The 144,179-nt window shown below is 39.7% G+C and overlaps 1 protein-coding gene across 1 annotated transcript; it reads right to left on the bottom strand.

The window, feature by feature from the left end:
• Positions 1-22,745: 22,745 nt before the first annotated feature.
• On the bottom strand, positions 22,746-89,178 carry LIMCH1 (LIM and calponin homology domains 1). The gene is given in 31 exon segments (XM_062493635.1): positions 22,746-22,771; positions 25,298-25,400; positions 26,281-26,389; positions 30,367-30,453; positions 31,671-31,794; positions 33,597-33,727; positions 34,210-34,212; positions 35,008-35,144; positions 36,492-36,596; positions 37,535-37,627; positions 39,178-39,261; positions 40,267-40,295; positions 41,026-41,100; positions 42,640-42,745; positions 43,419-43,597; positions 45,950-46,043; positions 55,359-55,580; positions 58,852-59,251; positions 59,441-59,595; positions 62,356-62,482; positions 67,101-67,136; positions 68,285-68,518; positions 69,429-69,659; positions 70,200-70,526; positions 71,208-71,555; positions 72,864-73,118; positions 74,406-74,696; positions 79,091-79,363; positions 80,026-80,275; positions 84,459-84,654; positions 89,155-89,178. Coding segments are annotated over 31 exon segments (4,839 nt in total). The 5' UTR covers positions 89,164-89,178.
• Positions 89,179-144,179: the final 55,001 nt, after the last annotated feature.

Below are 144,179 nucleotides of genomic sequence, written 5' to 3'. Positions count from 1 at the left end.
TGGGTCTTGGGTCTCTCCGTTGCCGCCGCCGCCGGCGCCCCGCCGGGTTCAGTTCTGAGCCGGCGGCCGCCTCCGCTTCCTGTACCGCGGATCCGGCCCCTGCAGGGCCCGCGCTCCTCACGGCGGGCGGCCTGTATTTATTATTAATTAATTATTAATTAATTATTATTATTACACGGTCTACGCAGTTTTTAGGCTTCTCCGTTAGGGTTTTCTAATTTTATTTCAAAAGGCACAAACTATAGCTCTTAGTTGAATGTCGCCAGGTATGCTTTCTCTTTTTCCGTGTCTTTCTACAACTGTGTTCTGTGACTCAACTGTATAGTGTTAATATCAGTACAGACTTGTCTAGTTGACCGTATAAATAATGTTTTCCCTTCTCGTAGTCTCTATGGCGTGTCTTTATGGAGAAATAAGGTTCTCACGGGTTCGGTTCCCTTTGCGTTTAGAGAGACCAGGTCCAGGCAATTATATATATTTTTATTATTGGTTGCATGTCGTCTCATTTTTTTTCCTTTTCCCTACCTGTTGGAATATGTTTGTGAACATAATGATCATAAATTATGTTCAGGGTTTCCAGATTTATTTATATGTGGTTAAAATGAATGCTTCTATTTAAAAGGGGAAATATTTCTACATGTGCATATAGTTTTCCAAGAGTGTACCATTAATTGATTGTTGATAATAAAAGCAAAAATCAAACTTAGTTATGGTGCTCTTCTGAGTTCTTGTTAGGGCTTTATTTGGTGGGAGGTTTCGGGGTTATTTCTGATTAGAGATCCAAGGCCCATGTCGCCTAACCTGAACTGTTGTCATGCAAAGATTTGCTCAGTAGCATCAATCTCTGTTACCATCAGGAAGACCATAACTGCCCGTCCCATCATTACTGCCTAATTGTACCCTAATTAATTATTTGCAATCAGGCTGATTGGGAGGGGAGGAAGATGTGTCAGATTTGACCTTTTGTCACTACCTCGGAAGCTGGAGATGGACATTATGAAGCGATATCCGTTAAAAGGAAAACAAAAAAAGGCAAAAACCACAGGCCCGGTTTGTCGGCGGGCGCAGCATCCCGCTGCCGGCGGAGAGCCTTCGCCTGCCCTTACAGCAGCACTTCTGCTGAATCCCTCTGCCGACAGCGAGGGCAGAGAGCGGGGCCGCCCGCAGGGACTGCGCTGCAGCGGGCTCGGCTCCCACCCGGGCCAGGAGTCACCCGGCGGCCTCACACGCCGGGACGGGGCTGCGTTCAGCGGGAGGCAGCGGGACGGGGCAGCGCCCGACCGGGCCCGGCTGCGGTCCTTGTCCTGGCCGCGGTCCTTGTCCCGGCTGAGGTCCTTGTCCCGGCTGCGGTCCTTGTCCCGGCTGAGGTCTTTGTCCCGGCTGCGGTCCTTGTCCTGGCCGCGGTCCTTGTCCCGGCTGAGGTCCTTGTCCCGGCTGCGGTCCTTGTCCCGGCTGAGGTCTTTGTCCCGGCTGAGGTCCTTGTCCTGGCCGCGGTCCTTGTCCCCGCAGTTCCCCCGCACCCCGGCCGGCCCTGCCCTGCCCCGGGGCTGAAGACACCCGGCTTCGTCCAGTCAAGCAGGCAACTCGTTGCGTCGAAAACCCTCAGGAAAGACAGGTTCCCTCCTCTAGAAGAGCCGGGGTCGCCGCTCAACCCGGTGCTCCCTGCCAGGGCAGCTCCTGCAGCCGGGCACTCTGAAAGGGTTCGCTGAAAGGACGTCGGGACGATGAACTCTGTCTGACTCTAGCACAGTCCATGGAAAAAGAAAAAGAAAAAAAAAAAAGAAAAGGAATAAAAAGTCTGTTAGCCGGTTTGGCAGAGAAGGAAACTTTGCAAGGGCCTTGTCATCTGCAGCGTGCAACATCTGCATGGCTGGGGGGCTGGGGAGAGCACGATTAAAAATATGGCAAATGGAGCAAGTGCTGTTTCACTAGTAAAGTACTTGAATCATCAGGTTTAAAATGTTACAATAAAGTATGCAGTGGATTTTTTGGAGGGATACAACTTGAACGCATTTCTTTGAATATGTGTTTTGTTTTAACGTGGGCAGATTCTGCCATTTTACTTTGTCTTCTAAAAGTGATTCCATGATCTAAGAATATCTTTGTTAAAAAGTAAATGGACTGCCTCTAGGAATTACCCAGTCGTGGACTGCAGAGCAGTTCTGCTAATAGTGATCTACATGTAAAGGTTTTCCTGCTGGAGAGCTGAGGTGCTCAATCTGCTTTACCATGGCTGAATTGACCCCTGAGCTTGTACAGAAGGTGAGACCTGTATTTCGAGTAAAGCAACCAAACAGCCAAGGAAGGGTGATTTCAACATGTCTCTCCTGGTCAGGCCTTGCTGTGTGAAGATGGTGAGGTTAGATTGTGTGGCATGCAGTTGTGATTTGGAAACATCAAGGGATGATGGCACACTACTGTTTTTTGGCCAAGGTCAGTATTTTTGCTGCTAAAACTTGGGCTTTATTTCTAATACAAAGGCTTCAGCTTCCTACAGTGGATCCAGCTGCCTATCTGCCAGACCTCTCTTTTCTCACACTGTAAACTGGTTTGCATTTTGATTTATCTTCTTCCTGGTAAGTCAAATAGGCTGTGTTCTTTATGTTTCCCACAATCCCTAAGGCTCAAACTTCTACAGATTTTTCAGATGTGGAACCACTCTCCTGTTTCTGAAGATGCCTTGCAGAAGGGATACTAGGATAGTGCCAAACAGTGCAGTGTTTCTCTCAATATTGGTTCATATAGAACAAAGATCTCCTCTGTATTTCTGATCACAATTTTCCATTTAGGTATCTAAACTTACCATTAGTCCTTTTTGGAGACTTCTGTTCTGACACTGACCCATAAATCCTTTCCCAAGCCACTGCTTTCTATATTCTGGTCACCCCCACAGCAAGGGGAGGCTTGGGAGACCTGAGGCATATGACACTCCTCATTTGTAGGGACCAGTGGGCCTGTGGCAGACCAGTTGGAATGGTCAATTCATCAACCTTCACTATTGCTCACTCAGGTCGAAATGGATGGATTGAAAATATACAAAGGTTACTTCTCCTGCCTGTCTGAGAAGGCAGGAGTTTGAAAAGGAGTATCAGTTATATAAATAACCTAAGGATTGCTGCTGGAGGAAGACCATGGGGCATGGAGCAGGAGCCCAGGCAGGAAGAGGATGCCAAAAGAATGCTAACAAGTGGTACCAGTGAGAGCTGAACAGCCAAGATGATCCTTAACAATAAGAGGTGCTTTGGGGCTCACAAGGCAAGGAAGTCTGGAAAAAAGGACCTGAGAAACCAAACGATGTTCCAGTAAAGAAATGGGTGTAGGGGTTTTTGTTTCTTGGGCTTACTGCCCCATTGTTCAAATAAAGGATAATTCATTATACAATCCAACTCAAATTCAATATGAACATACTGCATTTTGAAGAGTTCAGAGGTAAATTCACATTGTGTGCTTGGAACAATTTGAGTGTTTCATTGTTTGCTCTTCTAATTACCAAGAGTTAGAATTCAAGTCTAATGTTGAATTTGACTCTTGCACACACTCTCACTTCCTTCTCTCCAATACTTGAACAGAAAAATTAATTCCTGATTGCAGTATGAATCTCTCTGATGGATGCACAACAATGCAAATGTTAATTTTGCTACTAAGGAATACGAGGCCAGCATACAAGAAAACTGCAATTAGTAAAAACAATCCCTTTCAATTGTAAGTAAGTGTGTCAAAATTGTTTAATCTTTATATACTTGCACTTATTTAATAGAATTATCAAAAAATTACCATCCAATAGGAAAAGAAGATGTCATGAAAAGCGCCTGTGGTCCATCAGAATATATTTTTAAATACTCTTTTCCTCCCACCTTTTTTTGACACTGTTGAAGTGTACCTGGCAGGAATCCCCTGAATGAGCCTGACTCCAATCAAGGCTGTCAGCTCACTGCTGTGGTCTGAAACATGAGCTCTTTCTGAAGTCAAAATCTGGGATTTCTTTGCATGGAAAGTATCTCCACTGTACAAAGGGATGGGACACAAAACTCACTGTTAATTCCTTGACACCTATGAAACTATTACCTGTGAGTAGCTCTAGATGCACATTTAGCATGGATCATTAAGAGTCAAAAACCATTAATGGTTAGTTACATTACTCTCATCATCTGCAAAGCAGATCAGCACTATGAAGGTTGTATATTAATGGGAGATTAAGCTTTTTATTTCTGCCGCCATTTTTTTTTTACAAGCTATCACCCAACATCTGCTATGAAATAAATTGATGGCTTCATCCCAGGTGCTACTAAAATCTGGTTTCATCTTAGAAAACATCTTTGCTTCTTGTGCTTCACACAAGAACTCATCACGTAGGCCAAGGAATGATTTGAGAGGAAGAACATTTTCTTGATTTGTGGGAAATTAATCTAGAAACAGCTAAAAAAAATTAGCCATGAAAATAAAGCTCATGCTTTCATATCTTAGGATGAAAATTTCCTTTGGAGAGAGGAAATACTCTTTTGGGCTGATCCTATGACTATCATATCAACAGGAAATAAAAGTATTTGCACTTAAAAAGAAGTATTATTTCATATTAGTATGATAAGACAAAGCCTACTTATTCCCATTTCTTTCTGAAAGAGAGGCAGTAAGGGAATGCCAGTGACATCTCTTGCTGCTTCAGAGTGTTTAAATTACATTTGAAACCCATCAACCGTGTTAGATAAAAGTTCAAGCTGTCTTGGGAAGTAAAAGTGAGCAAAAACTCTGCCTTTCCAGCACTCTGAAATCTAATGTTAGTACTGAAGCCTCTATCATCAGGCTTAACACATTCATGGGGCCTACAGAAGTATTCACTTTCATATTGTTTCACAGAAAGATGTTAAAGAAATAAAATCAATATATTAATTTCCCCTAAGAGGAAAGCCTATCCGGGGGAAAAAGCACACATTTTATGATTTTCTGTGGTTATTCATTACAGAAAAGAAGTGGAGATTGTGAAACCTGTGGCTAAGAGACCTGGTCATCTAGCATGGACATGATATTTGGGAAAGCTTGGCTTGTTCCTTTCAGAGGCATGCATTGCCCAGAGCACCCAGATGGAACTTGGACACTCAATGCCTTTGGAAGTTAATTCACTTCTTGCAACCTCCTGAGAGAGTGCCTGCAGCATAGCCACAAACACCTGTGCTTTCGGGGCTGCTAAAAACCCACCTATGGTTTGAAGAGCAAAGGGTGGGGTTTATTCCCCTTGAGCTGTGCCAGGGAGCAGGAGGTTCATGCAGCAGCCCCCCTTTCCCCCCTCCCCAGCTGTCTACACTTTCCCAGCTCTCTGCCTTTTTTCCTGAGGATAAGGGAGTTGAGCTACCTGCAGCTACCTATGGCACACAGCACTTATATTCTGGGGCTTATTTCCAAGAGGAGATGGGAATAATTTCTTCTCTCCCCTTGCTTCTTTGTGAGTAACCATGAACAGGATGGATTGGGCTCACTTTTGCCCTGCTTTCCTTCTGTGGTGCTCTGTGCAGCTTTCCACCACTGTGGCTTCCTGGGGCTTGTAGGACTCTCTTCCAGAGAACCAAGAATAAAATTCAGCTTTGGTGAGTCCTTGTGTGCTTGCCTCAGCTTTGCAGATGGGGAGCACAGCAGAGTTGCTACAAGGTAGAAATTTTCATTTTCATTGAGATTTATCAGAACAATGTTAATGGAGTTCAATGCAATGCACAGTTACACAGATACACTCCACAGGCTGTCACAAGCTTCAGGTTATTCCTACTTTTTTTTCAACTTAGAGTCTTACATTACAGTTTGAAATAATCTCAAATCAGTGTTGTCAGGATAATTCAGAAGCTCTTGGCCCTGTATTTCTTTCACAATATCAAACTGTTTCTAGAAAGAGCTACTAAAATATTTGTGCTGTATTACCTTTAAAGAGGTTACCAAAACGGGTGAACTCTGAAAATAAGCAGTTCAGGGATCTCTACAAATAATATTGCAAACAAAATGTTGCCAAAACTAGCATGCAAATATCTGAGGAACTCACTTTAATGACAAAGTAATACACTTTACTTAAAAACTGTGTGTCTCTTCATTTTTCATAACAAAATCTCCTTACATCTGGAAGAAGAGGTTGTTAAAACTCTATCTGATGCTACTGCATGCACTTGTAATACATTATGTGACAGCCTGTCTTAGAACAGTGATGCCTTAAACATCCCAATCTAATTATCACTAAGACTATCTCTATGGAGACAAAAAGTTAGATAAACATGGTGTGGGTGGTTTTGTCCTGCTGCAGGAAAAGAGGATGCTCTAGATGGATGTCTATGCCCTTCACTCCTGTCATGATCAATTCCCACTGGGAATGTAGCACTCCTAAAGTATTTCTGTCCTGATTCACTGACTATCAAACCTGGTGCCATTCACTGAAAAGTAGCAAGAAGGATGAAGGGCACATATAATTCAAGAGGAGTGGAGAAGTTATTTGTATTAATAATTTGTATTATTCAGTGCTGTACTGTATAATACTAAGCATGAATACTGAAACACTGTAAAGACTGGAGAAATTAGACCAGGCCTTTCAGGTGTTTATTGATTTAATCTCACCTTTCAGTGACTGCATCACTTGGCTTCCTTCCTAAGATGGTTAGGAGAAAAAAAAGTAGGGTAACACATAGCAGTGTGTTTGTTTGATTCCTTATTTAGCTTAGAACCAGAAAAAGGGGTTACTCCCAGTCACTAGATAGCCAAACTGAGACTCATTGCCACAAGACTGGGTTGATGTGAAGACTTTAACTCAATTCTGGAAAAGCCTGAGCTCTTAAGTAAGAATATCTGGGTGGTACAGCTTCAGTTAATAAAATATTCCAAAACATTTCTGACATAAACCCACCCGTTTCAGGGTGGAAGCTAATCTCTGCTCCCTGAAGGTGAGACCTTTAATGAAATTTTTTCACCAACAAATTTCTTGTGTGCTCTTCTAAATCAACTGTTGCTGTTCGAATCTAGAAATGGATTTAGGTACAGCAGATCACAAGCCTTAGGCTGTATGCCACTCTTTATTTCAATATTCAAATAGCAAGTTAAAGCATGCCCTCCCATTTTCCCCTCATTTACATGTCTTTGTCCTTTTCTTTGGTAATAGTCCTTGTTATATTCACAGGGTCAACTTCTGTGCTGGCCACAGTACATTCCACAGTTGAAGTCAAATAAATTTTTGAAAGTGATTAATTTTTTCTATTATTGCTGATTACTTTCATTGATCAATACTTTCACTGGTGTATACCGCTAATATATTTAAATGTCAGTGTAGGAATCAATTAACCTCAATTATTTCATTTCAAAGATCATGACATTTTGTTGTTGAAATTTTAGGATATATACACACACAAACTTAGGGCTACATTTCCCTTTAAAATAACACAGAATGATGTACAAAACCTCATAAATGTAAAATGCTTTTAAAGAATTCTTACAAAATATTTAAAAGGAATAAAACTGAAAATATCTGAACAAATAAAAATAGGCATATTAAAGCCCTTGTAAATTTAAAACCCAATCATATGTGAATTCTGAACAAAAAGAGGTTTCTCTAACCAATGAAAAATATTAATGATACACAAGAAGATTAAATTATATTACCGTGTCTTGTGATTCTCTGTGATTTATAAAAGGCAAAATTCAGATATGTTATACAATAAATTATCATTATGGTGCAACTACAGTTTGGTCTAATAGAATCCCATTATTTAGAAATGGAAAAAGAAACCCCATCAGATTATAGGTTTAATTCCCTGCCAGTGCTGAGGTCACTGCTCTTTCAGGTTTGTCTATGTGAAAACTGATGGTACAGTTCAAGAATCTTCTTGAGCAGGCAGGTGCACAGAAAGGCAAGAAGAGTTCTGTGTTGATATTAGCACCCCCATGAAGGAATAAAAATAGCTCTAGTGTGTAAATCATCTTAATAATTTTAAAGAAGAAAAATCTGTTAAGATCTGGGGGACAGATTTCCCCAAAATGGCAGTACACACCAGTATTACCAGATTATGAGGATTAAGGGTCAGCAGAACCAAAGCCACAATAGTGCTCTGAAATGAAAGTAGTGCTTCTTCAAGCACAACATGAAGAATCTTGTAACACACCTGAATGCATGAGATTTTTCTTGACTTACAGCTGTTGTGAAGTTTCAGCCAATACTGGTTTCAAGTATTTATGGGATCTACTCAGCAGAATTTTAAAGAATAAAACTACACATTGGGGATCACTTAGTTTTATCTCAAAGCTGAAATGAAGTAGGAGAAGAAAAGCTCTCTACTGGCATTTAATTGGAGTAGCAGGGAAGAGAGATAGATACAACAGATTAATTCCCCAAAAGTCCCCAGCAAAATTATACCTGTTGTGAGTAGAACAGATGAGAGACCTTTAAAGACTCTTCTTTCTGAGTCTTCAGGCAGAGGAGAGGTAAGGAGGAGATGTACTGCTATGTGTGTCTAGAAGACTGTGATCCAACTGAAATTCAGGTGTGCCAAAACCTCTCCATAGCCTGCTCTCCATAGCCTGCAAGTGCAGGCTCAGAAACTCCTCCTTGTGTCTCTTTTGCATTTCCCAGATCAGCTCAGATTCTGTGATCTCCTTTTCCTCACAGTGATAAATTAGCCACAAGGGATGTGTTTTCTGAAAAGGCTCCTTCGGCATGGCAGTTTGAGGCAGAGGAGAACTCAGATTTCAGCTGGGTGTCATGCTATCCAAGGGGGAGTTGTGTCTCCCAGATTTTTCTGCACAGAGTAAAACCTGAGACATGTGTCTTTAGAAGTGTGTTGTTTTTTTTCTTACACAGGGGACAGGTGCACTAGAAATGCAATTTATTCTTCTTCATAATAACTATTTCTTCTGTCACAGCAATCGCAGTCTCCACCCAACCACAAATGGCAGCAGGGCTTCAGGGGATTGCTCAGCAGTGCATCAAACCTGTTTTCCCTTGTCATTTTTTGCTTGTTGAGGTTATGAATCATCCCCAAACAGTTTTTCTTCATGAAAGCCATTCAGTTTTCTTTTCCATGAGCACCTGGGCCCTCCCTTTCCCCCAGGAACCAAACTGTCACACAGTTTAGGGAGTTGCAATGACAGGTGTCCAAATGCCCAGGGGCTGCCATCACTGCCAAGAAGCCCCTGCTTCTGACAAAACCACCACCCCGTGCTTCAAGGAGCTGTGAAAGAAAACTTTACTTTTAGCAGGACTTCTATTTATGCATCATTAAAGGGGATTTGTGGGTTTAACAAACTGGGTATTAACTGTGCTGCTGGCTCTTGAACAAAGATATTAAAATTATTGCTTACTACCAGGGGCAAAGCTGTTGAGAATTAAGTTCACTTGTGCCATTGAGTGAGACTAACATTAGTTATAAAAACCTATCAGATACAGCTAATCAGTGCAGCTCCATGAGGATACAGTGTTTCAAAACTCACATCAATTTCATGCTCTAAGAAAATAACTTCAAAATGTTTTTTTTTTTTTTTTATTTATTTAGTTGCCAGTGTGTATTTTTTAATTTCTAACTTCCTGGGCTAAGTAGTTGACTCACTAGCACACAAAACAAATGAGATATCACTGATGGAAAACTGATGGAAAAGAAGATTTGAACGAATTTTCAGAACAGATAACCCATTAGCTTCTCCCAGGACCTAATGATGAGCTCTGCAGGGTCATTCGGGCTACAGCCATAATTAAAACTTGTTCTAAGTCATTCTGTTGCAGCAGAAAACATTAACAAAAAGGGAGTCTTTGGCAACCTCCATGCAAGGGAGGACTAGGATGAGACTGGTGTCTGACACAAGTAGGACTGAAATATTTTTGAAATACAAAGCTGTAAGAAAGAGTTGGCATTTTATTACTATTTTATTTAACAAGCTACTGTTTGGAAGCATAATCACAGCTGAATAAAGACTTGACAATGGTTTTCCACCTTGTGTCACCTGTGGGAAGGCCATTATTCAATTCTGCTAAATGTGTTATATTACTCTATTTATTCCTTGCTTAAATTACTCAGCTGTTTCAACCACACTCTTTCATCCTGTTGCTTTAATGACTTGATATATGCTATCTCTGTACTTGACCTCCTCTCAAGGAAGACACTGACAGCTGCATTTTTGCACTGATTTCTTTTTCTCAGTTGAGAAACACGATTTTGGGATACAGGAAGTATGAACCCTGTTCCACTTTGCCAGTTTGTTCAATCCGTCTCAAAATCTCCTTGTGAAACAAGAAGACCTGCTAGGTCTGTGCTGCCAAAAGGAAACCATTAAGATTGTTTATTATTGTCCTGGGCCACTTTACATTTGCAAACACAATTGCTTTTAAACATTCCAATTTAGAAAGAATAGGCACACATACAAAGGTGTTCCTAGCTCTAGGCTCATTGGTATTTAAGCAATCCCAACCACAATCCTCAAAACAGGTGGCCTCCTTTTTGGCCACTCCAGTATTTTCAGGAAACATCTCAGCTTCTACTGGTAGAACACTACACATAGACTTAATTGAGCTGGTTCCTTGTTTTGCCCAGTTGGTCAGAGTTTTGCCTTCAAATTTTCTGTGTTCTGTTCAAAATTTCATTCAAAATTGCCTTCTGAACGGTTTACCTTTGTGAAACATCTTCTCTATGTACAGTATTATGTAAATTATACTGCAGTGGCTAGAGTTAAGAAAAACATTCACTTTTATGCTATTTTTCTGTGTTTTGCCAAATCAAATATTTAACTAATCAACAACATTTGTTAACATGCTGATAACTGGATAAATAACCTAATGCTAAACATATTCTGTAATCCAGAGTACTCCTGAGGGGCTTTCTGTTACCTTTAAATGTGACCAGGGGGAGCATGAGGAAAAAAACAAACATGAAATGGGGCCACCTAATGGAATGATGCCTGGTCTAAGACATACTATTAAAAGTTAATTAATATTTTTAAAATACTTTGATGAAAATATATGTTTAGTTTCATTCTACTTGAAATAATTCAGTTGGTAATCCTTTTCCAGAAAGCAAATTATTGTTGCTGCCTCACAGCTCAAATTATGACCCAAAGTAATAAGCTTGGCAAAAAAGCCTATTATTTCAATTCTTGAATAAGGACTCCGTTCACATGTCTAATGCCCTGTGTAAGAGAATTAGCAGAAACTCATCTCAATGTGGTCTCAAAAGAGGAAACTAAGCAGACAGCCTTGTTAATTTAGCATATAGACTTGGAATAAAGTACAACATCCATCATCTCTTGAAATTCAATTAAAAATTGGTCTTGTGTCCAAGGAGAAGGAGCCAATTTTCTGCTGGAAGCACAGTCTTGGAAGATCACTAAAACCCTTAATGGTTCTTTCATTGTGGGAGCCAATATGAAAGAAAAACCAGTTGGGGAGTTCAAATTACCCCTCACATTAAATGCTACAACATGCAATCTTCAGTTTGGGCCTGTTGCTGTTGATGCAATGCTTTCTGTCACCCTGGACACACAGGGAATTCCATCTATGTGTCTCTCCTGGTCCTTGAAACCTTCCCATGTGCTATTGGATGCTGCAGCAATGCTGAAGAAGCTTTTGCATGCAGGGTGAAGCTCCCATCCTTACCATATGTCGTGTATAGTTCTTGTTCTCTCACAGTAGGTTTCTATGTGTGATAAAAAGATGCTTGCAAACACACTGAGATTTAATATCTGGGGAAAGGGAAGCCTGAAAATATGTTAACAAGATTTTCAGCATTAAATACAATTTTGTTTCAGATTTCAGCTGTTAAACATCTTAATTTGTTTTGCTTTTTACTCCAGCAACATAATGCTAATACACTCTGACAGCTTGTGACTCCACTCCGAGGAGGTTTCGCAAACCAATCTCTTTACTTGAAATTTGATTTACAAAGTGCCTTAGTCCTTTAGCTGTGTGACAGCAGTCACCCTCACAACACTTGTCATGACTTAAAGTAGGAGCATGTTCTGGGCAGCTTTTCATTGTTTGTTTATTTTGTCCTAGTGAAGGATTCACCGAGATGAAAGAATCCTTTTAACTATTTAATGTTCTCATCCATCAACAAACTCAGTCCAGAAAATACTGCCATGCAATATCTGGCTAAGTCCAAAGGAAAGGGTGGATTTTTTGTTTTTGTTTTGTTTTGTTTTGTTTTGTTTTTTGTTTTGAAAGATATATTAAACAACTTGTGCAGGTAGCATCTATGCAGTTTATTTTTACAATATTTGTTTTGGATGAGTTGATCTAACAGTTAAATGCACAAAGGTTTTGGATTCCATGTTCTCCTTCCAGCCCAACCTAGCTTTGGCTACTACTCTCCAGCAGCAAGCTCAGGTTACTTTTTGGGTGCTTATCCTACGTACAGCTGCAGGTCACTGCTGAGCCAACAGGACTACTTGTTCAGCTACTGGCCAGCCCCAGCCTTGTGTGGGCCATAATATTCCTGGGAAATCAGGTTTTTGACATCAGAGGAGTACATGAATTGGCACATCATATCATAAATCCCTGCAGAAGGGGCAACAAAAATAATAGATGGCCACAAACACCTGCTCTCAGAGGCAGCTCCCCAGGCTGCTGCCTGCCCTTGGCAGGGGTAGTCTGCCACATGCATGTGACCTGTATGGAGCATGTCCTCTCACATCCCAGAATCGTGGCAGGTATGTTACATAGCAACCACCTCCAGAGGATAAACACCATGGGGACTATTCCTTTAAGTAATTTTATAATTAGCTGGAGAAGCTGATTTGGCATCAAAACTTAGGGAAAAACCTTTTCTTCATCATTCTCCAGCAAATAAATTTTTAGATTTTTTTATAATTGTTCCACTAAGATAAAATATCTGTTATTCTCCAGGCAAGAGGTTGTAGGAACAGCAGTGTGGATGTTTCCATTTCTCCTTCTTCATAGATGAGACATATGAAGCCGAGGTAATATCATCCAGCTGAGAAGTCATTCCTGTAAAGAAGACCAGAAAATAAACCACAGTTCCTGCCCCACGGTTGCAGGCATCACTTATGAACACAACATACTTACAGCTTTAAAATCTCCTTTCTTCCAGAAAAGGAACACCTTTTGCCACCTTTTCTCTCAAAAGGTCGTTTCTCCACAAGGGTCCAGCTTGTCTCACTGAGCTCTGAGCACAGGGAATGATTTCCCAACGCCGCCAGGTCTGTGCTCCCAACAGCAGCAATGCTGGCTCCAGCCCAGCCAGCTGCTCCCGGGGCTCTGGCGTGGGCAGGGCAATCTCTGCTGCTGCTGCTGCTTCGTGTGCTGTTTCTAGACAGACTGTCTCCACATTGATCGCTTCCTTGCTCTGGTGTTTTTTGCTGCACTACTCAGCCTGGTCCTTCTGAACCCCGCAGTCACTGTGCCATAGTCACAGTAGCTGGTAAATGCATGCAAAATGGTTTTTTACTTTGAGTTTCAAGCACATTTATTGTCAGGTTGTAGGCTAAATCAAATTCACCAGTGAAGACATTCGTTTGTAAAAACAGGTAAATAGTATTTTTCTGTCTCACAGTGGTGTTTTTGAATCTGATTCAACTAACAATTGAAAAAGGCTTCACTGTTTTCTGGTGATGATGAACTCTAAAAACATGAAAAACCAAGGTTAGACACCTATGCTTTCACATAAGACCAGTTGCTCTGTACCCAATTTGGAGCCTGTTAATTATGTCTGCATATTTGGGAGTGTGCATCAGATATCCTTGACAATCCAGTTGTTTCCAACTCTCTTACATTCTGTTCTCATGCATTGTGACATTCAAAATTGTTCAAAATCTAGTCCAAGTTATTTTATATTACTGCAATAATAAAGAAGTAATTGATATTTGTATTTAAGCTGCAGCTCAGTCAAAAGAGACGCATATTGTCTTAAAACTGTAAATAAATAAAATTATATTTATTCCTTGAAGAAAAATACTGTGGTAGCCTGTAGAGAGGCATGTGTTCTTACATTTGCCTCGCTAGCCACAAGGTTTTCATAAAGAGTCTCAGTGCAGCATGCACACATCTTTGCCACACTTGGGCTGCCCCAACCATCTTCTTATGCACCCATTTCTGCTAGAGCCCTCACCCAGCAGGCAGTGCTGCCCTGTTTGCAGGAGTCTTTCCAAAGCCCACCAAGCAGCAATGTTGGTTATTTTATAGCCCTTTGTGCTGACTGCACATGCACAGGAAGCAGCTGGGAAACGCTGTATTGATCAACTGAGAGGAATTTCTTGGCTAAAATAATCGAAATCCCCAGCATCTGATGGAAGAAACTGAAACTGTCTGTGGTAGATGCACTACAAAGGCTCAGAGAGAGCAGAGGGGCCCTGAGCCCAGTGGGGCTATGCTGAGTGGGCAGCTGTGCAGAGCTGGCTACAGCCAAACCTACCTTCTGGCAAGCTGGGATGTGCCATGGGGATACAGCTGGATTTAATTGGTGTGTAGAATAAGGCTGGGAGACTGGTTATGTCCTAGGCTGAGAACAAGAGGGGAGAAGTGCTACAACTCCACCATTTACCTTTCGAGAGCTTGATCCTCGTTGAAGTAGTTTTCCCAAGATAGATACAGAGTTCCTGGAAGTTAGGATGCATGCCTCCTCTGCATCCAATGATTTATTTGTCTTTTCATCTTATCTTGCCTGTATCTGGTAGGAATTAAAATTGATCACTTTTTGCATCAAAGTTTACCAAGCACAATGTAAGTCTTCAGCTTCTGGGGTAACAACACATGAGCATTATAGTCAGCTGGAAGTGTGTGAAAACAGCCACATGCTTGAAGACCCTTGATGCAGTAAAGAGAAACATATCTACATGTTTAATTGTATTTGTGCTGCAAGCAGATTTTAAGCATATGAGATAGAGATGTTCAGAAAACCAAGTATCAAGTGATTATACTGCATCATAAACTTTTTATCTGAACCTACACCTTGTTCAGTTATTTAACTATTAACACACAGCCCCATGTGAAAATAAATACAGCTTTGAAGTTATTGTACCATCTACATCAATTTGAGGAAATGCAGTGGCTGTGAATGTCACTGTACACAATCATGCAGGCTTCTTTCCCAGATATAAACCCAACTGCATGGATGACTTGCAGCTTGTGCAAGTGAAAAGCTTTCTCCTTCCCCTTCATCTGTGACAATGAAAAGAATCACTGCAAAGACACTGCCACCACCTGAGCTCGCTGGAGCCTGTTTTTTCCAAAGGTTTCTCAGAAGTCCATTGTCTGAAAAGATGATTTAATGAGGCAAGCCTTGCAATGAACTACAAGCACCATCCTTTTCTGTATAAAATGGAGTGCAGTGAGGGCATCAGTTGTCTGTGATGATTTTGATTCACCACTGTGCACTGCCACCAGGTGGGATGGTGCAACACTGGCCCCGTGTTGCAGAAGACTGTGGTAGATGGGCTGCCACCACAGGCAGAAAAGTCAGCTGTCATGATTTTTTTTAAAGGTGCTTTTAAGTTTTGATTATCAAATCACATGTAATTACACTGGACAGTATCATCCAATGAAGGGAAATGTTGTTTTGCTCAGAGAAAAAAAAACCTTAAAATTGCCTGTTTGCTAATGACAGAAGGATATAAAAGTATCAATCAACAGTTCCAGGAGAAATATAAGAAAGCTACCAGAAAAGATTTGCAATAAATAAAGACCTCTATTTCTCTAAAAACATATTAGGAAAATGCAGTTGTTTTTCCACAAGGTAAACACAGCTGATTTTACAGCAAAATTTTCCTATAACTTTCCACATTGCTGTGGGCAAAAGCACATTAGTCACTGCTTTTGAAAGAGATAATGGCTTTTCAACTGCTGTGTATCCCCGTGTATCTGTGATATGCTCTGAGAGATAACAGCTTTGGCAGAAGCAAAGTGGAGGGGATGAGAGTTCAGGATGGTTGGTTGGCCTCTGCCACTACTTCCCAGCACTGTCATCGTCATGCAGATGCACGCTGGCCATGCAGGTGGCATTCCAACAGAAATGGTTGAAAGTGGGTTTGTGAGGCTGCAAATTAATTCTAAAATTCAGCTTTAGTCCACTGGAACAGATTAGTAGTTATATCAGTTAGTGGCATAGATCCCCTCTTAATGTCATCCTACCTGTTTCAAAGTAATAACAAGATGAAAATGCATTTAGGAGTATGGGTAAGATATGTGTTAACTGGCTTCTTTTGTACATGGAGTGTCATTTTATCCATTCATTTTAAACTGAAGATCTGTGAATACTCAGAACAAGAAGACAGAATGAATTTCATAAGTCTACCTAACACTGCTGTTTTCACATTTAACCTATCTAAAGCCTAACTGGGACAGGGCTGGGCACAGAGGGTTTGCAGGAGTCATGCCTGGCTTCAGTGCAAGGCTTTCCCCCTCCAGACTCTGTAAGCAGTGTCTTTCACTCCCCAGAGGCCATGACAAACTATGACCACTTCCTCCTGCCCAAGAATGGTTCCAGTATAAACCCATGGAATCAGGAAGGGCACCAAAAAGCATCAAATATGAGCCAAGACAAATGTTTTCTAGAAAGCCTCCAGAACATCAGTTCATGCATGAAATAGTTCAGAGAGTGTCACCCTCAGGCTGGAAATGATCTGAGTGTTATCACTGTCTATCAGTCAGGAAAAACGTTAGGACCTGCATAATTGCACAAAGTCCAACACAGAAAGCCCATGCTGCAATTGAATCTACTTCAATACATTAGTATTAACTAATACACCACACAGATGCCAAATCACTCACTGGAATTCATTTTTCCTACAAAAAGTTTGTAAATACATTTGAACAACCCCCCTCCCCCCCACATTTAACATCCTTTGGAAAAACTGCCACTTTGTTCCCACTAGGCAAGGTTTAGATGTGGTCCCAGGCAAGTGCATCTGGAGGTGACATCTTCAATTTGAATGATAGGGACATGTTGCTATATTGAGGATTACTATAACATCTCCTTTGACTTGTGCACACTGACAAAGTTTTATGAACCACCCCAAAGACAACCAAACAGCACTTAGCCACTGAAAAAAGGAGACAGCCATTGCAAACCCCCAGGTCCAGGTCCCTGGAACAGCAGTTCCAGCATTACTACATGTAGTTTCCAGAGATGTGGATAGCATGTCTCTGTTTCAGTGCTTGTAATTGGAATGGTTTTATCTATAATCAGATGTAAAAAGACTTTTTGGGAATCTTGCTTTCTTTTCCTATTTGATAAAAGTTAGTTTTGATTTAGTTTCTAGACTGATGACTGGCTTCTGCAGGTTGTAACCAGGTCATCTGCTTAGGAAAAAATATATCTGTGAACTATGGATGTGGCATTAGCTAAGAGAATTTACAGTGCATAACGTGCAGTGAAGCAGATGGACTCTATGGATGAGTTAACAGTGGCTTGTAAGAGTATCTTAAGTAATGGAGGGGTTTTTTTTCCTAAATGACTTAAAACCCCATATGCTTTGGGGTTTACCTAGCTTCACTAGTTACTCTTGCAGAGCATGGGGCAGGCATTTCATAAGATCTACAGAGCAGCAGCTCCTTCTTGCATGTTTAACTCATGCTACATTTTATAAAAAACATGATCTAGAAAATCGAGACCTCCCCACCCCCAACCCCTCAAATAACAACCCCACCCCATACCGTGAAAGAGTCACATCCTGTCCTGTACCTTCTATCTCTTTTTTTTGGCCTCTTATTACTTGAAAAACTTGAGCAGCTTCCAGTTTAGTCATTTCCCCTTATCAGGAAATTCAGATGAAATTACATTCCTACCGGAGGCTTTTAAAACTATATAGGAGACCTGTTTGCCTTTACAGGGGATATGTTTCACTGACATTTTTGTTTTTCCATCCACGTTGTGGTCATCTGTTCATTCTGAGCATTCACAGCCTCTTCTGATTTTCACTGCAGACATGTCTCTGTCATTTTGTCATCTTGTCCCCCAGCTACCCACCCTAGTAAAGGGGAGAAAAGGACAGGTTTCCACTTTGTAAATTTATTGAGTAACTATTGGACCAGCCTCTCATTACCAGGAAGGGGACCCATCAAGAACTGTAGCTAAAGCTAATTTTCTAAACAAAGTGGTAGCTGCTTGCTTTTAACTGTGCTCCAGAAGAGTTTTCTGGATCAGGATCAATACTCATAAGGTAAGCAAGCTACTGATGTTCATCACCTGTGCCTAGAACCTCCTGCAGCTACCAGCACCTGTCTGTGCTCACTGATGACCTCTGCACAAAAACATCTGCAAAGAAGAGAAAAAAAATGAGCGAAACAAAGCGGGTTGGATGGAGGAAATCAAGCACTTGTCTCAACAGGCTGCGATGATGAAAAGGAGAGGGACAGAGGCATCACAGCTGGACAGGATGCAGAGGAGGCACAGAGCTCTCCTGGGGGACCATGCACACATAACTCTTTGCATGGGGTGTTCTCTGCTCCAGTGTTTGAATCTCAGCTGTAACAGCCCACCCCTCACTCCCATCACTTCCTATTTCTCCTATATGCCCTCAGCTTCATCCCACTGCTAGAGAAGCAAGTGTCTTCTCCTGAGACATGCTAAGGCCCTGTTAGCACCATGGTTTCTCTAGGGGGCCCTCCAGGCGACCTTTGCTACCTGCAGGTGAAGGTCCTGAGGAGTGACCAGGTGACAAAACTTCCCATTTATAAGGCATTCAAAATTATTTTGCCCAGTGAACACACTCCCAATAGTTCCCTTTTTAGGATCATAAATGACTGTGCAGGTCTCATTCACTAGAAAATAGTAGTAAAAATAATATTACAAAAAATCATACCAGGATTTCCACCATTTTCCCTGGCTCATAAGGGTCACAAACAGTGTTTCGTCTGTGTGCCAAGCAGCCTTGGTGCAGAGTTGCCGGAGCAGAAATAGCTGTCTGACTGCCTCCAAATCCAGCCTCAGAGCAACCTCCAGTGGCAGCGAGCTGTTCCCGCAGACAGGGCACCGATCAGGGCACTGCAGGGAATTCCAGCATATGTCTGCCAGCAGAGAGAATACTGGCCCTCATGGACACACAGGAATAATATATGACCACCACCACTGCCATCAGGGCACCAGGAGGAAAACGAATGAATAAATGAATTAATTAAACACAATTAAATTGTTTGTATGCCCCCATGACTCATCTAACAGCTGAGATGCTCTACTGGCACAAACTCCAACTTATCATCCACTTAAGACCCAATTAAAAAGTAGAAAAAGGGGCAGTTATTAGTTTAAAATTTTGTGTGAACTTTCTGCTGGTGACCGGACAAGTCATACACTTGCTGCAATTCAAGAATTAGTGAGATACCTCAGCAGAAGCAAAACTAAGCATAGACTCCAGGATCTTTGCTACATGGAAGTAGAATCAACCAAGCACATATTTGCATTGTTATATATAAAGTGCTTTGTTGAGTGAAGGTCTGAAGCACAGCCCACCAACAATGATGAAGGATCTGGGGACTTTGGGTTTGCCTCTATACAGAAAGCCTTTTTGTTCATCTTTTACCACAACAAGCACACATGTTCTTGTGAGTAGAGGGCTACAGCTTACAGTGGAAATCCACAGTGTATTTTGTCATCTCAGCTATGTCTTTTTTATTGTCTCATCTCATATACTGAATCCTGGGGAACATAGCTTGGCTCAGCCAAACTCAACCAAGCAGAAGCTTCTACTCTGCAATCCAGGTTCATGCAACAGAAATTAGTTAGAAGAAGTAAAATCAACACCACCAAAGATAATCAACATTTTATTTATAAACATACATTTACTATAAAAGCTGTTGAGTTTTAGACAGGTTTTACTGTTTTCCTAATTTCCAGAGGCATTTTAGAATAAATAAAATAAAGGGAAGATTAGCATAATTGGTATTCAACATTAGCCCCAGCCTGGAGAGCAATCCTTGTCCCTGAATGGACATGCAGATAAGGATAGTCCCCTTCTGGTTCACCAACCTTCACAACATTCACTGAAAACTACAGATGTACTGCATCAATAACACTACATAGCAAGAGTAAGAAAAAAATACACCATGAAAATGGGATTGTAAAATACAGATGGGTTATGACACCTGTTCAGGTTCTCGGAAGTAGTAAGAGGCTAAATAAATTCCAAAACATCTGAAACCCATGACATATATTGTACTTGCTCAGTAATAATAAATCATTTTTTGCAACAAATACATTTACATTGCAGTTCAAATGTAGGAAAGCAGTATTTTTTTTTCTGTGTTCAAAGTTCCCGATTAGAAATGTATCATCTTAATGTGTTTAAACCAGAAGAAAAAAAAAAATCTTAGCCTGAATGAATTTGCACGTAAGATTCCAGGGGGAAGATAAAATCAAACATAAGAAGTTGGCAAGTACAATTTAGAAAACTGTTGAAAATTATTTTGTGCTGGTGAATAGATGTTCATTAGGGGAAAAAATCATCATCATCGAGCGCTGCCTCATTTCACTTTACGTACAATCAACTTTGCCTAAAACATGCATATACAAAACTGATGGACACTGGGATCAATTTCTAAGCAGCTCCAGAGACCCAGTGTTGTGTCTGCAGTGTGGTGCAATATCCCTCCCCCCTTGTTCATGCACTTTATCCCAGCCATGCTCCTAAGCCCTTTGGGCACTAACCCCTACATGAATGAGAAGTGGATCTGACCTCTGACTCAACCAACCTTTAGATACACTTGGGGACTGATTTGCACATCTAACTCTATCACGTGGGTGAAGCAGTGCTAGAGACTCATATCGAATAGATGCACAAGCATGCACAGTCTCAATTTAAAAATTAGGTTCAGACATTATATATTTACATATCCTTAATGCAGTGCACGGAGTTATACAGATGTACCACGTCAGTTACAAAATCTGCTTCTTGAATTTCCATGTTGCACATTCTTTGTGGGAAAATGTTACAACAACCACAAGCAAAGAGTAAGCATCCTGGTTATCAAAACCCCTTAACAGTAAATCATGCAGGTGGTTGATTAAAATATAGGACATCACTTTTAGTTCCAAAACATTTGTCTGATTTATTTTATTTTTACTTAAAAATATTCCCCAGGTGAAGCCCATGAAGGACTTCAGCTTTTTGGATTTATTGCATCCATAAGTCATTGCTGACTGTGTGCAACAGCTTTGCATTTTCTAAGGCACAATATTTAAGAAGTAACATGTAACTTTCCAGCAGATAGTCACAATGTCCTCCAGTGACATCACATGTGTGCGTTTGATGACGCGCAGTTTTGCATGGTTGTGCAACTCAGATGCAAGCAACTCTCTAGCATTTCAATAAATAATTGCTACCTAGAGAACAACTCAGAATTATTGCTTCCCTAATAACCACTTCATTTCTATTTACTAACACATCAAAAGATGACAGATACACACATAGATAAAAGAAATCTCTATACATTTAGTTTTATAGTGGTTTTAAGGCAGAAAAATATTTCCCCCCTTCATCTGAAGATATTTCCAGTAACTGTTTACCAAAAAGTGCTAGGATATTTTACAGTGGCAACACATTCCCTAACTTTGTCTGTGTATTGCAGATACCTGCTGAACCTCTGTTTCAATGAGCTACTGGATCACTTTAATAAGGAGCACATGCTTAATCAAAGAGCACAAAGCAAAACTGTCCCAAACACAGGCAAGGTGGTTTTTCAGCCTGTGGCTCTAGCCTCCTCCCCAGCCATCCTCCACACTTTTGGGTTTTGCTGACTTTTTTTGGGTAGTGGATGGAGGAGCATAGGCTCAAGGCTGTCTAATTCTCCACCCTGGGGGGTACCAAACCACACGTGTTTCTCTGCATGAGATTTCAACCAAGTGTAATATTTGCAAGTGAACGAGCAGATGTCCAACCCACTCAAATTCATTGGCAAGTTACATGCCGAAGAGAAAAGCTTCACTACAAGCATCAAACTGCAGCTCAGAGACTCACAACTCCACTGGGTCTGCCTGCTCAGCTGCCTCTCCCCTACATCACCTTTCATTGAGTTTAATAACAATACAGGCTGCTGAAATTACTAAGAAGGATTACTCCTGATGGGAATTTTTCCATTGTTAATGGTATGCAGTCTTTAGGTTTAATGAAGAAATCTTTATTTCAGAGAATATTAAGCTATAGACATAAACATTACTTGAGGTACACAAACAAACAATCCTATGACTAAAGGTGCAATAATTTATTTGTTTAACTTCTACCCTCCATTGAAGGTAATATAAACACAAAATGCTTCAGAATTACAGGATGTATTATCAAACTACTCTCTGTATAAAAAAAGTTATAGCTTCAGTTATAACAGAGAAGTCGTGCTGTGATTTAGTTTTTCAAATGCACTGATTAGATACTATCTCAAAATTACTTCTCAGCTCAAGTTGGCATATTCTATAAAGGTTCTGTAAACTTAAACTTTTTAATTGCTAGAAATATTAAAACAAAACAGCTTTATTGCATGTTTATTCTCTTATTACTTTCAAAAGAACAAGGTAACAGACTGGGTATCATAAGCATACCTGAAAGTGGTTTTGTTTTTATTTATACTACTTAGGCTTTGCCTTCCCAAACATGGTCATACATATTTTGCAAATTTCTTAAGGAAGCAAAAACCAACATATTGCATTTCAAAGGAGCAGGTGCAGCTTTTTTGTGAGTTTTTAAAAACAAGATGAGAGCCATCATGTCCATGGATTCAAGCTTTTACAAGTGATTGTCTGGAGGCAGCCGATACATATGAGAAGAGAGTTCCTTCTTGAAAGTTATTAGGACTGAAAGTCATGTCACAATGTAGTTGGCTGTCCAGCAGCTATGTAAAACAAGACCAAAACAAGTAATTGGTTACAAATTTTAACAAATATACACTCTTCTTTACATGATCTCAACAATTTAAAAAAAAAAAAAAGCATTGGGAGCTACATATATTTGTGCCCTGTTCTTTCTTTCTATTGCAAAGCTGGGTCAGTAACTACTACAAAGCGGATTCAGCATAATTCCCATGGAAATACATTTTCCTTGCCACATGTTGAATGCATTCTGCATGAAATTTTGTCTTATTTTACAGCCAAAGTACTTGTGTGTATATTTATTTCAGGTTCTGCAGCAGCAAAACAGTAAAGCAAAGAAAGGACTGCTGAATCATCTTCAGCTGTGCCTAGTTTGTGCTACCTGGTTCTACATACTCCTTGTGTTATTTGGCTGTGTAGGGAATCACATGACTTTGCTTCTCACCTTTGGCTCTGACAGTCATCAATCTGTGACCATTCCCTGTGTTTGACTTTGAATAGAGAATTTCCTTCCTTGTGAGGTTTCATTGTACAGAAACAACCTACTGATATAAACCCCATCCACTTTTATCTGAAAACCAGACATATTTTTGGACCCTGGACCACTACATAATCCTTAATGCTAGTCATCTTTTTCAGTGAGTTACTCTGAAACAGAATCATCCATTTTTTCACATAAGCTTCTGGGAGCCAAAATATTTAATCGAGATGTTCATACATGTCTCCAAACTATACTGACTCATCCTAGGTTAGTTGGAGACTGTCACTTCTGCCCACTGCTGAACAGGTTTCAGATGCAGCCACGGGGGCAGGAAGGCACAAGCCATGCAATTAAACAATTGATTTGACATTTTGCACCATTATTTCCAGAACCGAAAGGCAAATCACTAACATTGAACCAGTTTATTCTTAATTTCAGGTGTGCAGTGCATCAAATTTTAGTTAAAAATTAGCAACTAGCAGTATTTGCAGTTCTATCAAAACCAGTCCCTTTGAATTGTCAGTTGCAGTTACTGTAGCTTAAATTCAGCTAACTGGATTTCAAGATTTTGCATGACCAGTAAACACAGCAGGAAGAGGCAATTTGTAGTAAAAATTAAAACCCCGTTGCCATTATTATTCTTCAGGAGCCATACATTTTCTCAAAACCTATCTCCTCTGTCATGGACTTGGTTACCATTCTACTCGGTATGAACAAATGCAAAACATTATTACATGAAACACTGCACACAGCTCTGTAATGTATTTTTTAATAACACTGCTGTAGAAATGATAAGGAAAAGAGTGATTTCTACAGCATATAAACTGAAAATTTATTTGAGTCTTTATCTATCCTCAAGGGACATCAATTTTTATATAAGCAAAAAGGACTAAGAAGAAAAAGGAAATTATCACTTTTATACCTTCCTCTCTTTTATGTAAAGATGGATGTGCAAATCTGTATTTAAGGGTCAGGACCCTCATCCTCATGAGGAAGGTTAATAGTATCAAGCACGAAGGGAAAAAGATATTTCTAAATATTTCAGGTTAAATAAATAATAAAAAGCTGATAACATTTCTTAGCAGAATTTAAGAAAAAAAAATCGCCAAAAAAAACAGTTATGCAATAGCACCCTCTAGCTCTGCTGATGGAGAAGTACCTCCTTCCTGAAGCACCAGAGCAAAAGCACCCAATTTTCTTTTGGCAAAGGTAGGGAGGTTCCTTTCCTACTTCTCGGTTTTTACAGCCAGTGCTTTTGAGAGAGGACAAGGGAAATAGCAAGCTAAAAGAGCTCTAGATTTCCACTTATCAGTTGGAACCGTAGGCAGTGAATATACCAAATAATATCTAAACAGGAAGACAACAATTACTCCTACTGTTTTGCATCTTACTGTTTTCCACAAGGTGGACACCAGCATGAGCCCTGACCATCACTGGTGACATTGGGGTGAAGCTAAAATGTTCTAGTAATTTGGTATCAGTCACATAAATCCAGGACTTGGAAAGACATTTAGGTGACCTGCTCAAAGGCAGCAAAATTACAAAGTTTTCTTTCTGACATGCAATTGTCTGGCTCATTCTTCAAAATTTTTGGCAATCAAAACCATTTAGCACCTATCTGGGGATACCACCACAAGGATTCACTATGAGTTACAGAATGTTCTTAGTATTTTACATGACCATTTTGTCCATAAAACAGAGGCCTAGAGATTTAAAATTTGGGAACTTCTCCAAACATGGCCCAGGGTCCTAGATTGGGTAGAATTATCTACATTGTCTCATGTGATGTGAGAGATCCAAGCCTCCAGGTCATGCAATATATGTGCATAGTATAGAGTTTATGTTTATCCACAGAAACAGCCTTTAAGTCTGATAGTGCTGAGCAGAGATCCTCTGGGCAAAATTTAATGGGCTTGGAAATCTTTTCTGATAGGAGAAAATAATTAAAATTACATGGGAAGATTCCTCTTCCCATGGTGAAGCTATGCTTGAGTGTCAGAGCCAGACAAACCTGCCAGCTAAAGTCATGGCCTCAGGATTGTTAGAGTTCCTAGTCTTTGGTACTTACTTCTGGATCGGATATAACAATCGTTGCAGTTAAGGAGACCATTTCTAATCCTGACATCTGTGCCGCTGGCTGCATCTCCCAGCTGTCCCTTGCAAACACCACACTGCCAGTTGAAGAACAGAGAAAGTAAGAGAGACCATATCTGTCACAACTCTTCAGCAAAATTTTTACTTTTGTTTAAGTAGTTCCTGGAACAGTGAGAAAAATTGCTCCCTAGAACTCAGCCCATACTCCTGGGGAATACTGCAAATCAGTAACAGGGTTTTAATAGAGCCAAAAGTGTTTAGGACTAGATTTCAGCAGCCTCCACTAGACAGAAGTGAAGTCTAATAATTGTATGGGACATCTGACTTTGAGGCTGCATTCTGAGGCAGGTCAGTTGTCATGGATAACGCTTAAATAGGCCAGAGATTTAGTCTGGATAAATGTTTAAATTCAAAAAAGTCTTCACAAATGTATAATATCAATTGAGCCAGAAAGAATGGAAACAAATACTTTCTGAGTTCTCTAGAAAACACTTCAGGTTATTTCCAAACTGGAACACTCAAGAACAGTCAGGAAATAGTTCTGGTAAAAGCCAGAATACACCACTAATTCCATAGTCAAATCTTTCCAACCATGGGGAAGATCAAAGATGGCTCTGGGACTGATTATGCTTTTGGAAGGAAAGAAAAAAAACACCTAAAAATCGCAAGGTGAATAACATTGTATTTAAAAAACAATGAGCACAACAGAGAAATTATATGATGCTATATGATGCTTTCCCTCACCCCTGTAAGTACAGAAGCTAAGTTTGCTTGCTTGATCACAGGTTTTAGTCCAATTAATGAGTTTGACTGAAAAATAACACATTAACTTTAGAAACATACTTAAACAGACATAATCATGTAAATCCCCTGGACCTCTCATTTTCAGTTTCACATCTACTCTATACTTGCACTGTGCATGACTTGAGATTTTTCTTAATAAAGCAAGAACCATACCCTGAAGCACTGAATATGGAAATAAAGACCGAGTGTTTCAATAATCATGGCAGCTCCTTTTCCAAGAGGGAGACCACAGGTAGAACAAAGCTTCTTCCCGCTGACAGATCTAGGAGACAAACATGGCTATAAGAACACAGGAACTGATGCTAAAATGAAGCCAAATATTTAGATAGGTTTATCAAGAGGCTCAGAAGGAGTGGAAGGAGCACTGGCGGAGTTTACATAAATACACATTGACCCTTCAGCCATGGTACTGAATCAACCTGCATGTCTGCCTTCCAGATAAGCAATCAAAGGGCTTAAAATGCTTTAATACACAGCAACTCAGACACATTTCCCTGCTAGTCTGCTGTGCTAGATCAAGGGAGATGCAAGCCTCTAAACAGAGGCCTGGATGACAGACAGCCATGCCTGTGGATTCACAGAATCACAGAATGGTTACGGTTGGAAGAGACCTTAAAGATTATGTAGCTCCATACATAGCTCCTCCATAGGCAGGGAACCTTCCACTAGACCAGGTTATTCAGAGCCCCATCCAACCCAGCCTTTAATACCTTTAGGGATGGGGAGTCCACAGTCTCTCTGGGCAATCTGCTCCAGCGCCTCACAACTCTTATCATAAAGGTTACTTAGACTCAGTCAATGCCACAGCAATTCACACATATTACCTGAATCAGACTCTCAGCCTGGAAATTTTTCAATTTGTTTACAAATGGACTTGCTCACTGCAAGTCAGAAAACAGGGATGCTGTTCTTGCACCCAATCAAGCTGGCGAAGTCAATAGTGACAGCATAACTACAGTAGCACAGACCAGGCACTGGCTAACTCATTTCAGTCTGCGCTACTGCAGCCACTTAATACTAAAACTAGTCAGAGAAAACCTGAAATCGGACCTCCATCTGCAAAGCAGAAAATATTTAAATTTTCTCCTTCAGCAGTCCTGAAGGACTGCCTAGACCATTCTCATAAATCTGTTGTGGGATGACAGGTGGGTGAAAGCTCAGAGCCCCAGGAATAACTGGTGCCCTCTTTCATAATGGTTTTAATAGCAGTGCAGCGCCCACTTCCACGGGTTTCATGCTCTTCACTTCTCTCCTGCCTGTCAGCCTGCCAGAACTGATGCTTGGCCTAGTGAGATGAACCTCAGACCAAAAGGGATCCCCTGTTGTTCTGTGTCATCCATGCTTTTTTCAGCCGGGGCTGAAAGCAGGAGAGAAACATTGTGATACTTCACAAGTCTTGAAAAGACAATTTGATGAAATACTACTCAGATAAGCAAGTTTACAATCTCTTGCTTTAAGGTTTTGATACAACAATATAATAAGCCACCAACAGAGACAGAGCTGCACTGAACCATGACAAAAAGCCATTTCAGAAAAAAAAAAGAAAAAAAAGAGAGAGACAGAGAAAGACAGACAGAAGCAGCAGAAAAACTCATCATTATTAGAAAATTGTCCTTGCTTCCAGCTCTTGAGCCCACCATGTATACAGGCAGCATAGACACATGACTGTCTTGTTGCTTCATTATCATTATTCCTTTTAGAATAATTTTGCGTTTTTTTCCCCCTCCTATAGCCTTAACCCTTCTGCTTCTATGTTATTCCTGAGTTCACCTGTGTTTTTTACTTCTCCACTATCAGAGTTACTACAAGAGCAATTAAAATCTCAGATCTCAGGAAATTTTTATGAGTTTTCTAAAGTTTTAGTGGAAAAATTAATTACATCCCATCCATTGTTTACAAAACTAAGATTTATTTCAGAAAAAGGTCATGCAAAGGATCCTCAGATCAGAATATAGCTGCTTAATAATATAAAGTAGCTATCACAACTAGTGACCTGTAGCAATGACATGATCTGCAATCCCACCAAAACTGCAGCTATGGTTAGAAAAACATAATAAACTGTTCACATGAAAAATTCCCAATAGTTTCATGTCAATGCAAATGACATCAGAAGGAGGGCTTTGCCCTGAAAAGTGAAGAACAATGCAATTTAAAGAGAAAGAAACTTGCTGTTATCTGTGTTGTATTAATTTACCCTATTGAATAAGCAAATTGATTTTAATATGCCCCAAATTATCAGTGATTTAATCAGGCTACAGTCAACATTTATTTAGAGTTGGTACACATAACTCACTGAAAGATGTACAGATTGCTCGAGAGAATCAAATGTCCAGGAGATTAGCATGATTGTGGGCAAATTAAAAATCATCAAAAAAGCAAAATGCATTTCTAGTTTGGAAATGAAAGGCAAAAATTCTTTTAAAATCTGCAAGTGCCAAGGTCTAGAAAAGATCTTACTCCTGAGCATATGACTATTCACAATGAAGACATCCTCTGGCTTAAGTGCTCTGAGCTCACATTTTGACTGAGGTTTATATTGGCCCATTTCAATTTTATTGAAACTTCAATGATCAAGCAGTGCTCTAGAGCTTCTTTCTGAACTGTGTTGCTTGAAAACATAACACTGAAGCAGGCAAGAAATATGGGAGAAGGAGCTACATGTTTATCCCATGGACAGCTATGAATTGCAGCATTTAGCAGACTTAACAGTGCATCCACATAATACGAATGTGATTTTCACTCTGGCAGTTCACCAGCAACTACAAGATGTGTTTGGCCTGCAAAATTCCTGTACTGGTTTTACTTTGCGGGGAGGGCACACTAGGAAGTTTTTTCTCTATGAGAACTTTCTTTGTGGATTGATGGGACCAATTGGAGGCTGGTTTAGTTGTTGACAGTCTGAGAAACCAATTGGAAAAGTCGGTTCGCTCCGTGAATCACATTTGAAGCAAGTAAACCTTAGGAAAGCTCTCTTTCATTTCCGACCTTTCACAAGGTAACACCGACCTGGCCCGGGCCCGCTTCCAATGCGGCCCAGGCCAGGCAGGAGCGGGCTCCAGAGGCTGCTGGGCCCCGTCTTTAACCAGGGGCCCTAGTAGCTAAGAAGAGAGGCCCATTGCTGGGATTCTCGCCTTTTCCCGGTGTGTCCATGTCTCGGGGGGCCCTGCCCTGCCCCGGCTCGGAGCAGCCCTGGGGTGGCCGAGCCCGCCCGGCCGCCCTCACGGGCTGGGGGGAGGCAGCCGGGCCCGGTTCGGGAGAGCCCCCAGGGCTTTGTGTGCTGGGCAGGGCAGAGGGAGAACCCCGGGCTGCGGCTGGAACTAAATGTAGTTAGCACCAGAAGAAAGTCATAAAGCCAAAGGCTTGTTACCAATATCTTCTTTAAATGGGCTTTGCGGTTTTTGTCCTGCCCCTCCAGCGTGGCCTGGGCACCCTGAGATCCTGACACAGCTCCAGCATGGCCTGGCACAGCCCCTGCAACTTCTGGGAGAGATTTTAATTTTTTTTTCCCAATGCTCAGATAAGACTTACAGACTTTCATCTTTTTTGGGTGAGAGGGAGAAGAACAGAAAGGATATACTCAAGTCAATGAAGTAAAAGCTAAGTTTCTAAATGGAAGGAAAATGAGGAGATGCCATGAAGGTTGGCTGAAATATCTTTTTGTAAGTTATAGGGGTGGACTGTACTTCACGAAAAAATTCCTTTAAACCATAAAAAAAGAGAAAGACACGGGGGGGGGGGGTGGAGCAAGGTGTAAAGTGTTTGAAGAATCCTTTGCCCTGAGGAAAAGAAGGGGATCTCTGTTCCTAGAAATGAAATATGAACAGAGAGAAGTAAGCTGAAGAGAACTTCTGCCTTTGCGTAGCTCATCCTTAAAAGTAAGAAGAAACTCCTCTCCCTAAAGTGAACTGAAAAAGATTATTTAAGTAAGGAATTGCCTGAAGTGTCCCTGTATGTTGTTAAACTGCAACAAAGGGGGAAAGAGGAACTGGTCTGAAAATCTATTCTGAATTTATTATTATTATTATTATTATTATTATTATTATTATTATTATTTGTGTTGTTAATAAAGTTTTTTTTTCTTTATTTCCTTTTTAAGTTTTAGGCCTGCTTTACTTTTACTCTTAATCCTATTTCACAACAAAAAAGAAATATATTACAATTGGCAAACCTTAAACCATTACATTTTTAGTGCATTAGCCAGAAAACAAACAAACGAAACCATTACAATTCCTTATTGACCTTTAGTACCTGTTGGGTGACTGACTTAGAGCAGCAGGAGAACAGGGAGATGATGGCCCAGATCGGAAGGTCTCATGATAGCCAACCCTAAAATACAGCAGAGAATATGGATTACTACAGCAGAACAACAAATAAAAATAGGTTTTGTATGGAGAAATTCCAGTTAGTGAATTTCTGGATTTTTGGTTCTTAGTCTGCTCACTGCTCAGTCAGTTATCTCACAAGGAAATCAGCCATGTGCAGACTCCTGCCCACCCCACCAATCCATCATAGCTCCCACCATGACGAAGGAGGGTTAAGCCAAGTCACACCACACCACATCACACCACACCATACCCTCTGTTCGCCCTTTACTGAGTAAAAAGGAAGCTACCAATACCAAAAGTTGGTTTATTTGGGTAATGGTTAATTTGTATCCATGCTACTCTGAAAGAGTTTGGTGAGCAAACCCAGGTTTTTTGTTATCAGAAATCACAGGACTGATCCAAACTAACTGCTTAAAACAGTTTACAGATTAAATAACAATTTTCTCAAACACACACACAAGCAAATAATGAGAAATAGGTAATCAAGCCTCAATCTACATCAGCTTTGACTGGATACAACCTTAATAGAGGTAACAGGTTCTGCAGAAGACTGTGTTCATATGTATGCTAATGAAAACAGATGTTCCTTTCTTGCCACATAGCTTCTTTTTGTAAATACAAGGCAAACAGATCCCTTATTTACCAAAAGAGCTGGTGTTAAGGTCCAGTAAGGCTTACTCAAAAGCACAGGCAGCAAAGAAAAAAGACCTCACCAAAATTTACAGCAGAAAGAAAATACTACTCTATAAGTATCTTCTTTTAAAAGTAATAATCTTTAAAGGACTAGAAAGTAGCAATCGATATGTGTTTGGAAGATGGGCAATGAAGCTCCTGCATATCAGCTTCAAAGAGGCAGATATAACTTGACATTCTCACCCTCATATTTAGCTACTTAGTAGCTAAAAATGTTTGTCTCAGGCATTTCAAACAAATTAAGCACGTGAAAAGTTATGCAGATTTGTGCTAGAAGGGCTATGGATAAAGGAGAGGGAGGAATGCAGGGGGCATGCTCCCTCCTGAAAGTAGTAACCCTGCTGCCTGTAATGAGAAGTGAAGTAGATAAATGGTTGCAGCCTCGGTGGGAAAGCCAGACACAAAGGGTGTCTTGACACTGCAGGACTAATCAAACCCAAGCAGTAAGGGATGCTGAGCAGGAATATAAGGGAGAGCAGAGCAAGTAGGACTTCTCAATCTCTTCAATAACCTATATGTTCTCACCTCCTTGATTCCCCTGTGGAGCTTGGTTGCTGTCCCACAGTCTGGCCTGGGAATGGTTTCTGCAGAAAGTCCTCCATGCACTGTGGAGATCGCTTTGTCAGCAGCTGCTGGCTCCAGGAGACATCTACAGTAAGAGGTGGGAGAAACTCAGTATTTGAGGCAAAATGCTTTTGCCAGTATTTATAGACCATCATAGATTGTGGGCACACCACAAAGGAGAGAGGTGTACTGTTCCTTAAAATAAACTTCTCAGAAACCCCCCCAAAGTCAGAGACAGGCTTTGCTACATCAGAAGACCTCTGTGGAACATCCTTTTGCACACATACATATGATCTAGCCTGCTGCTGAATGTATTTCTGAAGGGCGAAAGGGCAAGGTCGAACAGCCATCCACAAACAACACTTGGGAAAATAATGTATTGACATAATGAAGGAAGCACCAGAGAGACTGAAACTTCTGTCATGCTGGAGGATCCAAACTTCTCCACAGCAAGAGTTAAGGGGATGGTGGTATAGTCACTGCTCGCCATAAACCCACTGATGAACAGTAATTTGTAATTTTCTTCTGTGCTTCAGATGTCTCAGTGACAATAACAGCCTCACAGCAAAAAAGTAGTGATCTGTGAAATACCCAGGCAGCCAACTATCCCATCTTTGAGAAACAGCACATTACCTGGACCCTGCAAGATGAATTTTGTGGCTCACAGGCTGGGAAGAAGCTCACACCCTGCTATGTGCCAACCACCTGGTTTAGAGAATGAAAACTTTGCTGAGGCCTATGAAAGGCCTGTTATCTATTTTGATACCAAGACAATAAACTCACACACCTAATTATTTAAGGGCTTAAGGAGGGAGCAAGGATGGGATGCTTTAAGAGGCAAGAAAGGAGCTCTCAGAATACTTGCAGAGGACCAAAATGTTGAAAAGAACCTAAGAAAACCCTGAAACAGGGTTATTAGCAGACATAGTTTAAAACTGTCAGACCTGTTAAGTTTGCTTAATCACTACTACAAATCCCCAAGGCTGTATTGCTGGATAATACATATTCTGCTTTCTTTTTCTTCTTTGTGCAATTTTTATCAAAGAACTACGAGTACAATAAAACTGAGACAAGGAAAGCAAAGCTACTAAGTTGAATAGATCAAATTTGCATTTGGAGCAAGAAAAAATACTAAAAACTTTTCCATCCACAGACACTTCATTTTTTTAGAATACTGAATTTTTAGGCTGAACTGAAAACAAAAATCTAAAACTTTACTTCAAAACTTGCATTCATTTTCTGTCTTTAGTCCTACTTATTTACTTTCCACACTTTGCTTGTATTAGATAGATAATGATACTAAATTCATGTATTTGCCTTTTTTTAGGGTGACCTCCTGACAGCAATGTTTTGGGGAAATTCCTTTCTTCAAAAACATCAATACTTATGGGAGCTAAAAAAATAAATTCACTTTAAATGTCATTAGACATTACTAATGACAAAATTGAGGCAGGTGTCACTTTAGGCTTGGCTTGAAAAGGTTACATATCACATGTAGTGGTTTTTACTGGCTTGAAATGGACATGAAGAATCTAATTAGCTACAAAAACACAAAGTAAGTGTTGGAAATATGCTCTCTGTATCAAGATAAATCTTATATGTATGTAAGATTATGTAAAAGATTTGAAGATAACCATTTTAACTGCCACTGTGAACATGCAGGCCTATAAATGAGATACCTGCTGCAGAAACTCTCCTCTCTGATGGAAACAAGAGAAGCTTAAATTTCACCTTAACATACTTACCTTTGCTAACGTAAAATAAATTTTTAGTCTGAGACATTCCAGTTTAGAAGATATATGTGTACTGTCAATTTCCAAAACCCTTTGAGTTAGATTTCTGCCTGATTCTATCTGGACAAGAACACATGCATAGGAAGAGTCTTACTCTCATCCTGAGTCAGCGGCAGATTCAGTCTGGCAGGTGAGCTGAGCTCCGTCGCTGGCATGTGGTGCTCCTGTTCACTTCCTCCTTTCAAGATACCAGTCTCTGGGTATCCTGAGAACATTTTATTTCCACTGCCAATAAAACAAAAGTTGCATTGTATAAATAAAGCCAGGAAAAATGTCATCTAGAATATAATGGCAAAAATCAGACTTTTGAATATCAGTCTATTTTTTACAAAAAAGATTTTTGTTATTGTGTCAACTCTGAAATGACAAAGCAATGAGAAAATGTCAATGAATGAACAAGTTTGTCTCCAAATAGTCTGTGTCTTCCTGATTACCTCAAACTGCCACTTAGATGTGCTGAAGATCATTTTTGATTTGTGGAAAAGGGCTTCTTTGACAGAAAAAAAGCTTTTATCCATATTTTCTGTACACTGCTTAGCATCATCAGATGCCTCTTCTCTTTTGTGAAACCTGTTAATTAGCAGTTGAGCAAAGTCCAGGACTTTAAGCACCACCTGGCAAGATTGGTTATGGCATTTCTGAGATAGCCAGGCAATCTTGTAGAGGAGATGAATCTCTGCAAACAGCCCTGCACAGTCCCCTGGAACCTGCTTTGAGATAAGAAAAACTACTTGCTTAGAATGACTCATGTTAGAAAAATGTCAGCTCTTCTTATATTTTTAGAATATTATTGGTTAGGTTTGGTTCTTTATAATTGGTTGTCCCAAACAAAGAAAGATAATGTAGTTGGCCAAAATGTATTAACCCTGTTTTCCATTGGTTTACTTGTGATCCCCCCAAACCCTACAAAGGTGCATGTGTGATCCCCCATCTTTGGATCTGTAGCCTGACCCCTTCAGGGACGATAATAAAGCCTGTGGAAAAAGTCTGAGCTGCTCTCCAGGTCTTTTTATGCCGGCTGGAAACTACAGGTTTCTGTGAGAAACCATGAAGCCAAGTGCCTGAAAGGCCAGCACTCACAAACCTTGGAACTTTCCCCCGCCCAACAACAACAGGGCAGGGGACACAACAAAAAGTTAGACAATCTCACACAGGTTCTGAGTGAAAACAGCTACTGCTCCTTTAGTCCTTCAGATGGCTTGTGAAATGTACACAAGACACAGTGCAGTGATGTACACAGATGTCTGAGCTGTCTAAGGTGTACTGTGACAGCCTCTTGGCCAAGCCATACAAGGAAAAGCCAAGCCTTCTGATACGCACAACTAGAACTGTGCACTGCCACATGTTCATGGGTCTGCAGGGCCAGTCAATAATGCTCAGGAGACATTGTACCAAGGCCATCAAGTGCTGATGTTCAGCAACAATTGTGGGCACATGTGATAGCCCAGAAGCCAACAGAACATAAAGCTGCACAGGGTAATGAAGTGCTTAGGGGTAATACATACCTCCTCTTTTCTTGCCAGAGTTCACTTTCCTTGCTTTTCAGAGATGACATACTGTCCTGCTCCCAGAGCAGCATTTTCTGCTTTGCAACTTCTTTTTGTTTGCCTTCCCCTGGACAGCTGTTTGAATCAGTTGAGTTCTAGAAGACAGAAGACAAGGTAAGGAGCTCCCTTTGAATCTGGCATTGGCACGCACACACATGGGAAAAGCACAGGCTACCCCTAGATATATTGTGTTGACATACCTTCTTATCAAAAAGAGCATCTCACATTTATATAATAGAACCATTTGACCCTGGTAGGGCTAACTTTAGATTTAATTAAGATTTCAGCTGAAACAACAACTAGTTAGAATAAGCTGAGCATGAAGTAAGTTAGGTACCAATTATGGTGCGAAGGACAGCAAATTAAAACTTTCCATTACATACTCTTTGGCAGAAATCCTTTAATTACTTTGAGAGTCTAGACAGTCTCCCCATGGACTTGTGAGGACTTCATGAGTGACCTCAGCTTGTTGTCACTGCCTTGGAGCAAAGCATTATTCACATGCCCTCGGCATCCTCAAAGGGCAACATCCGTCCTACTTCCAAAGTGGGACAGGAGTGGTTCATTCCTGACTTGTAGAGCTTGAGGAAGCAATGCATGAGATCCCTCACTTCTGGGTGCAGGCAGTGTCCTGACTGGCATAAGCAGCTCTACCAAGGAAGTTCCTGCTACACAGCCACGTGGAAAATAGGCCATGGCTGATGCCTTTGCACAGGGATGAGTGAGAACAGAGGGGCAGGAAGAGTGAGAGGAGAACCAAATGATACAGTACTCCTAATCCTGAAGTGGAATGGAAAATGGCAAGTGACTGGGTGCAGGTGCCTTAGGCAAGAGAAAAATATGTCAGTGAATCACACTTTTACTCAACTGTGGTCTCACCTGGGGTGTCATTCCCTGATCTCTGCAAGCACTAATTTAACCAGATGCTAGATGCATTGAATTAAACATTCTGTGCTGTATGAGTCAAAAAAAAAAAAAACAAATGTAGAGAGTAAACATTCCTCTGTTTGGTTTGCTGCTTTCTAGGAGGGATGATGGGAGAGAAGAAAAGAACTGGGGAGGTAGGATTCAGTCTCACCTGAGATATATATGAAGTACTATTTTACACTCAAGATTTTGGATTCAGGGAAACCACTTAAGATTTTGGTGGCTTTGGAAGATAAAGCTTCCCAGCACTGGTTAAAGAACAGAGGCAGCTGCAGAAAGAATCATTCTCTCCTCTAGTTGAAAACGGGATGGCGGAAGTTTGCTTGGAAATGCAGCTATTCAGTTGTGAAAATCTGTACCTTCTAGCACTCTGAGGTATCACCACTTAGAAAAGGGACCCAGGGAATACCCTTACTCTTACTTCTCCCAGACTTTGACAGCTTTTAGCAAAGGACTAAACTTTGCACTAAAGATGTCTCACTCTTCAGTGCTTTACTACTCCATGAGAAACTCACCACTATCTTGTTTCCTTCAGTGGTAGAGGAAGAAGAGGAGAGGAGCTCAGCAGAGTTTGAAGAAACAATGAACGGAACTACAGTATCCTCAATTATCTTGCGTTCCTAAAGAAAGAGAATCAGGAGAGAGTGGGGGTTAAAAATACAGAATGTAACCTGTGAGTTTATGAAACACGTAAGAAAAACAAGATTTGGCTGTGTGTCATATTTAGATGGATAGATAAGAACTTGTGGTACCAAGAATAGTGGTAACACCTCAATTTTTAATTTGCTTCAATGTTTTGCATTTCCATTTCTTTTACCGCTGAGATGGAATTTCCAAAACAAGAAAGAATATTTCACTTGCCTGGAACCACTGTTTCACAGAGCGCCAGTGTATTAAGTTTAATATAAAAGTATGAAATTGCCCTTGGTACATGAGAAACTTATTCTGAAAGTTAAAAAAATTTTCTTGTTTAGACCAGAAGTATGTCCCTCAAGCACAGATGAGAAACCATCCAATTACATTTATAAATATTTTCCAGTTTCCTGCAATAATAACCCACATACAACAGAAGAAAACCACTATCTAATAGACTGTTAATATTCCACAACTGCAAGCTTTGAACATCTGTGGATTTCTTTTTAAACGCCAGTTACGAAATACAAAATCCGCGATCAAACCCAAGGCAGACAACAATTTCATCTGGAGTTCTACCAAGTCTAGGCACCAAGTATATGCCAAAATACAGAGGGCTCTGCCCCCATAGGGAAGTCAGAGCATGCCCAGACACAGCTCTACTGACTCACCCAGATTTGCACAGCAATTAGACACCCCCACCTATGCAGAGGTGCTGACGATACCTGTCCAAATATTTAAATATTTCTCCTCAGCATCTATGGCACTGTTTAAGAGAAACAATACTCCTCAGAATTCAGCCTTGAAGAGGATTTTCATTAATTAATCTGGGTATGTAACAAAAAAAAAAAATCTTCCCATAAGTGGGTGTACTTAAATATTAAAAAAACCCTCAAAAAACAACCTCCTCCTTTGAGCCTTATACCTCCTCATAGTATCTACGCTCCTCCTCTTCAACTTCTCTCTGGGCCTTTTCCCATTCCTCTTTCAGCTTGCACTGCTCCTTCTGATACTTCTCCTGTATATGGATACAAATGCAGGTAAATTCAGAGCATTCAGTATTAAGAGTAAATTCTTTAGTATCTCCACAGCAAGAATGAATTTGCTAAGAGTGGTGTAATCAGAAATTGGATGAAATAAAAGGATAAAAACTGGAAACATATATGGGTGTCAAAAAAACACTTTGCCCATTTTTGTTCTATGACTTACATTTAACACCTTCAAACTTCAAGGAATTTTTGATACATTTGAAGAAGTTTAATTTCTTTGTTTATCTTACAGTATTAAGCTTCAAAAATATTTCACAAACCCCAAAACACTGAGACAATGGTTGTACACTAAAAACTTCAGCAAAGCAGCATATAAATAAGCAGGTTTTGCAGATACTGGTACTAATTTATGAGATATGCCAATACAATTTAATGAATGATGAATAACTATGCAAGTTCAAAAGAGAAGTGAAGAATGTGTAGAGGTTTGAAAGAGTTAAGATTACAATTAGCTAAATAGCTTATTTTCTTCCTTGAAGGGGTGATTTCTTAAGAATTGTTTTCACCGAGTTTTGCACAAAAAATATCTCAAAGAGGTGTTTAAAATGGTTTGCCAGAACTGGTTTGAATATGAAGAGGAATGGTGACTTCCACTGCCCTCTTACACTGGTTCCAACATCTGTTCAGATTGGTAACCACATCTGTCTACTCCAGAAGAGAAGCATTTACTACTGAAAGAGCATCCACATGTGCCAGAAAAATTATTATGAGAATTTTACACCATTTTAAGAGGCACAAAATTACACGATCACAAGAAAGCATAGAGATACACAAGCCCTTCTTAAAGGATTAAAAGATCACATTTTATTATTCTCCATCCTTTGACAGTTGCTTGCTCTTCTGTTATGTGGAACAAAGATATGATTACTTTGAGATCAAAGCTAGTTACAGTTTCAAAAGATACTCTTGACTGACTGGGAAATTCAGGTTCTCATGTCCACTGCATTTCTTCCAACTAGGACACAAACATAAAACTTTTAAAGTTTACTCTACCACTAAGCAAAACTAATGGTTGTCTTGAAGATACTTCCCTCTCTCACAAAACCCTCTCAAACCCAAGTCCTTTCATATCCAAATTTAGCTTGATATTTTCCAAGAAGAACCTGTGAACAAAGCAGAGTTCTACAGAAAACTATTAAGACCATAATTTTAAAGAAGAGTTGCATAGGCATCAGGGTTAGCAAACTGTCAGTCTTGACAAAAAGGCTCCAAGTAATTAAGTGTTTTGCAGTCTACGCTCAGCATAATATAACTGAGGACCTACACATTTGGTTTAACTCTGCACTGGATTGCAAGACCAAGTTCTTTTGGTCTTTCCATGGAGTGGGGAAGGGAGACATAAGAGTGCCTAAATCACAGAGAACATGCATGTGTGCTCATTTATCACTCCACTGCCACAGAATTTGCTTAAGCATCCAAAGAGGATGTGGAAAACGTGACACAAAATTCCCAACTTTTGTCCAAAGGGACAATTCAACAGCTGAACCACACAGTGGAAGACATACAGTTTCTTCCCTACCTGAAGCAAGCGTTCTTGCTCATGCTGCCACCTTTCCTGGCGCTTTCGTTCTTCTTCTGGATCCCAGGCCCAAAAATTGAAACGCTTACATGAAGGAAAACCAAGCTATTAGACTGTGACACTACACTTCACACAGCTACCAGAAAAAACAAACTGCACTGTGCCTGATTAAGCCCTGCTGATGGTGTTACAATGGGAAATTGAGTACTAGATAAGGGTTCTCTCAGTTAGCAGACAATATTCTTAGCTTCACTGACATTTGGGATTGCCCATCCGTAGCCACATAATAAAAGAATCATTTGGTTTGCAAAGAAAGTCTTGGGAAACTTCAACTGAAGTGGGGGAAAAGGTCTTAAAGAAAGCTCTAAGCATCACTGAACAGAGCCACCTCCAGGGACTCAAGTTTAAAGAACATACATATTTTGCTTCTCTAATCTTTCTTACAACATGAAAATCAATTTTAGGCTGTGAAAAATATTCTCTCCTTTTATGTCTGCTAGCGCAACAGCCTATAGCCTTACTTTGAATTTTTATCCATAATTAAATAAATCCTCAGGCTTCACTAAGGATGCTATTCCATGATAAGTTTAAAATCCTTATAATCAAGGGCAAGTTTAAATAGTTGCTGTCATATCCCTTTCCACTATAAGTAGTATTTGAATCTCACGGGAAGAGAGTATGTCTATTTCTATATGACAAACAGAATGTGAAATAATGTGTACTTCAGAGTAGCACTGTGGTATGTTGGTTTTTTTTGTTTCATTGAGGAAACAGTAGAATTGTGAAGTCCTTCAATTTCTATGCATTTAAAATACAATGGATAATTTAGAACTACATATTATTTAGAGATTGTGAAGCTTTAGTGGCTCCAGCAACGGAATACAGTACAGCTAGCTCCAGATAAGAGGAGAATGCATGAATTCCAGATTCAGACAATGCCTTGATTTGGGTTGGACTTTTCCTCTCACATGTCCATGAGAAAAAATTCTCATACTGATTTAGGGATGTTATAAGACAGTTTGCATAAAAAATTAATTTCTGCTAAACACAAATTGCTGAACCAAACAATAGTATAAAAAAGGTACTCACATTTGATTTATCACCAGTATCAGAATCAGCTATTTAAAAAAAAACCAGAACAATGAAAGATTAAACTTAACACAGCAAAATTTCCTTAGCCCTCGTTTCCTGAGTAAACAAATCTACATTGTATCTCTATAAGAGCTTCATGTTAGTTTCCTATTTACTCCCACAACCAAATGCAAGGACTAATTGCAAGCAAATAAATCAGAAAACCAGATTATACCCATCACCAACAAAACTACTTTTTTTTCTGGGTATGGAGGAACACAATACTAACTAATATCAGGTTCTACTCTACCACTAGCTAATGCCAATCTACTTTTGGCCACAGATGTTAGCAGTGTTCAGACACTGGGTCTTACCTACCTTGATCTACTTTTCCCTTCATGATTCAGTGCAAGGAAGGAAAAAGTACAGTGATGCTAAAAGGATGGGACTACACTATTCAAGAGCCACAGTTACGAAGAGAACCATTGCCATTTGCTATCCAAATGTCTTTGAAAATGAGACTGATTTGAAGAAATTAATACAAAGGTATTTATTTATAGGCAAGGAATTTCTTTTGGGTGCCTGAAACCAGAGCATCAAAACAATGTGCAACCCAACAGCTCTTTGTCAACTGTGCAGCAGGAATAGATGTTTTCTACGAAAGCGAGAGGTAGAACAAGTCCCCGTGATCATCAGCTTTCACCCCAGCCCCGTGTCCAAAGATGCCTCTGGCTGGAGCAGCACAAGGGCTGGAGCTGTTCTCAGCGCCGCATTTACCTGACTGGGAGAAAAACTGTGAGCGCCGCCAGTTGTTGCGGACCCTAAGCGGAACCATGGCCCCGCGGGGCGGCTCTGCAGGCAACGGCACAGAGACAAAACAAGAAACAGTGTGGTGAAAAGGTGATGACAGACTCTCAGACCTGAGCCACCTTGGCCACAAGAGGGATTTGTCTACAGTTGCTTTGGTCCACGACAGCCAATTGATAATGGAGATCACATGGACTGTCTGTATTTAAATGCTGCTTTTGCAACATGGCACCTGAACTTACATGAGAGCTCTAGCACATGATGCAAGGGCAGCCACTCTTTCGAGTCTTTGCAAGGTGCTTGCATTCATTCCTATTGCAGATACAGGTTTTAACAGATCTTGTGAGCCTTTCAGTGCTCTATATGCTGTGAACACTAGAGTGCAGCCAAGTGTTTCAGCACCAGTCAGAAAACTGACAGGACAAGAGACCTACAACCTGTTACTTGATATTTGGTTTGATTTGCTTAACATAAAATGATACTGTCCACAAAATCTGCTTGGGTAGCGCATACCCACTAAAAAAAAAGGTGAGAATTCCATTCCTTTTTCAACAATCATAAAGTGGTTTGGGTTGCAATGAACCTTAAAGATCATCTAGTTTCGATTCCCCCTGCCATGGACTGGGACAGTTTCCACTGGATCAGATTGCTCAAAGTTCCATCCACACCAGTTTTGAATGCTTCCAGGGATGGGGCAACCACAACTTCTCTGTGCAACTCGTTCCAGTGCCTCACCACATACATTGTAAAGAACTTATTCCTAATATCTAATCTAAATCTACTCTCTTTCAGGTTAAAGTTTTTATTCCTTGTCCCATCACTACAGGGCTTTTTAAAAAGTCCCTCTTCAGTTTTTTCAAGTGGATCACCTTCAGTAGTTTTAACCTTGAAAGCATTTACCATATTTATCATAACATAATTACCATATTACCTACAGATTAACAACCTAGGAAGTCCTTATGGAGAAAAAAACCTCAGTTGATTTTTTTTTCCCTTCCACAATACCTACATATATTCATATTTAAAATAAATATAAAATCAAACTACTAAACATTATCAGTCTCAAACAAAACTTTGTCATGAAGGCAAGGGAATAAAAAAGGCTTTGCACTGCAAGAGCTTGTGTAGGGCAGTGGTCAAATTCAAGGATGTGGCCAGATATTTGTATTGTTCTTCTACAGAAAGGAGCTCCACAAGAGCAGCTGAGCTTATCTCCAGGTAAGAGCAGAATTTATCTCCAGAAAATTTTATTGTGAGATAACGCCAATTGCTAAGTCATTTTCATCTGTGAGCAGCAGTATGAAACACTCGTTGACATAATACAGCCTTTACTGCTAGGCCAGGTAAATGCAAGATAAGGCTCTCACTCTGCTGTGTCAAATTTCTGCTGTTGTGTTTAAGAGGACTAGCCAGAAGAGTAATTTTCATCACAGAAGCCACACTACCAATATCAGTCAATGAAACTAGAAAATAACTGTTCTAACTCCAAAACTGTCCAAGTCATGGATTAGGCACATCTCCCCGAACACCACATGTCCATATTCAACTACTGTCTGCTGAGTTTTCCAAATGCTTTTTTCTCACCTTGTAGACCAGAGTTATGCAGAGTAACTTGGCTGGTTTCAGGTAGTTTCTTTAAAAATGGCAGCACTACACTCCCCTTTTCTTCCAGATATTTTGTTTTAATCACCTGTTCAGACATTTGGGAGCAGAAAACAGCATTAAAAAAGCAACAGGTTCAATCAAGGTTAGCTGAAACCCTTTCTACTTATTTTCTGAAACACCTTATCAAAGATGAAGCCTCTCTCTCCAGAATGACAACAGGGAATTGCAGTAATGAAGTCCTATAAATGGTTTCCCGTTGACATTTACACTGCCCAGCACACCAAAGTCAATCCTCTAACAATATCTAACTAACCAACATCTAACTTACCCAAAAGAGCAGTACAGTCCCAGCCATTTGTTACCTCTGCCACCATCAGCACTTGTTCAGCACTTCAGGAGGACTGAAAAGATAAGCTCCACTGTCTACATCTTCTGGATACTCTCCCCTCCCAACAGGTGGTGGGACTGGGGTTTGTAGGTTAAGTTCTCATTTCTAGTCTCATCAGTTTACAGATTCAAACGCTACAAGCAGACTCTGTGGAATTCTTTTTGAGGGGGAACTCTCTGATGACCACAGGATTTGGCAGTTGAAATTGTCCTTCAGGGTCATGTTTTGAATGAACTCCTGAAGGGACATTTTATGGAGAAAAATACCAATTTGCACAATAAACATTTCTCTGTAAGATCTTCTTCTTCTTTTTTTTTTTTGTGTTTGTTTTGTTTTGTTAGTTTTCCCGCTTTTTCTTGCCTGTACATACCTCCTGTGTAGGAGGGAGTGCTGTGTCCTTCTGTTGCTCTGCTTCAGCTTTCTTCACATCTTTCTTGCTTGAAGTAGTTTCCTCTGAAGGGACAGGACTGGGAAGAAATTCTAATCTCTTCACAACAGGGCTGGCACAAGCTGCAGTTGACTTGAATTGCTTTTGATCTAAACCAAATTCACACATATAAGAGATAATGTTGCAAGGTTAAGGTGCTTTTTCAAATAAAAACACACCTAATTCTTACAGTCCAATTTCTTACTGGATATATTGGATGTTTTGAAAAAATAAATTTTTTTCTTCAACACAGGAAAAATTAATCTCTCAGAGAAGACAAGACTCAAATAATGAAATTCACCTACCAAAATATATGCACTTACACCTGACTTGGGCATCATGAGGCATCCTTCATGGTCAACAAAAACAGAGAAGTCCTTGGGAAAGAGTCACAAAAACTTCTATTTCAGGCACTCCTCTGGCTGAGATGTGCTGTAACCTACAATGGGCCTACTGAGCTAAGATCTCTTTACTGAAGTCATGTGATGAATCCTACCCTAAGGTATTACAAAGATAAGTAGCTATATGACATGGTCTCACAGTCAGCACTGGAGTATATTTGCCTGTTTTCACTAAACCTACCACTTCCACTGACAATCACTTAAGCATCAGATAAACAAACTGCTAACAGGCTGCCTTGGACTGGAATTAACCTAGTTGTCATCTGATTCTTAAAGCAACCCAACAAATTGATACTGGTTTCTGGGAGAAGAGACTAGAAGCACACAGGTCTACAGCTGACTGTGACAGCTGGACTGCTGATAGCTGATACCATCCACTGAAGCAGAGCAGTCGCCAGCACCCCAGGCACTCAATAAGCACCCAGACATCTGTCCAGCCTCCTAAAGCAGAAACTTCAAATCCTGTCCTCTTTCCAACCACAGCAGCACTGGCAGCTTCTGAATATACCTCTTTGACAGGATGGGAGTGTAAGCTAAGAAAGAGATGCAGCCTACAACTCCACTAAGAATGTGGACATAAGCAGAGACTGGAGCCACTGCTGCCAAGGCAGATGCACCCTCCTCTGGAGCTGTTTCCCCATCATTAGAGGCATAGGGGCCACAGCATGGAAGTGTTTGGCTTGTACTGAACAGCAGAGGAGGTTGTTTACAGGAAGTTCACAGAGTTTGAACCCCATCTATCCCTCCAAAGCAGACATAATGAAAACTCCATGTTACTTTATAATTTTGATTTTTGCAGTGCTGCCTCAGTTTTCCTTGCCAGATGATATTAAAATTTGCTGTCAATACTTAAGGTTTAGCATTTCTGACAGCTGGGGAGCTGAAGCCAAGACAGCTTTGTGATTTGTAGACAGCACCAGCTCATCACTGTTGACTCCTGAGAGGAGAATTTGGTCATTTCATTACAAGATTGCACCTTCTACATTACCTGCCAGACGCAATTCAAAATTGTTAAACTATGTACTTTGTCATCTAGAAGCCAAAGTAATTAAAGCAGCTAATGAGCTCTTGCTAACATCTCATGTGCTTTTAATCTTTGGGGAATGGTACCTCATTGATGTTTGAGGGCAAAGCTCAATTGTTTAAGTCATATTTATCCCCAACAAATAGGAGCATTATGCTTACATACCAACTACAGCCAGAGATCTCATTTATACACCTACTTGACATAGTACTTTTTACTTACCCATACCAAGTAGAACTCTGATAGACCCATTTAAAAAAATGAACAACAAAAAAATACCACAAACTTAGTATAACAGCACACAGAAAATAAAGTGCCTACTCAAAGACAATGTTTCAGAAGCACACTTTTGAGGAAAACAGCTTAAAATTCTAGCAGCAAATTCCTTTCCTCAGATTAGGAATCATGCATAAAGGCTTTAAGGCAGAAAATTAGGAGTCTGCACAATACTGTCCATTTAAAGCCCCCATATGGGGACTGAAATGCCCCTTCTTGCTCTTTCTTCCCATTCCTTAATGTCTTGGGGGAAAAAATGTGTCAAACAGAAACTATTACTGACTGGTAGCTTCTGCCCTTGTTGCTTTCTGGTTACAGCATGCTGCGGCACTGGCTTTTCACTTGCACAAATGGCCAAGTGGACAACTCAGGCACATAATTTCAACCACAGAATGACAGAACAGCCCAGGCTGGAAGGAACCTCAGCAGACCATCTAGTCCTACCTTTTGTGGGAAAGGGAGCCTAGAGGAGATTCTCCAGCACTCTATCCAGACACATCTGAAAAACTTCCTGCCACAGGGACTCTTGGGAGGCTGCTACAGTGAATGACTGTTCTGACAGCATGCAATTTCATTTTGTGTCAAGATAACTGACATTTGGAGCATTTTCTAATGAGCCTTGATGGTGCTGCTGGTGATGCTCCTAGAGGATTCCTGCCACAAGGTGTGCCAACCCAGGCCCATAAGTGAGGAAGGGCAAGGGCAGGGGCGAGGGCAGCAGCACATCCAGCCGGGGACAGGCAGGGGCAGGGTGAGGGCAGCAGCAAACCCACCTGGGGATGGGCACTCCAAGGGGGCAGGTGCCTCACTGCCGGGGCTGCGCTTGGCTTGCAGGCTGTCAGCTCCATCCAGTTCCACCGGGGAGGCCTGGAGAGAGGAACACAGCGTGGAGTGAGTACTGTGGAAATAAAAGTATGTGCTAGTTCCTCAAGGCAATGCTTGCTGCTTCTTTGTAGTGTGTTTGAACCACATCAGTGTGGAGCTCAGCAGGGCATTGGAGAGAATGTTTCAGAGCAAGCAATATGTGCCCGTTTGAGAATTGAATGGCTGTGCTTTAATCTCCTTTTCAAATCGCTCATCATCAGGCATTAATGCAGTTGGTTTGGAATAGCTCCTACAAGCTTTTAAAACTGTAGGATATCTTGGATTGTGTTAGCTGGAGATAAGCATACATTTCACCCCTAGCTTCCCCTTCCAGAATAACACAAAAACATATGCATTAGTGAACAGATAGCACATACTAGGGTTTGGAAAGTGGCAAAGTAATTAAATACTTCCTTTATTTCACGGTTGTCTAAACAATCTGTTATCTGAAGGGAAAAGCCAGAGTCGGTATTAGAAGTAATGAAATACTTGAAATGCTATTAAGAGAGGACTGAAAAAATATGGTGAGACTGTATCAAGCCAATAATGCCTTTGAAAAGCAAGCTTCCTGACCTGGGCAGGGCTTTTGCAGAGTTAAAACCACACTGGCAAAACAAGGGTAACACTTCAGCTGATCTATTCAGCAACTTCCACCACACACCTGCTTTTCCAGAAGGTAAATCAAGAAAAATCTGTGGCAAAGCTATTGGCCATTGCTGATAGCTAGTGCTTCTAATGCATCCAAGATCTAGAAATTGCCACATTCAATGGAGGAAAATAAAAAATACAGACTACTTCTAGAAATAAAAAGTAACATATTTCAGAAATAGCCTATTGTAGACTCTCTTTCCTGTCCTCCTCCCACTCCTCCATCTTCTTAACAGCTGCAAAGGAGGAAATCTGATGAAATTTCCTCTTTTCTGCAGGCAGGAATCAGACCTCCACCTTCTGTATGGATCCTGTTTCCTATCCCTGCAGGCCCACATGAGCCTATGGCCTCTTATCTGAATGTGCCCCGTGAAAAACAGACCTGGGCTCTCACAGCTCTATAATTGAAGATGTCTGCTAACAATGACAACAGGATGTCAACACCTGTGGACACACCACAAAGCTCCAGGGAGCTTTACTTCTGGCAAAGCTTTTGAATCCCTGCCTCATCTCCTCTCTGGAGGGAGACATGCTCTCAAGAGGGACAGGAACATGTCTAGGAAGATGCCCTGCAAGGAAATGGTGCAGACTGGTGTGAGGCTATGGCTAGGGCCAGTGACCCAGGCAAGCCCAGCAGGCAGCCAGCAGTGCCAGGAACAGGAGAAGGAGCCTGCAGCTGCCAGGGGCTGTGCTGTCCCCTCTCAGCAGGACAGGCGCCAGATCACAGCCACAAGTCTCTAGAAGTGGCAGCACTTGCTGGGGCTGGCTGCCTGCCATTCTCGCCACTGCTGCCACTTTCCAGGGCACCCTCACCTCTGCCACCCTTAGCCTCTGTCCCAGGCAAGACATGGAGATACACGTCCCACTTGCCTAAAAGCAGTTCTTGAACTGGATGAGGCAGAAAGTGAAATAGAATCTCTACAAAGGTAACATGGAAAGTTTCAGGACTTCCTCTCTACCATGTCCACCCATGAATGCCTCTATACCAAGAGTGAAGAAAGTACAGATCTCTCCCTATGTGTCTCACACACTCCCAGGAGGGATGGTCACTGGAGATGAGGCACAGGCTAAAACACAGCCCCAGAGAAATGCTCCGAAGACTGCAAGTCCCGTGCCCCAGAAGTTTACCTCTTGCCACTTAGTTGTTCTTTTCTTCATATAACCCACCTCTCTCTCCCCCAGTTCATCTGGACACCAGCCTGGTGTGTCACCAAGAGTTTTCATTGCAAAAGCCCCAGCAGAATTCTACTGCAACTAAAGAAAATTTCCCCTTCAGCCTCAGTTCTGGCTCCTGATACAACAGCAGCGAGGGGAGAAGCTACAGGAAATCCTTCCCAACCTTGCTTAAAACATAAATAAGCACTTATTTTCTTCATGAGGACAGGCAGGTCAGTGCAACAGGCTATCCAGATAGGTCATACCATATCTGTCCTCAGAGGTTTTCAAGATTTGAATGATCAAGCCCTTAGTGACCTGTTCTGATCTCAAGTCTGATCCTGTTTTAAGCAGCAGACTCAGCTGGAGACCTACAACCTGAATTATTCTATGTCATTCTACAACCTAAAAAACTCTGTTAAACCTAAACAAATGGCTATTATTGAGAGCTCAGGATTTGCCCTAAACAAGGTAGTTTTCACATGGAAAAACAGGAGACTCCACACCCACTGGTCCAAACCACAAGCCTCCCGAAGAAAATGTTGTAGATCCAATTATTAATATTTAGATTGATATTATTTTTGGTAAAATAACGGAATTCACCCTTCACTCTCAAAAAAGAAACTGTACAAATTGAAAAACTGAAATAAATAAATACATTCAACCTTAATTTCTACCTCAGGGGCTTTAAAGCTATAAACTGCTATATTCCCAAGGCCAATAGAGGAAGTGTTAAGCTGTTATACCCACGAAAGTCAATTGCTGATGTCAGCTGCTGCTGGAGAAAGAGCACAGCCACAATGGCCTCTCAAAGGGGATAAAATTCACTGCTGCTCAGTGAATGCTGCAGTGATGCATGATGCACAGATACAATGCACTTGTATCACCTATAGGTCTAGAGTTGCCTCAGGAACCTAAACACAGTGCTGTCATGGAGCTGTCCTGCACAAGTACAGTAACTAAACCTACCCATAACCTATATCCAGGAGACTGAACCAGGTATAGACATAAATGTTATTTATAGAGAAAAAGAGCTACTACTTGCTGCAGGAAAATTGACTTTCCAATGGCATGCTGCAGAAGTTCTGTTCCTGCTCACGAGACTTGACTCTTTCTCCTCCCTCTCCTGAGCAATTAAATGCTAGTGACATACAGCTAAAAATATAAAACTGTTTAATAACTAATTTATAAAAAAAATTAAGTCAACTTCACTGGGGAACTCTCTTATTTCCACTAAATTCAATTCTATTTATAACACCAAGTTATTGTAGTATCATCTAATATTTTATCCACAGGTATATGATACACTTAAGAAAATTCTTGTGCTGATACTATTGATAAAATATCTTTTCTACCACAACTACCATACTTCACATTTCATAAATATTTGTAATCAAAGGATTATGTTATCACTGAACATAAAAAATACTACACCTAAGAGGATTGTATTTTGACTGAAAGACTCAGTAACCTAGCAAGTGACATTTCTGAGGTGCTTCAGTTCTGTGAGGAGATCTCATGCCTGGCGATGAAGGACTGATGTAGCCTCTCTGCACCCTTCTGTCATAGGTGTTTGTTTGGGCAGAGGTCTCTTTCTGCAGGGCACAGAGCCACTCCAAACAAAGGCTCTGCTGCAGATTCCTGTGAGGGAAGGTCACACAACACCACAGACAATGAAGCCTTCAAGAGGAGTATGAAAAACTCCAGTGCATGGGGGGCTGTGATTACCTCTGCCCACGTATCAGGCAGGTGTTGAGACTGTCCTGCTAAAACTTCTAAAAACTGAAGAATGCTGTCCACTTGGATGGATGCTTTTATTATCCCATGCATCTGGATGCCCAGGAGTTGAGACAAGCTTCCCCATTTATGATTTAGCCTTAATTCATGATGGAAAGTTAAGTATTGTGATGGCAGTTGTGGTTATGAGCACATCAGTAGAGAGGACAAAGCAACATCGGTGTTCTGCTAAACAAAGTATCCTTTTAACAAAGACACAAGCACAAGCATATAGTGTTCCCAAACACCTATTAGGCATGAAAATGAATTAGTTCTGTTTTTACAGACAGGATTTTTACCATATAAAGTAGGCTATCAGTCCAAGTATTTAAGATCATACAAGCCAGAAATGGTCATATAGGCTACAGCTGTGGCAGAGCTTTACATATTTAAGAAAACCCTAAAAATACAATAACAAGAAGTATCTAGCACACAGAGTATCACAACTTCTGCAAGAATACAAACTCCAAAGGAAGTTACAGCAGAACTTTATTAATCCTTCTTGTAAATTAAATCGAAACATAGCTCAGTTAACACTGCTTGCACACAGAATCATGTGAAATATTGTTATTGTACTTTCTATGAAAACAGGAAAAACATGCTGTCTAGAACCAGTGAGAATGCAGAGATATCAGAAAGAATCAGATTAAAACTACAATTTAAATTCTGTAAAACCATTCAGGAATGAAACTGGTTGCAATATCAATAGCCACGTGTAGAAATTGTCTGACAAATCACAAAATTCTGTGATTCAAATTCCACACAAATCATTGACTTCAAAATTTTTGTACAAAGATTTCCTCATCAAAATTAATGCTGGCAACTGATATGAATGGTAATGATTGCATAACTTTGGGCTGCCACAGCTTAGTTTCTTGCATGCTATGCCAGATATAGTATTAAAGCCAGAACACTGCTTCAAGAGGTTAAATCATCTGCCAGCTACATAATGCTACACCCAGGCCAGCTATTTACAACAAAAGATCAGGGTAATCAGTAACTGACAGAGAAGTCTTGAAAATGTTGCAAGTGTGAAGTATTCCTGGTAGTCATTGGAGTTATTACTGCTCAACTGAGGTGTAAAATTAGCTTCTTTCACTGACAGACACTGAAACGTACATGGCCATCTGAAGGACAGCAGTCAGGCATGTTATGTTCATAACCAAATGCTGAGCAGAGTTCCCTTCTAGCTTCTTTGAAGCTTTGCTGCTCGCACTTCTCATCCTACACCTTTTTCCCTTCAGGTAGTCCAGCCCTATGTGCATCTTTTCATGTGTGGTTCAAGGCAAAGCTGTCAATCTGGAACAGACAGACTTACTCTACGAGTGTTTCTTGTAATGAATCAAAGAACAAAGACTTGCCTTACCAGATATGTACAAACCAGGATTTCAGCCCTGCTCTCCTGTAGCTTGGCCAACAATCCTCAACCCCAAGAAAGCTTATACTTTAATCTCAGTTCAATCAGTGAATTTTTCAACATGAAGTAGAGCGTTACTTGGATATAGCAAACAAGTGTATTTTGTGCCAAGCATGCAATGAGTAGCAATGGACAAGTTTAACCTAGCTAGAGAAAAATTAAAAGAAAGCTGTCTCTCCCCACCACCACCACCTCACCCTGATCTTTTTTTAGGTTGCTGCCTGTATTTATTTTATTTGGTTGATCAGAGGAAAGTTGTAATTAGAGCTACAAGAAGCCAATAATTTCTAAGTGCTCACATAAAGATTGGTTAAAATAATGTGATGTTACTTACTTACTTACAATTAATTCCCCTACACTAAAATCTGTCCAAACACTGCTCTAAAACAAAACATTTACTTTGCCAACTTCTGATTCAAAGAGCTAGTGGATACAACTTCTCAACATCTGCAGTGTCTTAACATTTGTACTGTTCTGTAATGGAAAGAAAACACAGTCTAAATGGCTGACAGGTAGGACCAAGATGAGGAGATGATTTTCACATTATTGCTGGTATTGCCACTGGTTGATCAGTCTCCAGACTTGTGCCCCGGTTTGTCCAACTGCACTGAGAGGTATAGGTATGCTTTACCTACCACTCCATCAGCATCACATTGCACCACAAACACCAGTGGGATGTTTTCCTCCTCTTTGTAGGCCAAGTTTATCCTTTTTAGCCTTTAATTATAGGCAACATTTCATAACCTACTTTCAGCTGAGTCTCTTGTAAAATCACGTATGCACTACCTATACTCTACCTAATACTTTAACTATTCACTCTAGAGATGCAAGTACATTTTTTGGTAATATTTACCTTTACTGTCCTGCCTACCTGCTGCAGTTTTTTGCATCTCATTTCATAGTAGATTTAGGCAGGTTGTACATATGTTTCCCAGCCCTTCTCTGATGCTGAATATTATTTGATTCTCATATAAATGGGGTCCTTCTCTTGTCAGAAAGACAACTGACACTGAGGTCTCACCCACAGGAAATGATCTCTGCACTTCCCTAGCTGCTAAAAGCCTCAATAGTGTTAGTGTTTTAAGTGGTGCAACTTAAATACTTCAGGCCAAAAGCACTGTTGGAGTACAGTTGCACAGCATCTTCCCCTGTTGCAGACAATGCCTGGACAGACAGGGCAGCAAGACAGATTCAAACTAGGACTACAGAAGGGATTTCAAAGGGAAGCCAGCCAGGCTGAGAGAAGACAGAACTGGTCCATTTGACAGATGAACTGAAACAGCAGAGGAGCAGCCCTGTGAGGGATGGAGGAGGAGGAGGAAGGGGCATGTAAAGAACAGCAAGATAATCAGAAAGGAAGGACAAAAGTGCCAGGTACATATGAAAAGAATGATGTATTTCACAAAAGACACCTGGAGAAGAAAGTGAATGAATAAGACACAAAACCAAAGCCTGTGAATCTTAATTCAAAGCCTGGGAAGGACACAGCTAACAAGAACTGAATCAATAAAATATACAAATAAACACAATGAAAGCAAGTCTAGAAATGGCTTTGAAAATATGCTTAATTTGTGGAAGTTTTTTTAAGGCAAAAGAGATTTAGTAATTTCTTCCACTCTAGACATCTTTTCTTCATCTCAGCTGCTCTTCTATGCTTGTTTCCATCATTTTCTCCTCCTCTTCTAGAGTGTTAGAAGGGTTAAGCATCAGAGAAAACCTACAGCCCTGTTTTCTCACTGTGGGATGTGATACTGAAGACTTTCAGAAGGCTTCCTTACTTCTAAGAATGTGTACATTGGAAGTTCCATCCTTGGACCAAACATCAAACCTCTTTTTCCCTTCTGGAATTCTGACAGTGACTGCTAGATGCAGTATCCTACTGAGAAAGAGGTCTCATTTTATGGGGAGTGGGACATGCCCAGCACAATCCTATCTTCCCTAACCTGGAATCCCAACCCTCTTAGGAGGGGTTATATCCTTCAGAGAGCAGTTTAGCCTTTCAGGGTCAGCAGATGAGGCTGACGTTGTTAGCTGTACAAAGTCCGAAGTAAAATAAGTACAGGGAGAAGGCTGAGTGAAGTGAGTCCAATGTAGCTGCCCAGCTCTCGCAGATAAGGCTCCAGAACAATTATATCCGTATCAAGCTGTCTATAGCAGTGCTTGTCTGTGTCCCTTAGTGAAGAAACCAAGCAGCAGTACCGTGCCCCATTTCTGTAACCTGGCATCTAAGCCCTTTCCGTCAACAATCCAAGGCTCTCCTGTATGCACAACAGCTAAGTTACTGCCCATGCCTTTGTATGAGGCATGGAGACCTGGAAAATTACAAAGAAGCATCTGGGTAAAGAGAATAAACATCCAGAAGAAACAGAATATGAAGTCCTATTTTAGGCTGCCAAATTCCCTTCCAGCCACAGGCAGATCTCCTCTTCTCTCTCATCACCTTCAGTGCATTCCACCTGTTTTTCCATGGCAGATCCCCTTCAAAGCAGTCTGCTCTCCTTGCTCTGCCCTTGACATGCTTAATACACACACCTTTGCTTGAAGCTGAAGTGCCAGGAGTAATTATGATGATTTGCACTACCAAGTCACATTGTTGATGGAATTGTGAGGCTAGTGATATAAAAGTTGTATTTAGAGCATAGACACTTTGTCACTAGCACCATTTTGGTACACATTCATCCTCTCCTGTAGGCTTCATCATTAAGTGCATTCAAACTTACAAACCAGGAGCTATTCTGTAAATGTTGAGTCACAAAGAATTGAGGATTCAAACTCTTCTGCCTCCTTTGCAGTATCACCACAAGAGCTAAGAATCAGGAGAAACCAGACACACAGAAAAATTTGCATTCAGCTGGCCGTATCATCCTCAAAGCTGAAAGGGGAGGATGAGAGGACATCAGACAGATACAAGCACACTCAAGAACTGACAATGACTTCTGCTGCTGAGTTTCTTCATAACTCTAACTAGGCCTGAAAATCCTAAAAAAGGAGACACTAACACTTTCACTTGGCTACTTTTCTGATTGTCATTGAGCTTCTAATCTCCAGCAAGCTGAAGTTTTTCTCTATTCTCCAAACACTCCCATTACCTGCTCTTCTGCAACAGATGCAATGCTTACCTGGCTTTTCCCTCACAGCCAAATCATTGTGACAGGAGCAGTCTCACCTCTGCCTTCCCTGCAAATCATTCACTTTTAACTCAATGCTGGATCCCTCTGACAGGATCAAGTCTGTGCTCATGGCATACCCCAGTTCCCATGATTGCTGCAGGCTCCATGGTTTGGTTCTCCATAGCTAGAGACTGGCATTAAGCAGGGGAGCGAAAAACACAAACCCTTTCTCATGAATGAGCCATCATGCCTCAGGAGAGATCTTTGCCTGCTCCCTTTTATCCATCTGGCCAATGCCTGGATGAAATCTGAGATGAAAGAAAAAATTATCATACTCCAACTCTCACCACATCTCCAATTCTCTTTGTTGTTACACAGAAAAAAATGGTGAGAATTCCCTCTCCTGTCACTTGCTTGCAGCCCTTTTACATGTTGTCTTTTCAATCTTCTCCTTATTTCTTGTTTTGTTTTTACTATCTAGTTTTATTACAGTTTTGTAGCATCTAGATGCCTGCTGTGATGTGCTCTAATTTTACTCCTGCCTTTTTCTCTGGGGAAGAGGGGGAAAGAAAGATGAAAAGGTAAAATTAATTTGTTTCTCTGATAAGGCAGTTAAGAAGCATGTTGGCCCCTCTGAGCATTCCAATAGCTTATCCCCTTTTCTAATGTTTCTGAGAGGGGAATGAAAACCAAATGTTCAAAACTGCCAGCACATCCACATCCTCTTTTGAAAACAGAAAACTGAGACTAATTATAATGGCTCACACAGTCCAATTATGTTGCTGATCTAATCAGCTTACATTAGGAGAAGTGCTGAATAAACCTGCACAATGGCTGGGACCCTGAATCAATTTCTCCCTGGCCCAGCACATTTAGAGCATGCTTATCAGCTACATGACATCTGGGAAAAAAAACCAAAACAACAACAAAAAAGAAAAAAAAAAAAAAAAAAGAAATTGCCCCAAAATCCCCAGTGGCTGCAAAAAGGTTTTTTAATCTTACCCTCCTGTTTCTCTACCCACATACAAAAGGAAGAAGCTTTTAATTTACAAAGGATTTGGGGTTTTGTTTATAGTTTTTTCCAGGTCTGGGCACACCCTTTTGAAATAAGGCAAACACAGGCACTTGGGTATCATTAGTTAGTGATTAAACACATCATGAGACAGAAAACTGGCAAAGAAAGTAAGGCTGTTTTGTTCGTGTTGGTCTTACTGTTGGCTCTTTGTGCACACTCTGAGTGGCAGGCCTCTGTAAACTGAGCTCAACACTTGGGGGGTCCTTCTTCAGCTCTACCAGGGGCTTGTCCCCTCTGGCTACTCCATCAGATTTCAGAGATCTGGTTGGTGAAGGAGTAAATATTACTGTTGTACATTCTTTATCCTTTTCTTCCATGCCGTTGACATTTTCTCCATTCATGCTGACTTTTCCATCTACCTGCAGAATACAGTTAAATAAATATGCTGAGACAAGTAGCATTCACAGGAATGTAGGAAATGAGGAGTTCAACGTGATACTACAATCATTAACACAGTCTGTGTTATCAGTGCAGGATGAAGCCAAGCACATATTTCATTCAACAGGCCAAAACAGAAGAAGAACCTATGACCCTAGAGGGCTCATAAACAAAACACAGACACAAGGAAGTAATTTTTCTGGATTTCCTGGTGTCCTACATTCCCACATTCTCCCAGTAACATACAGACACCCTTTGTGTGCATCACAGATCAAAGGATGATTTAAAAAGATCAATTTTTATGTTAAATTTAGACCAAAACTGCTGAGTTTTGCATTGCCTTATGGGAGAAGAAGCAGGTTCTCCAGGACTAATTATGCTGATGAACTGCTTATGTACCTCAATGACCTCACCATAGTATTAGCAGTCTGTGGTTTTTTGAAGCATGTCATGCGAACTTTGAAGGGACAGGAGCAGCAGAGTTCATCTACTTGTTTCTTTATTGCTCATAATAGGGAATCAAGGCACCAGCAAATAAAACTGGCCTTTCCACTCTCTCTGTAAGGCAATCAAATAGATTAGGTGTTTTCCAAAAAAATTGCTTTAGGCAATCTCCTTGAAAAGGAGAGTGTGAAAACAGTTTAACTACATTTTTTTTCTCAGGGTCAAGCTGGCTTCTTCCTCCGCACTGATACAACTTCTTGGCACTTTTATACTGGAATTTCAGAATGGAGGTGGCATGTAAAGACTCCCTTCAATCTGAAGGGCTCCTTGTAGAAGCATACAGGAGAAGTCTTGCTACAGAGAACTCACTAGCCATTCACTTTAAGAAGGCCCAGGTGGAGAGAGACCAGAAGAGGACCAGGTCTCAGTACCACCACATTGTTCCTGCCTGGCCACAGCACAGATGTTTGTTTACAGGCTTGTCAGCAGGTGTGAGGAGTAAGGAGGGCTTTGCTACTCTGTGCACAGAGTCCCCTCCTTACTTACTGAGTGAACAGCTTGGATACCTCAAGGCTGGCATATATATATATATATATATATATATATATATATCTCATCAGCACCAAGCTGAGGGCAAACTCCTTCCATTGACTCCTTGTACACATGCATCCAGAGGCTTATTATTTATGAGGATGATTAACTAAGAGGCCATCTCTGAGGTGCTGGGCATCCTTAGCTCTTCCAGATGTGCAGGAAGGTGGAGGCAGTTAGCCCTTGCACAATCAGCTCCACCACCTGTTTCACCCCTTTTAAGTGTTGTTCAGATGGGTGTTTTCTTCTCTTTCTATACTGACATCATCCACTTAACACAGTACATCTCTTAGGGTTCATTTCCAAACACAAGTGTGAGCAGGAACTGAAGCCCCAAGTCTTCTGGGACTGTGTGCTGGATTATCTACTAGAGAGGCAGGTTATGAAATAAAAAAAATAAAAAGGCCAGGAAAAATCTGGCAGGCCACACCATCCATTTTAGTGTTTCTGTTTAGATTAAGACATTTTTCTATTTATATTAAGGAGGAAAACCAAATTTTTGAATGAGCAGGACAGATGCCCTGACTGCAAAGTTAAACAAACATACTCCATTCCTTATGATCTGGAGGAAGTCAACACATTGTCACCAGAGCCAAGAATCATTGACAGACTGGTGTTTCAAGGGGAAATAATGCTACAGCTACATGTGCTAGGGAATAATTCCTACTGAGACACATCACATTTTTTCATATCATGTGAACAAGATTCAGACAGATTTTTTTCTGGTGGCTCGTAGCACGCAGGAGCCTTCATGGGTTAGTTTCTTACCACATGTGGGAATTAGTCATGCAGTAACATTATGGTGAAACACACACGTATCTTGGTCCTCTGATGAAAAAAATGTCAAGGATTGGAAAAAACCCAAAGATCCACAACTCACTGATATCTAAAAAGTAAACTTGGGGGCATACTAACTGAGGCAGAGAGAAAAAGGAATTATCAGTTTCATATTTCAACTAGGAAACATGGTGGGGTGTGGTTTCCACAAGAGCTGGGACAGACTTCAATAAATTATACATCACAGCATACTTTTTTCAATAGCTATAAAAAGCCGACTTATTTTTTAGAACATAAACAACCTGAATATACATGGTAGCAGTGATACTGGGTTATCAGCAGGACTTCAGGGCCCTGCAAGTGAATGCCACTTGAAAAGTATGAGCAATGGCAGACAGAAGGGAACCCAAACTGTATAGGCTGGGGGCACCCATGCCATTAGGCTTCACATTGCTCACAACATGACTACTATGAGACTTGGGTAAGCTCCAGTTTTGGTACAGGCACTGTGAACACCAGGTGTTTTTGAACTTGACTTATTCCGGTCTTTTTAATACATCCCAGTTCTTTGCTTTTTCTATCACTGGTTCAGTATCTTAATCCCATTCTCCATAACCATGCAGTCAAAAGATACAATCCTCAGATTTCATATTCTGGTTTCAGAATATTGTTTCCTATTCTTCTCCTATCCTCTTCTCCCACAAATCTCATAAACTAACTTATTCCCAGCAGCCTTGCTTTCATCCAAGTTCTCATTTTTCTTTTACTCTCATGATCTTTGCACAGTTCTTGTGATCCAATGGAGCCTCTCTTCCTCTCTCACCATCAATCTCCAGTTACTCTGCTACCCCAGTACCAACCTGTTTCACTGAACTTCCATGTACAACCTAAATCCTCTCTTTATGCCTATGAAGCAGCTCTCCCCATTCATCCTTGTTGAGAAGCATGTTTAAGACAGAACATATCTTTGGGAAAACTGGGTCTTGGCTCTGAAGGATTAGGAAGACATTTGTTTGGGTACGGCAAAGAGCAGACCCCTGACACAAAAGTCAGTTCAGGTCTTGCTTCAAAAACCAGGGCCTCCACACTCCCTGCATCTTCCATTTTGTTCAAAAACAATAAACATGACCATATACTCTTTTCTAAAAACTTTCTGAGGAAAAGCCTTTCTTTTTTCTTAAATTCCCCCTTTCCCCAAACAAATCTAGCCTGAGGAAAAATGACGTGTGCAAATATTTCAGTCAGAAGACGTCAAGATTTTAGGAAGACTGGTAAACATGAAGTAGCCACTAAACCAGGCAGCAGAGCATGAAGCTGAATTTTATATCAGAATGCTGCCACCATTTTCTACATAACTGAATTAAACATTTATATGTTCAGATGACTTAATCAAGATTTTTCTGCCTCCTGGTTGCCTTTGGGGCATGTGACGTATCCTACCTTAAAGTTCTTTAAAACTTCCTGTGTATTTTTGGGTTGTGAGTAAGGCTTGGGTGTCAGCATAGGTACAGCCTTGGAGACACTTTTGCTGGGAGATGTGCGTCCTGTTGAACTGCTGGGCTCTAGTTCAGTGGTGGGAACAATGGTTGCTTCAATTGTGGCAGTGAATTTTGGAGCAGGAAGTGACTGTTGCCTTAAATATCTCAGAGGATTTGGGTCTTTCAGTGGGGAATTTGGTTCCACTGAATGGCTTCTTTCCAGAATTTTTGGCATCTGCAGACGCTCAAGGACAGCTTCACTGATAGTGAATCTTTCAGTGTACTGCTGGAGGATGCTCTCAGCCTCCTCCTGTGTCTTTGCATTCTTGTATGCCTCATGAAGCTCCCGCTCCCTTCTCTCTCTGTAAGGAAGACAACACGAGAGAAACCATTGCATTAACACTGGAAATCACCCCCAATTCATCTGCTCCATCAAAATCCTCCCCTCTCCCTCACTCAGGCTTGCAGGCATGGCCGCTCACAGTTACCTATCCTCTATGGAGCACACATAACTTTCAGACATGCCACTACACTGCAGGAAAACAACATACTTCTCCTCCACAATTTCTCGGTAGGTTTTGATGCTCTTTCTGCGCTCACTCATTCCATCTCCAGCCAATAACCTCTCCATTTTCTTTCTCTCAGCCTCCTTTTTAATCAAATCCTGTGAAGCACTCCTTCGACGACTCTTCCACCGAGCCAGGTCCTGTGAGAGAAGGAAGGCACCTGAATGCAGAGTTGCAAATAACTAAAAAGTGGCCCCAGGTAACAACAAACCCAATCAGCCAGCTGCAATACTTGTTCTTGCCTGTGAACCAGGCTGTGAATCACGTGCAGGAAGCATTGTTTATTTCAATGACAAAAGGAGATCATGCCATAAATTAAGAAGTTGCCTGAATTTTCTGGTAACAGCAGGATACAGAAAGGATTTCATAGCTTCACTGCTTACTTTGCTTTTGGCAGGACATTTGGCCTAAAAGGACCAGCCAGGACACTCGTTTTCACTTGGGCCAACACTAGGAACAGACTCTAATGCCCCAGAAAAATTAAGTTAAAAAATGATGACTGGTGAAATATTTTAATAATCATATATATGGGAAGCAGGGGCTCATTGGAAGAATGGATGCTGTTTCAGCATGAGCTACAGCTGAACTAGTAGTCTGCCTTGGAAAGCCAATAGTTCCATACTTTGTCCATGCTATCAGTCAGCTGTATGCTATATACCCCATGATATTGGGGTTTTTTGATAGAAAAATCCACTACAGCATTCGAATTTAAATTCTTCGTCATGGCCACCCTACAGTATTTTGGATCCAGATGTGATCAAGAGAGGTTAGGGAGTGATGTGGCTCATACCTGACTGGTTTGAGAGATGACAGAGTAAAAAGCCTATGGTTTGTATCCAGCTATATAGAGATGGTCTTGTTGAAGTAATAATCTCAGTCTTCTTGGAAACTGCCTGCCAGAAATTGTGTAGAATATTGACTCAATCTGGTTCTCTGACTTTTCTGAAAAACTAGCCTGACACTAAACCAGAGAGTCACAGGAAGAACCTGTTATGGGCCCCTATGATTTCTTGCATTCTTTATGAATTCAGAAATCCTGGAGGATACAGAAGCAAAATCTTTTTTACAGTATAAGTATTACAGTAAAGAAGTTTTCTAAACTGTAAAATTTCTTTGCAAGCAACTAGCAAAGGAACAAAGTTTTACATGTAAAAATTAATCACTGCAGAATTTCTGCAAATAAAAATAACTTCCTAGGAAACTGGAAGGGAGCATTTGTCATTAACTTTTCAACATCAGGAGTTGAGTATACAGATTATATTTCCTGCTCTCTAACAAATTTTGGTCTTAATATAACCCAGATATTCATAACACATACTCAATTCAATGGTTATTTCATTAATTACACAATTTCCCAAATATTTTAATTGCATTTTTATTGGTGAACAGCAGAAGGTTCTGTAAGCATAACTTATTTTATTAAAATCAGGAAAAAATATCATTACATTTAAGTTTAGCTTAAAACCACAAATTATTGATGTCACACTTAAGGGAATATTCATTAAAGTGCTTCTTCACATGACCTACATATATCAGTCTATAATCCCTCTTCATGAAACATCGGCCTAATAATTTTCCTCAGTTACTAATTATTCTCATTGAAGTACCAAAGCATTTCTTTATTCAGCTACTTCTTCTATTAGCCTACTGTTTAGAATTAGTTTTTCATTAGCAAATTTTCTAACATAAGCCCTTCTTCTGTTTTTGTAATTAAAATCCAGACATAATTATCTTTTCCAGTTCTGATCCCTTAGAATAACAATAATTTTAAAAAGCCATGAAACTGTTAATTGATGGCAAATTCATAGCATGGGCATCGAAAATATCAGACCATTATACATGTCCCCATAAAGCCCCAGAATGCCAAGGACATTGTAATAAAGATATATTCAGAACTTTTAGTTCATGGTAGAAGGCGCTGAGGGCCTAGAAAATGCAGAAACTTTAGCTCAAAGGATTTTCAATTCAACAGCAGAGTCTTCAAACTTCTTGAATGATTTTGTTCTTATCTCTGCTGGGAAATTATGACTTCCCACACATAAAGACCTTTCAGCTGAAGTCCTTCGTCGTTCTACTATAAAAAGACACTTCTTAGCTTAGTACATACAATTTGTTTTTAACTTTTCTTTAAATTTTCTACCAAAATCCTGTCTGAGGTGTTTCACAGAAGCTTTCCTTGTAATGAGAAACTACCATACCTGAATAGATGTGTTTTATGGTGTTTTGTTTTTTTAATTAAAAAAATATCCCAAATTCCTCAGTTAAAACCAGTATTTAGGAATGAAAAGAATTGAAACTAAAGCTCCTTATACTAACTTACCTGCAGATCATGTTTTCCTGTCCTTGCTAATCTGCTGCAGACAATGCCAAACATCTGGACAGCTTAACAAAACACATCAAGGGAAGAGGGTTTGGAAAGGCCTTGTAAACCAAGCAGGGTATAGCTAACATGAAGTGCCATTTGTTTGCTTGGACAAGATAGAAAACATCACCATTTTCTGTTTCTATGAAAATTTATTAAAGGAAAGACCGACCTATTTATTCTCTGTCCTACTTAGTCTTGTATTTTGTCACTTTGGACATTGACTAATTAGAAAAGTTAGAGAAGTCAGCAGTTAGAAGTTGTTCTTCCATTTTTAACCTAATCACAGTTTCTTTACATTTTTTGAAAAAGCAAAATACCTGGTGAACAGGCAGATGGACTGGAAGATCTTGTATTCTTTGATTTAAATCAAATTACAAAATTCTATGCTTTTAGCAACAACCTACTGAGGAAGGAAAAGCTCTCCTGATTATTTTAAGCACTTGACAGCAAGTGCAGATCTAGCAGGTTGTCCTGTTTTTGCCTAGCTGGCTGGTCTCAGTGCCTGCCAGCATTGCAGATGATGTTGTATACTCACATCTTGCCATCTGGTCTCATCCTCTTTCAGCTGGTTGTGTATATTCTGCAGCTTCTCATGGCGAGCTTTGCTATGAGGCTGAGCCACAGCTTCTTCTTCACATCTCATGTCAAACATACTCATACTCCTAAACAAGGGGAAAATAACAACAGGCCCAGTCTTATTTAGAGGCTTATATTCCATCAGCTCGTAAGAGCTGAAGCCATATGAGGGTGCTGTAGCAGAATCAGACACCTGCTCTGTTACAAAGCTCCCAAAAGCAGCAGTCCCCAAGATGGGCTTGTTAGCATCCCTATGGCTCCCACACAGTACTTCGGCATTACACTCCTCAACTTCCCATTTTGTTAATCGACCTCAGCTTTGTCTCTCACTAAGAAGCACTACTAACTTTACACTTCCATCAATAGCTCTTATCAAAATCATTCTATCATTCAGAACATTTTACTTTCTAAAGATTTGTGCCCAACGGGTTTTCACCATCACTTCGATTAACACCACAGATGGAAGTTCCCATTTCAGGGTAAAATAAGGCTTGAGAAGTACATCGGGGGCAGCATAGCCAGCTAAATGCTATTGCTACAAACCCAGAGTAGTACAATCAGTTCAAACTGCATGGTACTTTCTCCCCTCCCCTTTCCTCCTCTCCCTGCCTTGAAGAAATCCAATACTACCAGCACTGATTTATTAATACAGCTAACCTAACAAGGAAAAGATGACATCCAGGACAAAAAAAAAAAAAAAAAAAAAAAAAGAAAGGGTTTTTTCCTCTATGTCTCTGACCTTTGGAGAGTTAAAGGGAAAAAAAAAAGGCTATGGTTTGATGTTATACATCTCCTTCTATTATATAAAGATCTTCACACAAAGATAACATGCTTACTACTCCACCCGTACCACCTATCATGAGTAAAACATTACCTCAGTTGTGCCATTCAAAGCAAAAGAAAAACCAAAAAACCAAAAAGTTAAAAGAAAGCCATGCAGTTCCACATGAAGTGATTTCACAGCAGTCCTTAAACGATCACCTGCAGCTTTATGTGAGCCAATGAGCCAACTATCAAGAGAAGCACCCAATGAAGATTGAACTGTGGGCAACTGTGTCCACAGTAATCAAAGTGAATAGTCACATTAAGTTGTGCATGTATTTATGAGCCATCATTTGTATTCAGGCAAGCAAAGACAGGAATGCCACTCTCAAGGAATAACTTGAAGGGTCTGGACAGTGTATGGAACAGGACATGCACAAATTCCGTCCTGCTAAGTAAGTATTTACTTAGAACTGAAGGACAGAATAAACATCCTATTGCCTTTAAGCACAAACATTGTAGTTAACATATTACTGTGCTTCACCCCTTAAACAGAGTGCTGAGGGTTACACTAATTTGGGTTTTTCTGTGGATAGTTTAACAGTTGTATTGTTCAGGATTGGATTGGTACACTCCTAAATAACAGAACCTAAAAAGATGGCAAATGTTGTTTTTCTGTAAAACTTAAATATCAGTCATATTTGGCAGACTGGTGAGGTAAGTTGGGAGATTTATGACTTGCAATAAAGTCACTCTTACAGGGATTATTCCAGTTTAGAGCTTTTGAAACCCACACTATGAAAGCCTTCAGTGATCAATATTTGATACTTTGTGCCTACTGGGTCAAACTGATTGTGTATCTCCTCTCTTGTACTCTTTCCTCATGTCAGTGAAATTTTCATTCACATGCAGTAGGAGAAAAGGTCCTCTTACAAGTAAGAAATGGTCTTACTGGTTCTACTAGAGTGCATGGGTACACACTCTCTGCCATTTGGGATGGAAGAATCTAGCCTTTCTAGCAGGAGTACTTGGATTTCCTAAGTAAGTCTAATGTATGTTCCCTGAATTCATGCAGGTCTCACAGGGTGCACAAGGACAGCAACAGGTTTTATAACTATTAACAGTGCAGTTAAAAAGGTTCTCTGGAAAAGGCTTTAGCCTTGGCTAGGAGTAGAACAATACACTGCAACCCCAGATGCACCTCCTACTCCTGCTGCTGGGCCTTCATGGTCATGGATAACCAACTGGATAGGTTCAAACTTCAACTCTGCAGCAACGTTATGCCACATCAGTATCTTCCCAAGACAGCAATCTGAAGGAGTCCCATCTCAAAACACTGTGCTCCACTCGGACCAAGATGTAGTAATCATTAAGGAGAAAAATCTCCTTTCCTGAGTACATGGACAAGGCCAACTGGAAGGTCTACATCAACTTCTCTGTCTGACAAGTTCATCCTTAGAAAATAATCAGAGAGGCCAAAACTCTGAGCTTCTATCAAAAGACACTTTTCATTATGTGTCTCACATAATTTCCTCCTATTTCTGTCTTGTATAATCTACAAAGGGCTCCAGACAATCACTAACACCTCCAAGAACAGAATTACATTTACTCCCTCCTTCAACCACATGCTGGGCCGGCAGCCATGTAGCACACAAGTAGACAGGGAATATGTAACTGCACCAACTGCACTTGAACAGTTTTCAAGTTCATCAACTTTCTGCCATTATCACAGCTCTAGAGATTGCATACAAACTCTGCCCTGGAGCAAGAGGCCTTTCTGCTGACCAGTGTACCAGACCTGCTGCTCTAGCAATGATCTGGGAAAAAGCACTGGGCAGACAACAGTGTATTTGGGATGTCAGGATTTTCAAGCTACACTGCTTTATTATCACAAATTACAGTTGTTCTTGTCAATGATATCATGCAGCAATTTTTTTTTACAGGTCTAAAAAAATTCTGGTTTAAAATAATCTGAAGGACTTCAGTGTTTAGATTAATTAATTTAAAAGTGAGACAAAAGGTAAAAATCTTTTTATGAGAACATGTTAACAATCCTTATGTAAGGCATTTACCATGTTGCTGCATTACCATTTTACAGTCATATTAAGACTTAAGAAACTCCAACAAAGCATAAAAGGGGACAAACTGGCTCAAAATCAGACTATAGGGAATAAATACTCAAAAATCTCAGCTCACTATGAGCCTAAACTCACATTGGATTGTCATGATACCACCAGAATTCTTTCTCTTCTGGAGATGGGAATGGGCCTGATCAGCAGCAACACACTAAGTATTGCCTTTTCTGGACCCTGAGACAGACCAGGGCTGATGACAATATCTAGTTTTCCTCTAACTAGCAAAGAGAACTTTGACAGTCTAATAAAAGAGTCCTTAGTTTTGCTGCTGGAACAAAGAACATCTAGTCTAAGACTGAATTCAAGTTACACTTTTCAATGGGGACTTGACAAACATTTTAAAAGTATTTTAAATGTCAGTTCAATTTATTTTTCCTACTTGAGAGCCAGGTTTTACTGGAGTCTTCATAAATACTTTGTCTTCAGAAGGGAAAATACGGTCTTACTTTAATAAGAACTTAAAAGACGGTAGAGGAAAATAGTTGCTCTGTAAACTGCTGCATATCTGGAAAGGATGCAATGAAGTTTGAACATTAATTGTTTTGCCTTTTAAAACAACATCAGAATCAGTATGGAATAAGCAATATGATTTGTTGATTGTTGCTACTCTCACATTATACCAGCGAGCCCATTGCAACACCTCTTTGAAGGCATCTCCGTGCACCTTCTCTCATGGGTGCATTTAATACAAGATGAAAAATTCAATTATATAAGCAGGCTTTCCAAAATAGCTGGAACATCCCCATTGTTAAGTATAGCACTTCTGTGTTATATTGCTCTTTTTATCTCATCCCTTCCTTTGACTGGACAGATTCCTGCTGCTTGAAAATGATGTTTACTCTGTAGTCAGAAAACAGAGACTTTTCTCAGCATAAAGGTATTATGGAACTTGTAGAGAACACTCTGTTATTATTCTAAGCTTTATCATTAGAAGGAAGGGTGAAAAATTGCATGTGAGTTTCTGTGTATATTCATTATAAAACCCCCACAACTCTCCATACTATTTCTATTCTGGGATTTAATCTGGGAGACAGAGAAGGTCGTGCATGTCCGTGAACAGAATGACATTAAGAATATTATTATGTGGGTAGTTCCCAACTATTTATCTTCTAAATAGCTAATACTTCCAAAGAGCTTTTCAAATGACATTGCATACTATTCTGTACTAAAGTCTGTATGCATACATGAACAATTAAAATTTTTGAGTGTAATAAATGTCAGTTCTGCTTCTTCTATGAAAAGTGATGCATCAAAGTGAAGAGCTTAAAAATTGAAATGTAGTACATTATTAAATTAAACCTAACCTGGAAGGGATTGAATATAAAGTTTTTAAAAGAGAATAAAGGCCCAGCTAAAGATGTATCTTCTTGGTAATTATTCTGAAAATCACAATATTATTATTTTGCTTTGGGATTTCTTTATTTCTTCCTGTTCCTCCTCATACTTCATTTTTTCTTCAACACCCAGATTCAACCCAACTCTCTTTATCTGTAGCTGATTAGAGGCAATGGAAATTCAGAAGAAAACCAAGACAAAATAAAAGAAAAAAAAGAGGAAACAATACTTTAAGCAGCAGCTGGACATTAGTAGGAAACTTAGTTTTTATGGGCTTTTATATAGAAATCATTTTTAACTGCAATGTAAGCCATATTGCATTCCATTTTTCAGTGATGTCTGAAAAAACTGTTTGCCAAAGCACTGCAAAATAACAATGATAGATCAACTGCATTTTAAATTAGTAGAAAGATGTGAAAGCATGCAGTGTAAGTTGTTGAAAACAGAATCTTGTTAACACAAGACAACTTACTCTGCGTCATCAGACACAGCAGTTCTGGGGCCGAATCTACAAGACCAAATATAAAATTAGATTGTGGATAAATACATTAAGTAGTAATTGCAATTGGACCCATTTAATTTGCACAACTGTCACTTCTACTAGTGAAGCTGACCAAAATAGAACCATACTGTTCAGGGATTATGTATTCATCAAACAAGACTTACCTGGATCATCCTAAGGTCAAACTACATGAGAACACCACCCATCCCCCCTTAAACACATATTTATACCCCACATACAAAAATCTGCTGAAGTATACCTAAAATGTGTGTAGAAAATAGTTATTGAAAATAGACACTGTCTTAGCATTTACATTGTGCCATACATGCAATGAATGAAAACGGTTACATTCCACAGCAGTGTTTAGTGCCACTATTACTGAAGCATGAAAGAGACAAATATTATAGTGAGAAAGTGACTCACAGGATTCCCTTTTTCTTTATGCAGGTCTTGTTTTTGTGTTTGGGGATTTCTTTTTTTTTTGTTGTTTTTTAAAGATTTTGTTTTGTTTTTCTTTGTTCATTTGTTTTGTTGTTGCTGTTTTGGTTTGGGCAGGGGTTTTTCGAGTTATTTTGGTTGGTTGGTTGGTTGGTTTAAAGTTTTTTATTGCTTTTTGTTTGTTTGTTTGTTTGTTTTTTCTTTGTGGTTGTTTTTTTGTTAGTTGGCTTTGGTTTTCTGTCCTCAAGGCAGGAGAGTATAGCTGAAAAAAGTTACCAGTAATACAAAAACCAGAGGCATTCACTAGAATTATGGTCTTGTTTAGAGCTATGCGAACCACATATTTATATCTGGGATTTATGATAACAGAGCATAAAGTGCACAAGTCAATAATATCACATTTCTAATCATGAGAGAAATAGAATAAACATCTCTCAATAAGCAGAGTCCATTTTAATCTCCTCTTCATAAACTTTTCTTGCAATTCAACATACATACTGTAATCAAACATTCCTTTATCTCAGCTTTCAATTAAATATTTTTAAAAAATCAAAATCAAATGTATTACACAGCTATGCTTTTAGTTTCTAAAATGTGTATTACTGACATACAATGTTTTAGTCTGGACTGAAAACACACCAGGCAATGCACGATCTGAACTCTGAAGTGTGCACACAGAGGTGTACAAGCTGCATGATTCACACCAGAAAGCTCACGTTTGCAGATGCTCATCCTTGGATGAAAGTGTTTCCATTTTGTTTTCCTCAGGAACCTCCTGAAGCTTAGATGTTTGACTAAGGTGGACTTCACTGTGGTCACCTTCAGCCACTTGGGCACCTCTAATAATCTCATCTTGTCCTGTACGTGGGAGACTGTCCTCCTGCCCTTGCGGTGATTCTACTGCAGGTTTTCCATAGCTATTACTGTAGACTTGTGGACATTTTTCAGGCCTGAGTGAGCCAAAGGCAGTAGTGCAAAGGGATGCATTAAGCAACATTTTAAAAAACACACATACATAATGAAAAGCATAACTGTAAGTTAACAAAAAATAGCTAACACAAGTGAGCCAGGAACAAAAATCATCATTTTAAGAGTCAAATGCTTGTACAATTTTTTAAAGTCAGAAAATAAGCTGTCCAGAACACCACTGAAAATTAAAATAACAAGTCTTCTCAACACCAAGCCACTGTTGAATTCTATGGCAGACGACAGGTTTGTTTTCTCCTGGAGAAGGTGTAAGCTAGTTTTTCATCCATGTCTGTACAGGTGCATGCATATCCTCTTCCTCAAGTACTCTGAAGAGACTGATGAGTGAGAACCTTTACACTCTTGCCTGCATGTAGCTCAACCACCAAATGATAACTCTGTTCAAAGGCTTCAACTCTCATACAGCCTCAGACATCTGAACAAAGATGCTCAGAAAGACGTTGAGCATTATCAGGAAGAAATTCGGGATCTCTAGATTTTCTGTTAGGAAGTCACTGGCACTAGTTAAGCCACAGACAATCATCTAACCTACCACATCCAGCATCTCCATTTCTAGCTGGAAACATTTGTAATGATTACCTCATATTTAACTAGAAATCTCTGCAAATGTAATGCAAATGGAATTGTTATGTAGATCTGTTTCCATATGTTGTTAGAATTTTGCGTCTAGTAGACCTCTGGACTAAGTCACCACACGGCTCTTCAAAAAGGGCCTGAAACCTTCTATTGCCTTCTACTGAGCACAAATAATTAGCAGAGAACTGAGGACAAGCATGAAAATAATGGGCCACCAGCAAATCTTCCTGATAAAGAGATCTTGACAAACAGTCCACATGGCTAGCTAAAAGGGACAGAGAAAAAAAACTTTCTTACCTCGTGGTTTTCTTCTCAAGTTCTGTAGCTGTGCCCTGCTTATTCTGCTGCTTTGAAAATGGCATGGGAAGGAACTGCTTAACATTGGGCCCATGCTGTTTAAGAAAAGCTCCAGTTCTTCTGGCTAACATGTCATCTCTTTGTGGGTCTGGAAATTTCATGTTTTCTGTTCCATCACTCTGCAGCTGAGGGATTTCAAGCTGTTCTTGGCTTTCTTCTTGTCTGATAGTACTGCTCAGAGAGACAAGTGACACTGTTCCATGATAATGCTCACTTGTACAGCAAGTGAATGCTCAGGCAATGTGAGGTACTGTTACTTAAAGTTGAGAATGATGGACAACTAGGCAAACTAGACATCTTTAGCTACAGCATACGGTGTAAGAGGAAATTACACTGAACCTCACACCTATGTGAGTGATATTTTAGAAGCTGGGAATTGCATACAAATCTGTGCAATGACTTATTCACTTGGAAGCTGGCATAAAAATCTAGACCAAGCACCATGGTTTGCAAAAGAAATCCCCCCAAAAGATAAAAGACTATTTTCATGCTGAACAACAATTAACAACTAAAGTACTAAAATATTATGAAGGAAAACAGGCTGTTTCATAGGACACATCCCTGTAAGTAATTTTATAAAAACAGAACACATGCCATGATGAATGAGTAAAACACATCTGTAAAGCCCATGTGAAGAATACAACCACTGACTGACTGCTGCCTGATCCAAGCTAACAACATACACAAACCAGGCTGCTTCTGTTCTCTGACCTTTCTCCTTCCTGTAGAGTCTTCAAATCCTTTTCACGAGCTACAACCTCCTCTTGCTGCTGCTGCTGCAGCAGATGAGCTAGTGACAGGGGAGGACAATTTATGGGAATGGAGCTCGTGGCACGCCTTGAAAAAGTTCCCATCCTTCTAACCAACATATCATCTCTCTCAATATCTGGTAAATTCCTGTCACATTCTTCCTCGGTGCTTTCTTGCTGTTTGCTCAGACTCCATGGGGTTTGTTTCTCACAGATGACATCAGAAGCTGGTAGAGGTGATGGAATTCTCCTGCAAGAGTAATCTCTACCTGACTTGACTCCTCCCTTACTAGTGATGAGAATGAAAGGAGGGGTGAGACAGACAAAACATTCTCAGGTCAAATGAAAGGCAAGAAAAGGACCCACTCCGTTTGCAAATGTTTTATAAATATACAAACTTAGCTGAATGAATTGCTTGCTAAAAACATTAATTAAAAAGTCTTGCTGTAGTCACAGACTGTGATTAAAAAACACACCAAAGAAATGTAAGATCTGTTAATGTGTTAATGACCCAGATAATTCCTCTCCAGATAAATGCCAGAATAACAGAGCAGCAGTACACCATCTTCAAAAAGAAAGTAAATCCATTATGTTTGAAAAAAACATTTTTGAAGATCAGTAAGGCCAGCAAGCTGAATGACAAATTCCTAATATGCTGAAAGCAGGGAGAGCAAAGCTGCTGGAATTCAAGAAGCAAAAAAATCACGAATGATAGCTCAGCCTCTGAGATACCAGTGACTTCACTGCCCAGCAGAAATTTTGAGCAAGTGTTCAGAAGATCTGTGCACAGCGTTTTGCGCAATCCTAAACATGTTAAGATATTGTGAAGACATCAGATGTCTTCTGAACAAGGTCACGTGCGTAAACAGCTCTTGGGTTTATGCTGCAGTTCACTCCCATGCAGACCAGCATCTGGCAAGAACAGGCCTCATTTATAGCTCAGGAGCACTTTCTAAACCACACCAAATACCTGGACTCATTTTCTGGCTCAGATACTTCACTGCTGTGTTGTTCAGCAAACCCAAGACTGACAGCAGTGGTTGAAGGAGAGCTTTTAACTCCAGAGAGACTCTCCACACCATCTTTCTTGCTTTCCTCTTCTGTTCCACTCTTGGATGAAGCTCTGCCAATAACGAGCTTGTCCCATTTCTGTTGATCTATCTCAGTTACTGGCCCAAAATGCACAAACTTCTGCTTGGGGCTACCAGCCTTTTTGTTTGCTCTGGTTTTGCGGACAGCAAAATCATCATGGGCTACTGCTTTCACCGTGGCATCAGTTGGTGGCAGGGTGTTGCTGGAGCATCTGAAATCTTCTTCACTGGTCATAATGAGGAATAAAAGAATGCCCCCCAACATGAGATCCCCAGAATAAAATTAATTAAACGGTCCTAAGGTTTTGAAGGGGTTTTATTTTAAAATTCAAGGACACAGGTATAAACAGCTGTGGAATACTGAGTCCCAAATGACATATAAAATGCAAAGACACTGCAGACCTGTGGGGAAAATTCAGGGAGTACATCCATGGAAGTACTTCCTAAGGGCAAGGAATGTAGCATATGGCCTGCTCCAAATTCAGTTCTTCACCCTAACAAAGCCACAGTTTACTTATCTGCTCATGAATGCCCAGGCCACACACTATATGTGGCTGTATGGCACTACAACTCACTTTGGCACTGGCAAGGTACAGAGTCATGGGAGCACTAGCAAAGGCAATTCACTTACCCTAAACTAAGCAGACTGAATCCTGATTTTAATAAATCACCTCAAAATTAACAGAGAGACTGCTAATATCTTTATGGCGAAAGATTGATTGAGTTTTGATTTATTAGAGCTAAAATGACATACAGTAACCACATTGTTAGAAGAATGCCAGAACAGACAGCCGTCTTTAATTGCAAAATGGCATGCACCTAAACAGGAAGGCTAGGAGTTGTTATCCTTTCCTACTGGAGTCACAAATCACCTGCCTACGTTATAGTCCATCTCCATAGGGAAACAGCTTAGAATAACTGCTTTATACTGGCTCCCTTTGTAGAGCTTTTGTTAAGAACAAGAGCACACCACCATACAATGAGGCTCCTGAAAGCCCTGCTGCAGTGAGAAACAGTGCTGGTGTATTTACACAGCACTGGAGTACAATGCTATGCTGATGTATCAGCTCAGGTCTCAGAATAGCACAGAGACATTAATGCAAAGGTGCTGATCTTCAGCTAATACTCCCAAGGTATAAAACACCCCAAGTCCTGAAGACTGCTTGGTAAGCAACAATGTAGTTGCTAGTGTATTAGTAGCATCACTTGGAAATCTGTGCTCTTCAACTCCAAGCAGCTTCAAAGCAAATTCAGCCACATGACAAGAGGGACTTTTCTGATACTGTATTAAGAGTATCTACAAGAAAAGGGACTGTGAAACTACCATAGTGCTCTAAATGATGGACATGTTTTCATTTCATGACAGACTGCATATCTGTACAGATTTTTGGACTCCTCCTGAAAACTGAAATAGGTAAGGACTGGTTATGAACAAGGCATTCTTCAAGTACAAAATCACAAGCACACACAGCAGATTGTGGCAAACTAAACATGCTTCCCAGGATGCCAATCCTGTCCACAAGCAGAAACCATACCTGGGCTCCCCTGACAGTTTCAATCTTTTCCAGGTCTCCAGATCTGCTTTTGTTATAGAGGCATTGACAAAAGGCACATCCTCTTGTAGCTGAGGCAGGATGCTTTGAGATTTCTGTTTTGACAAATCATCTCTCTCATTATCAAGCTCTTTCACCTGCTGTTCCTCCCGTGACTCAGTCTTCTCCTTTTGCAGAAGTGGGTTCTCTTTGCTTGTACCAATTTGCCTTACTGATGTCATGTGCACCCGTCTTCTTCTAATTTAATGCACATTCCAGTTCAGCAAGGAAAGATATTTTGAGGAAGCAATTATAAATCAGTGTCAAAAGAAGAGGTTCAGATCTCAAGAAGATAAAACTGAATTTATAATATTAGTTTCACATTAATTTTAGGAAGTAAAAATGGAATGAATCATTTGAAGTTCAAACCTCTCAGCTATGCTACCCCACTCATGCACTACTGAGACCACTTCTTCACGTGAATGTCTATTCCCACGTCAAATAAGAAAAATCTTTATGTTATTCCTGCATTAACAGTAATTATTTCTGCAGAAATAAACTTTCTCTTAAATAGTTACAAATATCTCATTTGCATATTATTCACACAGTGAGTTCAAGTTTTCCTCTCAAACACTCTGCAGAATTTCTTTGATCTTAAGAGTCATGTCAATAGCATGTACTCCTTAGACTATTAAATTTTGGTTAAGTGCTCCTCAGATGTCCTGCCAAATTAGTCATTAGAAAATGTTAATACAATCAAATTACCAGGAACTGAATAGCACATTTGACATTTGAAAATTGACAAGAGCTCCTAAATATCAGAAGAAGTTTTCTGAACATATCAGTTGTTAGTCAAGGTTCCCCACATTATGTATATAGTGGTTTTGTCTAGAATCACATCTGTTTGTGCAAAAAACCCAAATATACTTGTTTCCTGAAAAAGATCTCTACCTAGCAAATATTTGTGTTCAGCAACTTCTTAAAGGTCTGTATCACTGAACTGAAGAAAGAAGAGATTTTCTAGGCTGAAGCCTTGTAATGCCTGATTCATTTCCCAAACCAATGCTGCATAACACACATTAGGACCAGGTGAAACACAATTCAGAGCAGTGTAGCAGGCATACATATTCAGTGCCTTAACTGAAGACTCATCTGGTCCATGTTTTATGCAGGGTATTAAAAGAGCATGAGATGAAAGAAATGCTCATCGAAAAACGTGCACGGAAAGTGATCAGAAAAACAGCTGAGACGTAAAACATATTTTCTACGTTTATTCTCCACTACTCATGCTCATGACCTGTCTCATGAGCTTAGATTAAAAAAATTGTCCTGCCTTTATCTTATTTACACTTACAGCCAATTAAAACCTCCTCATAATCTAACAAAAAATTACTTTGGCTCACTTTATGGTAAAGCATTTGCATTTACTTTAACCTGCAAGGTTTGGGGATTTTTTTGTAGCCAAGACAGCTTTAGGCCTATACAGCAATATATCATGGTGAAATTAAGTATTATAATTGAAAGAATAAGACCATGAATGCACACCTTGCATGTTCCTTTTTTTCCATCTGCAATGGCTTTTTAATATCTTCCAGTTTACCTTTCTCTTTACTTGTATAGGGTCCAACTACAAAGGAATTAAATGGAATTATGTGTTTAGGTTGATTCATTCTGGCTCTCCTGGTGGCAAAGTCGTCCTTTTCTAAATCAGGAACTCTGCTGGCTGCTTCATCTTCTGAGCCAGAATCCTTTCCTTGATAATGTGTCATGAATGGGTTGTCCTTGCGAAGGATGATGTCTGGGATGCTTCCACTGTCTTCACATATTGGCTTTTTACTGACACAGAGCAAAATTAAATAAAGCTCTTGATGCACCAGGGGAGGAGAGGGCAATTCAGCACTCATCTCCAGGTCAAAAAACAAGCACAGTTAATCAAATATGCTCCAAGCTGCTATTAGATTGCACAAAGCCTAGCCAGAAATAAAACTTACCATATACAGTGGCAAATCCACAAAGCAATCCGCATAAAATAATCAGCATGTTGGACCTTTACTTATTTTAGCTATAGCTGGAAGAATGAGTCAGAACAAATTCTAGCATATGAGATACAGTGAATATAGAACCATAACGGGCAGTATTAAACTTCTTGTAGATGCCAAACCAAGGAAGAAATGTGATAAAAATGCCTGATCCCTGGCAAATGTTGCTGAGTCCTGAAATAACATATTTAGCATTTTTCCTAATAACTCTATTCAATTAAAACCCATCTGAGTAATCACTGAGGCTGTCTACCTCAGTATGCTCAACTGCTTTCTTCTCACATGCACCATGATTCTTTTCCTAATTAACATTTCCTTTCTCACAGAATAGTTCTTCTATGCCAATGCTGACATACAGTAGCTTCAATGACAGTACGCCAGTGATATTGGCATGCTGAAAAACATTGCCACCTGCCTTCGTCAGAAACACAACTGTTATCAACACAGCCCTGCAGTTACTGAAGATTACGATTATAAAGACACTTGACAGCTGGCACCCATAAACATTAAGCTTATTTTAACTTGTAAGGGTCAATACTCTTAGGCAAACTGAAAAGACAGATGGCAGGAGCTAGGCAACTCTCACATTTAAAAATCTAATTGTTCGTACTGATATTTTAGGAAGTTGGGCAGCAAGGACTGTTGCATGCAGCACTTTTGTAGGCATTTGTTCTGTCATGTAGCACACCTTGCTATACAAAGTGGAGGGGATCACAAAGGATTAAGCAGACTGGCATTAAGAAAGTGAATCTAAATAGCTCAGGGGTTGCTCTGAGTTTCTCTATTATCTTAAAGAGTGCTTTTTAAAAGCATTTAAAACATTTTTAATCCCTGCAAGCCCACTACATACACCACTTATTTTACATTCTCAGCTGCCTTTTCAAAGTACTGCTCCACAAAGTTGCTGGAGGAACTTATGGGGAAGCCATAAACCATCTCTGACAGACAGCCTGGCTCAGGCTCAAAGGATATATGAAACTGTCTGCTTTTGCTTTCTCATGCTGCAAAACACAGGATCCCCTGTGAGTGATGTGGAGAGCATGGTCTTAAATTTGCTAAAAGGCAACTTTTTCTTTAGATCTCTCTGAAGGATCAAGATTTCACTTAAGGCAACAGAACAACACTGGCCAATATCGTTCCAAATGGGAACTGCTGTCCCTTTTCCTCATGAATATTTGTGTTCACAACAGCTTCAGAAACAGCTGGCTCACCAAGTGATTATTTAGTAAAAATTGCTGGATTTTTCATGTCCACTAATGCTAGTGAGGCTGCAGAGTATCAAATGTAGTATTTCTGAGAGCAGTGTTTTTGGCAACAAAGAAATACCCAGTTATAGTACTCAGAAGTGCAACAATGAGTCGTTGCAATGAGAAACTTACAGCTTTCAGTATGTAACTAGACTTCAGCAATCCGTTTCTAGCTTGAGAATATTTTCCATTAATTTACTACTTTTGCCATGGAAACAAAGATTAGCTGTGACATTTTGGGGTCCCCTGAAACAGTTTATGATGGTCTCAAAAGTATTTTTTTAAGATCAGTTTACCATGGTATAGATAGCAAAGACTAAACAGTAGATTTAGCTGCAATTGCTCTTGCACATCCAGCCCCAGAACAATAAATGGATTAATGCTGGTACAGCAGGGGCTTCCAAAGTGACTGCGGACATTTGCACTCCCTGAAGCAAGGTCTCGTACAGGCTTGTGGATCCCTATATAGCATTTCAGAACAATGGAAAGGTCTGGGATCCCTATGCTCTGTCAAGGTGTGAGTCCACATTATTTTTCAATGAACATATCATAAATGCTTGCTCACATTTCTCTCTTAAATTCTCCTCTCTATTATCGCTTTAAACACAATTATTCTCTTTTTAGGGTGTCTCCATGAATATGATCCTTACCTTTCATATACAATACAGTAATTAAGAGACAGATGTGCAGGCAATAAGCAAGCAAGGAGAATCACATATCAATAAAACATGCAATAGAGACAATTCACTCTTTTGGAAAGGGGAATTACTTTTTGGCATGCATTTGTATAGCATCTAATTCAGCTAACTAAAGCACCTCTTTCCTAGAACATGCTACAGCAATAGAGACAAGCACTTAGACTCCAAGCAAAAAAATACATTTGCATACAAGTTCAAATCCTTCCTGTTCAGGACTCAGAAGAGTCCCCTACTGAGTTTAAGCTTTAGGAACAATTAGATGCCTTGTAAAACTCAAAAGTCACAGTGGGTGTCCTCCAGAGGTCAATAAGTTGAGTGGAAACAGCCTGTAAACAACTCTAAGGAACTAAAATAAAACTGACAATCTCAGGTGGAAAAAAAAAAGGAGTCTGGATCAGAGAAAGATGAGGGAATAAGAGGGGTGAAAGAAAAAAGAAATCAGAATACAGACAAACAAGAGGGACTGAGAATTACTGAGTGCCATTAGTGCATGGAAAATTTAACTTGATGACAAGAAGAGATATAAAATGGAGATGTTCAGAGAACAATAATAAGACTTTAAGAAATATGATTAAATGCTCCCCTGTATCCTAAAGTGTCACTAAATTCTAAATTACTAAATCCTTCCCTTCTCCTCACCCACTATTCTCCCACTTTCACATACAAAGAATTTTCCTTACAGACTTCAGTCCCCTGTGCCTTTTCTGCTGTGTCTTCGTACAATCCCCAGAAGCAACCTCCTACTTCACAACAGTGATGCTCGGGTTACAAAGCTCTGTTCTTTGACCCTTAGCTGGGACAGAAAACTATCATCTCCTCCTTCTTCCAAGATGCCAAATTCCACAAGTTGCTTCCACTGAGAGCAAGGAAGAAAATTTACTTGTTATTTCTCCTCCCTTCTCTGTAAGGTCTGTAAGGACAACACATTGTCCAAGGAAAGAACCACACATTTGTTCACACATGCTTCCTTTGTGGACATCAAAACAGTAGATCAAGCGCAGAGTTGGAAAAGGGTTTCTCAACATGGTGAGCATCCTCCAAATGCAAACAGAGCTATTTGTTATGTACTGCACTACTAAACACAAGCTATGCATTTTGCTACTTATTACTGCATTACTACCATTAATACTACAGCCTTGGACTCTACTTGGACAGTAGAATAGGATTATAGTAATACCCCTCTGGTTTATGGATTCCCAATTGACTAGCACACTAAGTGAGGCTGGAGAACTATTTTATGCCAGGTAGCTCCTCATCATTAGTACTGGACTTTGTCAAAAGTAATATCCCACATTAGATATAAACACTGGTTCAGTACAGCTCAGCAACAGTGAAGGAGACCTGAGGAAATGTGACAGCATATATTCTGTGACTATTTCATCTGTATGTGGCTGCACACCAGCTTCACTGCACACTGCATCCCACAGCCCACAACAAAATGTTTGTGACAGGAGGACATATGGACACTTACCCTTTAGCCAAACAATTTTGATCGTTTATAACTGCCTAATCTTCTGACATGTTAGGTAAAACTCTGCTTTGCAGGTCATCCCCTTGAGTAGAAGAGATTGAAATGATGGAAAAGTTTGGGCTGTGAACCTAGCTCTCAAATAACAGGAAACATCCAAATTGAACAACATCCAAAAATAAGTAACACAGGTAATAGGTGAATAACTACATATATTCCATTCTAAAGTCAGTCTAATTATGTCTGCTGAACTATGCCTCCATACTTTAACTGGTACATGTGTTAACAAGCACTGTGCTTTTATAGTTCCTGCCATTAAAAATAAATGAATCATTTATTAACACAGCTAAAAATATCAACCACCTAAAAGGTGTGGTTAAGTAAACTATCCCACCAGCAACAAGCAATGTAAATTTCTGAAACTTTCACCTAGACTAGGTATTTTTAATGTAGATTTCTAAATATTTTTATTAAATTCAAGAGAGCATTAAGTGTAAGGTGACAAGTAGTCTGTGTAGTAGTTTTCCTGGAGCCTGTTTACATTATGCTGTAAGACTATACAATTTCTCAACACAAATGCAGTTAGTATCATACAACTTTGCCATCCACAGATGCCACATCACAAGCTTTTTCAGACCAAGACCTTCACTAGCCATTGTGAGTGCTTCGCAGACTGGATTTTTGTTAGATGTGAAATGGCAGCAGATCAAGGAAGCCCACACTTTAGCCAATCCTAAAATTGTGAGGCGTGCATGATTTCTCACACCGTTGGGCTAACCTGCCATAGCGCTGGGCTGCTGACATGACTTTAATACCAGCTTGTTCAAGTCTTCTTAACTTTTTCATCTCTTCCACATCTTTCCCCTTGGGTGCTGATGTTTCTTTTGCACTGCATGAAGGAGACTGGTCTGTGGAGTTTTCTTCACTTTGATTCACACCTAATTGATTTTTAAGGGAGCTTGCTTCAGGAGCTATGGAACCCACTTTCTCCTTTTCACACAGTCCTGTTGTTTCATTCAGTTCTTCTTCTATGGTTTCAGGGTGGGGTTTGCTATTGAATTATACAAGGTAGTTTAATGTAGACTGTGCCTAAAACATATACACTTACAAGCACATTTTGCTGAAATCAAGATGCCAAGGAATGAATTCTGATGAACAATCAGGGAAGATAATTATGCTCTTTAAAGGAAGTTGTTTCTTAGTCCAAATCAAAAGTGAAGTATTAGTTGACAAAACCAACATGCAGAGTCACATGCAGAGTCACAGCTATATAAACCATACTGGTGTATTAAATACAGCATACAAGTATATTTATTTTACAAAAAAATACCAAAAATATTATTTATTTTGATTAAATATATAAAACATTACTTTTAAGGATCATTTCTCAGTAATTGTCTTGAGAACTGAAACAGATTGTCCTGAACAATTTTTTCCAGCCTTGGGTTTGAGTCAACATCCACGTTACTTACATTAACCAACATCTTGTCATACACAGGCTTTACATTGCATTGTACAGTAAATAATGACATCACAACGATTTTCCACTTGTTGCTTTTCTACTAGCTGCACCAATTGCTAAAAACTACTTATCAGTACCACACCAGCAAGAGATTTATTACAGTATCGTACACCTTGTGAATAGAATGGAAACTGGGAAAGTGTTAAAGCATCACCACTGAGGAAAGGAGAAAGTGGACAGGTCAGTCTTACCTGAAAGGTCTGTCTCCTAGTGGCGAAGTCGCTGTGCTCCAGCTCTTTCTGTACTCCTCTCGTTCAGCTTTCTTTTTTCGAAGTGGAGCAGGTACATAGAAAGTCTGATTACTCTTGTTTGGGAGGTACTGGTTAAAAGGCACAGCTGATTTAGGTTCACCGTGTGAGGTCCGCCTCGCCAACATATCATCTTTTTTCACATCTGGCATCTTTCTGTGTGGCAGGTCAGTTTCCGAGTCACTTCCTCTCCCTAGGGAGGAAGGAGAAAAAAAATCCTTTTTATTTTCACTTTCATCCAGTTGTTTGGGTTATTTTTGAACTATAAATCAGAGAAGACACTCTATACATTTAGCCACGTTTACCTGCATTTGTATTTTAAAATCAGTCACTGATGGCAGCAGCCATAACATATACATAGACAGTAAACTTTTTCATCATTCCCTGGAAAACTCATCTTCAGCCACAGGCCACATCAAAAAACCTTAGGTTAAAACTAAGCCAGACTTCTCAATCACATAGGTCACAACTTTACCTAAAGCCCAGATGACTCCTACTTGTACATAAGGGCATGTCTGACTTGATTCATTGTCTCGAACTTAGTCAAGTATGTGCCTAGCTCAAGGACAAGCACAAAAGGGTTCCATGTTGTATAACTACAGAATAGAATAATGGAATTATGTGGATGTTTCTACACACACATTAACACAGCATTTTGAACACAGACAGTATCAGCTTTGGTCAAGACCTGAGAATAGCAGCAGCAGCTTCGAAACAGAAGCCTTGATGGTCCCTTTCCAGTCTCACTGGGTGTCTAGTCAGTCAGTCTAGCACACTGCAAAATTGATTTTGTTCAAATGAACTAAGCTTCCTGATATTTACAACCCATTTAAAACAAACTTAGGCAAGTTTCTGACTTGAAACTTCCAAATTGCAGGAGAAAGAGCATTTGCAATGTGGAACTGCTCTCATATCCATTTTGGAAGCCACTTTCATAGACATTCACTAGATTCTCTGCACCATCATGAGCCTTTTAAAATAATTCACAAAGAAGTTATGCAAACAGTTTACTCCCACCAGTGTAACCTTATCATGGGTCCTGGTTTGAAGAGTGAAATGGAGTGTGTTCAGCCATTTGTCCCATCAGCATTTGTATGTTCTCCAAGCTTTGCAGAGTTGGATGTCTTTGGTCCTTGGCCCCTTTGCATCACTTGCATATGCAATAATATCTGTTCCCCTTTTTAGGATGAAGGGAAGCCACTCAGGTTGTGTCCTCTTGTAAATTCAAAACACTAGAAAATTAATAGCTAATTCACTGTGCTATGTGCTGTGAACAACTGAAAACAATGAAGTCATAAAAATCACAAGCAGCTTGTGTATAATTCAAAGTGGAGGAAGAAAGAGAGGTCTAAATATGCTAGGAATGTTACTCGCAAAGAGCTTTTGCAGTAGATCGAGTTATTCATGATTTGCTTGGAGAGAGACGAAGAATGAAAAGGAACAGTAGGAAAAGATAAGACACAATGGAAATGAATGTTAGACAAAATCACAGTGCACTTTTTTTGTCAGTATTCTTTTGCTTGAACAATTTTTGTTAAGAATTTATGACAACTAGCACCACAGTTGGTACCCTGAATCCATGTCTAAGCACAAAGTGGAGATACCATCACAAACTTATGGGTGTCTGAGGATAGCTGAGGTTTGAAGGGCTGTAGTGTCTTTAGACAGAGAAGGGCAGAGAGTAAGGAAAAGATAAGAAAAAGATCCCTTACTGTTATTTGCTATTCTGATTGCTTTTGACTTTGCTCTGGTGTCTATTTTTGTAACACATGAAAACCAGCCTTGAACTGGCAGACAGAAATGCTGAAACAGATAATCACAGTAGTAGAGGAATTAGAACACATTCCTCTCGCTCTTTACTGATGTTCCTACCAGCATCCCCAAGCTGAGTACTTCAAAGAAAAACAGCTTCTTTAATTATTCATATATTACTCATGAAATTATTTTCAGCTCAAATTTGCAAAAAAAGTACTTGAAGCCAAAGTACCAAATGGAAGATGCAGCTGTGCTCTACATTTATAACTTTAAGTTTGTTCTACATTTTCAAGTAGAAGCGGCAGCAGTTTCCTACTACAGCAACTTCTAACAAGCAATTATACACTATAGACATGCAAAGATCCTTCTTAAAAGGATCCATGCACAACTGCTGGCCAAGCAGAGGATTTTATTCATTGGCAACTCTAAAGGCAGTTCAGTCTGCAATCCTACTGTGTTTTAAATGACCATTCTACTCTACCACTGGTTTTGTTTGTTTTTTGCTAAAGGACAGGCTTTACATGGGACACCAGAGCAGCTCCTCAACAAGGAGACTAATCACATATGGCATTTGTGAAGGTAGAATTACCTACTGCTTCCACTGAAATGAATCACTTTAGGATCACTTAAATAACATCCATTCAGGCTTTTTTTTTTTTCTTCTAGGAGTGGAAGGAGTCATAGTTTTAGTTTACAATAATATTATTTGGTTTATAAAGTTCCTATTTGAATGGAGAAATAAGTAATAAAAACAGAATGTTTTCCTCTATCCAACTTTGCATATAGAATCTTAGAATTGTTTAGGTTGGAAAAGACCTCTAAGATCATCAAGTCCAGTATACTGTTTCTATCAAAAACTACTCACAGCTGAGTAAAACACTGGCCTGCTGGGACCACAGGAAGAGGTTCAGCATAAAAGAGGTCAGCCAAGTTACACCTCACCTGCAACTGTTGGAGGAGACAGCTGTGAAGTTATGGCAGCAGTAAGCAGGGAAAATGGGACACATTAGAAAGTGTTGGCTGGACAAGTCGTACATGTGCACACAGCTTCTGCACGCACCCTGCTAAAAGACTAATTTTTCTTTGAAAAAACAAAGAACAAACTTTGTGTGCTTTCATCATATTTTGTGTTTGTTACAGGATCAGGAATGTGACAAGTAGTACATCTTAGCAAAAAATCTGTGGCAAACAATCACAAAACCTTTCTAACATTGATAATAGAGCAGAAGTTGACAGGATGCATCTACAGGACATATGTAACTGGCTACCTACCAGCTCCAAGTAAGCAGGGACACCGGACATCCCCTGAGCACCCAGGATAGAGCAACACTTTTCAATTAGGACATGTGAGGTGTTCCTATTTGCTAACACCACGCTTCTCCCATTTGAGAAGCCAGAAAAACATTTTAGAATGTGGACCCTGGGCTGTGCTCAGTGTCTGAGGGGTCATGAGGCTGTTTCAGGGAATCAGCCCCATTAGCTGGTTCTGGAGGGTCAGCCAGTAACAGCCCAAACACCACAGCCCATTCAGAGCAGCAGAGCAGATCTTAGCTCTGATTTTCCCAGAGCTCTTTCATAATTCTACTGTGATACCAGCTTTCCCTGCCAGCTTTCCAGTTCTAAGGAGTTTCCCATCACCTCAGGAAATCTCTCATGTGTCCAGTTATGACTAGTACCAGTTTCTTTCACACTGCCAAAAGCAGCATGAACATCTGGTTCCTACCAAAAAGTCTTCCTGCCTTTCCTTTTTAAATTAAATAAACAACATTACTAAGGAGAAGTGATTCATGTGTGCAACATAACTTCATCTGATGATGAAGTTTGACTTATTCATCTGTTTATCAGGAATGTAACTGCACAGAAAGCCTCAATCATGCATCCTTTTGTCCTAAACCAGAATCCTGCTCATGACAGTTAACCTAAGTGCATGGTCCACACCTATTCCTAGCAAATCCTACTTCATCCAGCATGCTGTGTTTACAAGCCTCTGATAACATCTTGGAATCTGAAAAGAAAGGCAGAGAAGCAGCAGCCCTTCTGTATGCCTAGAGCTGCCTGTCCTCTCACAAATGTGTACAAAGCTCTGATGCTGGGAGGTATTAATTTACCCAGTTTTCTAAATGCCATAAAAACATACATGACATTTGATAAAGTGCTGTACATCAGACTTCAAAACACTGTCAAGTATCAGACATTCTCAAGATATTTCTATGTAATTTATTAGCCTTGCATTTACTTAGAGCAAAGACTTATTCACTACAATTCACTACACCCTGTTTCTGTAATTTTTTCTTGCTTCAGCCTAGTTTGTAAGTTAAAATGAGTCTGCATAACATCCTCTTAAACCAAAACCCAGAAAAGCACCCTTCCCACCATAAAATTACATTGCAATGATGTAACTAATTTCCCAATTCTACACTATCTTGAGACAAACTTCAGGTAAGCTGTTGGCAAAATCATCTAGACCTCAGGGAGCACAGATCAGCATTCATAGAGAAGTTCTCCCATCAGCTTTGCCTGATTCAGAGGCTGTGTGCAGCTTCTGAATGGCACCTTTATCCCAGAAACGTTACTCCTATGTCACAATGTTCTGCGCGTGCCGCACTGTGGCTGGTACTTACCATCACTACTCCCTCTGAGCACTACATCTGGAGATGGTGTCTGCTGCGAGCGGGAGCCAAAGGAGTCCAGACTGTCAAAGGAATCATCTCTGCCGTGGCGAGGTGGGGAGAGGGAATCACTGCGCTCAGAGTCCCAGCAGTCTATGTAGCCACTGTCACGAATGCTGCGCTTGGGGCTTTCAATATCCTCTGTTTCCTACATGGAAATACAGCAGGAATGTCTTCATAAAGAAGGCACTGACATACTTGTGAGATGCATTATACATCAGAAAACAAAGCATCTTCCCAAATGGTAAAAATCTCCTCCCCTAAAAAGGGTTTCCTTGGTTTTTGCCCCTTCTTCCCTTCAAACCAAAGTGCAAACTTGCAATAAACAAGTTTTATGCTATTTAAGAAGAAACTACTCTCATTAGATTAGTACAATGAACTGAGAAAAAGTTCAATAGACCAGTTAATAAACCGATCAAAAGTGAAAGTAACCTGAAACTTGACTTGTCGTCCACAGTCCATAGCACAGCCGAAGGCACTACAATTTTAACATCATGCCGGCATCAGGTTTAAGTTTGCTGCTTTCCAAAAGATCCCCCGCCTTCTCCTTGCCCATCTATTCTATCTGGCCAGGACCCCAGCAGACAGCATTTGTTGTTGCTGCTTCAGCTCAGCAATATAATAAAGCAGTGTGCCCCAGCCTCCGTCTACCTTGAAGACAAATTCCTGTTATGAAAGAGGGATGTCTTTCTCAAGCAATCAGCAATGAAAAATATGCAAAATGCTTTTCCCGATGCCTCAGAAGAATTCAGTTGTGCTCTTTACTCTTTGCCAGCTCCTGGCTCTGGGGGATATGAAAGCACTTGTAGCTGACCCACATGTTCAGAGCAGGGAGAACAATGGTTGTCTTTGACAGCCCTGTGATTATAAATTCTTTCCAGTGCAAGCAGCACATACTAAAACACTGAAACTCCAGCAGAGGGAAAGGTCAATAGAAGCCATCCTCACCCTTGCATTATAATAAATCCCTTGTTTTAGAGAGTGTCTTAACATTAATTACAATCACACAGACTGAGAAAAAACAAAAATAACTAAGTTTGTTCAGAGATAAGTCTGTTTTCTTCTTCCCCGACAGTAAGTAAAGTCAGAGATGTGGGTGCCATTATCAGACTGACATTTTGTGACCCAAAAAGGCTGGAATGTGATTTTTTTTTTTCCTCAGAAGCATTTGAATATTAATTCCTAATTAAGAAGCACCCCCTGCTTACTACTAGCTGAAGCACAATGGCTATATTGAGCAGAGCTCCCACTGTCCCTGACTGCTAAGGTTTTACCCATCACTAGTATTGCCAATAAGAACAATCAGGAATATCACACTATGCTACTGCGGGGCTGCCTCCACAAAAAAGCAGCTTTGCTGGAAAAGTGATGGGGAGTGGAGAGCCCTACAGTAATACACCAACACACCCCTGCCAAACAAGAGGGACGCTTGAAGCGGGACTGAGACATCAGACCAAATGCCTTGCAAACTTTTCAGGAAGAAGGCCTAATTAGTGCCAATCACTACTAATCTGCCAAAATACCACATTAAGGGCAGCAGCAGAGGTCACCTAAGGCCAAGCTGGACTGTAATAATGCCATTAAGTAACCTCACAGTAAACAGAAGTGAAAATATATTCTAAAAACAGATAAAATGCATCTTAAAGAAGTTGCAAGGAATCCTACGTAATTTCCTTTCCCAGACCTGCTTAGTGAACTAAAATACTGATAGAAACAATAGACAACAAAAATCTGTCTCCCTGAAATCTGCATGAATTACACATAGCCAAGAACAAATCTACAAATCCTATCAAAATCCCGTTTGTGACATGATCCAAAAATCTTTTAAAAAATCCAAATTCCTTAAATCCGCTCATGCCTTCACACCAATCAGATATTCTCAATCTTTAGGCACACTTCCATTTTCCTAAAATACTGTATTTGAATGGCACAGAATTGCTCAGCAGCCACAGGGACTTTAACCAGGCAAAAAGCCTCATCCCACATTCACTATCTCCCAGAGTCTGAAAACAGTCCAATTGTGAACTAATGAGTTCTGCAGAACCTACTTTCAATGGCCTGTTTATGTTAATTTTGCATGCTGCTCACTAGGAATTAGGAGGCAGGCACCAGGACAGGATCCTAGACTTCTGTAAACATGCTCTTTACAGCTTTCCCCTTGGCAAAGACACTCTCACAACACAATGCCGTCACACAGACGGGTACTTGTCCTGCCTTGAACAAACGTCATCTCCCAAATGCTATCAGTGGGAATGTGTTTATCTGTGGGACTGATAACACCACGACATGACACACAACAGCACGTTAGTCTTTGATATTATCTAATTAAAAACACAGTATGTCACCGAGTGGCAGTTAAAATGCGATTGCCAAATACAAGATGCATTTGTCCAGGAAGTTCCAACCACTGAATGTAATGAAAAAGTCATGGGTATTTTGTCATTGGGAATTTCTAGTTTAAAAGTAAGGAAGAATGAGGACTCAAATAGTTAATGAAATTAAAAACAGAGTAGTATGAATAAAATTATAAATTAATATCCTCTTCAGCATGAAAAGTGGAAAAAGATGAGTCCAAGACAACTTACATCAGAGGTGTCTTTTGATTTGGTTTTTAAAAAAAGGAGGGTAGAGAGGATTTACAACAGAAAAGTTAAACCACACTAAATTTATGGTCGATTTAGTTATTAAATTCTGTGGAAAAAATGCCAGTAGAGAATGTGATAAAGTGTCTTTTCATCACCCGAGCTCAGCTATAAAAAACATCAGTGTTGCACAGCATGATTAACATGTTATATTTTACAACCAAATCCTCTTCAAATGCAGTAACATACAAACCCACAATTGCCAATGGGAAATACTTCAGGGGTACAAGAGCAGGGACGTGATACAAGAAGTTGCCAGCAGCCCTCACAGCAGCATCACCCTAAATAAGACTTTTCAGGACTGCAAAATGCTCTGTTTATGCATTAAAGGCATATATAGCTTTCAGCTTTTATGAGACCTCTACTCTTCTCCCAGCTCCAACATTTGCAACAAATCAAGTACCATCCTCTTGCTTTTGTCCTTAATTTGCAGCACTCTGCAATGGCCAGCCAGGCCCTTCACGACCACCAGCTCCCTGGAGAACACTTCCTTTTGCCCCTATTTCATCCCACTAAAGGGTTGAAGATAGGACCTCCAAAATGCTCTGATGATTAGTTTCATGGGTAAATACCACCTGGAAAAAGAGGAGCCTCATGGTGTGAGATTAAACATTAAAAAATAAATCATGATACCATGCAGCACTAACATTGTGACAACCTGCACTTTGGCAGTTTTTCTGTGCTAGCTCCCTTTTTTGGATTTGTTTCACCTTTCAGACCCCTTTGGAGTGTGAACTGTTCCTTCCCCACATCTTGTATTTGCAAACAACTCAACTACTAAATTCATCTTTTTATTGCTTAGGCTCAGTCATATCACTCATGAGTGCCAAAGTCCCAAGTAATAAGCACAGAAATAAACTTCTCCAGAGAAGCAGATGTTCTATTTTCCTCTCCATTTTCACCTGCTTCTTCAGAGGAACTGGGCTCACTAACAGGAATTTTACTCATCTAATTCAGGTTCTCTGGTCACGCCAGGGTGTAGGAACTGCTATCAGTCAGACAAGCATTTCTTCCTCTCCAGTAGTCCTGGCCCTGTGAGATCCCAGAATGAAGAGCTGCAGCTGGCACAGAGCTGAAGGAGAATTTAAGACCAGAGTCTCCCGGGGTCCCCAAACCCTACTGCCTGTGATGACTTGGCCATTACATGAGGTGGGGAGGAAATAGCAGGCACGAGGCTCTTTGTGGACTGCAGAACATAACTGCACAGGCTTTCTTGAGCAGTATGTCCAACACACACAGCACCAGCACATGGTGCTGCCAATCTTCTTCCACACCTGCTCCTTGCCCCTTCCATCCCAAAGAAAGGCAGGTTTGGTTATCATTGATAACCATTAGCATTAACCCTGAGGTCAAGTGTCAGATGTCAAGGTTCAGGGCATGCTAGAATGCTCAACAAAAAAATCCCCAAACCACCCTGCAGCAATCATAATTTTTCCCTTCCAACAGAGATCAGCTCATCAGAAACCACCAAATATGATTTCAGCCAGAATGCAGAACTTTACAAAAACAATTTTATCCTAACTATGCCCTTGGTGAAACATAATCTCCTTCTCCTCCACTTCAACTTTATTTAGATCCTTTGGTTTGATGCTTTATGTTGCAACACAAAACCAAAAAGAGCTGCCCATGAGACTGAATGTTTTAAAGAAGAAAAAGCTATGCTCTTGTGAGTTCTACCACATTACTTTTGAATCTCAGATCTTCTAGCTGTAACTTGGTGTCATAAATGAAAAAAAATTAAAACCAAAACATATGGAAATTAAGATGAAAGAGCCACATGACAATTCTAAAGCCCTATTTGACATCACTTGCTGCATCACAGATACCACCACAAAGCTGGCTGCCAAAGTGGCTTTCAGAGTTTGGTAAAATCAGAAACATTTTTCATGTAGGAAGAGGTTTACTAAGGAATTTGCGCTCCAGCCCCCTTCTCTCATATTCAGCAAGAAACTTTGGAGTAATAATTTTAAGTAAATTTCCATACCCAAAACATAACAAAAAGATACCTTTCTCATTTGTGCCAGGAAGCCTTCAAACTCCTTCAGGTTCAGGGTTGTTCCACTGTATGACGTGCAGCTGTTTGCTGCTTTCCCTAGCCAATAAATGGTGACTAATACCTGCAGAAGTTAATAAGAATTAATTTAAGCCATCTACACTGTGCTGTAGCTACATTTACTTCCCTGCAACATCCCTCATTTATTCTAAACTGCACAGTGGCACAAGATTTTGTTATAAATCAGAACTGAAAGGGAAGTGTCTGTCAAAGGTTAAACATAAATACATCAGGCAACTATGAAAATTTAAAGAGTCCTAAAAATATGTAACTTAACATGTTATATCCCTGGTATTTTTAATAAAAATAATTAAAGTGTTGTGTCTGCCTGGAAAATAAACAGAAAAGATGGATCTGAGTAGAAAACCTAGACAAATAGATTTGAAACTTCTAGAAAACACACATAAATATATTTGTTTGTAAATTCAGTACAATAATATTAGTAGTCATTAATGAAAACAATTAAGACCGAGGCACCTATAATGTCTGCCTGCCTAAATGCATCTTGAATATGTCCTATTTCAAGGACAGAAAAGGGAGTCCCATTTTTAATCACCTTAATGTAAGTAACCAGATGACACAGGAACATTTATTTCCAGGCTTCTGCTGGTTTAAGAATTGCTTAGCCCAAGATTAATCAAAAGCCATGAGCATCTTGTCGTTTCCATCAGACTACATTGATTTCATTCAAGTTCTGACCTGATACCTCTCCATAACTCAAAAATCCCTTCAAAACTGGTGAGGGAGAAGGACCAAGAATTGCTCTTGCAAGTAGCAAAGATACCTGACCTGACGCTGCTGGTGTTGCACTTGCTTTAGAAAATGAGATATTAAGATGCTTAGGATGGTTAAATCCAACACATCCAAAAATGCTGACAATACCATGCATGGAAGAGCCTTTTTTGCACCCACATATGTCTCCACTTAGAGCAATGTCTTTGATGATACCTGTGCAGCAGCTATTTGGACTGGAAGCTGTGCATCAAAGGCAACTCCATTCAGAGTTTTGCACTGGTTAAAAATGACAAACCATCACCATAGAACTTAGGGCTTTCTCTCATTTAATGCTCTTTATTTCAGCATATTCCATGACATTGCAAAGTATTTAACTGCAGAACAAACAGGAAATATTTTGATGTGGAAAAGAGATGCAACCAATAATAAGTAATAGTTGCAATTAACTGTATCAAAAAAATGAAGAAACTGAAATATAGTATTTTATGTTTTGATGGGGCAGGGCCATATACTTCATGCTATATAGTGAACTAAAGGAAACAAGACTAGCAGAAATCCCAAAGTGGGATTTCACTGAGAACAGACATCTCTCAGACTCGTCTTCCCTAAAACATGCATCCACATTCCTCCTCAGCAACATGTTAGATTTTTCTTATCAACTTGCTCTGGCACCCCCATTTTTAATTTAAGTGTAATGTCCAAAATTATGCAGCACTGTGAGAAAAGGATACAGCATCATACAGACTTTCTGTTTAAAAACAACTGCGGTATATAATGTAAAATATGTACTTTATATCTAAATTCAGTTTATATTTTTCTTCAGTTTGCAAGTAGTATACATATAATGAAGTAACCGAGTAACATTTTTAATAAAGGCCAAAAACTTACCCCTTTTTTAAAAAACTACATCCAAATCAATATTACTCTGCTGAATGAAAGGAGGTGGTGTTGCTACTACTGATTTTTTTTTTGTCTTGAAACAACATTTATCTCAACTGTTTTCCTTCAACCAATACCACTTGATAAATTTAATGCAAAAAAAGTCTTACAGTATACGTTCTCAAGTTACATGAAAATATTTGCAAGCAACAGTATTTCTAGCAACCAGGAAACTGTCCAATTCATTTTGCCGTTCAGTTCATTGATGAAGATTATGGTATTTTTGGTATTTTTATTTATTTCTTCTAACATTTAATCACGTTCTCTCTTCTTCCTTTCTTTATTTGAAAAAAAAAAGAATGGCAGAAAATTTCACATTTGCAAGCAACTCTGGCTGGCTGGCAGCTGAGGCTGCAGGATCATGCACCTGGAAAACATATACTGCCTACAAGCACATTATGGAGGATACTTTTGAAACTTCACCTTTAAAGCAATACATCTGTCAAAGATGTTTAGCCAGTGCCCACAAAGAGCGTTAAAATACTAAAGCTGAATCCTTCCCCTGAAACTCTGTGCTCTGGGTGCAGAAGATACTGCTCTACTGATGATGGAAAAGGCAGGATGAAACAATTTGGGGGAGGGGGTGGTTTTGGTGTTGTTTGGGTTTTTTTCTTTTTTACCTCCAGTCACAGCAATTATGACTACTGGCTTTCAAAGTTATTAGAAAAGAACTTGGCATTTCCTATCAGAATATAGGGATGTGAGCCAAATAAAGATTATACCAGTTTACAGCTAAGGACAGACAGCTTGCTAGGCTTTAAACTGAGACCAGAAAAGTTTAGACATTTTCTTTTCTAGTTAACAAGTACAGGATCCAATACCACTGCCCTTAGTTTAAATTAACAGGAAAATTGAGTTAAATGGAAATAGTCTTTCTGGGGAAATACTAATTTGGAAAAACAAGAAAACTAGCAAACCTGATAGCAAGGCCTTGCATCCCAATTTAATGGTCATTTTGATTAATTTTAAACACTTTGTGCAACTGTACACTATGCCTATATATTTGTGAAGGGCTACAAAAGTGTGGCTTCATGGTTGAATCAGACTATTCCCACAAACACCACACCGGACAGCACAGAAATCACTTTGCTTATCACTCATCTAAGAGTAGCTAAGAAGAGACAAATGTTATCCATTTTATTTCTGTTGTAAGGCTGCTTTGCCATAGCATCTCTGCCTAAATTTCCAGCAGAACCCAGTTACGATTTTGTTCAGAAGGACTTTTCAGCAATACTCATGTGTACTCAGTTTTTATTGACATAATTCTTGATCAGGCAAATGACAGACAAAAAGAAAAACTCCAAGTTATGTACTTACATTTTTCAGCTTCCTACTATAGTCAGTGTTCCTGGTGGCACACATAAACACATACAAAGATAAAAAAAAAATAAAAATCAGAAAATAGACATGCTTTCCAAGAGGCTGTATGCAGATCACATTTTCTCTAACAAAAGCCTGACAAATACTTCTGCTCTCTGGAAACACATGGAAGTTAAGAAGATGTAGTTCACACATTCATTTATTCATAACATGGGAGTATTTTGTCACCATTATTTCAATCATTAAATTAGAATTCTGGAAGTACGAAAAGAAAATGCGTTTATAATGGTCCCACAGTAAAGCAGGACAATGCCAAAATATTTCCTTTAAATAGAGTTGCTGATTTCTTAAATAAGGAAGACAAAAGTCCACACTGCTAAAATATGTTCTAGAGTTATCCAACAGTCAGATTCTGCTCTGCAACCCATACAGACTCTGGAAGCAAGTGAACAAGCATAAAAGGCATCACCAAATATTAAGGAAATATTGCAGGTGCTTCTGTGGAAACAAACATTACAAAGAACAAAGTGAATGGATAAAGCAACAAAGACCCTACCATGTAAAACAGAACTTGCCATGAAAAACATTTATTTTTAAAATGTATACTTGAGCAATCAGACTGAGCATTGGCATCATCCTGCTCAATTTATTTTTTTATCTTATGTTCATGGAAGAGAGGCAGTTTTATGTTAAAAACAGCAAGGTACAAAGTTTGTGCAAACATAAACAGCATTTCAAAATCCAGCAAAGAAAGCTTTAAAAAATGAAGGAAATATGTATCACATTTAGGTCCTGAAAACAAAATAAGACTACTTGAGATTTAATAAAGATTGTGTCCTGATTATTTATAGTGGGGTTGTATTCTACTATAACAGTAAGACCACTCCAACATTAAAGTTTATCTGACAAAACCAGAAATAAATGTACTCAAATCTGTTAGAACAACAAAAGCCTAAATATAGGCAATGATAAACAAAGCATTTTTGATAACATCTTTTTAAGCCAAAATTTTGTCCACTAATACCCACACAATACGAAAAATAGAACAGACCTGGTTTTTTTCTTAGTAAAATAACAGTGGAAAAGAGACTTGTTTAACAAGTCACAAAAAAAATTCCTTACAGCATTAGCTCATAACTTTTATAAGCAGAGTGATCCAAAAAAATAGATCTAATGCATGCCTCAGTTAACATCTATATGGAAAAAAATTGTTAAAATGTCATTATCTTAAACACGTGCAATAATGTCATACTCCTCCTTTACTGCAGAACAAATATAATTTTCAAAATGTTTAAAAAAAATCACCCAAAATTTCTTCAAAGGGGGAAAAAAATCACCTTCATGCTTTGGGAACTAGCTAGCAGAAGACAGCCTTCAGCATATTTCTCTAAAACAGTCATGGACTTGGCTTGTACACCTCAACTCAGTTACTCAGCGTGAACTTGGACGGTGCTAGGAAAACATTTGGCTCATTTCCACAGCTGCTTTCTCTGAAGCCCTCATATGCAGTGGAGGGCCAGGACAGCTCTGCAGAGTTTACGATGCCAGGTTTAACTTGATGACATACTGAACAGCTCTGCTTCAAGCTCCACCCTCTCAAAGCTTCTCAACCTGCCTCCACCAAGGTACTCCATCCATGCCCAGCCCCAAAAAATGAAGGTTTTTATCAGAAAGACTCTTCCTCTCTGGTTTCATATGGAGATTAGGGTTTTATATGAAGATTACAGATTGTTTTGCAACTCTCTGCAGTCAATCATAATGATTTTACAGGAAATCATGAAGAACATATTTAATTGAAATATTATCAGATTTAGAAAAAAACATGATGTAGCCCCCACTCACTGCCATGTAGAGAGCAAGAAGAACCTCATATTAGAGTCAGAAACCTGGGAAGGAGCAAAAAATGGTATTCCTTAAAACAAGGAAACTAGCCAAATTGATTTTCAGAGCCTTTGAATTTTCCCAGACAATGCCTGAACACTATGAAAACTTGCCCATCTTTCATTGCCTGAAAGGAATAAAAAAAAAAAATGCTACTGAAATATAGTAAATTGTTTCCATATACTTTTCTGAAATGGATATGGACCAGGATTTCATTAGTGATTTTTTTGGCCAAATGAAATTAGACCATTCAATCAACTCAGCAGCATTTGCTTGTCTGTAGAGCAATAACTCCTCTTAGAAGTGTAATATTACATGATAGACCCAAAACTTTCAAGAAAACTTCTAAATAACACCAGTTATAAATTTTGTTTTGATTTTATGGAACTGTGGGATGTTTTTGCTTTTAGAAAGTGGGGGACCTGTGCAATTTGTGTAGTAGGGGAGTGTGGCTTTTGTGTAAAAATATCTAAATTGTGGCATTTCCAGTTCGCATAGACTTCCTCAGCCCAATTACTGTGTACCTCAAGCTATAGCTCTTGCAGGAAAGTGAAGAGACCATGCTTCTGTCTGCATCTCACAGAATGTGAGAAGCTTCTAAATGTTTTATATTGCACCATCAGAACAGTTTAATCTGAAATAACAGAGCTGTGACTTCCTGTCCCCCAGACTACAATATTTTATTAGTTGGGCAGACAAAGAATGCCATCAATTTAGATTAGGAAAACCCCTAAGTTCCTCAGAATTTCACTGCCAAACCGAATATTTTCACAAAATCACAGAATAAACTGAGTTGGAAGGTACCCACAAGGATCATCAAGTCCAACTCCTAGCACTGCACAGGATATCCCCAAGAGCCACACCACAGGCCTGAGAGCACTCTCCAAGTCCTATTTTACAGAGCTATGGTTGATGTCTCTGGGGCAAAACCCATTCAATAGAACAATCTATTTGTCCCAACACTTAAAGTTTCCCAAACTTCTGCCTCCTATTTACCTTATGCTAATTACATTTCTATAGCCTTTTTGCTCATTCTTGAGTATTTACTACTGCATCACATGTACCTGAGGCTATAACATGCTAGTCACAGATTGCTGTTGTACTTACTTGATGGTTACTCTGTTTGATGTGTCCTGCAGATCACCAGGATCAAAAAGCTGAGATTCTTTAAGTCCCAGTTCTTTGCAGCCTCTTAAGAATAATATGATATTATCCTGAAAAGAGACAAAAAAAGCATAAAACCTCAACACTTTAAACTCTCCTTAACTGAGAAAAAAAACTTACGAAACCAACTTCTCACTAATTCAGTAACTGCTCCTGAACAGTTATACCATTAGCTCAATGAAGAACCAAAGGCATTTCTAGTCACATAATTTAAGAAGTCGATGTAGATTTTGTTTGAAACCAGATACATACGAAACTTTTTCCTTTTTTTCTTTTTTTTTTTCCCCCAAGATATGCAATTACAACGAGCTTGTTGACTTGCTTCTTTTCAAACACAGACACTGGCAACTTTTTAAACTGGAAAAGGCCCACTAATTCCTCCACCTACTGCTGGAGGCTGCCACACAACCTCAGCATGTTATGGAGTAGAAAAGACATGATTTTTGCAGGGAGCAGGAAGAGCAGATATGAAAAAGCCCACCACCATTTAAGCAAGCAATTTGTTCAGGAAACACTTTGAATGTCAGATATGAGCAATCCAGTTAACACAACTGTCTTCTTGCCTCTCCAAATGTAACCAGTCATAAACCACTGAGAAACCAGATAGGTGCTTTCTCCTGAAATAAAAACCTTGAAACTACACCACATGGCCACTCTCTCTAAGAAACAACACCAATTTTGTAACACTTCATATGGAGGATTTACTATTTTCAAAGTGTAAAAGTTAGAAGTCAATAACTAAGAGAGGCTAAGGAACAACTGATAAAAGTCTCTTTCAAACCCAGTCCAAGCGATGACACTTTGGGTGCACCAAGGAGATCGAATCTGCATGTGTGCATATACAGTTAACATGTTTTATACATATGCATGTACACCACTCCCCTGTTACAGCACCAGCAAATATGCTTTACATGGATAAATCTTGCAGGCCTGTAGAGAAAAATTTTTTAGATACATACGTTTCTAGATCAGCAACTGCGATGGTAGATGTGTGGATGAGTAAAGATATCATATACAGCTTGAAATTCTTCGAGGAGTCTCATCTCAAACCTAAAGCAAAGCTGCCACATGAAGAGTTACAGAGGAGCTGAACCACAGTGTGTGATGGAGACCTGTTGTCATAAAAACTGGGAAGCAGAGAATCCTGGTGGTGTCCCGCTCTCACCCACTCTGCATCACAGAGCAGGATTGCTGAACAGGGCTCCCCCCACATCTGCTTCCAGCCTTTCCTGGGGCTCAGGGAGGGCAGCCCTGTTTGTTCTGCAAGCAGCATGCTAATCACCGTGGCTCTCGGCATGCCAACACTCTTGCACACAAAGCTCGCCAGCCACACCACAGAAAACACAGACTTGGAAATTCAGAGGAGCTCAAATCTCCCTTTCTTCCCTGGCTGAAACTTAACAGCTCTGGAGGGGAGCCAGTGGGGGGAAGGAACAGCAGTTGAGAGAGCAGAGAGCCCATAACCCAGAGAGACAGCATCATTCATGACATGAAAAGATGCCTGTAAAATTTTCCATCTGGCTTACTGTTTGCATTATAATTTTTTCAACTGCATCATGAATAACTCTTATGTTTAATCTTTGATGGAGGACAGTCCTGGTCACTCTCAAATGGTTGGTGGAGCAATGTGTAAATCTAACAAATTTAACAAAAATGCAAAAGCATTAAAAAAAATTCCTAACAGTATTACCAAATTTAACAAAAATATACAGGACACTGAGGTCATAGTAAACCTAACAGACTTAGAAAATAATCAAAGGAAGGGAATAGTGAAGATAACTAACTGCACCCATCTTTATGCCAGAAATTCAAATCTGAGTTATAATAAGCAGTAACAAAAATACCAGTTATTTGGCAGCTACATAGTTTGGAAACTCAGTTCTTCTGATGAACAAACGCCTACTCCCCCCCAGAAAAACAGCATCACCTACTCCTGTCTGGCTACATGCTTTTATTTTGATGGTCATCATTTGAATAATGTTTGCCAACAGCCACTAACACTATCACCCAAACAATTCCTCAGAAAGAAGGTATCTTGTATGGGCACAAATAACCACATGTGCCAACAAGATGCAGTCAGTGAGCCCTGAAAGAAGTTTCTGTTTTTGCTAACAATCTCATAATTATTACTTCCCAATGGTCCAAAAAACGGCACTTTTAAAAAAAGTATTGAAGAAAAATCCAACAAAGAAAATGCTTTCAAGTGATATATTTACTCCAGGACACCTGCCTAGGCTGTCTAACCCCAAGCCAAAAATGTATCTCATACTACTGCAAAACTAAACTTTTCCTGGTTTGCTCTAGTACAGACAAAATTCACATTTTTAGTTCCATTGAGTCACGGGAGAAAAGCACTCCTAAGCCACTAAAGGGAGAAAGGAGTCTTAAAGTTAAGACCCAGCTCCCAGCAAAGCTTTCCTCTCAGGATTACTATACCATGCATTGACCAGGTTCTGATTTCTTCATTTCTCAGAAAATTTTGCTTTTATCTTTCAAGAAGATTTATTGTTCAGTATCCGTTAACTGCAACTATGTGTTTTTTGTAGTCCCCTAAAATGACACTCTTTGTCATTGCTGAAGAAACTAAAGAAAGCAGAAAAAAACAGGTTTACAAGTAGCAAGACATAGCAACCATATTTACTCTGAATAGGTAACTGAAAATACATATTTAATGTGCCTTCCTAGCTCCTTACAACTTGGCAGAGTTAAATAGGTCATGCAAATGGGTCACATTGCAGTGGCAAGGATTTCAGGGTGGCCAGCTGTTGTGCCTCAGCTAACAGAGTGGTGCCTTTCACAGTGGTCTCAGAAGACACACGACCAAAATTTGGTCCCTCTGGCAGCCCCTACGAGGCACTATCACACAATTTCCTCAATATATTAAATGGAGATGATACTGCTTTTCTCTCAGCCATTACTTTCGGCAGCTGCAGTGAATTGACAGTAGACAGAGAACTGGTCACTTGGTCAGCACATAATTTTCTATAGCCTGAGAGGACCTGCAAGGCTCCTCTTGGTTTTATCCCACACATTTATACAATCAAAAATCTTCTTCTGGCTTTTGTCCTTCATACACACAGAGGAAGAACAAGCTGATAGGTTACAGTCTATATTTATTTTGCAAATTTTCTCTATTATTTTAATATATAAAATTTTATGTACATAAATATTTATATTAATATAGATCTACAAATTATAAATCTGTAATCTATAGATATCACAGATATCCATACAATTTTATCTATGCTTAATCTATAAAATGACAGAAGGTCCAAATAGGCTGCATAGAGAAGACAAACGCTTCAGTGTGATGACAGACCCAGGACACAAACACAGGATACACTGAGAGGTTAAATCCAACCTTTTTCTGCTTGCCTCAGCAGAGTCCTGACAGTTACTGTTACATCAGCACTACAAGCAATGTCATTTACTTGTAAGTATAGAAAACCAAAAAGTATTAATGTAAATGTTTCACTACCCTGAATTTCAGAAACAAAAAATTAACCAACACACAAAACTGCCAACTCCCAAGGCAAAGCCAGCCATGAGCCAGTAAGAAGAGTCATGGACAGATAAGGGTGCAGAGCACTGATTCCATTAGAACTCAGTCAGAAGGATGCATGAGAATGAAGGGAAAAACACTCCTGCTCTCACAGCTGCATTTCAACACCATCATCTTTTCATCCTTTCTGATGTGCAATCTGACAGACTCACCTGTACAAAATCACTTTGCCAGGACAATTATCTGAAGATAATGCACAGACTATAGGTGATGGTGGGGTTATACCTTCATGAACGTGGAGGGAGGGAATGAGAGAGGGGGGAAAAGATAGCACACTACTCACTTCTAGTATTTTACTATTTTAACCTGTGTTTCATAAATATGAAAAAGTGATCACTGTATAGCATTAAGTAATTTTCCTCACGTACAAAGTGGATAACAAAATCCTGAACCCTGTAAAAAAAAACCCCAGAAATTGGCAGTTGAACAGGACAGACACGCTGGAAAGTCACCACAAATTCACACAGTAGCACTGCCAACACACAAGATAATTCAAGCTAGCGAGAATCAAATATTCACAGCAGGCAAATTCTCTCCATAGGATCTGCTGATCAGATGCAATGGCAAACAGCTTGAATTTGGCCCACTTCCATTCCTTTCATCCGCCACAATACATACAAAACAGTCTCACTGTATTCACACTGCAAATCAGTTCTACAGCTTATCACTGTGGAGCCATCGTTTGTCAGATGTGCTACTGCATGGCCCAGATGAGACATTCAGATAAACTTGGGCAAAATAAAAGCAAGCCAAGCTGTATGTCTGCACAGAACACTGAATAAAATGTCAAATACATGCCACTTCTGCAAGCTGGAGATATTATTAGCTGCCAGTAGCACTGCTCTGTTTTGCAGGACAGCTGCAGACAAACAGGTGGCCTTTTTCATTTCTGGAATGTTGATATTTTCCCCACTACAGAATAAATTAGAAGAACTCTAAAATTAAAATTAAAAAAAAAAATCCAAACTGCTTTTCTGAGTAGTTTCCAACAGACTCTTAAAAGCCTTTTGTTTGGTCTCAACATTTCTTCCTAATTCCCTTACTTTTTCATTTTTATGTAAGTAATTACTGGTGATAATTTATCTAAATAAAAGCAGTGGATCTTGCCTGATTCACCAGTTCATAGAAATACTGAAATATTCTGTTCAACTCCACCAGGAAAAAACCTCTGTAAGAAAGGCTGGGAACATTTAATATATATATATATATATGTGTGTGTGTATATATATGTGTGTGTGTGTGTGTGTGCGCGCGCATATGTGTGTGTGTATATACAGATATATGTATAAATATATACATATATACATACATTATATGTATATATGTATGTATGCGTTACTATTTCTCTAATATGTTTTTCTGCATACATATGTTTAACAATATATATGTGTGTGTGTGTGTTTATTCATCCAATGCGCTTTGGTGTATATATAATAAAACTACAGAAAAGATTGTTTTCTACGGCAAACTCCAAATCAGAAGATTTGGAGGGAAATGGATCACAGTTAGCACATATTCACTCAGAAGCTGAGGATGGTTAATGGTCCTCTTCCAGAATAGGAAGGCTGACAGCACACCAGAACTGAAGGCACCTCCCAGAACAGCAAGGGGGGACAGGGCTGCTTACATCCCGAAAGGATTGCGGCACACAGCAGCCTCACCCACGAAAATCAAACGCTAGTGGGAAAAACCCCAGAACGACACGATCCCTGGGAGCAGGGAGGGGAAGCAGGACTTACCAGCCCGTCAGCCGGACCGATCCTCGCCTCCCCAGGGCCGGGACCCCGCGGCGGGGCCGGGGGAGCCGCAGCCCCCGGACTCCACCCGCGGCAGCGGCAGCGGCGCTTCCCGGCACCCGCCCGGGCCCCGCGGGGGGACGGCACGGGGCGGGAGGCAGCACCGGGCCGGATCGAGGGAGCCCAAAGGCAAGAGGCAGGTCCAGAGAATAAAAGCCGCGATGACCGGATTGAATCAGGGAGGAGCAGGGCGCGGCACTGCCCGGCTCCACAGGTGGAGCCTTGCAGAGCGCCCCTGAGAAGCTGCCGAAGGCTGCCTTTGCCAAGAAAGCCCAGCCTTTTTCTGCTTCTTTTTGGGCAGTCAAGAACGCCCACAAGGAGACACAAGATGTGTCTCCTTCAGTAACAGTCCTGCTTTCTTGTCAGAAAGGCAAAAAACATCTTTAAAACGGTGTGAAGAAATGGGCCAGTTGGTACCGTACATCAACTGCACGAAACACACCAGAAACCCCAAACGTGGCTCTAAGTGACTTTCAGGTAATACACAAGTCTGCCCGAAGATAAAAATCATAGAATCATAAAGTCATCAAGGTTGGAAAAAACCTTCAAGATCATCCAGTGCAACCATCCCCCCAGCACTGCCCCTGTAACCCCTAAACCACGTCACAAAGTGCCAGATCCAGATGTGTCTTGAACATCTCCAGAGATGTGACTCCACCACATCCATGGGCAACCTACTCCAATACCTGATCATCCTGCAATGAATTTTTCTCTAATACCCAATCTGAATTCTCGATCTCACCTTAAAGTCACATCCTTTAGTCCTCTCACAGGACTAGGCACAGCAGAAGAGACCAGCCCCCACCTCACTATAACCTCCTTTTGTGAATTTTTAGAGAGCAATAAGGTCTACCTTGAACCTCCTCTTCGCCAGGCTAAACAACCCCGACTCCCTTTGGGTGTCTCAGTACCTGACTCCAAAGATAACTTGGCTGGAAGTGCCAAGGTGCCTAGAACCTGCTGCTCCCAACCAGGCTTGCTAGGGCAAAAACTGGAAAGTGCCTAGAGCAAGAAGATAGTGCACAACTTTGATGCTTCTATCGATTGTATAAAAACTTACAAATTTTCAATAATGTGAATGGAAGCTTAGCAAAGGAGAGAACATGAGCAAGAGCAGATTTCAACGCAACAGGCAAAAGCAAACCACGGGAGGGTGGGAGGGGTGCACACAGCATGAGCACAAGGCTGATGCTATGACTTCACTAGTTAAGTAGGTCCTGATATTACCCTTTGCTACATCAGGTCATTATCCCTGAAGGCACAAATAAAACATTTAAACAAATGGGGGCTCAGTAAACTTCCATGTCTTTGGGAGAGAGAGCAGATGATAATCAGATGATGTGAACTCCATCAGATTTGCCAATCCCAAGATACACCCTAAGATGGCTTTGTTTACAGCACTGAAGACAGAACATAGGCAGGCAGGGAAAAAACCCAAAACATTTCCAGGCTATTCACTGGCTCTGATGTTGATGAAATCACAGCCAGATGACAAACAGATGTTAGATTTAACCAGGTCTTGAAGAGGGGATACCTATCTGATGCCATGTTCTATGGTAACAGCCATGCTATGGCCAAAGAAGAGGATATTTCCCTTCCACCCCTTCTCTGCACCTCAGTCTCTCAGCTTTTTAGTGCCAGATGATAGTGCTTGGCTTGTGAGGGATTTGGTCTCCATTTTATGACTTCTTCTGTTACCCTCCTTTCATTTTTTTGATTGTTTTTTGTTGATTTAGGGTTTTTGTTTTGTTTTGTTTTGTGAATAAAGTTCATGAAGACCAGGTTTAAAAGCAAGCTCTCATACAGTGAACTGTAGCCAAGCACTCCTAGAAGCCACCAAGAACTCACCTTGCAAATCCAGAGCCAGATGGGTAAAAGCACAAAACCAGCAAAAACATAAGGCATGGTTCCTTTTGCTCTAATGTAAAGGACTGATATTTATCTCACTCTGCCTTCTTGGTGGGTCTATGAAGTGAGTCAATACAAAAGCTATGCCAGAGTGAGTTGGGAAAAGAGTTACAAAAGAGACAAGCATTAAAGAAACATCACAATATCGTGCTCTGAGGGCAACCTAAGCTCCCATCTGTGGCAGCTACTTCTTACCCATCCTCCTGGCAATGGTTGTGTTGTCTGTCTGAAGGAGAGGAGAAGAGGTCCTGAAGACAAAGTTGACCTTTATTTGCACTCACATTATGAGTGCAGGAGTATGACTAACCTAAATACAGATCACAAGGGTTTTAACCCTGAAACCACAGCTAAAGCCATAATGGTTCCCTCTGAACATCCTCTGGGGAAACTGGACAGTCCTTTCCTAGCACATCCCTGCAGCTGTTGACCCCACAAACGAGCTCTACAGCAAAATATAAAAATGTGCAAGAAATTCACAACCAAGGAGAACTTGCTATTTCCTAAGTTTGGTTTATTTGTGTGTTATTATCCAGACCCAAAGTGTCAGGGAAAGCACAGAGTCTGATTATGGATTTATAAGCACTCAACAGACAGCCATCCCAAACAAACTGCTTAAAGAAAACAAAAATACATAAACTTTAAATCTAATGTTTTAGTTCATAAGAACCACTACATCAGATATCGTGAAAACAAAATTTAAGTAAAGGAGACCACCAAAGAAACTAACCTGAACATTAAATATGGGTGAGTAATTTTTTTTGCTAGGTATAGTGTTAAAGCTTATCATTCTGCCTACCAAAAAAACCTCCAAAACCAAACAACAACAACAACAACAACAACAACAACAAAATCCCTCCCCCCCCCAAAAAAAGCCCATAGATAAATAAATTTATTATTTATTTATTATTGCTCATGAATTACCTCATGAGCAATATACCCAAAAGATACAGTCCTAGGGTAGTCCAAAAAAACATCAAAAATAGCTTAATTTCCAACACAAGTCCTTCATGTGTTATCTATAGTCATCCATTAAACCAAGCAGTGCTGAATAAACCTGTGCCTTTCCAGACTGCTGTCAAGCAATTGTGTATTAAGCCATGGCACAACAGATACTTTTAAGAATCTATTTATGCATTCCTGCTAAGACGGGTATTTTGGTGGTAAAGATGATTACCTGTGCAAAGCAAATGTATGTGCTAAGATTTATTCCATGTTTTCCTTAATTATACTAGCAAGACTACAAAAGATAATACAATTTTCTCACATAAAATGCCTTCTTTTCCCTGCCTGCAGAGCCCAAGCTTCATGGAATCCCTTTGATCTCATCTGATATCCCAGGGCACTGATACCCAACACCTGCTTTCTATATTTTGACTTGACTGTAGAAAAAATAACCTTGTTTTCTAGGAAGAGCAGTGTTGACTATTCAAGGAACCCAGCTCCAGGAAGCTGTCAGATTCAACTTGCAAAAAAACCTTTGGGATGGAGTGGGTCTTGCAGAGAAGAAAATGAGGGAAATTTCTGTGCATCACAAGCCTGTCCTGAAAAGGTGTGTCTGGTTGTATTATTAATTATCTGACCAGCATCATCTATCATAAACCATTACAGGTAACACAAAGCATCATCAGGGCATCTGCATGCAGCTTCAGACATTATTACTGAAAAAATACTTCTCAACTTGTGATTGAGAAGAAAACTGACCGCTTTTATTTTTTTCTCTGTTACTACATCCAAAGTAGATGGCAAGGACAAAAAAAAATAAAGGAAAGAAAAATTAGCAGTAGTGAGAATTATACATAATGCTTTTCTTTTCAGGTTCTTTTCACAAGAACCTGATTAAAGACACAAAACTGTGTTAAGAGATAAAACCTCAGTTCTTACCTTCCCCATGTAATTTATCAGCTGTCTTCCCAATCAGGCACAAAAGCAGATTTCATCACAATTGTATAATCCCCAGAATCCAGGGTTTTAATGAAAATATATGTGCTTGATGAACATGATAATCTGAAGTTTTGTGACATCCAGCTGTATTGGACCAGCTGAGTATTCAAGACCAAAGAACAGCTGAAATTTTCTAAAGTTTATTTTTAAGGTCTGAAACTGTAAAGGTACAAAATAAATTGGTACCTATAATTAGAATCAATATTACATCAAACCTCTAAAACTGAATGCATGACCACCACCTGGCAGCCTCATAACACGTTTTCTAACTGCAGTAACTATTCCCTTCTAGTATGACTTTACTTTCTTGCCCCTTTTCTTTTACATGGTATATCCCCTTTTGCTTAGTATATTAAGTAAAGCTATCTTCCATTTAAGGCAGAAAATTGTAACTTGTCAATACTTGGACTTCTCTTAGTAGACAGGAATCCACCTCAGGGATCAGGACACTTTGCATCCTGAGCTGTTGGAGGGCCTCTTTATCCCTCTGTCCAAGTACAACTGCTGTAGGTGGGCCTCAAAAGATGCAAGAAAGCTGCTTGTTGTGGCCAGGGGCCTGGCAGTAGCTGTTAAAATCAGACCAAATCTCTATTCCCCAAGGCAAACAGCAAAATAGTGAAACCACCAAGGAGGACTCATTCCTGTTCAGTTCATGACCTCTGCAAAAAAAGCAACAAATTCCACTTCTCCTTTAAAACTAAACATCTACTCCTTACTGCCAAGGAATATGTTTTAATAATCCATGGCGTTCCATGATATTTATCCATGATAAACATCAGAAATCTTTTTGCTGCTGTTACATGATACCTGGCATACACTATCCCCCCACTCACAGTTTTGCATTTTCATGCCAACATTACATAAAACCAACTGGACTTCTTACATGTACAGGTTTGGGTCTCCTTAAAACACTTCAAGAAGAAGCTGTTCAAGTCTAAAAACCACTTTTTTTTTTTAATTGGCTATTTCTACTGAATGAAGTTCCAGCACATTCCCCATGAAAAACCTACCTTGTTCTTTTCACTTCCACTAAGAAAATAAATAGAAAGCTTTCATATTTAGATGTCTAGAATCACTTGGGTGAGAAAAGGGAAGGGGAAGAAAATTAATAATTTTCAATTTTCTGCAAGTGGATTTTATAGACAATCAAAATATCTGTGCAAAAATATGCTCAGTAGATCAGTGCCCATTTGTGACTTTGACCATGTACAGTATAACAGTTTGAATTATTGAATACTCCAATACTATATCCATGTATCTTGTTGCTTTCCCAGATACGAAAACATACATTTGGTGTCTAGATGCATGGCCATAATTATCAGTGATCTTGAATATCTCCAGCTTTTGTAGGTTTTTTTTATGGTAAATATTCACAGCAAGATGAGCTACCCAGTAGTCTGGCAGTGATTTCTTTTCCAGTCTTGTTCAACCATCAGTAAGCAGTCTCCATATTCAAAACATAGCATGCCTATTCCTGAAGCTATTGTAGCTGTAAACCTACATTGACTACACAGAATAGCCTACTGAATTGCTTAAATTGCTACTGTTCACTAATTCTATAGTGGTCACACAAGCATGCCTTTGAAGAGCCATTTGGAAATCAGGATTCATGGGTTACATCTGGATGCCAGTGTAACTTGCAGTTGTGAAGACTAAGCTTTCAGGATGAATAAAATGTAGTACAATAATATAATGTATTTAAGAATCAGAATTTCCCCAAATTAATGGAACAAAACCAATGATTAAAGCAAGAGAGAAAGAACAGAAGACTTCTTTAATATGGTGTGTTCCGACTGCAAAGCGTTTTCCCAGCTCTTTCACAATGTCTTTGTTTTGGTTCCTCTGGACAGAAGAACATATGGGAAAGGATGTGTTCTCTTACAGGACTGATATCCCTGTTCAGTTCTCTTCAACAAGTTAGAGGTGTACTACTCCAACACCCTCTCTCCCCTCAGAATACACAATCAACAAGGGTAGGAAGATGTATTCATCACATGGATCACACCATTTTTTCAGAAACAAGACCTAAACAACAAAGATGGCAGAAATAGCTTGTACTGTTTGTTGGTGAAGAGGACAGAAAAGGAAAACAAATCAGTTATCACTGATAATTTACTCTTAAAACTTCAGTTAATACCCTACCCTCTGCCCTTGACAGACCTGAGATAAACTTTTGTTTGTTAGAAGAAAAGAGGCAATCATGCTTATAATTCAGCTTACCTGGGTAAAATCAGTGGCTCCTGCTCACAACAGTCACATATAAGGCCAGCAGAGCTGTTCATGTAACATCAAATAACAAGCTTCCAACTCCTCAGCTGCTACTTCTGAAAACTGTTTCAATTTAACACCACATAAAAAAGCAATAAAACTTAGCTGATGAGACTGTATAAAGGAAAATGGTAAGTTTTACATAAAAGCGGATTTTTTCCATTCCTCAACAGAGGGTCAGGACTAAGAGTTGAACAGAGAGAGTTATTTCTGGACAGCAGAACCAGTAGAGTCTAACAAGATTATTAGGCCAGGCATCAAAGACCATGAAAGAGCTGTACTATCTCCAGCACCAATGAGAAGCTGCCAGCAAATTAGCTGATTTAAAGCACTGCAGAGTCCCAGTCCCCAGCCATATCACATCTCCAAACCACTCCCATAGGTGCAGATATCTAGAGAATGCAAATGTTACACGTGGCTACCCAAAATCAGCTCAAAGCCAGCAGGACTTACTGGTTTTGGCAAGCACTTCTACACTGCCCTTCCTAGTGCCTGGGGAATGCATTCATCAGACACAGGACTGCCTTGCTTGAATGCACTGACCCAGCTGATGCTCAGCATTGTGCTGAAGCCAAGCAACCCTTAAGTCCAGAGACCCTACTAAGAGCTACCTGGGGTTTACAAGGTCAAGAAATGTAGCCCCATCCAAATACAGGCGCTACAGAGCTATGCAACCACCTTAGGTGATGCAGGAATGCTGCCCAAACTGCAGCACAGGAGCCCACCCACCCAGGAGGCACCAGACCCTGCTCACACATGTTTTGCATACTCTTTGTGTACATGTCAGCCAGCACAGAGCTGCACAGGGGCTTCAGCATGCCTGTGACTGCAGGGACTGTGGAGAGACAGCTAGCACCTGAGCAGCACCCACTTTCTGAGGCTTTTTGGCTGCCTGAAACTACCTAAATATGCTGTGCTGCACTGCTAAGGCCATTTGGGCCATTTGCCCTCAAATGAGAAGGGCACTGGCATCAAGCTGCTCTCCTGTAAGGGCTGATGTGGCTATCCTGAGCAAGGGTGAGGGCTGCCAAACACAAGTAGACTGTTCAGTGAAGTTGCCCACACCCACACCACAGAGGTTATCCAGGGTTCTGCATTCTCTGGCGTATCCTAAACTCCACCTTCCATTATCCTGAATAGAGTAGTTGACTGTTTTTCCTCTTATTTACTTCCCATTCTCAGTCTGGCATTTTTATTTCTCCAACTTGAAAAGTTATAGAAGACAAGAATATTTCTATGCTGCTTTAAAAAGAGGATAAATTATACTGGAAGCTGTGATGGAGAACACTGACCACAATCTTTGAAGTTCTCGGTGTGCAATTTACTTACATAATAGTTTTTATTAAGGTTTAAGTGATAGATTTTAGTATTGATCATCAAATTTCAGCCAAATGAAAAAGAATAAGCAAGGTGAACTACTCTTTGGGAGATAAATTATCTGCAAGAATTTTTGATGCAAGTGCGAGAACACCAAGAATTCTCAGTTCTTAAAAAAATTGTAAAGGTCTGGAATTCAAGGAGTTTCAGGTCTCTTGGATCATAATTTAGAAAGTAAATTTTAATCAGGATTGGGTGGCTCAAGAGATTGGGTAATAGTATTTAAAAAAGCAAGTGATTAATCTCTGATCAACCAGACAGTAAAGACTAAAGAGCATTTAAGGTCTCAAACACTCCTGGGAAGTAGCCAACTTAGTGTAATACTGGGGTGCTGACTCTAGGCAGATTTTGGATTTCCTCAAACACAGTCCTCATGCTTATGTGTAGTCTCTGCTAAATTTCATTAGAACTATTCCATCATCCACCCCCAAAATTCTGCATTAGTTATACCTTTGAAATGCCAATGGCAGACAGATACTGAGCTTGCTCATAACACTGTGCTGACAAATACCTCTCTGTCCCTTTTTACTACAACTATGTGTTTTTTTCTTAAATACAAACTCCTGAAGACAACAGATTGAGGTGCCATATATCATAACAGGGAAGAGGAGATTCATATCAGCAAGTTGATACTTTGCAGGAAAATGGATTTTGGTTGGTGCTGACTGTGTCAAAGATCTTCAGACATCTGAGAGACACAAAAATGGAGGCCAGGCAGGTCTGAAGATACAGCTCCCAAACTCCCTCCAAACTAATCATAATATTGGATTGAATTTTGCTCAATGGGTTATTTCAGACAGAATGAAAGAACAAGGAAAAACTGCTGCAATATTGCTGAAGAGAAAGCATTATCCATTCTAAAATAATTCTGCTAATACCTTGCTTATTCAAATATTTGTGGGGCTGCAGCAGTTGTCTAAGAGGATGTAATTATCTTGCTTCTTCCTTGTCTAAAATTCTAGTCCACTGACATATCAGATTCCACCCAGTCACTATTCAGCAGTGCAAAAATAAAATACAATCATGTACACTAAGGGAGAAGATCAATCTGGCCTGACTTTTCAAATCATACAGACCAAAACAAAACTCAGCCTCCTGTGACAAACTTTATGCCATATTACTTTTTTACATTAGTCTGTCACTAAACACTGAATTTAGTTACAAATTTTATGTGCTCTTTTGGCCCACAGCTTTTACTTATGTACTTCTCTTTACCTCTTTAGAGGCTTTTGTAAGAGGTCTGACAACACTCCTTGGGAGACATTCTGTTTTATTTACCAGTTTGCAACTGGTTTTGCCAATGATTGATACAATTCCTGCATTTGTTCATAATTTATTTCTGAAATATCAGAAAATACATTGTTTCCATTATACAGTATCAAGCCTGTACTAGTAGATATTATTTTTTTAAAAATCTGCTTGTATTTTCTTTGAAAAGAAACAAACTGTACAGCAGAAACAGCGTGTCTGTGTCTGGTACATTTGGCTCTCTCAGAACATTTCAAGTTTTTCTTTTCATGCAGTTGCTATAGTCTAAGAAGCAACTACTATCTGACCTCCTTAGGGGTAACAGGAGAAACTTAATGAAAGAAAACATCCAGGAATTGTACAAAAATAAAGGGTTTTTTTCTGCTTCTGCAGATGTCAAGTGAAAGTCTCATGAAATATTTTTCTAGATCAAAAGTTGAGATATTTTATTAGCTGGTACTACTGACCTGTGCAGACAGTTTTCTGGCACAATTTTCACAACTTGTTGACAGTATCACCTCAGTTATCCAGGACTTCGTGTTATCCCCACAAGGGTCAAATTCCTGACATGTATTAATTACACTGAAAATTGCCTGGGATTACTTGAAACCTCAAACAACTGAACCTAACCACTATCCTCCCTTTTAAATAACAGAGGACATACTGTATCATGGTGCTAATGCTTTGTGGCTGATCCCTGTAACTCCAGAAATTAATATATAAACGTCATGCTTCTTATCTAGCAGGTCTGCCAGCTTTGGTCTGAAAACCAGGCCTGAGAGGCAGAGATCATTTTTAGCATGGCCCTATTCACTGCTGTGGGGTGCAGAACAGGAGGAGATAGGAAGGATAAGAAGGTTATAACCAAAAAACTACTGACCAGCATTCCTGGTCCATGCACTGCTAGCCAAGGAAACAGACCTGCTTCACAGTTCAGCTCTCTTCAGTTGCCAAAATGACCTTGGATCCCTCCTGTAGTCAGCCAAAGACTGGGTGCTTGCATGCACAGTAAGTCTCCGTCCCACTGACACTTCAGCTTTTTATTGGGCTGCATCTTCCCATGCCCATTACCAGCAGGTCACGCCTGAAGCTTCCCCTGAAGGCACTCAGCAAGCAGGTTCACAAGAACCTCTACAACTTCATTATATCAGGGCTTGAATGCAAAGATGTCAATTCAATGACCTACTGACAACTTAGGTAATTTAGCCAACAGCAGGCATTGGCTCTAAGATCCCTAATGCTGTTGCTAAGCAGGAGTGGTAAAGTTAGAATTGGTTTTGGAAAAAACAGGGAGCCTCTTTCCAACCAAACTAGAAATGGTATACAAAGAACAACAGCAACGAGGCAGCTTTCATTAAGAAAAGGTATGAGAAATATCCAGGAACACTTGGTAACACCCATAGGATTTGTTGGCTGTGCAGCCAACCTACACAGCACCCATCCAACCCAACAGTTATAAATGGCAAGCAGCAAGGGCATCAGCAGCCTGGGCTATCAGTTTAAGGCCTGAAATTTGTTGCCCCACAACAGGTGCAAGGGTAAGCGTCACAATCTGGCACTCAGTCCAACATGCCTCCCAACACACCAACTCCACTTTGCAACATATTAAGTCAAGTAACATCTCTTTAGCAGTAAAAGACCAAGTAATACCAACATAATGATTAAAAAAGAAGAGAAATGGGAAGGGGCGGGGAAAGCATCATGTTTACCATTAGCCTTATGGATTAACACAAGTTTGGTTCTAAACTGCGCATGAGAACTACTACAATTCAAAGGAGAAAAGCTGAGGTAATGAAATAGCACAACAGAATGGACTGAAAAAAGCTGAGCTGAACTCAGTACACACTTGGATGCATGCACACATTTGGCAAGTTCAATACTCTCCCCTTATTGTAAAGCCTGAAAACTCCGTTTCACACATCATGCAGTAATAAATCAGCGTGCACTATTGCTCCAAAGAAAGACAGACATTCACCATCTAAGTAATAGTGCTTCCCACATGAAGATGAGGCAGAAACAAATACATGGCAACAGAGAGAACTTTAACAGAAGGACAGCAGTCCAAAGAGCTGAGGATTGCCTCTGTATTATAATACTAATTTTCTAGACCATTAGTTATATTGCTTGTCTATAAATGAATGTGCAGTCTCCTACTAAACTGTGGGGCAGATTTGCACATGATAGCACAAGGTTTTTCAGCTTTCAAAAGGTTAATAGTTAATGGTCTTGATGTCCCTCAGTCAGATAGTTCAGTCTATCACTGTATTTTCCATAAGCAATTAACTGAGCTGTTTCCTCCGCAGCATTAATTTTAACAGGTTTACAATAGTATCATTAGACCTCTGGACATTTAAGAGGAAATGCATTACAATTGGAAAGTACAATGCCAAGCAGGAAGCAAGTGGCTTTAATCCAGGAGCAGGGAGGAATGCAGAGACAAGGAGAATTCAGTGTCAGGTATTTCAGTCTCTATGAACTCTTGACCACAGCACCAAACTACAGGATTTTACTGGGCTCTTAAAATAAAGAAATCACTTTGAACAGATCTTTAAGGCACCAGTTTTCCATTAGTTTGCCTTTTTCTTGTTTGCTTTAAGTCAGGGAAACAACTGTAATGTGATCTTTGGAGCAAGACACGTTCCATCATCTGCATTCAGCACATAGGCTCCTGCTAGCAACATGCACATCATTTAAAATAAATCCACTTAAGAGTGCCCAGAAAGGTTTTCAGCATAGAAACAGTATGAACAGTTGCTAGCAGACATTAACTGCAATAGATTTCACCAAGTTGATTTGCAGCCAGGGAGGGGATTAGAGACAGCATTCTTCTGCCACTATCTTCAGTCCAAGGGTCAGGGTCACAACAGGCTGTTGCTTGGTCTCTTTTACAAGAGAAGGTCAAGGAAGCTTGAGCTTCCCTGGACTGTCCTGAAGTGGCTGATCTGCTGGTCTGACTACACTGTGAAAACTTTTCCTGCTTACCACCCAAGGACTTCTCAGGTTAACAGCTTTGGGGAAGATACTCTCCCTTTTCACATTTCCAGTGGTGCTGCTATCTGGTTATCAACATTGATCTAGCTGTTCCCTGCAGCAGAGGCTACATGTTACTGAAAGAGACATTTGGGGATCAGAGATAGTATTTATAGCGCAGACCTACAGACTCCAACCTGTGAGAAGCTTTCCAGAATTAGGGAGTGAGAATACCACCAAGTCTAATTTTAAACACAGACAACCTTTAAACAAAGGATTTAATATTGAGACTTTCCCAGGTTCCTGTGTCCTTTGCTTTTGGCCTATACCTTAAGGAGCACATCTAAGTTTAAACTCAGTAGCTGCAGTTTCACAACTATTTTAAACTGCTGGAATGACACATCTTTTCCCGACTTGGTGAATCTCTTCCTTCCCTCCTGCCTGCATTTCTGTTCATGTTGTAAGACGAAGGGTATTTTTTAGGCAGGTCAGTTGCCCACTCCAGATAATACGAAGGCCAGTGCTGTCATTTGTAGGAATACCAAATTAACACTAGCTGAACCATAACATCAGGTCTAGTTCTCCTTGCTAAGGACAAAAGCTGATAGTTGGCTTCAAGACATGGATAGTTGTAGCTCTGCATATTTTATGTGTGTTGGCCTAAACACTTACAGTACACCACCTCAGTACTTCTTTTTATATCCCCATTACAAACTAATCAATTTTGCAACAGAAGACACACAAAAATTGTAGGTGCCTGGATATAACTGCTACAGTGCCATATTCCCCACAGGACACAGGCAACACATTCACAGACTCAGAGAATTCACAGACTCCTTCACTGAGAACTCCTGAAGATGGTACATGTCTCCAGAGCACGTGGTATTTGCCCAACTATTAAGAGAAGTCATAAGCTTCAACTGTGGGATTTGTTTTGAAGGAACTCATTGCTCAGGAGGGTCTATTTTCAAAGACAGTAGCTCAAGGAAGGCACCGATCCTTCACTTCATTAAGTGCAAATTTAAACTGTGTGGTCAATGGCATTTGTTTGTTGCACTATTATTTTTTCTGCTACTTATAGATACTTGGAGATTATTCTTGAAAAGCTTGCCATTTCTGAAATACTTACTCAACTCAGTGTTATTAAACCAACATCATGCAAGTCCTTGCAGACTTGCAGAAGGACTTGCATGAACTTGCAGAAGGGCTCCAGCATTTGAAAGCAAATTTAACAGTTATTCCAGTGGGCAACCAACATTTTTCACAGGGGCAAAATGAGCTCTCCCTGGGAGCCAGCTGCCCTCCCCAAACCAAGGATAGACTCTGTCATTTATAGTAAAGGTCAATGCCATGATAAGGGCAAGTTTAGATTTAAGCTGCCCAGCATTATCGTTTCAGCAGTAGTAATGTTTTCCTTTTTGCCATTTTCAAATGTTACACCTGGAATTCTTCAGTTTATTAAACCTCCTATGCAAAAAAAAAAAAAAAAAAAAAAAAACAAAAAAAAAACCAACCCAAAAAAACCCAAAAAACAAAAAACCCACCCCCAAACAACAAACAACAACAACAACAAAACCAACAAAAAATGAAAACAATCATTACAATATTTTATAAGTAACATACTTGAGAAGTCACTTGATAGCCCTAAACAAGTAGACTCTTTGCTTTTAATAAAAAACTATTTTTCTAAAGCATACTAAGGCTGGGCAAGAAAAGGGTGTCTCCATACAGCAAAAAAAAAACATTCAAAAAAGGACATCCTCTGCAGTGACCATCCTCTCTTGGTCTTTCCTTATCGTAGAAAAGGTTCCCCTTGCCTCCAAATTTGCATATTAACATTCTAAAGTATTCAGTGAGAATAAAGCTAATTATAAACCAACTGATTAAACTCACAGCTGTTGGGAGAGCAGTCTAAAATGAGACTGTGAATAACACAAGGTATGCTTGTGATATTTTTGTAACTGTTATTTATTATTTGTATTAACATACTGTCTAGGAGTCCTGGCCATGGAGCAGGACTCATGGGGTGAGGTGTTAGACAAAAACAGACTAACAGATGATCCTTGCCACAAAGAGCTCACAAGTATTATTAGCATTTGGCCAAACCAAGTCCTGACATTCTCTGCTGCAGAGCTCAGCAGGCTGAGGGCACAGCTTAAGCTGACTGTGAAAATGCTGCACCTTTCAATTCTAACCAGAGGTCTCAACAACATGACAAAGTTTGCATACGTTCACAGCAGCTATGGATCCCAGCCATTCTTCACATCTGTCCTGCAAATATTTACCCATATTGGCTGGCTGTTCTGTCCCAACAAGGAAACAACAACAGGGCACCCTGGGTACTGAGAGACTTCACCTTGTAACAAAGGACAAACTCCTGGACACTGGCAGAAAGAGCCAGTATCCTTAGCATGACAAGGAGTGGTCCCAGCCAACAAACAGCTTAGCTTATTGAGTGCACTCCAAGCACTCCAGCCAAGGAAGCATCCAGAAAATGGGACTTTAGGGCCAGAAGTGAGGCTGGTCTTCCAAAGTCCTGGCTGAGTTCTGACTGGGGCCAGTGGTGCAGGAAACACACAAAACCCCCCAGGGATCAATAACAGGCAATTTGGAAACAAACAAGGTTCTTAATTTCAAGTTTCACCTCCAGCCATCATAAACACAACACTGAAGCTGGTAGCTGAGGAAGGAAGTGATTGCCCATGGATGTTAGGGACAACTCATGAGCCATACAGAAGCGGTGAACATTAAGACTGCAAGGAGTTGGCTGAACTCACTTCTCTGAGGGTGTATGTTACAGCTAAATGCAGCTTGGACCATCGCAAACAAATAAATAAAGTGGGGTCATTTACCTCCCTTTGTTTTGTTTGTTTTTCTACAGCACATGCCTTTTATTAATTTCCTATTATTTCAGCCTCTCTTGCATGCATACATCAGATTACAGTACAACTTGGAAGCGAGGCAACACATGCTGAACACAAGTGCAGCAGTGGAATATGTCTCCAGTACATTTGCTGACAGATCAATTATTAGTTTCCAGCATCAAATGTTTTGGAAAGTTTTGGCGTTTTGGAACCAAACCTAATAGAACAGAGTAAGCACAGCCATTTCAATCAATAAAATACTAAATGAGATGCCAGCATTGTATTTTGCATTTGTATTACCAGTTTAAATGGCAGGAGAGCAATGCTTCCTGGACAGCGTTTGTATGGTTAATTGGAAGCAATAAAACCCTTCAATCCTGTTTGAAAAAGAAAACTAGCTGAATTTCTATATAAAGTTTTAGTTTTTATTTGTTTGTGTCTCATTTTCACCCCAATACTGCTTTCTCTGTACTTCCTGCCAAAATTGAACTGGTGGCTAGTTTCCTCTTCTGTGATGAATTAACTACAGCTTCATGCATATTGTTCCACACAGACTCTGTTTACAAACAATGTGGTTAAGAAACACCTGTTACTTTGCTTTTATATTCTTTGTATAACTTAAAAATGTTTATGAATACAATATACAGCTAAATTCATTAAACAGGAATTTTATAAAGTAATTCTGTCCAGCTCAGATGACACCCAAGGCAAGAAAATCTAAATGAAAAATCAATTTGAAGGCAGTTTAGGAAGCTAGGGGAGTAAAAAACCCAAACACAAAGAATACAAGGACATGATACTAACCATTTATTTTTTTAGGGATACTCTTGCTTTAGTGAAGAGATTCATTATGTATTGCAGTACGTGATGAGCCAAAGCATACAGGGCTGCTCTCAACTACTGGCCAGACCCTAAACTGCATTCAGATTTCAGAACTAAAAGCAGGCACAAGAGATGCAGAGAAACCACTTACTCTTTAGCAAGGAAGATCCACAGAAAACATGGCAGAATGGTTTGCACAGTATTTTGCTATGCTGTTGACACTTTGGATTTCCGTCAACATTCACAAAAATGCTTTTGGAATGTGAGTGCCAAGAACTTACTGTTTTTAGATAGTCGGGAAATTTTTGCTTCTGTTTACTTCACATGTACCACAACATGCACAGCAAGACTTTTTTATGAATACAATTGTGCTGGGAAATGAATATGTTCAGCAGAGAATAGTAGTACAAAACAAGGAAACAGAAATTATCATATATTATGAATCTGAACATTACAATAGAAACAGGTTTTTTCCAGAAAGTACTAGAATTAAAGGGAGAGTGATAAATTTAAAAGAAAAAAGCAAGAAGATAATTTTTAAAGAAAAGAAAATAGTAATAAGGAGGTATGAATGAAAAGACTGATAAAAATAATGCACATCTGTTAAAGTTTTGTGTATTTCTCTACCTTTGCTAAATATTTTAATTGTGTGAAACACACTGTACTTTATTTGGGTCTTGTAATTTTATTTTGAGGTTCATACCCAAATGAAGAAACAAGATGTCATTTGCTGAATTTAATTAGTAGTGCAAACTCCTGAAAGCGAACATAATGATGACATTTCTTTAAAATAACATATAAGAGAGAAAAACCCCAAACTTAAAATTTGTGCAATACTACAACATAAAAATAAACTACCAGCACCAGCAGACAGATAGCTGTTCTTAATAAGAGTTAATAGCAAGCTCTCAGAGAACACTTTGCCAAAAGAAACATGGGAAAATAATGAGGGAAAAAAACCCACCCTCACTTTCAAAGGAACAAGCTTTCTTAAGCGGCACAATACGGCTCTGTTCATCTTGGTGCAATAACCATGCAACCAGGTGACTTCCGCAGCTCTATTTTTTCCAGTGCTATATCATACATATGTCATTTAGGACCATAAGCAAACTAAAAACTGGATGCCACTGCAAATGGGTTTTTATTCAGTAGTGCTAGAACACGAGCCAAGATCTAAGCTAAAGTTCATCTCTCCATCTTTGTCTTGACTACTTCCTCCTATTATATGTGAGAATCGTTCACACAGCCTCTGAAGTAAGTGTCTGAGCTCCTGTGGGGATTGTTCAAGGAACTGAAGTAATGCTATAAACTCCCCTAAATCCTGTCAAACAAAAGATAAGGCAGAAACCTTTTCTTTTCTCACAGAGTGACATTATTCAGGGACAGGAAGCAAAAGCTGGAATCTTTTTAAGGAAGAAAGAAAGTCAACATACAGTGGTTAGTATTATAGACCAAAGCTTATCTATAGCGATGCTGGTAATTTTTATAGAATATATAATAAGGCATAGAGGTACAAAACTGCAATTAATAGAAACCTTAAAAATTAGTTGTATTCACTATGAATGTCATGTCAAATTGAAACAAACCAACAGCAACTCATTGAAAAAAAATGCTAGTTTTGTAAAAGTCACTTAATTATATTCATTGTACTCTAATACACCTTTGCAAGTCTTCTGCAGCTCCAGATGGTTTTTTAATTAACAACTCAGCCAAAACACTTTTCCACCCTTCTACAGTTAAATACATGAAATGATGGTGCTTGAAACCTGACAGTCTTAGAACAAAGATGCTCAATATCCATTTCCCACATGAGAAAATTTCTTCTGGCAACGAGGCTTTCAGTAAAGCCTGTTATTCCTACCTAGGCATAATATGTTCTTTGAATGTTTTGTGAATTTGCTTTTTGGTTGGAGCATTAGTTTTCAGGTTTAACGAATACTGAACAAGAATGAGAAAACATTTCATCAGATTTAATACTGTAAGTCTGAATACCAAAGCAGTGGTCCTACATTTTCTTTCATTCAAGCAATGTATCATTTCTGCTGTGATAACAGAAGCAGTCGGCACTTCTGGAGATCAAAGCAAGTTACAAACAAGTCTGCCAAGCTGAACATATGTAATTCTATATATAATGCTGCATACAATCCACATCCTGACTTGCAACTAGACAAAGATCATCTTTATGTATTTATATGGCCTGTGCTAAGTATGTTGGTGTTCAGATCCTTGAGTGCTTACTTTAACACAACATCGCTATAACCAGTAAATTTTACTTAAATGAGTGATGTTCTGGTACGCAAGATCTACAAATAAATTATTCCCTCTTAAAACACATGATCAAGTCATGGTGAGAATTTCAGAGTAACTGCAGATTCATCTAGTTTTAAATGCCAGGAAAAGTTTGAAGAATTCAGTCTGTCAACACTGAAACAGTTACGCATAATACTTACAAAAGTGTTCTGAGAAGTCACTCAAACATGAAATACAAGCAAAATTCTTACACATGATAATACTTCCAAGTAAACACCTCAGCATGTGTCTGATATGGGCTTCAAGTTCAGTGCTATTTTCCTTCAATAAAGGACACTTCCTAACTTTTCCTTACCATAACAAAAGAGAAAAATAGACTATCATCTGGAGAATTAGACTCAAGCAGACATTTTGCAGAGCTATAAAACATATAACTGTTTGTGTCTCTAGAGGTTAAAGATGAAACAAAAGGCGCTTTGAATACTCCACAATTACTAGTAAGTTTTAGCTCCTACTCTGTATGAAAGCAAATGCACCCATTATCTCTTCTAGAAAAATTAATACTTATTCTATCAGCTACAGGAAGTACATTAATTCTGTTACAATAATTAGGTTACACTTTTTAGGCAGAAGCAGAACCTAGGATTTAAAAGCACGTATCTCACGCAAGGAAGAAAAGGTACTGAAGCTTACAGAGCAGTAGAAACTTGTCCTTGAGGAAATCACACTTACTGGGGTGAAATAACTGGAAAGACGTAACTATTTAGTATGTCAAGCCAACCAAAACTAAGATAATAAAGAAAAACTGGCAATTAATAAGGGAATGTCTCTGATATAGAGACAACTGCCTAGGAGGTATAACTGCTTCTGGACCATAGTGTCAATATTTAAATTTTTTATTTTTCAGGCACATAGGCATGGTACAGGTAAGTGAAAAGAGGATACACCCTGAGCTCAAACACACCCTTGATGGCTGTACTTTTAAATAATACACCATAAATAAGCATAACAGACTAGTTAGAACACTTGATCCTAGTTAGAACATGTACAATCCTTAATGCAGCCACTTACTCATCAGTGTAACTACAACTGGCAACAAAAGTCACCAGGTATGGAACCAGGCATCTTGGAAAGCAAGGTGAAATTTTGATAGCTTGTTTCCTTGGGAGAAATCTAATCACAGAACAGTAAATTAAAACATCCATTGATAATGCTCAAGAACTCAGAAACAGCGAACTTTTAAAATAGCCTAATTATTTACTGGGAAAAATATTCAGAAAAGTAGTTACTAAAGAAAATCAGATGACACAGGTACAGAGATAATAAAGTCATCTTACAACACACACAAAAAAAGATCCTCTGTATCATTAGTAGCCTGAAAACTTCTTTTTTTCATAATGCCTTGAAGATCCACATCTTGCAATAGAGCTTTATCTCAAGGAATGAGAAAAATACACACATATAATTACTTTTTTCTATATTCTTCCTATTATAACTACCTTACCATTGGGATTTTACATATGAATAAGGGAAAAAACCCAACGTAATTCAATATCATCTTCTTAAAACAGCCATAACAAAAATTGAGTCTTTCCTGAAAGTGAGCCAAGGAAAAGAAAACTGCACTATTGGTGCTTTTTCAGCTGTTTATATCAAATATTCCTTTCCAAAATGACTGCAAAGGAATAAAACTAGATGGGTTTTAGAGGCAAAAGAAAGGCACTCAAGGAAACTTTAGAGAAAGGGTGATGGGTACCAAAAATGAGATTCTAAAACCAGGCAGTATTCGTGCAGAAATATCCTTGTTAATCTACAGGTTGAAAGACCCAGCCTCAAAGCCTGTAACAACATTATAGAACATTACATTACACTATAATGCAACAACATTGTAGAACTAATTTAACAGCAAATGTAACATAGTTTCTGATACATTGAAACTTTTTAAATGCCCTTCACGCAAAGGAATGTTAACTTCAGCTATTAACAAGTAATATATTCAGAATCTTGTATAAGCCCCAATGTGAACAGTTCCAGAACACATAGGAACAATGTATATATACATGATGAGTCTAAATAGAGGGTGGCCACTTTCCCCATGCTCAAGGACCCCTTTTATTCTCAATTACAACTGAAGGTAAAATCAGTACAGCCATATTTCTATGTGGCAAATCCTGTTAGACCCAACAAGCACTCACACTCCCACCTTCTGCACCAGCAGCCAGCACAAGTCTGTGCCACCACTTGAGGTGACCCCCTGAGCACCCAGTGCTCCCCACAGCCCATGAGCTGTCAGCACATCCTTTGTGGTCTTCCTGGCTTACAACAGAGTATGGCCAATATTTGCTCTGCCCTTAAAGTCAACATGAAACAGTCCCCCAGACAGTCCCACAATGAATGTTATCTGCAGACTGTGGTATTCTGGGGAAAGGGAAAATGAGACAAAATATACAAGTACAGTTTTCTTCCTTTCCAAAAAACTATCTTTTTGTGGTGGTGGCTTCTAATGCATTCCAGTTTCTCTAAAGTTAGTGCCACAATTGAGAAGTGATATATAACCAAGAAGATCATCTTCCTCTAAAAATATACCCTGCCACTTGAATACTGCCTACTTCTGGGAAAAAAAAGACTGAAAGGTCCTAAGGTGACTACACGGAGCATTCCGATTTCAGAGAGACTGTCTGAGTTTACTAGGCTAAAAGAGTTCAAATTACAAAATTAATTGCTATCTGAATCACACAGTCAATGTCAAGGTGCAAAAAGCAGCACTAAAATACTTTCCTCCATTTGATATACTCACCAAGCCTGCAATGGGCGTCGGCAGTCTATTGATCTTTTTTACCAATCCTGGTTTTATCGCATTCAGCAACCTGTTATGAGAAAGGAGTATTTTATGAGCAGTAAGTCACAAAATCCAAATTATCAAACACTTTCTGCCAGCACATAAGGATTTCAGTGTGGCTGAAAAAAAAGAATCTCTCCTTTCTCCCTTCTGAAAACATACATGGAAAACCAAATTCCATCACTGAATAGAAAGACTAGGATGAATATCCACAGCACAGTAACTCAACAGTATTTATTTTAAATTCTAAATTGATCTAGACCACATCAGTGACCCAGATAGATTCTGGGTGAATTTTGACACATCAGCCTGCCTTACCTGTGTACAGGCAGGACATGCCTGGAAGGGCCTGAGAGCTGAAATCCAGAAGGCATCTAGGTCTGGCAGTTTCTGCATTGCAGGAAAGTGAGAAAGGATGTACACTTTATGGGTGGCCTGTCAATTTTCTTTTTCATCTTGACTTGAACTTATATGCCATCCTTCCATATAATGTTGAATGGAGGGCCCCATAAATCATAAATCAGAGAACACAAATAAAAATGGAATCCATAAACCCTCCAGCTCATCATGAAAACACCATTAGGCCAGTGATACCACAGTTGAACACTGTTCTGTGTACAAAGATTAGCAACCCCCCAAATCCAAGTTCCTCACCACCCATGAGCATGCTATGAGATGTGCTGACATGGCTCATTGTTAGAATACTCAAAAAAATTACCAAGCCTCTAAATGTGGGGAATTTTAATTGTAAAATCCCTTTTGTTGCAACAAACACTGTGTCTTCACCGCCCTTCCCCCAAGAGAAAACCATAATGCCTTTTATCCAAAGAAAAATTCAACCAGTTCAATCTACTGGGAAGGAAATCATCAGGTCAAGATATGGACTTAAAATTCAAGATCTTTGAAGAGAAAAAATTATGTCTGCTTAAATTTAAAACTCTCTGAAAATTAGAATAGCTCTATGGAAGAGAGTAACCTCATTTTGGGCTGACATGGTCTCCAAGACCAGACTCCTCTGGTCACAGCATACTGTGGTGGTAAAATTATTCATATTTTATATTTGAGAGGTCTGGCTGAGAATTTTATCAAAACAAAAAGAAGGTTCCTTTGAACTAAAAGCTAGCAGTCTGTGATGATTCCCAGTTCCCTACTTCTGAGTTAGGACAACAGGCTGTGTGCCACTGCTCAAAGCTCCACCAAGAGCCATCTCTCCATAGTGGCACATGATTTGTTGTTTGATTCCTTAGGACTGTGGCAGTTTGCAAGCTCATGAAGGCATTCATCCCTCCTGGAGTGAACGCCTGGCTTCATGAACATTGAAATGATCACCTTTCCTCATCTCTTTCCCTTTTTGTCTCCCTGAAACAGTATATAGGCTGGGTTTCTGCAATCACTTGGACAGAACAGGGAAGCAGAATAGGAGATGCTATTCTCAGATTTCTATGATCATAGTTAGCAAAACTTCTGTTCCACTTGTCCTAGATTGTACACACATTATTACATTCTTGAAGTTTCCACATCTCCAACACCATCGTGTATTGGGAGTAGCATCAAAACCAATATGAACAATTCTTCTGGGAGTTGGGGGTATTTTTTTAGCATTTTTGAAGTTAAAAACTCCATAACCCAAGCTCATATAGATGGCTGTACTATTCCTCTTCTGCTTAAGGTAGAATCTAATAGTAGTGTCCTAAAAACAAATGAATTAATATACTTCTACTTACAAAAAAACCCCACTTTTCTCCATTAGCTGAAGAGAGCTGCAATAAAAGAACTGCCTATCTTCTAGAACCATTATTTTATTTCACAGATGGAAAAGGAAATTACTTAGTTTCCCCCAAAAAGATACTATGGCACTTTTTAACCTTAAAAAGCATCAACTTTGTAGAACTACTATTTTCCATTTAGCTGCCACACCAGGCAATTTAAGATATCCTTTTTTTTTGCCAGAGGACTTCTTTCCAAATACTGTAGCTCTTTTGTGATTTCAACCCTCAGTCTGCCTATTCTGTCTCAGGAGAAAAAGAATATATTAGCTAAAGCATCCCATTTTCTTTATTATCCAAATGTGAATGCGTAAGCAACATAACCAATATTGAACATGCAGATTAAAAGCCATAGGCAGTAACAGAAGGCAAAATAAAGAGTTCTTATTGGAAACTTCAAATGCCAAAACCCATTCTAAATAAATCTTCAAAATGGCTTGTACAGAATTCCCTGTGAAATACAGGAGTAGGATAAATTGAAAGTGAGGTAAGAAGTAGGGAACAAACAACATTTTAGGTCACCATTTGGAGACTGAAGAGAGAGGAAATGCAAGATGGAAAACCCTGAGGAAGAAATTAAAATTATTACTAAAAAGTTTGTCTCCTGTTGGAAACATTTCTAAGCAGTCTGGCACCAAATCCCCCAGGACTTACTTGCTGCAGAATATGTCAAAAGGAGGTTTCTTCCAGAGCAGACCAACTGCTTCTAAATTATTGCCTCATCTAGAGCAACAATCCAGATGCCAAAACACTGAGTGGTTTAAGCTTGCTCTGCTACCAAGCCAGCTGAGAAGTCGTGCTGTTTGTGCAGTGTCTTAATGGTCACCTTCACTCTCACAGTTACTGTCCAACACTGCTTCTCAAAAATCCACTAACTATACTTCTTCTGACATAGGCCTGTATACACAAACTAAAATTTCTATGCCAATTTAGACTTTCATAGAGCACGTGTTTTGATATGTAAAGCTTTATCAGCTCTGGTAGATTTCTGCAGAAATACTGGGCAAACAAGACCGATCACCATTTTGCATTGGGGACCTGGCACAAGATCCTTGGCCGTGGCCCATGGGAAAGACTCTGCAGGTGAACAAAAACACTAACCCACACTTTCTCCTAGAATCTGTGACAACCCCATGTTTTCTTGCCCCACCAATACTAAGCAAAAGACTTGGCTGCCCTGGGCCTCCCATCCCCAACCATGTCCTAGCCTGAAGAGTTTTCAGGAGAGAAAACCTGCAGCACATGTCTTCCTCTGGTAGCCCCAACTGCATCTGCAGCTCCAGCCTGAGCCCTCTCCCCGAGTCCTAATCCCAATCCTTGGCTCATTTTGAGTGTTCCCAAGAATCCCACCAAACACCCAAAAGACAATAACCCAAACCAGGATACAACTAAGAATTTTCAGGCTCCATCCACAAAACCCAAGTCTCTACATACACATGTGACCTACTGCTCGGACCCTTCAAGCTCTCTGTGGGTATTTCTGCCCACCTTCCCTAGCATTTACACACCTGTCCTGAGTCAGAACAATTGCCTATTCTTCTCAAACTCCTCTTGTAATTTTCAGTCCAACATAGAGCAATCAAGGTTGGAAAATACCTCAGTGATCACCAAGTCCAACTGTTAACCCAGCACAGCTGGGGAAGGTAACTTGATCACTTTCCTGGGCAGTTCCAATGGTTTCCTGGGTTGTTCCAATGCCTTACAACCCTTTCAGTGAGAAAATTTTTTCTAATATCTGATCTAAATCTCCCCTGGAGCAACCAGACACTCATCCTCCCTTTTCCCCTGTGCCAGGTGCTGGCTTGGACTCTCCAATAGCTACCTGTTAAATGAAGCACAGTAAGACACTGCCTAGAAGCTAACACCTTAGACCTGTCTTACTTTATAGAAACAAAAGAGCATGATGGAAATAGAAAGCTGCTCTACTCCCACACAGGGAGAAGCTAGGTCACTTCCCCTGATAAAAACCAGCTTTCGTAGGTATGGGAAGAATTAATTGCTCTACTCATGCTGTCCCCAAGGCTTGGCATTCCAGGAGATAAGGTATCACCAAAGCTGGACAGAGAAGCTGAAAACAGTGCTAGCCACTGTGTGACTAACTTAATAGATCTTCCTGGGGTTTTTTATCATGAGTTAAGAATTTTAAAAACTTCTGCCAGGAAGAGAAGGCGTTTCAGGCAACAGTTGATAAAAGATGTAATGAAAAGCACCAATAAACTGCCCATGAATTTCTTGCAAGAAAGCGTCAGTTAAGAAAATGTTCAGAGGATGGCTGCTAAAACCCAGCCTCCAAAAAGACCTTGATTCTAGGAGGAAATGGAAAAGAAGCATTTTCAGAGAATAAACTTCAGAAATGGAGAAAAGAAAGATTGAAGTGATGTGTGTTCACAGATCAACCAAGGCTGGAGGGAGAGGTATCCAACAGAACTCTTTGCTCAAGTAACAGATCATATTCCTAAAAAGAAGAGCTGACTAACGATCTGATCTGAAAGTAAAAGGGCATTTCATATTTGAGAATTCAGGAAATTCTATCCACAGTAAACCTTCACAGAGACATTTCTCTCTTCAAATTAAGTTTTACAGACTTACGTTCAAACAAGCAGCCTTTCAGCACTTGATAATTATTAGCCTAGACAGCTTCAGTATCCACATATTTTTAACTCATGCTCCAGTGGCAGCTCCAAAATGCCCCCAGATATTTGAAAAGGATAGAAAAACCCACTACTAGTCTTAAAGATGAACAAATCACCTTGAAATAGTGAACAATGAAAAGTCAAAATATTTTGTTGCAAAAGACATGGCTAAGGAGTGTCAAAATATAAACATGTTCCTGGGGTCACAAAAATATTTTTGGGAAAACATTCTTGAGTGATTGCTAATGATGCCCCTGACATCATTTGTTTAGAATCAGATGAACGAGGTGCTTTTGTAACAAGCAGGACAGAACTGACTTTGTCTTATAAAGGGCTCAGAGTCCAGTCTAATACGTACAAAGTGAATAAAGACCTATGCAAATATGTAGTACTGAGAAAACAATATTCCAAACACACGACTGCATGAGTCTTGCTCTGCCAAGAATTGAAAATATGAACAAAATAGAGGCCTTGCAAACAGCTCAAGAAAGGCAACAGGGAAGATTGTAAGCAACTTTACAACCTATTTATACAGAACCTACAGTCGCAATGACTGCTGATGCAAAGAGCATCTCATACACCTATAAATCTACAATTCATGCATAGTTTTTACAGTGAGTAGCAATGGCCATGGATATGCTTTCTAAAACTGCTAAATGTGCCTTCTTAAACATACACTCTTGAAAAGCTGAAACTTCTCACAGGATTACCTTGCCTTGCATTTGAGCAACATTCATTTTGAGTGGGTCAGTGTTCCACAGTCTCCTGCCCTATCAATAACCAAGCATCAGTGAAACTATTTAGTCTGCTGAAATTCATTTTTTAAAAAGCATAAATACAAAGACAGGTCATTCTGTCTGTACTCAAGTATGCCACTCACTGGCTATTCCCCTCTTCTCATCATGGGCTTAGCATTAGGGTTTGTTACCTTTGGCCCCTCACCTAAACCATATTATTAAAGAGCTCTTCATTATGAAACAGCAGTAAAACTTACGGATTAAGGACTCTGTATTCATATAAAATGGTTTCAAATGTCCTCACATGAACCTAAATCTTAATGCTTAATGAGCCTTGGGGCCCATCTCTGAAACCTGGAGACATGCCAAATTCACGATGCTGATAATGTTTTGGCTTTACAGCACAGAGCCTGAAAACCACAAGAGAACACCAATTCCTTCTCACCTCGAAGCATGGGTCACATTCAAAATTTCAAATATGCCTATGAAATTCAAATACCTTCTTAGCTTCCAAGAACAGGAAAGTCAAGCAAAATACTAATCAAGCATAGGGGCTGGGCATCTACTGACTTCTCCACTGTTCACTACACAGCCAAGTGCTGAACTGAGGCCCGTAACATTAACAGACAATTAGAATGACATAGCTGAAAAACCCCATAATCTACAAAGACTACTTGTTTTCCCCTACCAGATGACGTAAGTGACATTAACTTTCAAGAATAACAACTGAAACACCATATATACAGCAAAGGCTGTTCTTCATACCTCTTGGTATCACTGACTCAGAGCACAAAAGTTTTTTTATTCCACAGCATTACACTTGTACTGATCTGTCACATAGCCAGCCCTTGTGGAAAACTGCACTCATGCCAGCCCAAAGCTTGCTCAGATGCACTAGAACCAGGATGCACATGCAAAGAAACTGCTCTTTGAGAAAATGCAGCTCATTCATAATCAACATGAAGAATACAAGCTAAGGAGATTTCTTACTTACGGAAGAAAATCTTTCTCATGACAGAATAAATGATAAATTCCATTGAGTAATTCTTGGTTATAATCACTTTTACTTCACTCAGATTTGTAGCCACTCTTCATATATTCTTTAAACACTACTAAAATAATCTATGTGCATGACTAATTTGTCATCTTTTTTATTTAGAAGTAGAACCTAAAAAAATTCTCATACTTTTTACAGGTATGCACAGGAGAACTGCCTTTCCTATATATTGTCCTGTAGGAGAAAAAGTCTAAAACTTTTTCTTTAGTTCACTGTACATATGCAATTTTACCAAGGTTACTTAAAAACAGTAAAACATCTTTGTATATCCTCTTTCAAAAAACAATATAAAGTTACAAATAGTCCCAGTTTCTGCACATTTTACTAAGTAACATAATGCCATGTGTTAATAGATAAAATAACTGTCTCTAAAAAACAAAGAAGACCTTGAAAGTGTGCTCATAAGTTGGTATCCAGAACTGCACAGGAAAGTGACATCCATCTTTAACCACGTAGTTATCCCTCTTTCACTTTTATATGTGTATGCCATTACTTCTCAAGATATGCAGTTAAATATTTGTTAGAACTTTCATGCTTGAGAAAAATCAGATTTATTTTTGCCTGCATGTACTGCTATAAATTGATTTTAAGACTTATGTAAACCAGACATGCAGCTAAATTGTTCTACATACAGAACCCAAGGTATTACACACAATCATGTTGGACTCATTACTACTAATACAAACTTTCAGGGTTAATTGGATTGCTTGATTCCAAAGAAAGCTTGAGAGAAAATACGATCCAAATTGCATGTCAGAAGTTCTTAGAGATACATTGGATATATAACCTGTTTGGATAATCATATCAAAGCAAGAAATTAACTCAGATTTTTTGAAGTCTCACATCCCTACAGAGACCTCTTTATCTACTGAATGCCCAACATGAAGAAAGAGTCCTGCAGCAGCAGAGCTCAGCAAGAGAGGTGGGCAGCAAAGAGAAGGGCAAAAAAATTGAAAATACATTTGCACGGATGTTACAGCAGTAACAACTGCACAAGGTTGCAGCAAGACATGCATTTTTTTCTTCTTGTAATAATCTTTAAGCTCATTAATAATAATTGTTGCATGGTTAGAAATAAAAGCAACCTTGACTTCCTTACCTGCTGTTTCAAAAAACACAGCAGAACCACCCAAACCAGCAGGGCAGACAGAGAGACATTTTTTTGGCAGTCAACCTTCATCCAGATGCCTGAACCCATAGAATAGGAACACCTAAGCATTGCAACAACCAGATATAATTTATTTCTGATTAATCCTCTAGCTTCTTATGATATCTGGGTCAAACCTAAACATTAAATCTATGTAACAGGAGAAAAAAAATGGAACATGTGCTGGAGCAAGCAGCAACAGGGGAATTCCAGAGGTATTTCCTGTTACTGGTGTTGTATTCCTGCATCATATAGCTTTCAACCATGACCCCAGGAAGGCACATTTGCCCACCCATGCAGAAACTTCAGTCTTTTCATATGAGAATTTAATTCACAAAGCATGTACAGAGCAAGAACTGCCTCTGCCTATATAGCTATTATATCCCTACTGAAATCACCATCTGCACTGATGTCAGACAGCTATGCTAAAAAAACATGAACTCATTTCAGACAAACAGAAGTTGTAGTCACTGGCTTCTCAGCACAGCTGGTTGAACAGTTAAGAGTCACCAATGTCTGGGCTACTGCACAAATGGGCTTTCAAACACCCAGAGAGAAGAAAGGGCTTGTGTTGCTCTCATCTGTTGACTTGTTGCTTTATGGCATCCTGCATTGTTAAAATATGCCCCTCAGCTCCTCAGCTGAGTGTGTCAAGCTATAAAGTTCGTACTGAGGCCAGATCGAAATGCCAGCCACAGTACAAACACTACCAGAGGGGCAGGTGCAAGGCTTGTGTGTTCCTGTGGCAAGCATATATCCAGACTGCTCTGCTAGTCAGGATGGTGCTCCTCAACACATTCATCCCAAGAGCTTGAGGTTTTGGCATTGCAGAGTTGCATTCGCTTTCATTCATTAAAATATGTGGATTGTTGCTAGATGTGAATGAATCATTTATAACCAGTGTAGTGATGTCTGCTTGTGTCTGTAGGCTGTCTAGGACATAGAGATTGGGATCAAGCAGAGGCAGGCCTGGCATTACTGTGTATAAGGGTCAAACAATCCTGCTACAGACAGAAACAGAGATTCCCCCTGCATTCTTTTGCACAGACAAGTCTCTTTGGGGAATGGACTCTCGCATGGTAACTTCCCCATTCCCTTCTGCAAAACACCTGCAAAGCCAGAAGGTAACTTGAGATATGTTTGGGACATTCAAGGCATGCTGACTGCATCCCCATTCCTGACAGCAGTTTCCAGTCCTCTAGCTGCTCAGATCCCTCAGAGCCCAAGCTTGCTTTCAGTCTTCCCCACAAAATACAACAGGCAAGGAAAACCCTGAACCAGTCACATGGAAGTTAAGCACAGCTATTCCACATTCACATGGACATCACCTACACAAGCATCTGGCTATGAGTTGCCAGTTAATGCCACTTGCAGTGAGTACTGTCCAGTGGATAAAAACAGAACTAATTTTGCTTTTCCCTAAAACTTCAACAAATCAGATAAAACCTGTCCAAAAGCAATGATTTCTTCTATGTTCAGAAATCAAGACAACTATCATTTGTTTCTTGTCTTCTGCAGTTGTCAGAGACTTAGATCAGGTTTTCATCTATTTGTGGAGGTCAGCTTCAATGAAAGCACAACAGACTGGAAGGGAGTTAAGAGAAAGTTTTTATACCACCACATTTTTTACATTAGGTACCCTGGTAACTTTGCAACATGTCACAGAAATCCTGCCTACAAAGACAACATTGCTTGTGGCAGCTTTACAGTACTTCTTCACTGAGCAACAGATAAAAAATTAACTATCAGTGCTTCACTTGCCAAAGTACTTTTTGAAGGCACTCTAAAAATTCTGTGTTAGACCCAAAAATTTCTATTGAGTTCTCTATTTTACAGTGGACTCAGATACAGTGAGAAGTACACTTCTACTGCTGGTGCTTTAGTTTGCTTGTCATCAAGAAACTAAATCTGAAGGGAAATTTGGTGGCTTTCTTGTTAATGCTCTGTAGCCTAACAGAGTTTTACACACTAGCTACAGCTTGCTAACCAAGAGCAGGATGCAATACAAATTTCATAACTTTGAAGATTTGAGGCTGAAGAGACAGATTCTTTCAGGCTGATTTGCACTGATCCACAAGTGGTAAATGAGTATAAACAACTTGCCCAATATTACAGAACAGTTACATAGTATAACCAAGTGCTGTCCCTTGACCTGATTATTACTGGAGCTCACAACCTTCTAAGAAATACATATTTGGTAGTCTTATTAGCAAAACATTAGTTAGTCAAGCCTTCCATCTTAAAGATTTACAGCATTTAAATCAGACTACCTCTGCTTACTTGCAGATAAGATTACAATCTAATCTTGAAATACACAGCCCTTGCTTTTCATGCAACACAATTCAACCTTAACATTTAAAGAACAGTGTGAAGTGATTCAGCACACAGCACTTCCCTTCAACACACAGAGGAGAGAGATTTTGTGTGAGAGGCAGCCCTTAAATACAAAGAGGGTATGCTCATTCTGAGTTACACAACTTTTGGTCAACAATAACAACTACTTCCCTCCTCCCAAAGCCACTCCTCAGCAAAGACACGCAACTACAATCAAAATAGATCACATCATTTCCTTTCTATTTTTTCACCTTTAAAAACTAAAGTTCAAGCTGTCTGATTAATGATACCAGTGAGATATACAACAGTATTTACACAAGCAGGTTTCAGATCTATGGGAAGCCACCTAGACCTGAGTTACAGGATATTAGCTCAACTCTACTGCTGAAAACAGCTTCCAAGTTCCAGTACCTGTAATAGTATAAAACTTTTCCAATAGCTGCAATTGTCCAGCTACACACCTCTGGAGAACTCCTTTATAAGTATGAATTCAGTTCTGCACAAGCTTTGTCATTCTGATGTGCAAAGACAGCTTTTATCAACTTCAGTGACAATCCAGCATATCCAGGGAAAGTAATTGGTCCACATGCAATTCAGATCATCAGATCCTCCCAAATGCCTGACAACCTGATTTTCAAAGGACTAAGGGCATTAGGGCACATTTCCAAATTGCTCTTAGAAGTCACCGGCTTTGGCATGTAAACCTATAACAAGGTTTTGGAAGACTCTTTCTAAAAACTAGGCATTAGAAGTACAGAGAGAAATGTGCAAAAGCTAACTTGTGTCTCTCATCCAAAAATTACAAAACACGTCATTGAAACACACCTTTAGGCAAAATATAGAGGATGCCTAACCTTTATAGAACCTATTAAAGCAGCTGTGTATTGATGGTATTCAGATGGCTAATTCCTGACAGTGCTCAGACTTGGAGTTGGTTCAAAACGCCTCATTGCAGCAGAGATGTCCACAGGCAGGTGTGGAACACTGTTTGCCAATCTGTGGTTAACAGTGTTAAATAAAAGGAAACCAAAAAACAAAGTTTTTTTTTTCATAACTCAGCGGAGTGAGAGAAGCACTTTGTAAAACCTGTTTTCTTTAAGCCACATTTCAACCCTCACCATAACCATAGCTTTGGCACTGAAATGATACTGTAGTGAAGTACCACTGTGCACAATGTCAAAACTCTCAAAAGGAAATCAACAATGGACATACTAGCTAAGGTTGTGTTCAACTTTAGTCAAGATTGTATTCAAGGCTCAAAACTAAGCATTACTTACTCACACAGAAGAATGCCGTTTTCTAATCCAGAACGAAAATCTTTCTCACCAAAGCTTCTGCCCGTCACTTGCTGCAAAAGAATAGAGGGAAACAAAGAGTGACATCTATTAGAAAGTGAGCTTTACAAGTGCAGTTCATACTAATTCAGTTAGAGTATCTGCTGTGTAAGGAACATTGGAGCTTTACAGGCCTTGCAAAGGACTAAGTAATGTCCATTTCTGCTTCCCATTTCATCAAGCTATTTAACCTATAGGACAAAGTACTTGCTCCATCCAGTGCAACTGCAGATTATAAAATAACTGTTTTCTAGCAGTAAAAACCAAAAATGACAAAACAAAAACTACAATATAATCTTCAGAATATTTTAGAAGTTTTATTTTATAGTGCTTTGACATTTAAAATAATTGCATTTAGACAAGCATTTGTTTTATTGCTTTTTTTGCACCACATTAAACATGAGCTTTAGTCCTTAACTTGCCATCTTTATAGAATAAGCACAGACAATTGAAAGCACTGGCATGAGTTGTAGTCCTTCAGACACATGCCTCAATACTTGTGGCCGTATTAAAAGATACCACATCAGCAATTCAACAATGAGTGATAAGAGAATACAAACTCAGTGGAAGCTAAGGGTGCCCCCAGGTACACTTGGACTAGGAGGTACACTTTGCCTTAAGTGTAAGCTTAAATTTAAGAACTTAAGCTCTTAAGCCAGTCTTGCTGCTTAGGGATGGACCATCTAGAAACCTTCCAGGAATCCCAGTCGTGCCTGAGGGTGCTGAAAGCTACAAACATGACTGAACCCCCATTTATGACTCACTACTGTGTTGACAATGTCTTGCCATTCATCCTCATATCATTCTCAACAGATGATATGTTCAGTTAAAAGTAAAGAATACTTTTTATTATCATCACAAAAGATATAAAAATAGTTACTATGTTTAGAAAGCTATGAACAGAAACATTACAAAGAAAAAAAAGGTTTTAATTGTCCTACAGGAGGTCTTCTCTTTACTCAGGCAAAACATTTACTTGATGCTTTTAGAGTTCTCATGGCTTGCATCCAATCTTTCAGCAAGATCCTTTCTCTGTGTGTTGCTTCCACCATAGAGAATGGTGACTTGGGGACACATCTGTCATTATGTCCTTGTTTTCTCCTTGCTGTTATATTCAGATATAAGACCCTTCCCATCCCAGTTTCCTGTCATAAAGACAGCAATTTATAAAAACTGACAAGTTTGGCACTATTCCACAGGATTAGCAAATGCATCAGTTTCAGAAATGCTGGTTTATAGCTGTGCAGTCTTGGACAGAGAGCAACACTTTTTAAATTGAAATGCAAATGCAAAGCCTGAAATCTAATCCTTCACTAAATTATAAACATATTGTTTTGTTCAATGTGAAGGAAGCTCCTCCATATTCTGAAAAATGTACCATAAGGACATCAGAGGACAATCATATCTTATGCAAATACATAAAGTAGAACAAGGCATTGTGTTGCACTTGTATCTCTGAAGAAACCACATGTAATTTGTAGTAAATGACCTTTAACCATTTAAACTATATCTAGTCATAGTAAATCATCTCTAATCTTGATCTGCTGGGACACAGGGAAATCATGACAATAAACCATTAGCATTTAGGATGAATTACAGATGGAGCATATCAAAACTGACTTTTGTTTCATCCACAAGATATAGTACAGAAAGAAGCAGGAAGAGCTACTTCATAGCAGCCTGACTCCAAGTGATTTTTTTCATCTATGAAAAAATTAAAGAAAAATTATAGTCATCCTATTTTACTCCTCAACACCAAATGTCCCAGATATGGAGATCAGCCTTCTTATATATTTGTTGAAGACTAATTTAGCACAGAGCAGTACTGAAACTGTTACCACAATTCAGGTAGGAATCTACCTGGCAAAAGCTGTCACGTCAGTATTGCTGTTATTACTGATAATGTAGGAAGGTTTCATACATAACTTCTGTCTGCACAAATAAAATCATGAAATACAGATGCACAGCTGGCACACTAATTCATCTAGTGAGAGGTACAACACACACTGACAGGACATGAGGAAAGACAGGACGGTCCAGGAACAGGGCATGTCTGTTTGAAAAGGAACTGGAATTAAATGAGGCATGGCAAGGTTTATGCCTGTTCTAGATGATGCAGCTGCAGAGGGAAAACATTAATCACCTATAAGTCTCCTGATTTAGTCAATTAAAACATAAAAGCAGTCCAACAGAGAAAGGCTAGAAACTAAAAATAAGCAAGATGACATTATAAATGACAAAGATAAACTCAAAATGGGACTTATACAAGCAAGGAGCTGGATCCACCTTCTCCAGAGGAAATGAGAGCTCAGTTGCTTGGTGTGCACACACACATACACCTCCCTCTCTGCAGGGGCCACTTTGGGCCATGCCCTTATGAACAACTACTGCAGGCCCACAGGCTAACCTGGTGCAGATTGCTGAGATAACCTCTGCTTAGCAAGAGGAGACAAAGGGACTACAAGCAAAAGGATTGTCGCTGTCATATTTGCACACAAAGAATCTCACAGCAAATGCATACTTTACCCAAACTCCACCATAAATGAAAGTGCATGCATCAGCCACAATATCACAAAAATGCTGCACACATCACAGGACTGTTTTCATGTTATTGATATAAGTAGTGGTTCTGTTCTTACTAGCTTATCTTCCATCTCCAGAAATAAAAGCCTCCAGGTTGCTGGATGAAACTCTAAAAACACTGACACACAAAGACTATAGTATAGCATTTGCAGTGCTTCTACTGAGCTTCACTAGAAAAAAAAGGAAATTGTTCATCTGCAACCAGTTACAGAAAACTGTAAAAAGGAAGAACAAATCTTTAGCCCATCAGCTTTCATAGTACAGAGAACTGGTGTTCAGAACAGAACCTGCACAAACCCAGTCATGAACAGATGCAAGGCACTCTGTATCCTGGATTGCTGTCTTCAGGAAAGGAAAAAAGAAAAGTAACACCAAACCCCAAGATGTTAACTGAGAGAACTTTTAAGAACTGGCCTTTCTTTGCAAGGCCAGGTTTCCAGACCATCACATCTTACATGCTTTGGGGACAGAACTCCATCTTCCACCTTGCACTCTTCCCACCTCACTCTACCTGTGCTGGTTCAGACCAGCACACTTAGGCACTGCAGGAGGAAGCAGGATAGATGGAAGAGTTCCCTATCCACTCTGCAATGGCAGCATACTTGCCATTGTAATTCTTGCAGTGACAGGGTGCCAAGGTTAGAACAAAGTACCTTAAAGGCAAAACACAAACTGTATCTTTGCTAATGATTAGCAGAACAACCTCCCACTTCTTTAATAAGTTCAATAAAGCTGAGTGGAAAAAAGCTGCATTTCCCTGTCACACTGGAAATTAAAAATAGAGAACAGAAGCAAAACAGTAACATTTATTACTGTGTGCTTCATTTATGTGAGGAGGCATTGTGTTTATTCATCATCTGGATGATATTTTCTTCTCTGTAAAAAGCTACACGTGTCACAACCAGGGCAATTATTTGTGTGTCGGGTGCATTTCTGTTTCCCTGCCACTTAACAACAGAAAATGAATCTAAAATGAGTAATAAAAGGTTTTCACAGCAACAACTTTAATACATATTTGCATACAGTAACACTTGGTATCTATTGCATTGTTGTTGATTAACTGTTTTGTTCTTTGCAGTTACACATGCTACAAAATTTATATCATCAAGGATGATTGTCATCCAGCCATTAACCATTGCCATATTGTATGATATTATTTTCCCAAAGCTTCAGTTTATGTTATTTTCCTTGCATTTATACATTTTATACTGCTGCTGCTGCTTCCTGAGATGGAGCTTGCAAAGCCTCTCATGTCAAAACAGCTTAGGGGCATGAAAAAGAAAAGGTGACAAATTAGTGAACAGATGCTGGCTTGACGTGAAATTTATCCAGGCCAACAAGATATAAGTAGTTGAATAAACACTTGGTCATCAGGGATAACACACTGAAAACACATAGTTTCATTTTCAATGTGCACATCTGAAAATGCCATGTTACGCAGTGAAAAAAATTAGAGACACAGCAAAAAGAGGTCTTTGTTTCTCATTATGAACTTTTGAGACCTTATGAAGCATGAAAGAGAGGAAGATTTTCAAAGAGTTTCATAAGCTGTTCATATCTTTTTATGTGAGTATGTTGCTTTTCCATTTTGTGCAACCATTATTTTCCCCTAAATCTTTTCTTTTCTTAAATGAAAAAAATCAGGCCCTGCTATTTAAGTAGGAAGATATAAAAGTAAGGTTTAAACTGTAATAATCAGTATGTATATAGAAAGCATTGGATAGTACAAGCAACAGGGAACACAAACCACCAAAAGAAGCCTGACACCTTTTAGGGCACCAAGATTTGGCTCTTCCAGAGTAATGAATTCCTACTTTCCTATTTCTGAGTTATAATCTGAGCTAATAAGATAAATATGCAAGTTAAATTCCATTTTCATATAGCATAGGCAAGAGATTTCTGTACTAAACAACCCTGACCAGTTAAAGACACCTTCACCTTTGCAGCCCAGAATTGCACCACATTGCTGTGACGGTGCAATGGAGCCTGGAGACCCTTCACTGGCTCCTGGTTCAGCCTCCTATCAATCATGCAATGTCTCTGTCTGCAAAAGTGGACACAACACATCATCTAGGCATGAGTTCCCTCTCTCTAACCTCATAGAGGCATTTAAATTGCTAAAATTGTAGCAACGTAAATCAGTCCTGAACAGCTTTATTATAAAAATACTAGGAAGCTAGTTGATTTAGTATAGAGAAGCTTGAAGATCACATGAATGGAATGGGGCAACAACCACTGGTCTGACATACCTGTCTTCCAGGAAAGCTGAATGATGATAAGCACTCTGCTCAAAGCTTTCCATGGCTTTATAGGACTGAGGTAATTTGCCACTGAAATTAGTAAAAGACAAACAAATATCTACAGTGTGTAATTCTACTCTCAGGGACAAAACCAGCAGGACCTCAGAATGACTAATGTGGCCAGAAATGAATCACCTAAAATTCTGTGATACAGAACTTGAAAATTTAAAGAATATATGGGAGAATGATGGGAGATTTCACACTTGGGGAACAAGATTAATCTGCAAAGAAAGGCCTTAACATTATTTTTAGGTCTTCTACTTCCTGGTCACTTAAGTTGAACTGCAATTTGCAAAGTTAATTGCCTATGCTGAAGTCCCTTTTGTTCATTTCCTCTGACTATTCACCCTCGTATTATTCTTTAATGAGACAAAAAGCTGACTTGCTCTTTTTATACTTCATATAAACTTCACTTTTTCTAGCAGTGATAGAATAAAACAGCATGTTCTCCTCTATTTGCTTTAAATTCCCTTCTACCACACTGCTGATCAGGTCAGCTGACAGTTTGGTATCAACATATAGCATGGAGAAACCATATCCACTGATACAAACACACTCCCGTTTGGTGGGCCCCAATTCTAAAGGAATTGTATTCCTCACTAAAGGAATAATTTATTTACGAAGGGATGCTAGTAACTGCTTTTTGTTTCCCATGAAGGGAGCAACAAATAAAAAAACCACAACAGCTGCGTTTTTTTATTAACCTTTGCATAGAATAATGAGGACATGATCATATGAATGGACACCTATATTTAAAGTGTAGACTAAACTGGCTCAGTTAGTACTTTGTTTAGGAAACATAACAAAAGAAATACTGGTAGAGTAGTACATACCACCACCAGGAGCAGTTTTACCCTACCTAGGGCTTTAAATCTAAGTCTGGGAAGATTTTGTCCTTGCTAAATCCTGCCCACCACCACAGCTTTCCACACTGAAATTCTGCACTGCTAACAGTGGTATTAACATTCAAGGTTGCCATACGTTGCTTGGATTTATGATCTTGCAGAGCCGTGCACATTTCTGCCAGGACATCTGGTAGTATAATCCTGTTTGGCTGGCAAGCTGCTAAGGAGTGTTAAAATTTAATGACAGAGTAAAATCAGCTTCTGTTTCATCTCCGCTCCCAAATGCTGTTTGTATACATTTCCAGGTGCATTGCCAGATATTGCAGCCTTCCCTTTGGGGTGGGGTGGGGCAGAAAATATTTCAGTCGAGGTTGAACATTTTGTGAAGAAAGAGAACAAAGAGCAGGAAGGGAACTTAAAGGGACTTCTGTCAGATTTCTCTTGGCTGCAGCATATGCCCTGAAAGCTTCACCTAGCATCAGGTCATCTGTTACATCCAATTTGTATTTGATAGTCAGTAGATTGTTTTATGGTCAAGCAGCCTCTTATCTCCACTGTTATAGAGATTAGGCATCAGATGACAGATATGACAGACCACCCTAGGGTGTTTTTAATCAATTGTTCAATTTAGGGTTCTTTTTATTGCTTAAAAAAAAAAAATAAAACCAATTAATCTCTTATTTCCTATCCTGTGGGATCCATCATCCATTTCTCAAGTTTTAATGGGAATTAAAGCATTGTAGGTTTTTGCCACAGATTTACCAGTAGTGTTCGTCCTACTTCTTGAGTGGGGAGAAGATGAAGCACTATTTCAGGAAAATAGTACTTGTATTTGGTGGAAGGTATGTTTTACCATAATGATACATTCTTTAGCTGTTTACGCTTTTCTGTAAAAACAAGACTCCGTGCAGATGGTCAGAGGAGCAGAGATTAGAGTGGCACAAATGATGTGAGGTCAACAGGTACAAGAGGCCAGAAGACAAGCATGCACCTCGTCAGTCCAAGGCCCTCATTTAATCTAGTCCCGTCTGACTGGAGAGTCTGGCCTTACTCCCTACACTGCCTGGAGAAAGCTCCTTGTTCAGCTGTCCCTTTAACTACTGCATAACCCATCCCGCTTCGGGGTGAACTCGTTCACAATGGCAGCTCCTGCACCTTTGAAGGGAAGAGGAACAGATGACTAGTAATTACTATCATGAACATCCTTTCCCAAGGTCTTACTTTCTTACCCAACCAGGCTAAATAAGCCGTCTGCTCACTGACAAATGAAAGGCTAATCAAAGCTATTTGCTTTTTGTGTGATTCCCTGGGGCTTTCCATGGACAGACAAGCATTCACACTGCCTTTTATTGTACCTCTTCAGTTACATAAAGAAAAAATGTATACAGGGAATTCATCTCAAAACCAGAAACTGTTGATTCAGTTCTTATTTTTTTCCCTAACCAATCCTTCTTGAAGCTGGAATCAGTACTGATGGAGGGAGATTACTCAAGCTCTGGCTACTAAATACAGAATAGCTGTCCCACCACTACCTATTTGCCTCACATTTTATCACCAAGTCAAAGATGTTTTTTAGCAAAGGACAGTAGAATTTTTTCCTTTGTCTCAGGTTGATTACATTAGCAACTGTCCAGCCTAACAGAAAATTTGGTTACTGGCCAGCTCTAAAAGAGCGAAGAATTGAAACAGGTTTTTTTTTATCCTTTGTCTAGTATCCCACGTTCTTGAAAAATTTCTCCTCCAAGATTCATGCTATGCTGTATCATCTATATGTTGAAACTGAAGCATAAGTTAATAAACCCCCCTATTTTCTCTCCTCCAACTTTAGAAAGTTTAGACAGTCCTGAATCAGAAGTGTTTGAAGCTCTGTCAGTTACAGTTGCAGAAGCAGAGCAAAGCACAACCTAGGCAGCAGACTCCTCATTGAACTCAACATCTTTTCTCACCCTCAAAGCAATGAAGAGATCAACAGCTCTGTAGGAGATGATAGGATCATTGCAGTATCTAGATTTGCTAATCCCCACTTTACACTGCTTTAACCTATTTTACATTAATCACTGCATTTATATTTTACAAGACCACTGCACTACTTCTTGGACAAGCAGTTTTTGACACCAGTGTGTTGCTTTCTGCCAGGAATGTGCATCTTGGCAGACAACATTAAAACTGCACACATTTAAAGCTGCACAGAGACAGCAATACAAACATACGAGATGCTCCAAGTTAGATAGGCCCAGCACTAGAAGCACTTCAGCCTCTCATTAACCACTGTCAGACAGACTACCAAAGCTCAGTACTACTACTGAGATTTTGCAATGAAAAACATCTGGTAAGAGACACCAGCTTCCCTTTTTGAAGAAATTAAGTGTTCACTTGAGCAAAACATTAATAAATGTAACCATCCATTTAAAGATGACATTCAATGTCTTAGGTCTCAGTGAAGCCTCTGAAATGCCAATGATGAGCATCAGTAGGCACCAGTCTACCTTGAAGTTTTTAAATTTAATACCAGCAAGTTGTTTCAAGACAAGACCACATATAAAGTATCCCATTTACAGTCTGTGCAATTTAAATATATATATATATATATATATATATATAAAAGTAGAGCTCAGCAAGGCATTTAAGACTTGATTTTCCAGATAATAAGCCAGGAAGCCTCGAGCAAGCAGAGCAGGAAACTCCACAGGGAATAGAGACGTGTCATACAAACATTGCTGAAAGGTGTAATTCTAACTGCTATCAATACAGCTCTGCAAAACTTTGCTCCTTTCAAATAAAAGGGAAGAGGTAAACCACAATGCTTTTGAGAACAATATATGAGCTTCTTGGATGCTTCTTCTGTACTCTGAATCCTCCCTTGGCACATCCTCCAGCAGGAACAGGGCTGCATGCCATGGTTTTGCAGCCACTTGCACACAAACCACAGAATTACCAGCAGGTAGTTCTAAACAGGAAAAAGAGTGCATTTCAAAAATCATAGATTGAAGAAAAATTATCCACTTTCCTTCAGAAAGGAGGCTAACCTTAACTCAGTCATACACTTTTGAGACCTTTATTAATAACTCTTGGAAAGTAGATCTACTTTGTCCCTGCTTCTGTAGAGACAGAGTTAAGGAAAAGCATTCCCCACTTTAAATGCTTTTCCAGCTAAGCCAGTTTTTAAACATTTGGCTACTAAGCATGGATAAAACTAGACTCACAAGAATTTAGGAGGGCACACAGTCAGGACAGCTGATCCCAAGTGACCCAAGGGATATCCCATACCATATGGATCATGCTCAGCTACAGAACCAGAGGGAAGGTTGGTGGGGAAGCTGCTGCTGGGGCAGTGTCTGGGCACTGGAAGGTTTTTGGTGAGAAATTTTCTTCTATTGCAACACTTGCCTTTCTTGGGTTTTATTTATCACTCTTTGTTATTTTCCTATTCATTACAATGTAGGATTATTTTATTTCAATTATTAAATTATTCTTATCTCAGCCCATGAGTTTTCTTGCTTTTACCTTTCCAATTCTCTTCCCTTCATCTTCCTGGAGGGGAGGAGTGAGTGTGCAGCTGCGTGGTGCTTAGCTGCCAGCTAGTATTAAAACACAACACAGCCACAAAAAGAACTCTGCCGTAAGTGAATAAAAACACCAGAAACTAAATAGAAAGGTATGGTGAAACAGAACAATTATTTCTCTCTAAATTATGATGACATTACAAGCAGATAGAAAACCTAATGTAGCCTCTACTGGAATAAACTGGTTTTCTGTTCTCCCCAACTCTTCTCCATGGCTCCTTTGACCCAGACCCTGAAGGATGGGCAATAGCCCTGCAGAAGGGAATAGTGACTGCCATTAATACTTCAGATGAGAAAAGCACTGCAGAATATCTAGAATCAACTGACGTCTTAGAGTACATGGACATGTGATGTTGGTTGATTTGACTGCCTAAAAATAGAAAAGGAAGTACTTCTGTAAGATTTCAAACCACAGCTTACTCTTGAAAAGACAGTTCCAAGAGCCATCAGCATCTCAAGCAAAAGAGCCTCTATTTGTTTCTTTGTCCTCCTTCTCCCAAAAATTACAATTTTCTCCAATTAAAGAATATTTAGACCTGTCTTTCAACAGATTGCTCCCACAGGAGCTAAGGATCTTGCAGTGCATTATGAGTACTAGATTGAAAGCCATTTTTCATTCATCTGATTTAGCTGGAATAGGGCAGTTACAAATAACAGTAACAGTAACCAGTAAGAGTTTCCTTACTTTCTAAATGGAGTTCATAAATCAATACTGTTTTCCCCTGCAAGGATAAACATGCCATTCACAGATCCCAAGCATCAAATCAAGACCTATTTACTAGGCTGCCCTGAGACAAAACCCAGCAATGTTACGCAGGGTAAGCTGTTGCTCTTCTCTCTCTCCCCTGTTGCTGCAGATATAGGGAGCCTTTGTTTGGAGAAAGGGAGGAGGATTGATGATGCATACAACAATAATAAGCACTGCTCTTTTCTATTACTTGAGCACCTGTTGCCTCCACCAATTTAGGCTCATCCATTATGCAGCACAACAGCCCTGACAGTTCCAGAAGCACCAGATCTGACGACATGACAGACCTGACCAGGAAACAAGACACAGAACGAGCACCTTTCATCAGATCAATGAGCTGAACTGGTGCTCATTCTCTGCCCTGTTTATTGTTGGGTGAAACAAATACTAGCAACAATTCAATCAAGTGTCTTGTTCAAATATAGTCAGAGCAATAAAAGAAATTTGCTTTCTATAAAATGTAACAATTAGTCTTGTAGAAAATATATTCCTGAAGAGGAAAACAAAAAACCCCTGACAATTATTTTAACTGTTACTTTTATTTTTACTCATAGTGGAAATCATGTAAGGTTTAAAATGTATTGAAAGGAATGCAATTATTTCACCATAATGCTTTAATAGTAGTAAAGAAGACTATTAAAAATATGCTTAAATTTCCAATCTAAACAATAAGAACTGCAAGTTTCAAAACATTTGCTACATTTCTACAATTCCAAGAAATCTCTTCAGTTGGCCACTTCCCTGACAGAATCAAACCTGTCCAAAGGACTTTTTCACTCTTTCTTACCAATTCAGAGCAACCGATTCATGTCAAGAGGGCAATTCAAATGCCACATTAAACATGAAGCACTGGCAGGAATCAACATTGAAAAGCATATTTAAATATCATTAGAGTTGGATTGCAAAGCACTTTTAAGAACTAGTTAATTTATAGTTTTCAGATATCAAAATGAGAGGAAAAGGTATGATTGACTGAAGTCCTTTATCAGCACATTGGTCTTCCATGTACTTCCTGACACTCAATGTACACTGAGCAACCTCCTTCTAATTTGAAATTAATAAAATCCATAGATCTTGAAACCCATCATTAATCAATGATACAACTATATAAAAAAGGGAAATATTTTCTTTAAGTTACTTTCCTAAATAGGTTGTTTTCAAATTTTACATATTATTCAGACAGATTAAATTAAAGGCAAATTAATATAATCAACTTTCTCTGTTCTTTTTTAAAAGCATACAGTACTAACAGTGTTACGTAGCACTCATCAGTAATATTGCATGTGCAACCACGGACGAATACTGCTGTCATACCTACTGGAAAATGAACCAACTGTCAGAACAAGAATGCCTGCCTAATCTACAAGCAAAATTGTACACAAATAAAGGGGAAAAAAAATCAAACAAACCCTACAATTTGTTTAAATAATCCAGATATACTGTGTATCAACCACAACACTCCTTTGAGAAGGCATTCACTTACAGGAATTTTATTTCTCTCCTGTTGCTTTTTAATGTGACAACGTATCTGCATGACAACAGGAACTTTGTTGTGGAGTTCACATGTTCAAACAATTTTTCAATCCTGTCTGTCTTCAAGTGCACCAAATCCACATTAAAACCTGAGATAACCCCTGTGACGTTTTAAAAGGGAAAGCTCAGGAAGAACCCAAAGCTTCTTTCTCTGGCTAAAATTAAAAGTGTCTCTTGCTATCAGCTGACTTTATTAGGTGCAAATTCTAAACCTCTCATGCTAAATATTGCCCAGCTTAGTCTGGAAGAAGCAGTCACTTACAGCAAGCTACCAGGAACAGCTGGTTGATAACAACTTATCATCTGGAATTAAGGGCAAGTGTTTAAGGCTTCCCATGAGAGCGGGAAAAATAAAAGGAAAAACAAAAAAGAAACTGAAACTGATGCAGGTTTATTTGCTGTGAAAGCATCATTGACACCTCCCTGAAATTCAGACAGTTTCACCTTAACAGTCAATTCAGTTTCTGAATGTTTGCTTATTTTCCACTCCATGACCAGGGGCTCAGAAGAAAAT

Source organism: Cinclus cinclus, chromosome 5 (assembly GCF_963662255.1).
Source record: "Cinclus cinclus chromosome 5, bCinCin1.1, whole genome shotgun sequence".
Classification (NCBI taxonomy): Eukaryota; Metazoa; Chordata; class Aves; order Passeriformes; family Cinclidae; genus Cinclus; species Cinclus cinclus.
The sequence above is the reverse complement of the archived record's forward strand: the minus strand, read 5'-3'. Positions and strand labels throughout refer to the sequence as shown.